At 39.7% G+C, this 133,058-nt stretch overlaps 3 protein-coding genes and 4 pseudogenes across 3 annotated transcripts; 3 read left to right on the forward strand and 4 right to left on the reverse strand.

Annotated features, from left to right (window-relative positions):
- Positions 1-4,270: 4,270 nt before the first annotated feature.
- LOC139457375 (scavenger receptor cysteine-rich domain-containing protein DMBT1-like) lies at positions 4,271-80,203 on the reverse strand. Its single transcript, XM_071238781.1, has 7 exons — positions 79,816-80,203; positions 50,496-50,662; positions 49,127-49,268; positions 25,625-25,954; positions 15,484-15,650; positions 13,166-13,307; positions 4,271-4,365 (listed from the first exon to the last, which is right to left on the reverse strand). The coding sequence occupies exons 1-7, from the start codon at positions 80,201-80,203 to the stop codon at positions 4,271-4,273; spliced, it is 1,431 nt and encodes a 476-aa protein (XP_071094882.1).
- On the forward strand, positions 16,083-17,441 carry LOC139458007 (uncharacterized; annotated as a pseudogene).
- Positions 54,969-57,119, reverse strand: LOC139457887 (uncharacterized; annotated as a pseudogene).
- LOC139457964 (uncharacterized) lies at positions 60,994-63,132 on the reverse strand. Its single transcript, XM_071239300.1, has one exon. It carries the CDS (start codon positions 63,130-63,132, stop codon positions 60,994-60,996), a length of 2,139 nt encoding a protein of 712 aa, XP_071095401.1.
- LOC139457888 (uncharacterized) lies at positions 74,130-76,362 on the forward strand. Its single transcript, XM_071239236.1, has 2 exons — positions 74,130-74,723; positions 75,147-76,362. Exons 1-2 carry the CDS (start codon positions 74,137-74,139, stop codon positions 76,360-76,362), a joined length of 1,803 nt encoding a protein of 600 aa, XP_071095337.1. The 5' UTR covers positions 74,130-74,136.
- Positions 77,935-79,237, reverse strand: LOC139457889 (uncharacterized; annotated as a pseudogene).
- A 35,635-nt stretch (positions 80,204-115,838) lies between the features above and the next one.
- LOC139457892 (uncharacterized) lies at positions 115,839-116,790 on the forward strand (annotated as a pseudogene).
- Positions 116,791-133,058: the final 16,268 nt, after the last annotated feature.

A 133,058-nucleotide genomic window follows, 5' to 3' on the forward strand; every position in this document is an offset into this window, starting at 1 on the left:
TACAAAAAGACGAGAGGGTCGAAACTAGCAATGTGTGAACGACCAGATATCATTCGTTTGCATATCAATTATTTGCGCACTATTAAACAGAAACGAGAAGAAGGCTATGAGCCTGTCTGTTTGGACGAAAACCTTGGTTAACTCCTGTCACACGGTGGCTTACCAACGGTCTCACCCAGATACCAGAGAGCCACAGCGCAAGATCCCCCCAGGTAAAGGGGAGCGCCTGATTGTCCACCACTCAGGTTCCCACAGAGGTTTCCTCCCTGGGTGGGATCTAGTGTTTAGATCCAGATCTACACATGGCAGAGACTACCATACCGAGATGACTAGTCAGGTTTTCACTGCGTATGTTGAGGAGCAGCTCCTCTTAGCACTGCCTGATAAATACTTGGTGGTTATGGACAATGCTCCCTATCACAGTTGTCGAGTCCCTATTAACCGTTGTCCAACCTCAAATTCCACCACAGGTGAGATATGTCAGTGGTTGGACAACAACCGCATTGTTCGGCCCACGAAAGCCAAAAAAAAAAACTGACTACTACCAACTGGTTCTTCAGAACAAAACCCCGCCCTCTTATTTGATTGACACATGTTGAGAGAACACGGTCACGAAGTGCTTCGACTTCCTCCTTACCATTGTGACTTGAATTACATCAAACTAATCTGGGGTGATTTGAAAAATATGGTCGTACCTCAAAATAAGACCTTCAAGCATGCCAACGTCAAGCAGATTGTCTTGAAAGGGATGGGAGAATTTACAGACGTACATTGGGCAAACTTTGTCAAACACGTTTTCAAAGTTGAGGAAGAGTATTGGAAACAAGACTGTATCCGATCAGATACTGTCCAACCTGTTGTTGTTCATTTAGGTGACAGCACAGACTCCGAATCTGACGACGAGCGGATTTCGTGGGACCAAGAATAGTGCAGTACATATACCCCTATTTTACTACCACACATAATAGCCCGAATTACCATGGATATGAATTCTTACATATTCGTACATATTCTAAATCATTTCTTAAGAATCTTAAATATATCTTATTTGATTCCGAAACAGTCTTGTAGTTCGTGGGATTCATGAGAAAAAAATTGTTTATCAAAGAATTTCTAGGAATCGTCTACGAATTTCTGGTTCGTGCTTTGTAGTACATGTCGTAATCGGATCTTGTCCACTTTGTGCAATTCTTGGCTCAGAATTTGAATGTCTTTCACCCGAAGCAGCCCTGAAAGTCTCAAATCATCTTCGATAATATTAAAATATTTTCTTCGAAACCATAAAGCAATGATTTGTCTAAATGAATAATTACGTATGATATGTTACACCTAATAACATGATGCATGGAATATAATAATCTGGCAAGAAATAATACATTCAAGTCATTAACACTGACCTGAAAAAGAATGCAAAAATAATTGGATAAACATTATTAAATAACTGCTTGAGACGACCAACGCTAACACCGTATTAGTGCGTGCGTGATTACCGTGCAACCTTTCGAGTTGATTTGTTTGGTTCAACTGTGTCATATGGCCCTGTCACGCAGGTGTAGCATTATGCAGATGGCTGTTACAATGAATGCTCGTTCCACCCGTGGCGAACAGGTCTGGTTGTTGGTGAAATATAGTGATAGCTAAATAGACCGATTTTTTATTCATGCACCGATTGTCTTAATGTAATATCCAGTTATGTATGACTGTTTAATAATCTCATACCAACTTTGACTGGAGTAGGTCCAATAGTTTTTCAGATATTGTAGTAAACGTCAGTACCTTAAATTAACGAAGTTCCAGGCCTCTGCCCCTTTTGGATTTTGAAAAGAGTTTAGAATTCTACATGATTTGAATCAATAATATACCTGGAATTCCAGGAGTAGTTGAGGACGGTACTCTGGAACCGCTCCTGACTTCTGATTGGTCGGTTTGGTTACGTGACCTCTGATTACGTCACCAGGTCACGTGACCTTAGCAGGGCACTGTCGATCATGCGCGTGCATCCAAGATGGTGGCACTTCCGTTTCCGGTGGCGCGCATATCCAATATGGCGGCACTTCCATTTCCGGCGGTTGCGGCCGCGGCGGCGGAGGGTGTTGGGGAGGGCGGCGGCGGAGTGGGGTTGGGAGGGCGGTGGCGGCGGCGGAGGGGTAGGGGAGGGAGGCGGCGGCGGAGGAGGAGGAAGGAGGAGGTGGGTCTTTTGTTTTGGTTTTTAGGGTTAGCCTGCCACCTGTTTTCTGAAAGGATACTAACTGGTGTGGCGATGGCATGTGGAGATGATAGATCACTGACACGAGCTTATAAAATTATCATACACAGTCGATGACCCTGCCACTTTGTTGCTAGGTTGACGTCATATGGGCGAAGGATCTTGCAACAACATTCCACAAATGACATCATCGGGTATGGTGATGTGATTGTAAACTTTCAGGTGCAAGGTCTCGTTCCACAAGGCGATCGTGTATTGTAGCCCAATAAGACAGTCGTTAAGTTAAAAGAAGCTTAGGTGAGTGGCGATCAGCGCTACGATCATGTTGTGGAACGGACGTCTGAATTCTAAAGGTGAATCCACATGCACAGACATGAACGTGATGTAGGTATATGCCTACGTGATGTATTTCGTGTCTCCATTCAAACATTGTGCCACGCGTGACTACAAACAGACGTTTAACCATAGGATTATTATTATTATTATTTATACCGAGGAGTTGGCACGCGTGTCTCCATGCACACCTCATGTACTTCGTGTTTCCATGCAAACGTGGTGTCACGCGTGACTACAAACACACGTTACTAGAAGTATAGATTGATAGACATGTGTGACGTTGCCATTTGTTCATCCACGCCGAGGAGTCGGCACTCGTGTATGTTTACATGCGTACTGTCATTCGTGTCTCCATGCAAACGTGATGTACATCATGTCTCCATGCAAAAGTGATGTCATGCATGTTTATTGAGAGGGAAATGAGTAGGAGTGGAACTATTTCTATGGTGGCAGATTTCCTGCTTCATCGCCAACAGCTTAACAAGTTCGGTCACGGCACTATTGTGAGGATACAGGTCTGATGCAGAAGACCAGGAAAACAGCTTTTCTACTAGCAATGACTTCAGCAGACAGAGTTTCGGAACTCAGTGCTCTCGGATTCTCAGTCCTTACACTTGTTGAAAAATCAAGCTCCATAACAATCAGAACCCAAACAGAGTTTGTGGCCAAGAACCAATCTACAGCTCTCACGATCCTTGCACATTTAGCAAAGGCTTGGTACCACCGTCATACCTTTTCTTTTCGTGAACTTCAATTTTACCTGGCAGTGACACAATCACACAAGGTAAAAGCTCAGTCTTCAAGTCTTGCGTCCCAGAGTCAGTAGAACAAGTAGTCTCCAGTTGCAATTTGAGATCCCAAACATGTTCACAGTTTTTTATTTACGAGACATACAACCAGATTTACAAGGACTTGAATGCCGCGATCAGTAGTGACTTTCACCTCCTTGAAGAAAAAGGGAAAAGGGGGGATTGGGGAGGATTGCGGCGAGCAAACTTGGAAGGTAGGATTACCTTTTGAACCATAATTGTAACTATACTGGCTGTAGGACAAGGTATAAGTTCACAACTGGTGTCACGCTCAAACGGCACGGGCAAGGTTTCAAAGTCACGGGAAGTGACGTCATAACTAGAAGTGACTTCACCAGAAGCGGAAGTTTCGTCATAAGAGGTCTAGGTCATGACGGACTTATCTTATGATAGGAACGCAAATATTAGCAGTTCCAGTACTTAGACACAACATAAAATGACTATTTCCTAGAAGTAAATTATTCAGTTAACGTTGTAAGATCAAATGAAATGGCTCATCATCAACCTGTACATATGGAATTATAATATTGAATATTATACTCCAAAGGAAACATTTCGAAATTCTGTTTCATTGTCTCGAGAACGTGATTTCAAGCAAAGTTCTATCCCGTATACATCTTTCCTTGTGTCATTTATTTTAATTTGAAACCGTTTTTTCTTTAGATGATTTTGTTAATTAGTCTTTGGAAACTGTAAGGAGTTCCTCCAGTTTTCGAGCAGCAGCATTACATGCAACAGTTAATTCCATGCAAGTCTGCACTGAGAGTAACAGAACTATTGCCATTTAATATATCAAGTTGATTCTGTGGAAATGATTGGTTAAATTGTTTTGGTTGCCTCCATTTCTCATTCGGTAAATCACAGATTTGATAATAAAATGACATGAACAAAATACACAACGGACCATCAGAAAGATCATCTACAAAAGGGGGAACTCAAAATCTTTGAGGCCAACATCAGGGATTTCATGTTGTGAGCTCATGAGTGGGTCATCAGTGACAACTGCATCAGGTACTTTAGGGAGAACAATGCAAACTGAGGGTTTATGAAAAGGTACCTGACAAGTGGTGGCAGTCACGGAGATTCTGTCAGGTATGCATACATTGGCGTGGCTTTTTACCAATGCTGCTTCATCAAAATGTCATGTATTCGTGATATGTCTGGCCACCCACTGCTTTGGCACACTCAAGAAGTGTGGACTTAAATTGGTCCAAGATATTCTTGCCCCTGGGGCAAGTCCCATCTCCAGTGTGGTTGGTTTGTATATTGAGGGATGCTGACTAGGCTTTTAATTTTCTTTAACTTTATCTATAACCCAGTATAAAACTAGATTCGGGGAGAAAGCCCTAACTTGGTGATGTACATTTAAATAAGGGCAATAAATCCACCCTATTCGACCCGTCGCAGAGAGGCGTACATGATCAGGTTATTATTGTTGTTATTTTTCATTAAATTTTACAAAATGCATTAAAGAGGACTTGGGCGATACTGGCACAGTCAGGCTGGTTAGGCTCATCATCAGCTCAGGGCCCTTGGCCCCTCAACGCACGTCCCAGACAGCAAATGCGACTTCTCTTGTCAGAAGGGCTGTATTCCTGGTAGCAAACCCCGGTAATCTCCCAATGTCTGTCAACAGATTGGGAGGTACCAAACCTAAGGCACCGGAAACAATGGGAGTCTGACAACTTGGTACTTGGGGTGCAAGCTTGATATTTCAAAAGCGAGGTCCGCATATTTGCCATGTTTTTCCTGAATCTTGTCAATCACATTAGTGTCAAAAGGGACAGACAAGTCAATGATATACAAGATTTCATTATCAAAAAGGACAAGATCAGGTTTGTTGGCCTGGATACGTCTGAGGCTGTAAGTGGGCCTATTCCTAAGAATTTTGTATTTCTCATTTTCCATGAAACTTTAAACCATGTATGCGACTGATAGTCCATGTCCCGGCGAACCCAGAACACTACTCTGTTTTTTCTGTAGCTCAATGGACAAAGGAGCTATAGTCTGTTAAAGAGGGAACTCTTTGTTCTCTCGGATTTCATGGGGATAAACTGCCATTAAGCAGACTTCTAAATACCTGTAACCTGGCTACCAATGGATTTCGACCAAAGACTACGGAGAGAAAAAAGAAACATAATTCATGTCTTTTACCATATTGTTCCCTACCAGATCATCCGATAACTGTCAGACTAGGCAATCTTAAATATTTACGTATGCAAGCGATGTTGAAATGCATTCACAAATCCCAAGTCCAACATACATATGCACACACAAACATAGCCATAAACAGTATTGTCATTTAACCTGTAGTATAGGTCTATGGATATAATAAACTTGTATGTGAGCTTTGTGTATAGTTTTCGGTGAACTGCATTTGTATTTATCCGCTATGGACTACCGAGATCAGTTGTCAGTGTCAGTGGACCACGCAAGCAGAAAGTGACTATAGAAATATATTTACGTTAACACTCGTATCTTCATCGGTTCTGCGTAGACAACATTGCAGCTTGGTAATATTTATCAACATCGTATTATTTTTGTTCTTGGTAGCATCTGAAAACTAAAGCCGCTTGTCGGTTCTGTTTCATTTTCAGTCACACCTATGCATACTGAAAGAAGCGGCAATAAAAGGTACAAATAAGCCCCCGTTCAGTGCATATGATTCCACGCAATATTGATGATTGTGTTCTGAAAGACCTTCTCCAAGAGGCATATTTATTTTTTAACTTAATACCGGACAATGTGACGTGTGTGATGTGATTCTGTGTCCTGCAACTGTTTTATCGCTCTGGTATACTGATTTTAGAGGTGGCAGAGAGACTTTCTGCAAAACTCTGGTAGAAAACTTCTGCAGAAATAGACTATAGAAATCATGTGTAAAGAACATGTCAACATGCTGATACTGCTATGTCTGAAGGTAGTATTCTTGGCAGTGATGCAGGGTCGTGCATTGGTGGTCTTGGCCCATGGGCCAATACACAATTTGAACATATAGTGTATCTGCTCCCCTTGGTCCCTAGTATGGTGATCTACTTTCAGTTGCTGGCGATCTCTGGCCCGTTATTATAATGTAATGTTATGTATAGTTCTATTGATGTTATATTACTTACTAGTCTTAAATAATTTTATGTGATAAAGCTAGTTATTTTACTGTCCCTTGTTGGCAGGTTTTTATGTAAGTCCCTATGTATGTATATGTTTAACCCTAAATAGTCACGATATGACTGAACTATTGCCAATGTGACTTTGAATTCTAACTCAGTAACTCACTAGTGTATCTGCTTCCCTAATACCCAGGTCATGTAGTGACTGTGTGGTCCCATCCTGACGCATTGTAGGGTCAATAACATGCCATCTTACCGAAGCAAGGACATCAACTAGCCTTTTCATTGAAGTCATGTTTCCAAAAAGGAAACAAGAATTTCAAACTCACAACCTTGTCTGCTTTCCTAAGACCCTTGCCTAAGACCCGGATGTGTCAGCCATGCATATTTGGGCACGAGCCACGGTAACGGTATAGCGCGTTTATTAAGCTGATAGTAGCGGCTCATCTGAGAGCCGTGTACGGGGTCTTACATGGCCCTACGTCAAGGCCAAGAACTACCAGATTTTTAAAAAGAATGTTCCTTGGGTTTGTGACTGAAAATTTGATATCACCTTTCTCCCAGGTTTTTACAAACACATACTTGTAATTTTATTACCACTACTTAAGGTAATAATAGTTTCTGTTTGAATTTTGGCAATTAAGGTAATTTGGCTTTACAAGTACCAAACATAATAACGCCAAGACCTTTCTTGCCAATGACGCAAAGATCACGGTTATAATGGGCCTTTAGCAACCCATACTTGTTGTAACAGGCGACTAACGGAATCGGGTGGTCAGGCTCGGTGACTTGGTTGATGCATGTCATCGTATTCCAATTGAGTGGATCGATGCTTATGATGTCAATCATTGGAATGTCTTGTCCAGACTCGATTTACTACAGACCACCGCCATATAACTGGAATATTGCTCAGTGCAGATTTCAACAACGAACAAGCAAAAATCAAAAGACGCGAATTAATACTTTTCAAAACAGTAATTTAACAACCCTAAATTATTATTCAATGACAAAATAGAATATAATAAACAATTCCTGAACTTAAATATGACGCTTTGTTTGCTAATCATGACTGTATAATCACCATCATGAGTAACATCACACTATGAACCAAGTCACCCAGCCTGACAACCCGATAGGTTTAGACGACCCTGCTAACAAGGATAGGCTTCAGCGAACCTATTTTAATGCTGAATCCAAATGTTGTATGGTATGTGATATGGTTTCAAATTTCCATCTTGAAAAATGAAATAATAAATTCTGCATGAAACGCAAACAGATACAAGCATGAAAGCTTTCTTTATAGCAAAAGGCACTAATATAGAGTATTCCTGATGTGGAAACATAGATTCATGAAGACATGTTGATCGGTTTGCGAGTTATGCTCCAGAAACAAAATCCAATTTCCATATCCGGGAAACAGTGAGGTTCATGCTGTAGGTCCATGTTTTGACCGTAGGACCCTATCGCGGCTCTCAGCTAGTAACGACGTTTGTTGCCCATGTAGTGCATAACCGCCAACACACTAATTCCTTCAACAAGCACTGAGAATCGTTAAAATAGAGGATAGGTAAGAAGCGTCCTCGGCTGCGGCTATTGAAACTGGCGGGTAATGCGGTTACAACTTGCCAAGGGGGAAAATAGAGTTACCACATTTAAAAATGCCAAACATTTAAAAATTCAAAACCAGTTAATGGCGGATTAGATGTTTCTGTAACAGGTCACTGTAAATGTGTGAGTACACATGAAAGTCACGTGTCAAAACATCACTACTGAAACAGAAGTTGAGCAACATGTTGATGATCAAGCATCTCTTTTTTTTAAAGGCCGAAGCTGTCAAACCTAGTGGTTGCCATGGAACTGGATGTGTAAACGTTTGTGGAACATCAGACAATACCTAGGGCAAAAGCAGCAAAAGACAGTGCTTATGCTCAGGATGGGAATGTGGGCTTGTAAAGCATTAGTAATATCAAAAAGACTATATTGAACGATTAAATAATTTGATGTATGATTCTACAAAATTGTTTTCATGGAGCAATTGATGATGTTCGGATTGTGGGATTGGGATCGGGGTCTGTAGGCAACATAAACTAGTATACTTATCCTAGTTATTAACTAACTAAACCGATTGAGTTTTCACACATGAGTGTGATGGTACATCAACACAATTGGGATATATAATAAGAAAATGGAGGGAACGGCCACCCAAGCAAACACAGCAAAGAATAATTTTACTACATGTAAATCCCCTGAATGTTCCATAATAAGTAGGACAGGGTTACTTGAGCCAACGTCAATACAAAGTGTTCTCCTCACTGGCTGTCGGAACAAGTAGAGTTTTGAAGAATAATTCACAATATGTAAATAAAATATACTTTTATTCTGCAGATTAGGCCACTGGCCAATGGACATCTAATAGCGTACTAAGAAAATATACCTGATAAAGTTACAACACACGAAGTCACTTTCAATTTTATAGATGTGAAATCTCGTATCTATTTAACTTGACCAAGACATAGGCTTTGACATTTTAAAATATCAGCATTTTCTGTGGACATAATTCTCACACAAAAAAATTATTTGATGTGTTACTTACTGAGATATTTAAAAAGCAATCACTTTTAGCTTGTGAGTTTACCTACATGCCAAGGACTCTTGACAGTGATGTAAGACTGATAAGGCAATCTGTGTTTATCAAGATGAATATTTGCTCTGGGCATATACAGTTAAAATGAATGGGTACCATAAAACATTCACCAAGTACAATTTTATTACTGTTGTACTTATGTAAACTTAAAATATATTAACAAAAACATAACTATATATTTTCAATAATTATACAGTTTGTTTTACCACATATTTCTGTCCCATAACACAGGATGAAAAAAAAGATAAATATATACGGACAGGGGTTAAAGACAACCGGTTCTGATAATAATCAAAGACAAAAATGCTTTCCTGGCTTGTGGTGCTAAACAAACCTGTCCTTTAGACGAGGAGATAATTCCAAGATATCTGTACATATTCACCACCTCAATCTGATATCCATTAAAGAGTAACTTTTCAAACTGGGAAATCGGGCCACCCTTCCGAAGGTCAATTATTTTAGCCTTATTGATGGTAACTTTCAGTCCAGGGTTATCACCGAACTGTTCAAGAATAGTTATTTTCTTTTTGTATTGTAGTGTCAGATGCAGCAGATAGGTCATCTTTAAATAGCAGTGCAAACACACCTGGAGTATCAGTGGATAAAGTTATGCATCTCCAACTATCGGATTTCATCGTTGATGCTGGTTGATTAATGAATAAGATGATGATTTGTGGACTCAGGGTACACCCCTGACGAGTACCCAATGTACACTTAACATATTCTGACCGGCCACTCTCAGTCCTTACACAACCACATACCTTAGGGTACATGTGATTATATGAATAATAAGCCTAAACAATTACCCTTGATTCCAAATTGTAACACATTTTGAAACAAAACCTCATGTCTTACATGGGGCGTTGGGGTAATCTAGTGTCTGAAGCGTTCTCTTCTCACGCCAAAGAAGCGAATTCGATTTCCCTCATGGTAACATGCTTGATGCCCATTTCTGCAGTCCCCCGCCGTGATATTTCTGGAATATTGCTAAAAGTTGAAAATCTCTTGAGTGCGGCGTAAAACAACATGCAAACAAAAACATAGTCAGAAGCTTTAAAAAACAAAACAATACATAAACACTAGAATCAACCATTCTTTCTCATCAAATACTTCTCTGTTCATACTAAATCCGTGATCTGTTGTTGAATAACTATGCCTAAAACGTGGCTGTGTTTCAACAATAGCATCGGTTGTTGATTTACTGATTTACTGATATGACCTTTATGTGAGGTTTTAATGTTAAATCAATGTAGGCTTCCACTTTTGAGGATAAGTTACTTTAGTTATAAGTGCTTCATTTAAGTTAAGTCCTGGTTAGTCAGCGCAAGGCCAAGCACATGGATGTAAACAGAAGATGAAATGAACTGTAAAAGGGCCCATATAATGTCTTGTAACTGTTAACAATAAGTCTGACCATTATAGGGTCAGTAAAAGAATTGGAAGAAAATACATAATATCGGTCACAATGTTTCAAGGTGAGGTGAGGTGAGGTGAAATGGGGTTTAACGTCGCGTCCAAGATTATTACAGTTATATAGCGATGTGGATGCACGTGTGTGTGTTTGTGTGGATGCTTGTACCAGTCCGGACTGATGCCTATTTATAGTGCTAGCTCAGTGAGATACCATGCCGCAGTTTAATACCCTACCCAGACACAGTATACTGACTCCGAGCCGACCAGTCCTTGTTTTAGCCCCTTAATGCCGAGCGCCAGACAGGGTAACACATGTACCATTTTTTAACGTCTTTCAGTATGAAGCGGTCGGGGATCGAACACCGGACCATCCGCTCTCCGGGAGGACGCTCTACCACTAGACCACGGAGGCAGTCCAATGTTTAAAGACTGAATAAAGAATGTATGCATCAATCTATGCTGATGTTTAAAATATACCATTCAAGACAGTGTACATAAGTGTGTGTCAATGGCCAAAGCGTATCACCTACAATTGATATCAAAGCCAGATATATACCTATGTAGTTGTCTTGGTTCTTGGTGCTAATAGACTTTTCCCACGCGTATCAGGAAATATTCCTCAATCAAGAACTGTGTAAGTCTGTGGTGATGTGTAATACTTCGTTGTTTTAAAGAAGTCATTTGCAAGGCCATCAGGTCGAGGTGACTTACCACGTTTAAGATAGTTCAGCCTTGAGTAAATTTCATCACCTGCATATGGTTTGTTTAGTTCTGATTATTCAGCATTTTCCGGTAGATCTGTTTCGTCCAAGAGGAAATAATTATGGTCAGCTATCATGCAACTGTTAAGTGTTCTGTAAGTTACTGAAATTCTTTAACAATAACTTTACTGATTTTGAGAGGCCGTGTTATTCAACTTACATAAGTTAAGCATTCGGAAAAAAATACACTTGGATCATCAGTTGACATACTCAGGCTCTTTTCCAAATATAGGCACCTCGTTTTGTTGAAAGCTTAATTAAAGGTCTTTTCACTTGTAATGTAAATGTCAGTTACTTGACTGTGAGCTCTAGCAGATCAGAGGGCAGCAATCTTAGATTGTTTTAAATGTTCTGATCATTATCCCACCAAGGAGGCTGGATCGGAACAGGGTGTGACTAGTTTGTGTTGTACATTCTCTTGAACTGATCCGCTGCAGTAGTATGAAATAAATCAACTAAAGCTGCTGAACCTTACTCTGCATCCATTTCAATTATCTATCTTGGACATGTTCCTGACAATTTATCAGAAATGATTGTTTTATGTCTACACGCCAAGTGTACTTGACCCAATGACAACTGAAATGATGAATAACATCCTTCACATCATCACATGTTATGTTCATGTTGTTTCTCAATTCTGTTTCACTGTTGTCCTTTGAAGTAAATAGTTACACATATGGTTACATGTTTCCTCACACTTCAGAGTGACTGACACCAGTCTGGTCGAAATAATCACCTTGTAAAAGGAGGCATCAGAGACAATGCTTTTTTATGTGCACATTGAACGGATGCGACCTTTTCCCTGGTCCCTGGTGTGATTTCATAATTTTAAGATCATCTCTAGACAAATGTTCATAGACAATTCAGTGAGCAGGCTGACGATCCACTGCAATCTAAAGTTACCCAAGTCAAGATGTAGACGTACAGCATGTTTTCACAGGCAATGCATATAGCAACGACAACAATATGCCTGTCGTCAACAGGAAGGTTATGATGAAAGAAGTGAAATGAGACAAATTTTAATGTAAACAAAATATCACGAGTACACCACTACATCCGTAGTAAACAGAACACGGTAGTAAATAATTACACACAGGGTCACATGTTTCCTTACACTTCAGAGTGACTGACACCAGTCTGGTCGAAATAATCACCTTGTAAAAGGAGGCATCAGAGACAATGCTTTTTTATGTGCACAGTGAACGGATGCCACCTTTTCCCTGATCCCTGGTGTGATTTCATAATTTTAAGATCATCTCTAGACAAATGTTCATAGACAATTCAGTGAGCAGGCTGACTATCCACTGCAATCTAAAGTTACCCAAGTCAAGATGTAGACGTACAGCATGTTTTCACAGGCAATGCATATAGCAACGACAACAATATGCCTGTCGTCAACAGGAAGGTTATGATGAAAGAAGTGAAATGAGACAAATTTTAATGTAAACAAAATATCACGAGTGCACCACTACATCCGTAGTAAACAGAACACGGTAGTAAATAATTACACACAGGGTCACATGTTTCCTTACACTTCAGAGTGACTGACACCAGTCATGTCTGAAATAAGCACATTCTAAAAGGAAGCATCAGATACACAGCTTTTTCATGGGAACACTGAACGGATGCCACCTTTTCCCTGGACTTTGTTTGAAACCATGAAGTTAAGAACATCTCTAGACATGTGTTCATAGGCAATTCAGTGAGCAGGCTGACGATCCACTGCAATCTAAAGTTACCCATGTCAAGATGTAGATGTAAAGCAATGAACAGCATGTTTTCACAGGCAATGCATATAGCAACGACAACAGGAAGGTAATGATGAAAATAAGTGAAATGAGGCAATTTACAAAGTAAACAAAATATCATAGGCGTACACAACGACATACCTGTCCATACAGCCTTAAATCCCTTGCTGACAGTATATCTACTTGTAGTTAACACAACACGGTAGTAGGCTGCTGACTGGACAATGTAGCCCCGTCTGTCTCCACTTAGAAGGACAAGGAGGTTGTTGGAGGCATCATAAACCTGCAGTTTACAAAACTAGGGTTGAGTCCTATTTGGCCTAGATATATATTTACATAGTATCATCATTGCAACTTCTCAAAAATGAGTATAGGCAACATGTCAAATAGATGTAATTGAGGTTATTGTTTTAAATCACAATACATTGAACACACCCAGATGGATTAAAAGACAAACACATAATGCACCCATCCTTACAACGCAGGAAACACATCTTCAATCACAATATTTGAACACTTTTGTTTACACAAGCAACTGTTTGTTTGTTTTGTTGGTTAATTTGTTGTTTAACGCCGCACTCAATTTATTTATTCAGTACGTTTATACCTAAGGCCTTTTTGTACAAACATTATCGTACAGGTTTGATTACAGTTTTACATAAATTTCGTTTCTTATGTGCTTAGGACAAATATTTTGCTTCATTAGTAATAACGATTGAGTTTGGCTATGACATCAAAATGTTAAATCAAAATGTTACATTTTGTTACCATACATCTGAAATAACCATAAATGCCCAAACCCTAATCTAGACAATTTCTTAACTTTGTAACCATGTTAACCCGACCTTGGCCGTCATGAAGCCACATCATGTCATAACATTTTTATATAAACGACACTGGGGAATTTTTGAAATAGTTTAACCACACTCACCTAACACAGCCAATGTTCCAGGCAGTTTTAAAGTATTAAAAAAACCGTACAACTTGTCTACCTTTTAGCACTTCCGCACCATCAATGCTTCAATATTGTAAACATGAATTCGGATGAAAACGGTTGCAACGAGTCTAAACTATTCAAAATATTTATCCGTATCTTCGTGGGATGCAGTGTTATATTGTCAGCAGTTTTAAACCAGTAAATCATATTGTTGCAACATAAACCAACATAAGTGAAACAAGGAAAAACTTCTCTGTATAAAACCGTTTCCCAAAACGACACAAACCACCATCATTTGTTTAAACTACAATTTTAGTTTTTGACATATTGACCGACATTTTCCAAGTTTCACACAAATTCTGAAGAATGTTTAACTATTTTGGGAGATTTGAAACAGTATCACAAAACAGTATCAAATCATCAGCATATAAAAGAAGAAGAAGAATGTAAATTGCATCTGTATGTAATAACACACCAACTGGACACTCTTTTTCCATCTCAAGAACTAATGAGTTTATACAAACACTGAAATAGAAATGGAATCGTCACACAGCCCTGTCTAACACCAGTTGACAAAAACAAATGCATCAGACATATAACTGTTAGACTGGACACCAGATTGTTCATCTCTATAAAACGACTGTAATATTTTGCCCCTCTTTGAACTAATTCCCTGTTTGTAAAACAAGTTCCATAAAATAGGACGCTTTATAGACTTGAAAGCCTTAGAAAAATGAATGAAAGCAACGTAACACTTATCTGCTTTGTATGAGAGAAAACGTTGGACATTTTAATTTAAAGCAAGGCAATTGTCTAATGTTGAATACCAGAATCCCTTCTGGAAACCTGACTGACACTCAGATCCTTAAGTAACAGCCTCTAACATAAGATCGAAGTAATCACCTTGCTGACAACACTGGAATGACTAATGCTTCTGTAATTGTCTGGGTCAGATGAGTCACCTTTCTTAACTCATGGTATGATAATCCCCAATGGCACTTTTTTCATGCATACAAATACGGCTACATAGTGTCATGAGTATGTTTTATTTATTCACCTAAAGTATGATGTACTCCAGCTGATCTGTTGTCTTTGAGAGCATGAAACTGTCTTTTATCTTATCTCTGGTTATTGGATAGTCTTAAATGTCAACAGAAAAAAATGGATCAGTCAATGGTATTTGGTCAAGGTTGTATAAACACTTCAAAAGAGTCATCAGCTGACTATGGAGACGAAAAGTATTAAGGTGCGTCTTCTCGATGGTCTTGTCTGTACCGGCATAGGGCCCTGTGTTGGTTGCACAAATAAACGTGATTCTTTTTGACTGCGTAATTAAAAGCCTTTCAAAATACTTTGTGGTGATCACAGACTAGGCTCATTCGTGTCAGTATTACTCTTTGTTTTCTATCTGGAAAAGTATTTTCTAAAACAATCATTAATCTTGTACATTTACTTGCAGGCTTCATTCCATATGGGTTCTAACTGCCTTATAAATAATGAACACAATTCCTTGTTTACATACCCTGACAACATCATACCGATCCTCCGTACTGAAATCTTCAAATACGAGAGTGATCAAAGTCTCTCCTGCATCAATTGTGTAGACACAGTTCAGGTTGTTGCCATAATTGCTGGGGTAGTTTGGTGAGGAGATAGAGCCTGACGAACCTGTGTAGTCTTCCCCACATCCTGAAATAGATACAAAAAGAAAACAGCGTTATCACTGTCCCGAACATGAGCGAATGAGTGAATTGGGTTTATCACCACATTGAACAATATTCCAGTTATATATCATGGTGTGCCGGCCTGATGTGGGAGGAAAGCTCAAAGTCATAGACGTCTTACCACTTTGGTGAAACCCACCAGCACGAGTATGGTGCTAACAAACCTACAAACATGATCAGGGCGAACCGGGATTGAATCTACAATCTGTCATGCTCAGGGGACGCAACTCAGGGGACACCTTAGACGACTTGGCTACCCATGCCCACTGCCGCTATTAGATTTGAGTTTGTTCAGATAGTAGTGAATAATATGGAAGTTAATGTCGTATAAAGCCTTAAGAAGAGATAGAGACTAGGCTTTTTGTCATCTGATTACATTTGAAATTAATATTTACAAATGGCCCTTTCTCTGGAATTTAGAGCACCAACTTTCAAACTCAATCTTGACAAGCTTCTCTCAGATAAGTTTGCAGACTTTCATTCATGTAACTTCAGTAGTTTCTGAGAAAGCATGTCCCTATTTCAGGCAGTATTCATTATGTTGAAGAGCATAATAGAGAAAGGGCCATAAACAATAACTTAAGGCACCAATGTTCGAACTAATCTGAATATCGCAATCAGAGCCGAAATTTCATATCTCTAACCTAAGTAGGTTTTGAGAAAATTTGTCGTCGTTGAGAAGCCGTTCCTACATTCCCTACGTTTCTACATTCCCTGCCCCACTTCGTGGATAATGAGACTTGTGTGCATGGGTTGTTTAAAATGTATCACTTAATCAGGAAATAACAGAAATCCACGAAATTGAAAACATGGGAATGTAGTGTGTGAATGTGTAAAATGTACATGTGTATGCGTAAAAGATGGTTGCTGCATTGCCTCGGCGTACAGTTTTGCTCCATCGATGATCTAACTTGAAAGTATTGGTTAGTAACTATTAAGTAACTGAGGATGTACTACATGTCCCTCTTATGTGATAGAGATAAACTGTTCTCCGAAAATCTAATTCTGTAAAATGCTTAGGTAATCTCTGCACTTGTATACAGGAGACATATTTCAAAATTAACATAACATTTTTAGTTTCAACAAAATCTGTAAATGGCTCATTTCTGATAGAAATATGGTTAGACAGCTCCAGTCCGATCTACGGGGCTCACTGGAGATCCGTTTCAAGGCCAGAGGGATTGGACCTGAATCTTCAGAAGTATTGACTCAGCTTAAAACGGTATGAAATAAGACAATTGAAGTTGAGCTCATTGATGCCATCCCTACACCAAAAATTAAGACACAGTCCTCTACCAGCTTGGTCCCTCCTTCATTTGGGAGATAATGGTCTCATGGATGAGCTACGAATGGTGAGTTGGGATCTTACAAAATTTTACATGATGCCCTACATGCACATCATATTGTAAGATATTCTGCAGAGAGTCACATGGCGGGGTAAACCAGACGGCAGAGTGATAGAGTGCAAAGGAAGATATTTAACCGATTCGGAAGAAAGGTGCCCTAGACCTTGAAAGGCGTGTTTAAGGGAACAATGAAATTAACATAGCCCACAGGTTTCTTCAGACAGGTTGGCACCCACCTGTCAGACATTGGCAATGACATATTTGTTTACTCCTTTGAAGAGGTTCTTGAGGTATTTGCTGGTTTGTCCGCTCATTTCCAATCTTGTTTCATTTGTATTTCTGGTCTTAATTCAATGCGGAAAGAGCTTGCCATCAAGCAAGCTCAGTGGCGGAGGTCATGGCAGGCATAACACGTTTCTCACAAACTGTAAGTAAGTTGAACCTCAACGTACATGCTGCACCTCATGAAGTGTACCACAATCACAGAGGATGGCAGTGTATCTAATGACACAGGATTGACAGTAGCTTACGCCTCTGGTTGTGTTTAGTTACGGAGGATGAACTGTACTGTGTATATTCCAGGCAATTTGGTCATGATGTGTATTGTTCCAGCCCATTTGGTCACAATGTGTATATTTCCGACCTATCTGGTAATGATTTTGTAGTTACTCCTTTGCGTAATCTGTGAACTGTGTAATCACTCAATCACTCCGCGTGTATTGTTATGTAATAAAGCTGCGCCTGTATTTTGCCACTTAGTATGCTTCATGTTATCTTTTGAATTAATTCATTCACAATTAAACTAAACATGTACAAAATAATTTAGTCAACATGCATGTATAGTACACATTCTACAGTTTATATATGCCATGAAAAAAATAACATGACGTTTTAGTTTATTTACTGCCTGCGGGATAATATTATCGGTAGTTAGTTACATGTAAACAGAGAGTCATACTGTGTTCACGTCCTATTAATGTAGCACTGCCTACTGGTCAACCTTGCGCCAGGAGGACCCTGGTTCCTTGGTGTCTTTGGTGTCCAGGATTACTTTGGCTGAAACCACTTTTATCCTTGTCCTAGACCTTGTTATCAGCGTCACGAATTGATGCAGCTTTCCTACTCAGACTATTCTGTCTCTTCTTTAGCATGGCTGGCAGATCAGTTTCTCTTAGTAGTGTCCTGGCTCCAAAGACACCTTCCCGATCGGGCATATAGATGAAAATATTTATATGGTTATGGAGGGTGCTTTTTTTCTGATACTCTGATACAGGGAGATGATGTACCACCTGAAAGTATATTTTAGTTAATTGATCAGGAATGCCCGAAACACCAGTATTGTATTTTCTTCTGGGCATCTTAGAATAGAATAGATCAACAAGTTTGGCTTCTTGTCATGGTAACTGAATATGATGGTTTCTTTCAGCTGATAGCTTTTCACGTAGCTTCTTGATTATGGTATCGTGATTTGCAACGTCTTGTTTAATTTCCCTCACATTATCTTTCAAGACAGAAACGTCCCGTTTTAAAGAGTTATTTGAATCGCAAACTTCATCTTTTGTACTCACAAGCATTAACAATCTCCAAATGCTATCCATATTACTGTCAGGTAATATTCACAGACATATCAAAAGTCATAAGATTTGGCAAGTTCACAGAAATATATACAAAAGTAAAAATAGTTTACCCCACTTCCTTTGTTTTCTGATGTGTGTAGGTAGTATTCAATTTGTTCAGATTATCCATGAGTCCTCTGTGAGTCAGCAAACACGAGTTAGCAGCCAATCATGTGCAGCTGGAAGTCACCCACTGAACGTTTGATTTGTTGTGCCATCGAGGACACCGGAGACCTGAGTATTCATGGATAGTGCGCCTGAGGCAGATCCAATCCTGCATGTGTTAATACGCCTGCAGAATTGTCGCCCAAAACCAAAACGCCATCGCCTTCTTTGTGACCCCAGCTATACTTAGCTGCCAGGAGGATACAACCTCTTCCTCTACCTCCTGGAAGTTCTTGTCACTTTTCAAGTACTGTCTTAGAGCAAGCAATGGAGTCCAAAACTTATGATATCATGAACATGCGATCGTCACATAGTTCTTTATTTTTGGGCACATAATCCCATAAGAGACCCATGTGAATCTCAGCATCTGGGTTACGTCCAAAGCAAGTATTTCGCCAATACCAGCTACAGTAGCCAAGCGAATTGTTTTTAAAGTCAGTGCACGCTGACAATCAATTTGAAGATCTAAAACGTTCTGTCCAATGGACAACTGGAGTGTGTTGATCTCATCTTGTTTATGTAATGAGCCACTGAAATTTGGCTGTGGGGATCAGGGTTTGTTTCCTGTGATGTCTAGCAATATCACAGCCAAGAACATGTGGCTGCTGATGTTCAAATCTTGCCTTCGAGTCTGCCCATGTCAGCTCACCAACCTCTATGGCTAAAATATTGCCAATGTGACTTAAAATTTTAACTCACTCACTCAGTGATGCATCAACAAACAGGAGGTTTGCAAGTCTTAAAAAGAGAAATGGCTGGTGTTCAGAATGAATAGGGACGTGCCGGTATGCATCCTGTGCCATGAAATCCACCGGATGGATGGTTAGTGAGAGATGACATCCTGAAGTATGACAGAACAGCTGGCGAAAAATCTATAACTTGTGATCCATTCACATCCTGTTGAAATTCTTGGACACAAGCAATACCCTAGAGAAATAGCCTGGCGTAAGCTGGCAAAGAGGATTTTCTTACGCCACTTACTTTCCGAGAAGAATGGAGACGTTGGTAGCCAACAGGATGGCAGGATCCTTGAAGTAGTGGCAGACAGGGACATGGCCATGGTCAAAGGTCATGTTCCAAATATTAGACATGCTCACCACATATGCAGCTACCTGAATGGATGCTGATAACAAGTCTAAAGCGATGGCCATAAGTGCCTTGTCATTCAACTTGGTGTGTCCATTCTCCAAAATAGACCTCGCAGGGGAACTCAGATTCACATCAGGTTCTGGGAGAGAAGGTGCGGCCGGTGTAGATGATGTCATTGGCATAGAAGTTTCAGTCGGCAGGAAAGCCTAAGCCACCAAAGGAAGCATTCTTTCAGATGTTGGAAGGACTCAATGAAGCTGACTGTAAAACCAAAGGTAGCACTGATCCTGGAAAAGGGGTGGCTGATTATGCCGCAACTCAAAAGCTATAAAAATAGCATGTAGTTGATTTTGATTAACAATGCCAGCGGTATGACAAAAAGATTGATCCTATGTTTCATATACTACTCAAAATTTGATAAGGATCACTAGGTGATATGTGTGTAAGTTACCACAAACATAACAAAAGACATGACTCTGACTCAGAAACGTGTTTAATCATGTTATGAATGAAAATTCATGAACGGCATGAACTTGTATCAATATGGAATGTTTGAAATCTGCAAACACCAAAAGGCATTTCATTAAAAAATGTTAACAGCAAACAAGAGAAAGAATTACACAGTTATGAGGGATAGTCCATCATTACACTTAGTCGATGAAGTGTCAATATCGAGTATGACCTCCCCTTGCATAAATGACGGCCTGACAACGTCGAGATATGCTGTCAATAAGCACCCGGATGATCCCAATGGGGAGGTTGTTCCACTCTTCCACGAGGGCATGTCCGAGCTCTGCCAAAGTCGTGGGTTATGCTCTACGGCGTGAAAGGGCAACCTGCAGCATGTTCCAGACATGCTCAATCGGGTTCAAGTCCGGCGAGCGCGCTGGCCAATCCATGCGGACAATTGTCTCCTGCTCAAGGTACTGCTCAACCACCCTGGCGCGATGAGGACGGGCGTTATCATTCATCAGGATGAACTCAGGGCCAACAGCACCAGCGTAGGGTCTGACGTACACATCGAGGATCTCATCCCGGTACCTCACCCCCGTCATTGTTCCTCTCTCCAGGACATGAAGATCTGTCCTTCCATCTCTGTTGATTCCACCCCAGACCATGATGGAACCACCACCATAACGGTCATGTTCACTGATGTTGGCATTATGGAAACGTTCACGTTGTCGTCGCCACACCCGCTGCCTCCTGTCTGTAAAGTCCAAACAATACCTGGACTCATCGGTGAACAGAACTGGAACCCAATCGTTCTGTGTCCAAGTGACATGATCTTCAGCCCATTCCAATCGCTCCCGCCGGTGTCGAACAGTCAGGGGGATTCGGACACATGCCCTTCTCGAGTAGAGACCTGCATTGTGAAGACGATTCCGTATCGTCTGAGTGGACACATTCACCCCCGAGGCGTTCAGGAGGTCGTTACGTAGGCTGGTTGCTGTCCAGAAGGGATGACGTCGTGCCTGAAGAGCCACAAAATGATCTTGGCGTTGGGTTGTCGACCTCTGACGACCACCCCCATGTCGGTGTGCTGCTGTACCAAAATTTTGCTGTCGGGACCAGGCCCTGCTTACAACGCTCTGGCTGACGTTTAGTGCATTGGCAACGTCACGTTGTGAATAGCCAGCATCAAGCATTCCAATACATCTGCCCAGTTGTTCTGTCGTCAGGCGACGCCTTACACGTTGAGGGGGCATTGCGTAGATAAACGTAGTGTAAACACTCAATTGAGTTTACAGTTTCAGAATGAATCAGACACCGTTGCCTGATTGGAAATCGTGCAATGGTCGCAAAAGCATGAACTGTGATGTGAAACGCATTTCCCATGGCATGAAATGCACGTGCACGTGTGTTGGAGACGTTTTTGATTTCACTTGAACACAATATTGCCAGTTATGCAGTTATTTTGTTTTTTTATTAAGAAAAATATTTACGATCCTTATCAAATTTTGAGTAGTATATTTCAATGGTCAGGTAACATAACTGCATTATATTGCCAGCATTGGCTTGGTAGAGTGCAGCAACCACGTTAACCAGTCAATATGAGTTAATATGATCCACTTTACCACAGACCATTGAAGTTTCCTGTGTACGCTCAGTGTATGTTAACCCAGACTTCATCAAGGCACTGCATTGAATTGTCATCAGGTTGCAACTTAACAATGGCTTACAGGGACGATAGTGTAAAGGTTGTAAATATGACTTTAAACTTTAATGTGTGGGTACACTCCCTCCACATCCGCACCCGCCCCCGCCCCCACCCCTCAACGTTTGTGTGCATGCGTCTTATGTCTTGATCCTTTTAACATAATCTAATAACTATTTAGTTGTATTATTGACTAATATTTGTATGTTTTAAGGACATGATTCACATTAGTATGTTTCCATAAATGTACAAACAAATCCTAGCCCCGCCATCTGCCACCCCACGAGAATGTTATACAGAATGCAATTATAGAGAGTATCGATACAGGGATACTGTAACTTTGCCTCATATTATCAACTAAACATACATAAACTGGGAAGGGTGATATATATTATTAAACCATTTCCATTTGGAACGAGGGAAAAAAAGATCCAATCTATGACTATTGTCATAATTATAATTTATCATTGTGGTGTAAAATACTACCTTTGGCAATACGAACCCGCTCTTAAAACTTCGTACAGTGACGGACCGGCACCGTGGTGTAGTGGAAAGAGTTTCTGCCTTGATACCCGTACTTGTTAATGTCTCCCACATTTGACAACAGCTGTAAAAACTGTTGGTCCCACTTTCAAATTTTATATTCTGTATAACCAAACACATTGTTTGGTATTTGTATGTGAGTGTGCAATTCCCTTTTTGACTTGCACCATATGTTCCCGTGTTTTTCAGGTGAACAATTGACCTTCCTTTTCATGTGTTTGTGACGGGTGCCACATGTTTATGATATGATCGGTATCGTACAGTAGACAGTGTTATTAGCTGTTATTACTTATGAACATGAACATGATTTGATCGCTTTTATCAACACACACTGATGTGTAACTCACATGTTGTACCCCAGAAAAAAAATAATTATCCTGATAAATTCCAGATATTGCAGATTTCATTGCAACCTATTACCTGGTACATCTAATAAAACATAAATACTGACAGATCGGGCTTCATAAATCAAACAATCCTTTCTAATTGTTGTAACCATATAATCTATATGTGTAAAGCTCTCTCTCTCTCTCTGTGACATCTTGAGTTTTTCTTACCTAATTCATTTTGAAATTAAAACAGTTCACAACTTCAGATTAGGTTATGGAACATAATAAAACAAATTTATTACGCTGATGACAGAGTTCACAACGAACACCAATTACATCATACCATATTAAATGTCTTTTATTCCTTTGTGTATAGTATGTTAGATAAACTGCAAAAAGCGCTTATGAAATGCAGTCACTTCAGTTACCACACCATGTGACAATACTGTGTCTACATACTGAGAAAAGTACCTCTCTTTGTAACGAATCGTATTGATGGCTACGCATATTCCTCCATTGGGTTCCACTTTTTACTTTCATGAAAATAATGATTGTCACTTTGTTTTTTTTCTTTGTGGAGACTTTAACGCATGAGTGACCAACAGTAACAGCACGTCTGATCCGGCTCAACTCGAGGACAGAAGAATAAATGTTTATTGAGAAGGACCCAGGTATTTATAGGAACTGACCACTTCAATGTTCTTGTCGGTGCAAGTGCATCTGAAAAACTGTTAACACTTGACCTATTTCTAATTAAGATAATTAGTCTTACCCATATTTCTTTTCATGTCCCTCGTTACACTTGTAAAATCTCTGAAGAAAGTCTATTTTTTTTCGTTATGGGATCCAAAAGAAAGTAATACAAAGTTTCATTACGTTTGAAATACCCATGATATGGCCGATATTCAATCCCCGTTTATGTCCCAGTGAAGCAAATAGAGCGGGGTAGTTGTGAAGTCACATCATCCAAATATAGCCTCAGTCTACGTTTGCTGTAGATGTAGATCACAATAAATCTATCAAAATTGAGAAAAACACCTAACAGTAAAAAGACATTTTCTGGCAAACGTCATGAATGTATGCCATAAAGACTAATACTCACGGAGTAGTAATATTCCACAACATACAGTTGATACTGTTGCGTTTCAGTAAGTTCAGGCCAAAATGCTTATTAAGACAATGATTCCACAACTATTATATTAATCTCGTTGAGAAACATTCCAGCAAATGGAAAGCAATTGTCACATAATGAACATATTTTCTTATCAACGTTTTTGAAGAGCTAAGAGATCTTGCATTTAACAGGTATCCTAGTTATGGTTATAGTTATGGAAACATGCAGTGTGTTCGGGCAGTGGTAATTCCATCAAGGCAGTGTTAGCTTTGTTTTTGTGATGAATGCAATATATTAAACTCCAAGATCATACAGACATGCACTGGCCAAATTCAAATAGGAAACACCTTTACCAGGAGACACTTGCATTTGTGACAATACACTTTTACATCTCTTACTAAAACAATAGACTTGTGCTTCTGAATAATATGTGATGGTGAATTCCATATTTTACATCACTGCCTTTTCATGCAAATAATACAAATTTGTTCTGATCATGATTTCATGTTTTTCTTCATCACAAATAGAGGTTTGATGTTCAAAACTTAAAATTAGTAAACCAGTTATGAAGAACAGGTGATGTATATCCTTCTGCACAGATGAAGCCAGATACTTAAACAAAGTATTAACAATGACGTTTGTGGTAAAGCATAAAACATCAACGCCAGAGAATAACAAGTCTCGATTATCCACCAAAACATATTTCATTCGGTGCAAAATGCAACATAGTGATGAAAATAGTATGAGTGGAACACGGAAAATCAGTGAAGATACCAAGTATTCGCGAAAAGGAAAGCATACCCTACCCTACCGGTAGCAAGCGCCCCTCACACAATTTGCATAAGAAAGTATGTGTGTTTTGCCTGACACGACACATCCGTACTATGCCACCCGGCGGCGGCATGTAAACAAAGCAGACAATCAAGTGATGGACAAATAGAAGAAAGAAACATATGCCTGGTGCGCAGGTTGTTTTTTAATTTTGATTATTGTGTTAGACAGTTACCTCTGATCATATTGATATTTAAATCATTATTGCATAGTGTCCTTTGCTCGGTATCAATCGAGGACATTATCTTAATTGATAACATCTTGTCACATAACAGTTTGTGTGAGTGAGAGAGTGAATATATTTTAGGCTGCCTTTATCAATATTCAAGTAATAATGAGGCGGGGGACACCAGAAAATGGGCTTCATACATTGTACCCACATGGGGAATCGTACCCGGGTTTTCGGCGTGGCGAGTGAATGCCTTAACCAAAAGGTCTGATACCAATTTGATATCTAAATAAGGGCAATACACAAAATAATACCATCAACATAAACCTGCTATATATATATATCAGATTCTCACAACTGGCAGTACTGTACCTGATTTAACTGTTCAAAATATTTGTGCTTCATCAATATTTCCAAATTCTGTTAGACACTTATACGCACAGAGTAAATCCTGTTTTGTGTGTGAAATGAAAACTGTTTGAGGGAATATGATTGAAAGAACGTATCAGTTTATGGATTCCAAATACATTTAATCACATTATAACAAATAGCATTGTACAATCAGTTGAGTCATATACTTACGTATGACATCAAGCACCTGTCCACAGTCAGACATCTGATCCCCTCTAGAGCCTGGTGAACCCCTGTAACATCTGTAGACACCATGGTCAGAATTCCACACAACATCATACAGCAGGAAACTGAACACACCAGATCCTGACGAGTCAATGTTTCCAGTAAACTCTGCTCTTGTCCTGTACGTGCTAGTGATGTCCACCTTGTTGTAGTTGGTCACACGGAACAGAGTATCTGATGAATAACGTCTCACAGTAAACTCCCTGACAGCAGGCTGGGGTAGTCTCCATGACAAGGTTGCATTACTTCCTTGACGAGCATATACCACTGCACCAGCTGAAACACAACACACCGTCTGTACTATTGGGGAGTGGTTAATCAACCAACTGAACATCAAAATTACTCGGTTTGTCTCATTTTGCTGTTCTGCAATGTAACATTTAGTGATACTAGATCACAAATATCCAAAAAACAAACACAAAAACTTACTTCAGCACATTTTTCAACATAGACACTTTCTCACAAGTTGTTGAGAGAGATGGGAACTTGTTAGGTTTAATTACTGCAAATTGCATTCGATTTCCTGACACCAAATGTTCTCAAATAGGTCAAACTAATACTTTTTTTTATAATGTTACAACTGGAGAAAGAATATGTTCATGCTTATTTGCATACATTCACCTTATACTCAAAACACAAAATATCCTGTTCAGTTTCTTGTTTCTTTCTATGACCATATCTATCCCGCCTTTAATGTTTAGAATGACACACAACTCTTAACTCCTCTCTTTTCTTAGAAATCCTAAAGGATACTGGTGTGAAATAAGGCTTATTATGGGGCCACTGATGCTTAATTCATTTTCATTCCCCATTAGAGAAGATCAGCAGGACAGGCAATATCTATTGATATTTTATTTAATATATCTAGGATTATATTTCATATGATCATTTGAAAGTGTGTGTTGTTCGTTTGTTTTTAACGCCGCACTCAGCAATATTCCAGCTATATGATGGCGGTCTGTAAATAATCGAGTCTGGACCAGACAATCCAGTGATTGATAACATGAGCATCGATCCATGGAAATGGGATACGAGGATATGCATCAATCAAGTCAGCGAGCCTGACCACCCGATCCCTCTTACGACAAGCATAGTCGTCTTTTACGGCAAGCATGGGTTGCTGAAGGCCTATTCTGCCACAGATCTTCACAGGTTTCATATGAAAGAGGAGAGTGATAAATGTGCAAACTGTGCTCACTATTCAGTACACAATGGCATAGAAGAAAGATATGTTATGATATTGGTTGGCTAAATACACTGGGTTTTTTTTCATTGAGATTAGAATTGATTTTTTCACAAGTGACATCTACCATACTATTCAACGTGTTTTGGTCTTATTTACTTCTCATACAAAGGACTCCAACATGAGCCCGTTCGGAATCAAACCACTTTCAACAGGACTCACATATGAGATTTTAGAAACTTATAAAACAAAGGAAAACAAAGCTTAATAGGGAAACTAGACTAAAAACGGTCTGTCGTAGGACATCAAAGGATATTCAAAGCATAAACAATTTTAACAAATGATGACGTACGAACGGCGTTAGAGAATAGTAATACACTACTGCCTAGAAGTTCATCCCCCTAACACGCGTTGAGAACGCGTGTAACACGCATGTGACACGGGTGCTCAACGGGTTGCACACGCGTGGGTCACTCTTGCACACGCGTGTAACACGGGACCGGGTTCCAGTTGAAGTTGACAAATTTATCAAATGAATAGTGAGATAAAACAAAACAGTGAGATGTGAATTTTGAGTTAATGAGCGGCCATTAAGCTGTGTTCACCAGACCATAAATACAAGGTCGGCCGTCTTAATTGGTGTTCGGTTGCTAGACTTTAATGGCATAAACCATTCCACGAGGGTGCGGTCTAGCCATTGTGGCTAGCCGACAGTAGAACAGTAGTGAATTTAGATGCGAGTTTATTGCTAGGGGACCCCCCGTGTTGACACGATTGTCGCGGGTTGGTAAATGTTCGCCATTAATAAAATGATTGTTTGTGGATTGCGAACATATTCATGAGTCATTCCACTTGACTGCAAATATAAGGTTTTTCGTTCGCCAAATTTATGCTTTAGACAGTACAATTATGATATAGCCGTCACCACTACTAATGTCTTATTATTTCACGTAGGAATATGTCCAATTTCCCCACACCCCACTTTCTGTTTTGTATTTTGAAAAAAAAATAAAAGAAAGTTTTGTTTGGGACACTTTTACACTAATTCTAAAAGGATGTTGGAAATGAATATGAACAGCTATGTTGTCTGACTGTTGAAAGAATTTGAGATCTTCACAATCACCGGGTGTGACCATGTAGATAGAATCTCGTTACGGTTCGTGATTTTTACATTTGCCCAATGACCAAACGTAACAGTTTATTATCAGAGGTTGTGAGTATCTATATCATGTAGATAGGATGTCTTTAGGATTTTAATCCTTCTCTCAGAGGCATTTAGAAGTTGGAGTACTACGTTATGATAAGATTTATAGATTTATGGGTGATTTTAATCCTTTCTTTCTCTGTGGGTAATCCTTTCACGTTGATAGGATGAAGTCACTCAACCAGGTCATGACAATGGTTATGCGCAAGGCTCGGGATCGCGAAAAGATCACTAGAGGTGTTGATGGAGGCTGGACATGCTGCATGCAGCATGTATGCGGGAACGGGAACCTCGTCTGTGTTTAAATCGGTATTAAAACCTTGATATACAAGGGTACGGCAACCACAAGGCTACGCAAGTCACAGGTGCATTTGTCTATTTACAATGAAGTTATTTGGCGATCCCAGTACACTCATTACTCGTCACTGCAAGTTCCTTTATTATTTAAATTTCAGTGAACGGAGTTTATACACATGTTAGCTTTCATAGGAAGTGATGGATACTTGTAAAATCCTCCGTTGAGTTTACTCACTAACTACCCTGAGCGTTTTTGGCATGACATCTTTTCTTGTATAAACACAGAAACGATGCTCACTCACTCACTGTTAATTTTCTGCAGTTTGCTGGCAAAGTGGGGATAAACCTCAGTGTCAAAGACGATCAAACTTAGTTCGAATCCTTGTTTATATGACATCTCCCAAATGGGGACATTTTCATAAACTTGGCAAGTGATGATGAATTTTTATATTAATATTATTATAGTTTATGAAATTGTTAATAAAACTTTAATAAAATTGTGCTTCACTCTCACGAAAAATATATTGTCAGTGAGTAAATTTATATGTCACGTTACATCAGCATTTTTCAGTGATATTGGGACTACATGAAACATGGCTGGTTTTACATTTCTGATACAGGTGCTTGACTGACTGAGCAGTTCATGATCAATTAGATATGTTTAAATCAGTCACGTGTGCAACAATAGATGAATAAGTTGATACATTTGGACCGCAGTTACCGATTAACAAATTAAGACATAGAGACAGGGAGGAGATATATAACCAAACCTATGGCCCTGTTGAGACAGTTGACAGTTAGAAAGTTGGATTAAATGACAGTAACTAATTTGAACATTCCCGAGTAATATCATAAAATACATCATAACTCATAACAGTCCGAGAGACAGCTTCCAGCCATATACTAATATTGAAGGGACAATCGCTTTTGACAGTTTAAAAATATACTCACCTTAAGGTGCTTGGCAAGTCAAAACTGATATCCCTGAATATGTTTTTTAGGTTTGACAGCAACTATGCTTGTGGATTTCAGAGATACACATGATTTGTTAGCTAGATGTTATTACAATAGGCGAAAATGTCTTAAAAGTCCACAGTTTGTTTTATAGTACAAAAAGTGTGTTATAGATCTATCAACGTTTCCTTTTATTGAACATAATATTTGAACTATATTGCTGTAAGCTGTAAATAATCTAGCCGCCCCATGTACGTAACTTACATATATTTATGTATGACCAGAACAGCAAATAAAGTTATGGTAGATAAGTACCTCGGAGATTTAACGTGCGCTTTCCGACATAAGCCTATCTCGCACACGGGGAAGCACTTATACTATTAGGGTAAAAAAGCGTAATGATTAAATAAAGAAGTGCAACCCCCCAAAAATATATAAGTTTACAGCCTATTCTAATAAAGTTAAGCCGGTTGGGGTTTGGCTGGGTGGGAGTGGGTGATAAAAGAATATTCAATAATATGGAAAAGTTGGGGGGAGGGGGGGGGGGGGGGGAGCGTGGGAAGGCACGGCGTCGGCTGGCGAGCGTGTGTGGCCAGAAGTCTAGCGGCGGTATCCTTGTTGTAGTCTCTTGGTCAGCTTCTCATCTTGGGTCTGCCTCACCAAGCGTAAGAAAGCATTGTACATGTTCTGATAAACCACACTGATGCAATTAAGCAAATGAATATTTGCTGTGGGCAAATATCTACTTTATATATATATATATTGGTGGATATGAAGCATTCTAGTTAATTGTGGATACACTGGGCAGACAGAATTGTGTTTATTTCCAGGCCATCCTGATCGTCGTTTACTACTATAAGGTGTATGGTTGGAGGCAAGATCAAAGGCGCCGCACAGCATTTATTAGATAACAGACGGGGTCGTCCGTTTCCCTTTGAACAACTACCCCACCCTGTCTGTAGGAGTTATATAATCGGTGCGCAAATAACTGTGTCAAGTCCACTGCCGGGCTGATGCGGTGTCAGTGTCAGCGATGAACATGAATGCTCAAATTATAGACCTGTAGCACTCACAAGTTGCTTAGCCAAAATATTTGAAAAGTGTATATTCAATTCTCTGATAACAGCAAATATAAACTTAGAAATAGGTTCAACATACAAACAATCAAATGTAGAACACAGACCTATGCTTAATCATTTCTTCTGCGGAATCCTCTATCCGATGAAGTAACTAATGCTCGCTCATTAAAAGAAATCAAATCCTTAATTAATCGTTCTGATGCAATTATCAATAATTTTGACTTCAAATATTGTCATAGATCATGCCAAATTGTCCACTGTCGCCTAAGGCTCGGCTGCAGTGACTTAAAGGGGCACTGATCTAACGCAATTCCCCGGACTGGTTGTTACCTTTGTTATTGTTTTTTTCCCCGTGAGTACCCGGATGATACGTAACGCAACTGAGCGTGACCAGAGACTGGGCTACCGTCTGCAAGGACAGCTACATTGTAAATAAACTTGGAGGCAGGAGGCAATATTTGGTTTACGCATTTTTGCATAAACACTGATTGGTTAACTGTGATCTATAAAGATTTCGACAAAGGGTGCATTTTAATTAATTTCTTCAGCCTAAACAAACAGACAAAAAGAACGGCGGAGCTCATGGGATGTCGTCATTTGGAAATACCCCAGATGGTTATAGTTTAATACTAAAAAAAGTATCCATGCAGTCAAAGCATTTTTCGGATTTCGGATTGCGTCTATAATACGATTACTACTCCCTTGTTATCATCCACGTTTTCTCGTATAACCCTACACTTGTGTATTTGTCGTCATTCACTTGATGCTCAGTTAATGAATTTATTACAGGTACAATTAGTGGTAGCACCACTTAGATTATTGTGTCTGGGGTAATTATTCAATCTAAATCCAGGTTTGAAGTGAGGTGAAATGTGTGTTATGTAATATGCACGTGGCAGCCCAGCAAGAGATGTATGATCAGTTGATTTACTTTTTTTTGGAAATCAACGGATCGTTCCTAGTCATCAAAGTATTAACAGAAAATACGTTGATTGATTAATCACTGTTATCTTGCACAGTTGATATGTCAAAAGTGAGTGTTTACATGTGAAGGTAGGTTTACTAAACCTAGGGAATACACTCATATCATGGTGTGCAGATGTAAAAACAACATACTTTGTTCAAAGGGTAACCGATAATACACTGACTGGTTGTTCATTGTTATCTAACTCAATATTTGTTTTTAAGAACCGTGGACATTATGAAAATAGTTGTCACGTGGGCTTTCCCAGCTAACTTGGCACCTATATGAAACAATTGAAACAAACTAAGTGATCAGTTAAGAAACAAACACGGGTTATAATATTCGATACATTTAAATAACGTTTAAAAACGATATATTTAAATATTTTAATATATTTCATATATATTTCAAATATTGTTTCCAAATAATTATTATTAAAGTATTTGATTCTCACATAGACATTTGACATCGAAAAAGTATTTTTGTACAGCTGCAGACGCAATGGATATTGTTCTTTTATGTTGATTTTCCCGGATACATTATAACTTTGGTAGGTTGTAATAATGATATTTGCATTTTGTTTGCATTCATTCGCTGCAGCTTTGAACAGAATCTTTCTTGTTCCTTTCCGTTTGGTTGGGAAGTTTTTCGATGCGCTAATGACGTTGTTTTAACCAGTATTTTCTTTTGTAAGCATGTATATGTTACAGTCAATGTGTAAAATATGATTCACTCAGGCAATTTATTAAATATCTAAATATTTCAGTGATTTTACAAATTGACTGAATAATCCATTCATTTATTTAACCGACTGACTAAAAATGATAAAGACGATCAAAAGAGCTTAAACACATCACAATATATTAATTACGCTAAGAAAAGAAGCCAAACAATACAGAACTGTACTTGGTGATGATATTAAACATAAACAAATATTTGGAATTCGTTATCATATTAATAAAGATGGACATATTTTTCAGTTAATTTGTAAAATAAACTGAATATTTAGGCGTTTAATAAATTTCCGTTGGGAAATCTGTTTACATTTTGAATGTAAACATATACACACGGTAAAATAAGCAATGTTCAGATGAAATATTTACTTTGTGTTGCAATTCAAAATAGTGTACACAAAGATCGCACAATTACCAAGCAAGTGACTTATCAAAACTGCATCACCATTACCGATGCTCCCCACAAATATACCTACATTGCCTTATTGTTTCCAAAACTGTATTGTTGATCAATGTGACCATACGTCCTTCTACTATCAATAAAAATGCACTTACGAATGGCGAGCACAGGGCGCGAACAAGTCTAGATTTCTGCTATATCACCCGGGTACTCACTGGGAAAATACAGTAATGCACAGGTAACAACTACTCCCGCGGAATTGTATGCCAAAATGATGTATCAAGGATCAAGTAGAAGATGCATTGACCGTAGCGCTGGGAGTTTATTCAACAGACCTGTGAAAATAACACTGCTGTATCTTATTATTTATTTTAGATGACGCAGTCAAAGCTCACTTCTGCTGGCGGCCATTAAGGAACGGCCAGCTAAAACACAACCCCGCGCTTACGTCTACTGGTCTCTTCCTGTAGTACGGTAATTAGTATTCTCTCCCTCAAGTGTATCCTCAATGATATAACCTCACCCTCACTAATTACATGCTGCTCTTTTCCAGCCTCACGGATATGGAGCTGAGATAAAGAGTCCAAGTCATCATAAATTAATTAGGGTCCAATAAAAACAATGCGACGCCAAACCTCATACATATTATCACTGAAAGTCGTACTACAGACGGTTAATGTCAAATCACAATAAAAGCATTTCAATTGCAATAACATGTTCCAGGACCATATATTCTCTTGACACCATCGGATTTAGAAGCAATGGTCGTATAAAACAAGACAGATCTATTTAATCACAACAGTATTCATGTTATTCCTACAAAATCACATAAAGAAAGGAGACATTAGCAAATACATGTGTATTATCATTTTTCGTCAGGATAACAAAATTTTCTCTCCTTGTTACCACCTCCAGGTTCTGCTTAAGACGGGTCCTCCTTTGGTCAAAAGTTTGTTCCCCCTCTAATGAGTGTGTCACGCGTTGAACACGAGTGGCAGACGGGGTGAACACCCGTGTGCAACGCGTTGCACACGGGTATCACACGCGTGACCAACCCGATACACACTGGTTGCGAAACGCGTTGCCCATGCGTGTAAGGGGAATGATCTTCTAGGTAGTAGTGTAGTTTGAGAACAAGTAAAAATAGATAACTAACTAATCATTTAACAACACATTATAAAAACAGGCTATAGATCGCCACCAACTGAAGGTTGATCACCGCGCTGGGGACCATGGGGACTTACAGTACTTTTGCTACCTGCATGGACCCCAGCCGGATTTACATCATCCCTTCAGTTGTTGGCGATGGCTGAAAAATTTAGCCAAACATTAAAATAACACATATACCACTATTAAAAACGTGGAAGAAATAAATATACTTTGAAAGACGTGGTCTTACATACCCTCTAAGGGGGAAAATAATTTTACACTACTTTAACCCCCATTCGAGGATATAGCCACTAACAATCTCAGTTATTGATTTATTCAACCAATTATAAAATGCATTTAGCATGTAGATAACCAGGCATGAAACAAGCCAGTCATCAGTTATATATCACTCAGAGAAAATACGTGATAAACTACATAGCAAATATAAAGGTTCCTATCAGCTAGAAACGCAGAAGAAACTGACAGATTCGTTTGATAATACTGACACAAGAGATTTCTGGAAAATGATTGATAGATTAGGTGTAGCTAACGACCAGATATCAATTTTGATAATGAAAACCTTGAATATATAGTGCAATAATTATCAAAATTTGTTTTAATCCTGTTGCTAAATCTGACACCGATGTTCACCAATATTCAAACTCCTCTGTCATACAGGGGTATCTCTCTTATTTCTGTACCCTGTAAACTTTATTGTGACATCTTAAATGTGAGATTGAGTAAGTAGAGCGAAAGAAATACTATTCTAGCTGGGGAGCAAAATGGCTTCAGAAAAAGGAGCTGTTTGGATCACCTCTACAGCATTTGTACAATAATCAAAAATAGAAAACAATCAAAATTATCAACATTTTGCTGTTTTATTGACATGAAAAAGGCGTTTGACAATTTAAACAGAGATTGTTTATGATTTAAAATATTGAAAATGGCACAAACGGAAAAAAAATGTTTGGAGCTGTTAAAAGTTTACATAGCAATGTGAAGTGCGTTGTGAGAGTAAATGGTTTGCTGTCACCCTGGTTTAAGGCCCCACGGGGACTAAAGCAAGGATGCCTTGTCCCTCCGTTCTTTTTCTCTTTTTACATTAACGACCTGGCGACCAATATAAAAAGCATGAATTGTGGTGTTGACGTAAATGATCTAAATATTGGTAATATGTTATATGCTGATGATATTTTATTATTGGATAAACTGCAAAGTATGTTAAACGTGGTTAATGAATAGTGTCAAAGTGGAGATTTGCAGTTAATCCCACAAAAACTAAGATTGTTCATTTTAGGCCTACCAACACAAATTGCTCCACAACCAACGTTTCAATTGGTGAAACTCTTTTGAAGTACAATAACAATTATAAATAACTTGGTTTGTGGCTCAACGAACAAATGGACTTTAAGTTCACAATTAATGAACTGGCTAAATCAGCAAGTCGAGCTTTTGGTGTTTTATATACAAAATATTTTGATGCTGGTGGTTTTACTGATGCAATTTATACTAAATTGTATGAATTCTCGGTTCAGCCTTTTATGAAATATGGTGCTTTCATCTGGGGGTTTTGGTCTTAGACGTAACGCGTCAAATGTTGCCGCCAGGGGAGACATAGGTTGGAAATCATGTGTCACTAAGCAACGCATACCTGACCAACACGTGACCAGCAGTGTTGACAGTCGTGTCTTCGGTGTCTGTAGATAATCTGTGCAAATAAGTGACACAGGGACTCAAACAGGTAAAGTTTGCTATTATCTCATGTGTGAATGTATTTGGCATCTCCAAGCGTGAAATGGGTGTGTCAGTTGATGTTTGGAGGGCTAACGCTAACGCTGGGCATAAGATCGGGTATGAGGTTGTTTGTGTTGACATTGTCGATAATCATGCTATGTGGAGATGTTGAAGGCAGCCCTGGACCAGCAACCGGGGGTCGCCACTTTCCAAGTGACACCAACAGAGGCAGAGTACAAATCAGACTGTCAGCGAGGAATGTTACAGGTCAGTGTTTACCAGGCGAACATGAGCAAGCAGATCAGGGTATATCAGAAATGGCCGACATCGCAAAAATGTTTAAGGCAATTCAAGGTGAGATGTCGGCTATGAACCTGAAATTTGAATTGTTTGTCAAAGATTATGATGAGAGACTTGTGAATTTGAAATTGGAAAATGAAGATTTAAAACAAAAGGTTCTTTATCTAGAATTAAAAAATGATAACACTGAGGCTCAATCAAGAAGATCAAATGGGATATCAGTGAGTCGAAAGTTAGAGCCTTCCCCAATGATCAAATTGGACTTCCTAATGCTGATCAATAGAGAGGGCACACCGTTTAAACAGTAAGAAAGCAAATTGGCCTGTCATTGTCAAGTTTGCGTCTTTCAAAGACAAATCAAGTATTTTGGAGGCAAGCAGAAAACAGCTGAAAGGTGACAATAACTTTCGCATATCGGAGGACTTCACAGAAAGGGTGAGGTGACTTCGATCACAGGTGTTTCCGTTTATGGACAAAGCACGGAAGGAGGGATGTATCACGTTTCTTAGCTACGACAAGCTAATTATAGACGGCAGTGTGTACATTCTAGACGAAGCTGCAACAAATTGGGCAGCGTTGTAACCGGGTGAAGAGATCGTCCCCGCAAACCCATTCCCATAGAGATAATCAACATGCAGATATGACAAGGGGAGATAACTCGGACAGTACTTCCTCCGAAGGGAGACGCAAAACACCATAGGAGAACGGTCATGGCTCCAGTGATAGACAGAGCTGTGATGCCCCTCAACCAGTATTTACCTTTGCTACTGTCCCCAAAAACATTTTATCAATTTGCACCGATCTACTCTCTCCTGCAATGATTTTGTAGCTTTTTGTACAAGTTTTAATATATTTGGATTCATAGGGACGATATGTTGCAATGCACAAAATCTGTAATGTAAAACTTTTGATTATTATCTTTGTTTCACATCAGAGGCAAAACGTCGGCAGAACCGCTGACGATTATTTGAGGGAATTTCTGTTTGTATTAGCAAAGCTTTAAAATGATATTTCAAGCGGTTTAAATGAAACTGGGGAAATAGTGTCATTTTTCAATTACTTATTGTTAATTTGGCCTTATCAAATGTTTCTTGCATTCTTTTATATACACCCGGCAGGGTCGACAGAGTATGACAATTCGGAAGATAGTGGTCTCGAACTATTAGAAGATAAACGTGAAGAGTTAAAACATGAATATGGAGTTGATTCTTCGTTTATCATATGTGGACATTTTGATGCTAGAACAGCCTCTGAACCAGATTCTATTCTGGACGATGACCCCAAATATGTACCTGTTAATGAAGAATCATATCATGAAGATTCTTTTGTTAAACCAAGATTATCTTGTGATAATGTAGCAAACAATTATGGAAAACAACTTCTTGCCTTGAGCAAAGCCATGAATATGCATATTGTAAATGGTCGTACAAACGGCGACACTCCAAGTAACCTTACTTTTATTTCAAATATAAGAACTAGTGTTGTTGACTATTTTATTATTAGTACTGCCTTAGTAACTAATCTCCATGATATGACTGTCTGATCATTTGCCACTGGAATGTAAGTTAGAAAACATTTTTGATCTTCATAGTTCGGATTGTAATTTAGTGAATATTCCTGTTGAGATAATATCATGATTTAGACTGTGAGATGATTCTCACTTGAAGTTTGATATCTTAATTTCAACCAACTCTTTGAGTTTGATGCAAGAAGAATATGTAAGGTTATTAACTGAGGATGTCAATGCTGCAGTAGTTAAATTAACGGAATTATTTGGACTTCGTTGTTCACATGTTGTTTATGACACCTACAACTTTGCACAGTGCACAGATAAATCAACCACCATGGTTTGGTAAAGAATGTAATAATTGCAAGGTTGAAAGTTAAGGAAATTTAAGTGTGAAAAGAACATCAATGATTATATATCAGCCAAATCCAACTTTAAACATTGCTGTAAGTAAAAAAAGAATTTCTATGACAGTAAAACAGCTGATGATATAAAACTCCCAGAGTAAACAGTTTTGGAAATCATGAAAACACCTTCTCTATAGTGATAAAGGCAAATCATCTATTTCCCCAGAAGTGTGGTATTCCTATTTTAAGAATTTGTTTCTGGTCGTATTACTGAGAAGGAAATCCAGGAAACTATTGTGGACTTAAAGTTGGGGAAAAAACCAGGAGAGGACGGGAAACCGCCTGAAATCATCTATTGGCCCTAGAAGTGTGGTATTCCTATTTTGAGAATTTGTTAAACCTACTTCAACGAACTGATCATTTGCTGTTTGATCAATCCGTTTCACGTTTTATTGAAAGCCTTTCATGTCACGATTGTAACGAATTGCAATTTACTGACGAATTGTTATCTAGTCGTATTACTAAGGAAGAAATCCAGGACACTATTGCAGACTTAAAAGTTGGGAAAAGCACCAGGAGAGGACGGTATACCGCCTTGTTGTCACACCCACCTATGTTATCCCACCCATGTATGCCCTTGTTGTTACTGCTAATCCTCTACTGTTAATCCTCCACTTGCTATATATATTCTGCACTATGTCCCTCATTCAGTCTTGCTTGTCGACGGTATAAGGATCTATACCGAAACGTCGCTTTTTACAGTATTAAAGAAGTTGTTATCCATAAAATTGTGTCTATCTTGTCAACCGCCAACTTCTAAGTAATGCCTATCAAACAAGTTAAAGACGTGTTTGTTTGTTGTTTAACGCCGCACTCGGATATCATGAGAGATTAGGGTGTTTGAAGTTACCAGAGTAACTGTGATGCGTCTAGCCTGTATTGTTTGAGAGATGGACTGGATTGTTATTAAACATGTGAGTATAACCCATGTGTTGTATTTATAAATGTAAGAAAGAGCCGATAGACCAAGCACTGCATGACCTTAATGACCCTTGGCTGACCAGGCGAGTTGTGGAGGAATGTCTCCTACTACTGACCATGACGGTGCGGAACAGAAAATACTTCAGGTAACTGAAAGAGGTAAATGTTTAATACATTATTTTTTCCAGACCGTCCACTCACCGAGAGAGACAGAGGGAGGGAGAAAGAGGGAGAGGGAGACACAGGTAATTCTGATACATCCAAGTCCGCTGACCGTCCTATCCCATCTCGTGTCCTTTCGTACGTTTTTCACAAATTCATACAGATTGACCACTCAACCGCCGTTCCACCCACTCCAGCAATCCCTTTCTCCCCCAGGATCCTTCTCCCCCTATTTCTGAGCAGGATTTAGACTTATCACTCAGGGTATTTTGCATTATTCCGGTCTCCCTGATATTTCCTGGTCAGGTTCGTCGTCAGTAGAAAGCAGACACGTCTCATGCTGCGGAATGGCTTGACCGTTTCCTTCATTTCAACTTTCAAAAGTGGAATGATGCACATAAAGTTGATGTTTTCCCACTGTTATTGAAGGATTCGGCGTATAGCTAGTACAAAGACCTTATACAATTGGTGAGGATGAAATCATCATTTTTGAAGAGATAAAGAAATTGTTTATGGACAAATACGCCCACCCTTAATACTGATGGACCCTTTAAGAATCTTTTGTGGGTCGTAGGTTATGACAGATCCCCATTCCCCGATATAATACTTAATGTACCCTACCCTACGTGGCGACCACCACGAAACGAATTTCAGACGCAGTCGTATCTGGACAAACGAAGACAGTGGTTCACCTCCATCCCAGGACAGATCATGTGTTAGAGATGTGGTGGTAAGTATGTTTTTTCTCAATCATTCAGGAAATTGGATATTTCCAAGTAGTATGCAGGACTAGATACCAATCAGGTTCCCCCTCCCCAAGCAGAAAGCAATTCTAGTTACGATCACGTAGCCATTTGTCCACCGTGCTGAGCAAACTCTTGACCATACTTATTTGAAGTCACATATGTCACCGGTTTCCATTTCTTCGTGTGACAACAGGCCTAAATCTTCTCTTTTCCTATCCACGCAAAACGGCTAAAACGGTTTGTAGGTAGGTCAACTAACCCACTCCCAGATGTTGCTACAGAAAATCCAGTTACTCAGTCTCAACTTTAAAATTCTGATCTGGAGACGGGCATGACAACCCTGCTGTCACAGAAATTAACCCCACGCAGGCATAAAATGCTACCTGGGATTCCTAGGAGGATGACGTTGTCATAGGAAAACAAAGTCTAGCCCATAAAGTCAATAGAGAGACATACAACAAGATTCACTTAACAATTTTCACTGTACAGGAAGCAACATATTATTACATGTAACAGAATCGAAGTCGTTAAAGAAAAAGGGTAAGCATTAGAAATCTGAATTAATTTCAAATGTGGTTTCAGATTAATTATATTTCATTTCCTTTTCAGTTATGACACTGCAGATGTGTTGGAGAGGCACACTCTAATATTGATTTTGGCAGGTGTTTTCTTTCAGGTTTATGATTATATGATGCTATGTGCATGGAGCCGGGCCCACATCAGTCAATGCTGTAGATTATTTACTACGGTGTTAGATGATTCAATTGGCACAAGGTTATAGAAAAATGCAATCGTGCATATATGTAAAGAATGTGTATTGTTATTGTCAAACGTTAAACGTGTTACGAATATTCAGATTACTCAGATTACTTAGTCATGTGTTGGTTTATATTGAAAAATGCAACTCATATTCAGAGGTTTCTGACCAAACTAATGTTTTGGTCAGGTTGCATATATTCATTCTACTACTACTTCTACGGGAAGTTACCGGCCGCACAGTCCTTTAGGGACGTTGTAAATATTTCGTGGGCAATTTAAAAGCATGTGTATATGAGAAATGAAATGCATGACAATATACAAGACATGACAACTACGGGTCCCAAAGTTAAACAAATATCCTTACCAGTACAGTGAAGTGAAATACAATAAGGAGAATGGAAATGCAGTTATGAGAACGGTAGGTTTCATGGTTAGGTGGTACAGGTACAAATATATGATTAATAAGGGAAATGTTGTGATGATACATGTTGATACAGAATGTTGACTATAATTGGATGTTATTGGCTTACTCACACGTTTATTAGTGTGAGATTACCGTTACCTACTTGTGACGATTGTTACCGTACTTTAAAGATACAGTTTGTTACAACTTGCATGTAAAGACGCGAAAGTAGTTGTGGGCAGCGCTCTGGGACCGCTCCTGACTTCTGATTGGTCGAAAAGATCACGTGACCTGATGTGACGTCACATCCGGTCACGTGACCTGCGCATGGGCGCAGGGCATGCTGGGAGCTGCGCGCGCATCCAAGATGGCGTCGCCTCCGTTTTCCGGTGGCGCGCGCACCTCCAAGAGGGCGTTGCTTTCGTGTCCGTTTGTGCGCGCACCTTCAAGAGGGCGTCGCCTCCGTTTTCCGGGGGAGGAGCAGGAGGAGGAGGAGGGAAGGGGTAAAAAACCCAGAGAAGCGGTCGTAAAAGGTGAACATGATCGCCATGGTTGGTGTGGGTGTGGTGGTTCTAAACATAGACAAGGCGGCGGTGGTGAAGGGAGGAGGGAGGGTGGTGGTGGTGGTGGTAAAGGGAGGGAGGGAGGGAGGAAAGGAGGAGACGGGTTCACGTAGGTGTCCTTGAGGATGGTCTTACAATATAGACATTGAGATGTCCCATCCCGTACCCTTGTGCCAAGGGCGTACACAGGTAGACACCCTTGGCACCTGTCGCATTGCCATGGAGGTAACGATGGCAATGGTAGTACTGCTTCTTTCCTCTCCAAGTCCGAGCGGCACCCTTTGCACAGTGGCAAAAGGTGCACCACTGAGACGAGCTCCAGATCCCAGTTTTCAGACTTGTTGTTGTTGTTGCTGCTAATTTTCTTTCTTTTTTTACAAGTGACACTGATTCACTCGAATCCACTCTTGTTTTATAGGATAGCCACTGACACCCTGCTTCCTGGTTGGTTTCCCAGGCCGCAGCTCCGATTGGTTCGTTCCGGTGCCTGGCCTGCACCTTGGTTTTCCAAAACGGACCGACCCCTGTGTTTCTTTTCCATAGGAAATGGATTTTACCATGGGAGAGAAAGCACAAACTCGGTTCGACCAATCAGAGCCCACCATGGCCCGAGCGCGGCCTCTGATTGGTCGACAACCCAGGCTTCGGATTGGTCAGATTTCGATCCGGTTTTTTTCTTGGGTAGCCTTGGTATAATATAAAATATTATTATCCGTAAAATGCTCCATGTTCAAAGTTCTATGTTTTAAAAATAAACATCTTATTTGTTCTCCCCTTTTACAAATACAGAAGCACAAGGCGAATGTTTAATCCTACTTATTACCATATAGCTATTGAAGATAAGCTGTATAAATATATGTATCCTTTTTCAGTTTGTGTGTAGTCTGGCATAAATACAAAAAAACAGTTGACTATGAAATTCTTTAATCCTATAGTTTTAAGTGTATATTTTGATAATTTCATCTCCAAACATAAGTTGCACTGTTGTCATCAAAGGTGCAATTATATTCACACCCTACAAAATTATGTGACATGGATTATATAAAAGTTGTTGACCCATGTACCGACTTATGAAGGTTTATTACCAGTCATAAAATTAAACTCTTGCGGGGATAAAATAAGCAATACATTCTCTAATTAACACCTGTAACAAGGAACAGGCCGTTTGTGTTTGTGCTCAGGGACAGTGTTACGCAATTGGTGTATCCCGAAATAAAAACAACAAACTGTAGCCAGGTTTTTTAAAGTAGCGCCCAGCACCATCACAAGGCTATGTTACAAACCTTAATGTAAAAATTACTCTTAATGTATTTTTTTTTACATTTAGGGTTACGTGTTAACTCTTAATGTAAAAAAAAATACATTAAAAGTAACAACCCGCAACCCTTAATGTACATATTGATCCTTATTGTAAATGATTCTTATAAACAAAGTTTTATTGGAAATATAGGGTACGTTTTGCTATTTTCACGTTTTTCATTGTTTTTGCTCGGTTTCTTGTAATTATTCGTAATAAGCTACAGAGTGAAAAAACTGACTTTGCTCGGATCGGAGAATAAGAGGGGCTATTATTAGAATGACAGGCTCGTTATTGAGGACATGCCAGCGACTACTCTGGTAGTGTGACAATTTTCCAGAATATAAACTTTTTTGTTTACCAGCAACAAAAAGGTTCGGGAGGTATTCGGAAGGAATACTTGCTTTGATAAAATATTCACTGGTAAGAAGTGTTATTGATGTTCGATACAGAGAAAATGCTATTACTATTCTGTTGGATAAAAGTATGTTTGGTTTCAGTAGAGATACATTCTGTGTGTTTATATATATCCAACCGGAGAGATCGACCTGGTATGATAACAATTGTTACAAAGATAGACAAAACGGGGTAGAGATTTTGCTGTATTTTTTATTGAGTACACTGGAGGAGTACTCAGCTGTTACTATCATTGTAATTGAATTTTTTTTGGTGGTTTGTTTGTTGTTTCATTCCACACGCAATATTCCAGCTATATGACGGCGGTCTGTAAATAATCGACTGACGTTATGATCATCGACCCACGCACTTGGGATACGATGACATGCATCAACCAAGTCAGCGAGCCTGACCACCCGATCCCGCCAGTTGCCTGTTATGACAAGCATAGTCGCCTTTTACGGCAAGCATTGTTTGCTGAAGATCTATTCTTACCCGGATCTTACATGAAAAGTAGACTCGATGTGATGCTGGACTATAATTACGGAAAATAATGTTATTCACCATGTTGAATGTAATGTTACTTAGTATATATTTTTACACAATTTGAGATGGAAAGATATTCATATGATAAAACATCTTTTGGAAATGTGTTCCATTCTTAACATATACTGTGAATGGAAGATTTGGAACTGACTATCAAATCGGTGACGGTACATTTTTGGGGAGTCACTATTCAAGGACTTCAGATTCAATTTGAATTTCACTTATTGTTCCTATCCAGACTAACTCTACTCTCCTTGATGTATATCGCTAGATTGTAGTATGATGGATTATGTTTTAGCATCGAGTGATGAATGTCTCTGTAAAAAAACATGAACAGTGCCATTATGGTTATTCAAGATAATCTTGGTGAGGCGGAGGACGGTGACAAGTCAAGGTTATGTGCAAGAACTGACAATTGACATATTACATTCCCCATTTAACTGTGTTTCCCTGAGTTTTGGGCTACTGGGATAATCATCCCATTGCTAAAGAAAGCGGACGCCTCTGTTTCCGATAATTATAGGGCTATAAGCCTCCTGAGTATCCTTAGTAAAGTTTTTACATATATTCTAAACAGAAGACTAGTGTATTGGGCTGCAACACTTGATAATATATCTGAATGTCAGTCGGGGTTTCGAAAAAGTTATTCAACTGTTTTGTATTAAACTCTGCCGTTCCGCGTTATCTTTCACGTAAATGAGGTAAACATTGCGTAGTATTTATTGATTTCTCTAAAGCATTCGACTCCATTCAGCGTCATCTATGGAAGCTATTATACAAAAAATGGTTTGCGTGTTAAAATGGGTACAAACTTACATTCCAAATACAGTAATGTAAATGATTGTGTTCGTTCAAACAACAGAGTATCTGGTACATTTGATTGCTTCAAGGGTTTTTGCTTTGTCCCTTTTGTTTTCAGATTTTTATAAACCAATTGGCTACAGAAATGGAAAAAAATTGTCGTTTTGATGTTCAGTGATATCCAGAATTTTTTCATATTTTTCTACTTATATTTGCGGATGACCTTATTGTGTTAGGCAATACTGTCAACAACTTACAAATGAAGTTGGATATATTGCATTATTACTGCTGTAAATGGGAAATGTCAATCAAACTATCGAAAACAAAAATAGTTGTTTTTAAAATATTTTGGAGGTTTATCACGTTATTAAAAATGATATTATGATGGAAATGCGGTTGAAGTCGTTACTGGATACAGTGATCTTGGCTTGTATATTAGCAATATATTACTGAGGTCGAATGTTTTAAATGATACTGCAATTCAGGCAAGAAAGGTATTCATGATCCTGTTAAGTAGTATACATTCCTTGAAACCATACTCGCCTCACATTTACTTCAAATTAGTTTATACAAAGATAACACCAATACTTTCATACGGGATTGAAATTTGGGGGTTCAGTGACATGGAACCATCAGAAAAAGTTCAATTGTATGCCTGTAAGCGTCTTTTAAAAGTAAAGTTATCAATTTGTGTGTTAGGCGAGTATGGTAGATGTTCTATTCAGTCGATTGCTGTTTTATGCAGGAATCTCGTTTACTCAAAAATGTTACAGTATGTTGCGGTTGTACGGTTAACGTAAGGCCACGTAACTTCGGTAATGAAACTGTTATTTTCAGAATAGGATTTGGTGATATCTGGTACTTTCAAACATACGGTTAATAAAACCGTATTTTTAAATATGTTACGTCAGCGGTTAGGAGACAACTTCTTTCAGGTTTATCATAGTGATCTACCCTAAAGATCCAAAATGGTTAATTATGCACAGTTAAAAACATCCTTTTTATATGAGAACTGTTTGAGTAGTATAACTGTATATAATTTCAGGACAGCATTGACTCGTTTTCGGCTCAGTTCTCACAATTTACAAATTGAACGTGGACATTTCAATATTCCTGGTGAATTTAGAAAACGTAAAATTTGTAACCTACACAGTATCGAAAATAAGTATCACTTTTTGTTAATGTGTCCATGTTATAGCCACCATTGGCAAAGTAACATTAAATCTAAATTTACATCTTTCCTAATGTTCTCAATCAACAAGTGTTCTCTCCACAACATTTTGGCTCAATACCTTGTACGGATCCTCGTATAAATGTATTTTGCTACCTCACACAAATCTGGCTTTGCTTTTCTTTTTTTTGAAGAGTATATATGATTTGTTTGCATAACATCGTTTCAGTTTTAATGGCCTTGATTGCATAATCTTCCCTTTGATTGGTACTGGATTCGTCTAAGCGCAATGACCAGAGTATTTCATTGTGGAGAAATCTTAATTTCTGGTTCTGAAAAGTGTCTGTGTAAAGGTATTAGTATTCACATTCCCCTTGTTAATAGTTTGTATTTTTATTATTTTCTTGTGTCTGTTGTGCAATATATTTACAGTCGTAGTTTTTTGACTGTGCAAACAATATTAAGCTCGGTTCAACTTGATCTCAATATAAACTGACGTCCAAAAGAAACTTTACCAACTGAAAATATTAATTTCAGACAAAGTATAATTTGTTTTTCGATAAAGTCTATCTAAAACACATACCCTAAATAGAACCATAGTGTATGCAGAAGATGTTAATCGTCTGTTACATTTTTGCGAGATAACACGCGAAAAAGTGAAAAACACGTGCACCACGGACAACTGCAAATGAACGTGCGGGTAAGGGTATAAAACGATTGCAACGACAAGTCAGACATCAACAGTGATAAAACAACACAAAACAAATGCCACGACTCACAATCAAACAACGTGAATGAGCCTTGGGTGTGGTACAGATGGGAGTCACCCAAGCTCATATTGCACGAACCTTCGGTTGCTCCCGTGTTGCCGTTACCAACTTGATGCAACGTTACAGACAGACAGGGCGGACCGCTGACAGGCCAAGAACAGGCAGACCAAGGGTGACCACGCCCCATGATGACCGGTACTTGCGTACCTTGCACCTCCGAAATCGCTTCCTGACAGTGACGTCATCGGCGACAAATGCTTTAGCTCACAGGGTTTGTCGACATACAGTGGACAGGAGACCCAGGGCTCATGGAATCAGGGCTTTTAGACCATACAGAGGACAGCTATTGACAGCGCAACATTGTCGTCTGCGATTGAGATGGGCCTGGACTGTACGACGTTGGCAAAGACGTGACTGGCAGAGGGTTGTCTTTACTGACGAAAGTCGATTCTGTATGGTTTAGGGCTGATGGAAGACAACGTGTTTACCGCCGAATGGTTGAACAAACGGCGGCGTGTTGCAAGCAGGAGGTCGTGGGGGGGGGGGGGGGGGGGGGCTCTGACGTCATTCTCGGTCGCGGTATGATTGTCATTTTCAGTGTTGATTATGTTGATATATTGATCTTCTCAATACACTTTACTTCATGCATGTATGTTTTGTTGTTTTTGAGCAAGAGTGATTTCAACTCTGGTAAAGTTTCTTTTGGACGTCAGTTTAGTAATAATAAACGAAATCCACTGCCTTCGCATCAGAACATGATGTCTATTCATGTATATATACTGTACATATTCAATCTTCAAACCGACAGCTCAGTACAAACCAAATTCAACACTTATGATATTGATTGTGATAAAGCCTTCAACTCCCAGGCCTGTGCAATCCACGTCTTTGGCTAGTCTGCCATATGCACTAGTGGATGTTACGATCACATAGCAGCATACCGTACAAACCAAGCCAAGCTCAGCACAAACCAATTTCAACACTTTAAAGTGATTTTAATACAGATGTTACCGCCAGTGGAGTCACCCCCGTCTTCTAATCCGCGCAAAATCTATTAGACCATAATAGGTACATCTTACCTGTCATTATCGTGAGCATGACATTTTGTAAGCGAGGTAAGCATTTTGCCTTGTTTTTTCCTGAATCTTGTCAAGCACATTAGTGCTCGACTTGTTCAGGATTCTTTTCAACAAAACAACGTGAATGTCATCCCCTGGCCGGCTCGCTCCCCTGATCTCTCACCAATCGAGCACATCTGGGATGAAAAGGCTCAGCGCCTTCGACGTCAACCACGTGTTCCACAGACACTCCAGGAACATCGAAACATGCTCCATCTGATATGGACAGATACCCCATAGGACTTTATGCGACGCCTGGTCCATTCCATGAGCTGAAGATGTGTTGCTTGCATCGCAACCAGAGATTGACACACACAATTGATTTGTAAATTGACATTTTGGCATGTTCATGTTTTTTTTTTATGAAATCTCGCATTTTCTGAAGACAGTATGGCAAATTAAACCATTTGAACACTTACAGGAATCTTTTATCTGTTGCAAACCGAAATTGGTTCAGATTTGGTAAAAAACATAACATTGCATTTTATTTTATTCAATGTCACAGGAACTTTTGTTGTTCAGTATATAACCTGGGTCCTACCATGCATGTACCTCTGTGTCCAAACCACAAACATGGTGAAGACGGTAATAAAATGATCGACCCACTCCATAATTCTGCTAAAGATACTGTGTTTGTGCCAAAGCTGGGCATCCACTGACAATCGAGTCAACAACTGCCACATATTGTATCTCAAAATCAACAACATACAATATATAAATTTGCTCTCTCCATCCTATCATTCATTCACGTGATAAATGAGTAGGCAAATACTCCGAAATTATGTGTTCCTCATATGAAAGAAGTTGAAATTCCTAAATTCTCTCTCTGATTACAAAAGAGGGTTCATAATGTGCGAATGAAGATACTGACAGTCCAAGCAACTCTGCAAAGACCTATCATACCATTTATGTAAATCAATTATGAACCTCCCAAAAGGATTTTGATTGAGTTACTAAGTACCCTGTCGATACAAAGCGTTCCCCTCAATGGCTGTTGGTACACCAAGATTGTATCAAGAATAAATCACAATAGCCTAAGAAACATACACTATGCTATTAGAAGTAATTACGCAATACCTCAGTGGCTGGGTGAGTTAGATCGCTGAAGTTGTGTGTTGGGGATAAGGTGTTTTTTTCTGAGAGTGTTGGTTTGATTCAGTTCTAGAATTTGTGCTCCCAAATACAACATTTGTAACATTTTATAACTTTCTAAAAGTCACTGAGCTTTCATAGCTTTCTGCAATGGGAGCCATGCCAATTCATGTTTGTCTGAGGGGTACACAATGTATGTGATCTAAACTACCAGGTGTCTGACTTCCATTTCAAGTGGTAGTCTCGGTGGTTGAGTGGGTTAGATTGCTGACTTTTATGTGCTAGCAATTAGGTGCCTCACTAAGTGAGGGTTCAAAACCTGGATTGGGCTCAACCCAAAAAGTACTAAAATGTGTACTTTACTGAGAACGCGCAACTCAAAATAGCATTTGTTGTAGAAGTAAATAGTTTTTAGAAAGTCGGGTTAGACATGTCTTCACACTTCAGCAGTCCGCTCTGATATAAGTATGTACCAAAAAGATACACCAGACAGAACGCATTTGCATGCAAACACTGAAAGGAATCCACTTTTTCCCTGGCTTGATTTCGCAATTTTATGTTCCGATCGAGTATGCTGAAGATCCCTTGCAACGTAAGATTACCCATGTCAATTTGCATGAGCCGCAGACGTGTTGGAAGAGCACAATGCACAACATGTTTTTACAAACAATGTGTACATAGGCAACTGTGACAACGACAACCAAATGTCAAATGCAAGGTAGTAGTGAAAAGAAGTGAAAGGAGACAAGTACAAAGTAAACAAAATAACAAAGGCGTAAAAATCTACATACCTGTCCACACGGCCTTAAATCCTTCCTTAACAGCCCCACCATCCGTAGTAAAGACAACCCGGTAGTAGACAGCTGACTGGACAATGTAGCCCCGTCTGTTTCCACTTAGCTGGACAAGGAGGTTGTTGGAGGCATCATAAACCTGCAATTTATAGATGAAGGGTTGAGTCTAATTTTGACAACATCCCAATTAGCCTAAAAAGTAAGTGTTGGCAAATTCGGATTGACAAACACTCCTACAGAGATAATGAACATGACTCTTACATGTGTGAATACTATAATGATCAAAAATCAAAATAGAATGTTTGAATTAAATATTAACATAATAATGTAACTACTGAAAACTAAATTATTGGGCACATGCCAATTTTACCTTTGTTTTCAGTAGCAGTTATTGTTCTAAATAACCAAACATTAAACACACTCAGATTAATAACAAGATAATCACATAATGCACCCATCCTCACAGCATCAGTAAATACATCTACAATCACAACATTTGAACAAATATGTTTACACATGCAGTGGACGATTTTTTTCCAATTTACCTCTCCTTAATGCGCACTGACCAAGCCCTTCCAAACTTAAACCAACAGCGCATGTGGCATACTTGCAAGCAGTACGTGATTCTGTAACACTTAAATATGGTTAACCAGTGCAGCCTTCACCTTTATTGGTAACGTTCATCTGGTGTATAGGCAGCACATCTTTTCATCCCTGAACAATGATACATCTATTGCCATGTCCTGTTATATACGTTCTGGAATCACCAGATTTCCTTACATTGAATAGCGTGAATGCCTTCAAAGTGAGCGATGTTTTCAGGTGATCGTCCATGTTCAGTTCAGTTCCTGTTTTGCAGTCGGGATTATTAGTGTTATTCCTAATTTTTACATTTCACGATTTAAGACAAAATATATAGTTTAGTTGTGTACGTACACATGGGTACGTCGTATTATCGCTGCATATAATTATGCTGCATGTAAAGTTTGTCGGACAAGAGTGATTTTGCACAGCAACACAAGTAATTAGTAGGAATAATACTGAAAGACAACAATATTCATGGAATTGTGAAGGAACTTGTCCTGATAAATTATGTCATCAACGACATATCATTATGTATGGAGTTAACTAAAATCATGGTATTTGTGATCTAGATGGTTGAGTATAAAAAATGCGTATGGATATTCAGTTATTGTTTGCTGCCATAATGTTATAATGATTGTGTAATCGTGAGCCCTTCAAAATTTTTCCTGTTTTCTGCTTGTAAAAGTATCTTCTAAAAGATTCTTTAATCTGGTACATTTACTTGCATGCTTCATTCAATATTGGTTCTAATTGTTTCACAAATAACACAATGTTTACATACCTTGACAACATCATACCCTCCTTCCGTATTGAAATCTTCAAACACGAGAGAGACCAATGTCTCTCCTGCATCAATGATGTAGGTACAGTACAGGCCATTGTTGTAATTGCCAGGGTAGTTTGGTGAGGAGAAAAAACCAGACGAACCCGTGTAGCGCTCACCGCATCCTGTAGTAGATACAATAAGGCGTGTGTACATGTGCTTGTTTATCATGCATCTTCTGAAAACTTTGGTCCAAAACGTAACAAAATCACTTTATATGTGGAAAGATATTTTCCTCTGCCCAATTCAGCATAATTAAGATAATTAAGAATATGTTACTCAAAGTGCAGTGTAGCAAAATTTAGGCTACATGTAACTGTTGATGTTTAAAGGTATAAAACATATCCCCATGCAGAAAGGTTTTGTCCTTATCACACTAAAAAGAAATAACTTTTTTGAGGATGAATTATACATCATACTTATGTGTGACAGATAAACTGCTTTTTGAAATTCCAACTTGCACACATATCTCAAAGCAAATTCTGTGAAATGTGCTACTTATACCATCACATGTGATGATATTGCTATATCATAATTGCCTATATTTGAGTAACACTGAGTAACAACAATTTCTGTCTGTCTGCCTGTCTGTCCATCTGTGACCATAAACATATGCAGATGTAGTACCTGCACAGTTGATATATTATGGGACTATGACCTCTGATATGAAGAAAATGTATGTCTGTCAAAAATTCAAAATCTGTCAAAGTACCTGACGGATAAACAGTAAATGATAACAATTTATCAGTTACTGGCCCAAATGAACAACTCTATGTAGGTAGCAGTGACACCTGTAGTCGTTGTTCAGAGCTGGATTTCTACGTTGTCCAAGGATCTGCTGATCATGAATTTGAATCCAAGATTTGAACTCAATATAACCAATGATCGATCAACTCTAGTTTGAAAAATGTAATATGACCTTTATGACCAGGTTCACTTTTGACACAAAGTGGTGTAAATAAATACTGTTCTAACCAGCGTAGGTACCCACTCACACACTCACCATGTTAATATGATTGTGCCAAATTTAACTATTTAAACATCAGACGCTTTTCCGTCATTCTCAATTGTTTCCCGCTTACACAAAAGCACATCGAGATATACCAACCTGATAATGTTATATTAGCAGTACAGTTTAGTTTCAAGTCACATGACGAAAACAGGGAAGAATAACTTGTAACGTTGGATTACATGTCATGTGTACTATTAAACTACTACATATTAATTACTACTTTTTTCTGTACTGGAACATTTACTGTCTCTTTCCTAAATAAAATTCAGGTTTCTTTAAAATCAGATAGTCATCATAATAATCAGATAGGATCTGTAGGTGTCCTTGTTATATTAACTACACGATATGTACAAAATCCAAAAAGGGACTGAGCAAATTAGGTCGATATCACAATAACAATGAACGGTCAGCAGACTCTCAAAAATAATGTAAAGGTCATTTCAATGTTGGACTTTCCAAAGAAAATCCATACAGTGCATCTATTTCTATGGGAAGTTTGGGACATAAACATACCTAGCCTTTAATGAATTTGAGGTGAGCGTTGGGACAGTTTTCAAAATGTACAAATATGGATAGTCAATGCTTAAAAGTGTGAACAACAGTTAAGGGTACCAGAATAAAACAACAGTAGTCTGTCGGACTAAAAGGCATACCACATGCGGTAGTCCTGGTGAGGTTTAGGTAGTCCACCAAAATTAACAACATTAATAGATCCATTGTTACGGATACTGAACAGATTTCGAGCAGTAGCCCACCCAGTATTTTGCTTTTTGAGTACAGTTGACTCCCTGTTAGGCCATTCAATGAGTGCGGCAACCCAGAGAGCAGCCAAGCCGATCATAACCATTCAATGTGTTCCATTAGTTTCTTATTCTTGTTTATTGTTTGTTGTATACTTCTAAAGAACATCAGAGGTAGTAAGGCATAATTCCCAGTTACTGGGTTAAACAATTCAACACCCTTATTTTTTTATCAGTCTAAATGACCTAAATATTTCATGTAAGACCATGAAATCACCATTTTTCAGATTCAGGTTTAGATTCAGTTTATTCAGATATCAAGGCCATCTGACCCATAGTATATTAAACATATCTAACATTTACAGGTGCAGTTTAATATCCCCTTTGATACAAAGAACTGTTTACAAACATGTTGATAACTTTAGAAAGTTGTTGTGTATTTGAAGCTTGCTGCAGCCACTATGGAATTAAAATTAGCTGTATAGTCTACTGCATAATATGGGTAATATAATCCCATATGACTTTCAACTTCTATTGATCATATGATCCACATTTAACTTTACAGAACTTGTGTACACATTGCAATAACATTGCAAATATATTCAACGTATATTCGGAAACATCACCATTAGAAAAACTAGAAAAATAATACCTTGAATAAAAGTGCCCTTAACACAAATGGTACTATAAGCTAATAGACGATCCTTTGATTGTTTAAAAAATAATCAACTAAAACTTTCTCAGTGTCTGCAAACTTTGAACATTTCAACTTATCTAAAGCCTTACTCACTTTGAAATCAAGTGAAATAGGAGAATCTAGAATAGCTTCAGTAAGACCATCAGTATCACAACGATGGTCATTATCATTCTGTCCTTCAAGTTATTTCAATCAATACTACTTACTCCTTTACACATAGTACAAAAATAACAATACGACTGTTGGAAATATATATTTGATGATATGTTGAGAGATTAACATCATTCTCTATCAAATGTAAACAAAAAATCGTCACTGTCGTGTACATGATTAATTAACTTGTTAATCACCCCGTCCTTATATATTATTTTTCTCTCAAGGTAACTAGGTAATCTTCGAGGCTTTAATGAGATCCAGTTGTTCTTAGAACTGAAAGAAGTATATTTCACAAAAAACGAAAGCTATTACACTCACTATCAAACCATGGTTGACATTATGATTTATTAACTTTACTTTCTTTTGTCATACGATCAGTGGCTTCACACAAAACACCAATAAATGCTTGTATAGCACCATCAACAATGGTCAAACAACCATTCTTATGACACTACCTAACAGTAAATTGTCTTCATGGCTTACATTCAACACATAACGGAAATAATCGTTTTTGACATGTTGTGTGCGTGGTTGCACGTTGGATGGGGAAGCGACCTGAATGAAATGAATGTTCAAGATAATGGACAATGCTCTGAGTACGACCTCGAAAGAATGTCAAAACTAGACATATTGGGAAAATACAGAGGAACAAATTATACAGTCAATCACGCTTTTGCCTGATAACAGTAAAGTCACCAAAGGAAATATCTGAAACACTGCGACCGTTCACAATAAACCAGCTTAGTGTTGCATCTTACTCAAGTAAGATATGACATATTTGTTGATGATTTTATCATACGAGCGATGCTTCTGGTTAATAAAGCCGAACAAACTTTTCATGCACTATATTCAATGTTATCATCCTTTGCACTTGTTCTGGCGTTCATGACACCACTCATCATGATATAAACATCACCAATATTTATCCGAACTGGCAACAAAAATGTGATTCCATATTTGCAAGATTTGGTATGATACCATGTAGATCCTATAGGATTAACGTAAATAAATGCTACAAAGACATCCTTATCATCCTTCTAATTTATCAATAATATCCTAGTAGTAGTATTTAATTATGTTGTGAAAGCCTAGTGATAGGGAAAGGTGCTTACCTTACAGCGTAAGCTTGATGAAGGGGAGATCGAGATCGTGTTAGCTTCTGTGGGTTTTGTCCGTTCAGTCTGCTGTTTTGTCTCAATCTGTCGATTGTCACCTGTCAGATTTGGCGGGTAAGTTGATCACGTGCCTCGATCACACCCGGAAACATACGAGTAACATCGGGTGGCCAATCCGATGTAACCCAATGTACAAGTGTGGAAGCACCAATCACTACATTCCTCCCTCTTTACTGGACTTGCCCCCCCTTGTGGTCTCAGGACATGGAGGATCTAACAGGTGACCTTGCCAAAACATGAGAAAATCCCTGCAGGGTTGGGCAGCAGTTTTGTGCTATCAACCGAGACAGTTCGCATAACTCATGGTTAAGATTAGTTATACGCCTTAAATAAGAAAATCCCCAACCAGATTGTTTGGTGGCAACCGAGTTGGTTCACGTAACTTAAATAGACGACAAAGCTGCTATGAGAATCCTAGAATCTAGACCGGATCGTCGGACTCAGTTCCAGTCCTGACCAAGTCAGATTAGGACAATGTTTCTATGAGAATACTAGAATCTAGACCGGATCGGTGGACTCAGTTCCAGCCCTGACCAAGTCAGATTAGGACAATGTTTCTATGAGAATCCTAGAATCTAGATCGGATCGGTGGACTCAGTTCCAGTCCTGACCAAGTCAGATTCAGAAATCCCATTCAGCTGGCGTGAATAGTTATACTCTGTAGAGCTGCCTTGCGTTGACATAAGCACGCTCCAGGATGTTGGCGGTGGTACTCTGTCGGGCAGCGGCCACCATAGCTGCAAATTCACCCAGTAGTCTTGGGCTGTTAACTCCTCGGCGACCTGGGCGAGGCCACAGATATGGGGCATCAGTCTCCAAAAGAAAGCGCTTGGCGTTAAGGAACCGCAACGCTGATAGTTGTTGGTCGTCAAAGCTGGCAACCATCCCGGTGTATCCAAACCACGTCTCAGGGAAGTGCTTGGTCCACAGTGCCACTTCTTTAAATGACCCAGAGAAACAATGGAGATGGAATCTCTGGGTGGACGGTACTCCAGCAGCCTTGGCAATTTGTAGGCATTCCTGTAGTGGAGCCTGTTGGTAAGTGACTGCGGTTGTGCCCCTGAGGTGGAGGATGATTGGCTTGGTTGATGGTGCCAGCTTGAAGAGCTGCCCCAGGACTTGCCCTTGCTGTTCCCAGTTTCCCACAGTGAAGTCCAGGCCAATTTCCCCAAAGGCGATTACATCCTGGGATGATAGCAGGTGCCTTAACTTGTCGAGTTGGTCGGGGTCCATGGCCTGCACATTCTTTGGGTGGAAACCGACAGCTGTCTTCCAACACTGATGGAAAGTTGGTTGTTGGGGCCAGGTTGGTGGGTCGCAAAAGATCTGTAGCGCCTTCTGAAGGTTGATGGTTACCTCTTTTGGCTGGCCGGCCTTGTCCAGGACCTCTTCCAGGGGTGTGGCAGCGTCCAGATGGAGCCTGCTGCGCATCCTATCGGAGTGGAAATGGGTGTCAAAACCCCTGGGAAGTCTCTCTGGATTCGGCGGCGCTGAGGATGGAGTTGGTCGAGCGGACGGTCCGGGAAGCTCTGCTGTTTGAGTGGCTTGCACAGATGGCGATGGTCCTGGCAGTGGCAGAGGGTTCCCGAAGTTCCTGAAATGGTTTCGGACTCCATCCGAGGTGACATCCAGAAGGGCTACCAAGATCCTCCAGTGTATCAGACAGGCAGGGCTATCCAGTGACAGGTTGACAGAATCCAATGGTAACGGCCATCCTTTGATGTTACTCAACTCTTTAATATGCCCGTAGCAGCTTCCTCTTAGGGGTGTGTCTTTGGGAACAAGGCTATTCCTTAGGACGAACTGGTGTAATTCCGTCCAGGTAGCTCCTGCTCCCAAGATCTGCCGGGCAAGGTCTTCTATGGCCGATATCATGTCAACTGCCGTTTCTTGTGATGCTGGTACGGAGTCACGGAAACAGGGGGGGAGGTGAGCTCCGTAGGCATGGTGGCGCAGCGTCCTGGTTCTTTTACCGCACGTCCGTATTGGGCAGCTCGATCCCATTCCGTGGGGATGACTACTCTGGAATCGAGCTATTTTCGGGGCGGCCTTGTTAATGACAGAGACGCTCAGCCCTTGGTTGATTGACCTGACCTGTCGTGAGGGAGAAGCCTGGTGCCTTGGCTCTGGGGCTTGCCTCCTTTACATAGGGCGTCGATCCCGTCTTGGGGAGACATGTCGTTCCTGCCTTGGAACTTCCCGTCTTGGGATAGGTCTATGTGGCGAAGGTCGTCGTTCCCGTCTTGGAGAGCCATGTCGCGGGGGTGAAGAGCGCCGTTCCTTTCTGGGAGAGGCTCGTCTTACAGGGGAAGAGTGCTGCCTGTGTCTTGCAGTGTTGTAATATACAGACACCTGACGATGGGGTGATCGCCTGGGTGATTGCCTGCGTGATTGTCGGTAAGACGGGCGTGGTTGGACTCTTGGCTCATAGCTGGCAACAGGAAGATAGACGACAGAGGCCACCTGCCGTCTATCCGGGCTCTAACAGGCTCGCTTCCTGGAGGATTTGATGTGATCCTCAGGGCTTCGTTTCCTGGAGGGCACGGCCCGGAGCTGATATCTACCATCCTTGGATGTTGGGGATAGGTCTGGTACATGTCCCAGGGATACCTCTGGTTGATCTGACATTGATCGTTCATGATGAGGGGCAGGGGACCTTCTTCCGGGAGATGTTGGAGCTCCTAGGCTGGTCTGGGAGCCCGAAGACGTAGATAACATGTCTCCAGCCCAGTAGGAAGTAGATGCATCCCTGCTCCTGGCTCCATGGCGTTCACTGGAGCGTCCTCGTCTTTGGAATACCATTTTTCTGAAACATTAGAGTTTTCCCTCTAGGATACTCTGTCCTTTCCTGGGGTGCAGTGAGGACAGATGTATTCATCCAGAGCGTTTGCTGTTCTCTTGGTGATTCCAACGCAGGCTCCATGAAACCATTGGTCACATCGGTCACAGCCTATCATTAATCGTCCATCATCGGGTTTATTACAGATACAATAATTTGTTTGCTTCTTGAAGAGCCACTCCAAGTTGAGATCCTCTTGAGTATCAGAAGTACTCTTTGTCTTAGATAACCTCTGGATCCAACTTGGAATTACGCGATCTCGACAAGGCTTGAGGCGATCATGGTGATGTACTGATGTTGTCTTCCTTGTCCGGACTTCATATAGTGTATTGGAAATCCTGGTAGTGATTATCCCGGGTCCTTTCCAGGATGGAGACAACTTCTTGCACTTTCCTTGTATGGAGGCAGTGTCCAGTATATACGCCATCTCTCCCTCTTCAAACTTCCGGGACAAAATCCTCAAATCGTAATCCCTCTTCATTTGGAGCTGGGTAGTTTGCAATTTATTACGGGCAAGGCGATGTACCTCACCAAGAGCTGAGGCTAGCTGATGCACATATGTGTCAGGGTTCAAGGATGGAGATTCCTCCTGCGTGGCGCTGAAGACTAGCTCTGCAGGTTGATTGATTTCCCTACCAAGCATCAGCATGTTGGCGGTATATCCCATTTGCCGATTAACTGCAGACCTCAATGCTCCTGCCAGTTGTGGTAAAAATTCATCCCACCTGGATTGATTTGCATCTATGTGGCAACGAATGGCTTGCAGGAGGGTGCGATTAAATTGCTCCACTTGTCCATTAGCAGAGGAACAATATGGGGTTGTCCTGGTTTTATGTATCTGTAGTAGGATGCAAAGTTCAGTGAACAATTTGCTCTCGAAGTTTCTTCCTTGATCTGTAAATACTTGGAAAGGGCAACCAAATCTAGAGAAAAAAACATCTACGGCAGCTTTGGCTGTCACCTCAGTCGTTTGGGTAGGCAAAGCTATGCACTCCACCCATTTGGTGAATTGGTCAACCATCATCAAGATGTATTGATTACCCAACTTGCTTTTGGGCAAGGGGCCAATGAAATCAAGATGAACTCTTTCCATGGGTGCCCCTGCATGAAAGTTGATCATTGGTGACCGGGCATGTCGTACAGGTCCTTTGTTTCGGCTACATGTTGAACATGTGCTGACATACAACTTGATATCTTGTACCATGCCATGCCAGTAGAAACGGGTTTTAACTCTATAGATTGTTTTTTCCATTCCCAGATGTGCCGCAGCCATGACATCATGATTCAACCTCAGCACTTCTTGCTGTAATGATTTCGGGACCACCAGGGATGCCATGCCTCGTGTTGTCTTTTCTTTTATGAGAGGATCAACACGTAACAATCCCTGCTTGTCAATCCGAAATAGAGTTCGGTTCAACCAATAGTGTTTAGCTGCGGGACTGGCCAAGAAGAGACTTGATTCACTCGGCTCCTCAGCAGTTTGAATCCAATCCATTATAATGTTTAAGTCTGGATCAGATCTCTGCTGATTGCATATTTCCTCGGATGAATACCCAAATTGTTCTTTCGGCCCGTCATCAGTCACAACAAGTCTTACGGCCACTGGGGTGGTGTTCATTTGGAAACCCGAATCCCCAATGGATTGTATTTCAAGACAGGAGACCGGCAGGCCACAATCATCAGGTGAGTCATCATCGGAGAGGCAATCCCGCCCAACATGGGCCAGAGGAATGGTGTCATCCACATCCCTGAAGAACCTACTCCAATTTTCATGAGCCCTAGTGCAATATTTGCATCCTCCACATGGCAAACTTTTCAACATTACTTCTGGTTTGTAGTTGTGGCAGTGGCCTCCTTGTGGAATACGTGATAGACCGTCCGCATTGGCATGCAGTTTTCCTGGGCGATGTTTCACCATCAAGTCATATTGGCTCAATTCTTCCAGCCACCTGGCCAATTGGCCATTTGGATTCCGGAAGTTTAACAGCCATTGGAGACTGCTGTGATCAGTCCTAACAGTAAAACGCCGTCACAGCAGATAGTGTCGAAACTGCCTTGTAAATCTGATTACTGCCAATAGTTCTTTTCTGGTTGTGCAGTATCGTTTCTGCTCGGCGGTCAGGCCAAAACTGCCAAAACAAACTACTCTCTCCTCTCCATTTTGAACTTGGATCAGTTCTGCTCCTATGGCTTCATCCGAAGCATCTGTATCCAGGATGAAGGGGTCCTCCTTGGTAGGTAATGCCAACACAGGTGTATGGGTTAGAGCATGCCGCAAGGACGAGAAAGATTGCTCCTGCTCATCATTCCACTGGAATGCCTTCTTGCCCGTTATTCGATACAACGGGACTGCCATAGAAGCATAGTCCCTGATAAACATCCTGTGGTAGTTGGCAAAGCCAAGGAACCTTTCAACATCCTTGGTACAGGTGGGGTGGGGCCAAGTAAGTACCACTTTGAGGCCATCGTTGTTGGCCTCAAGGCCATCTTGGCTAACTACGCGACCGAGAAACTCAACCCTCTGCTGAAACAGTTCACATTTGCGAGGTTTCAATTTGAGTTGATAACTTCGGAATCTCTCGAAGATGGATCGGAGATTAGTCAGATGGTCTTCAACATTGGTACCCATCACCAAAATATCATCCAAGAATGCCAGCGCAATATCCCAGGTCAATCCTCTCAACACGAGGTTCATTACCCGTGAATATGTTGCTGGAGCATTACAGAGTCCAAATCCCATTCGAATATGTTCGAATAGACCATACTTGGTGATGAAAGCAGTTTTTTCGCGATCCTTTGGAGAGATTTTCACTTGCTAATAAGCTGAGTTTGCATCCAGCTTAGAGTACCAGATATTACCGGCGAGCGTATCCAGACAATCTTCCACCAGGGGCAACGGAAATACGTCTTTTTTCGTGACATCATTCAGACCGCGATAATCAATGCACCAACGTACTGTGTTATCGTGTTTGCGTATTAACACAGGGGGTGCAGCCCATTCTGATACAGAAGGTTGAATGACTCCGGCATCTAACATTTTCTTGAGATGTGTCTCTTCCTCCTTCTCGAATCCAAGTGGTGTTCTTCGCATACGCTGTTTAATCGGTTTAGCGTTTCCAGTATCAATGGAATGTTCAAGTTCAGTAAAGTTCCCCAAATCCAAGTCATCTTTGGCAAACACATCGTGATAGTCTGTGAGTAGTTTTGCCAGTTGATGCACTTCTTGACCTTGCAGTAGCTTTGATGACCCTTCAAACAGACTTGTCAGATGAGCAGGGATGTTGGGTTGATTACCACTTCTAACAGTCATTTCAATGGTATCCGATCCAATCTGTAGTAACTGTTGAGTCAAGTCAAGATGTGCCCCTTGGGGAACTAAAAAGTCCAGTCCCAGAAGAACATCATCTTGGATTGGCCCCACTACTACAGGAATCGAATAGGTTTTGGACCCTAATTGTAACTGGAGTGGTTATGTTACAAATGAGGACATATGTAAGTCCCTGTCGGCAGTTCTCAACTTGATGTCCTGCTTCTTCTCAGGCTTCTGTGAGAGTGTTTTGTAAAAAGTGTCCGAAATAATGGTAACCTCAGCCGCCACTGCAGTTGTGTGCTGGTCTTGGATTTGGACTGGTACCAGAAACATGGATCCACTTTTTAATTGCCTAACTGTGATTTCTGGAACTGACATATTGTCATCATCTGAAGTACTGGTTGACCCGAGAGCTGTAGCTTGAGTGTGGGAGGTCAGAGATGGATAATGTCCAGGAGGTGGCGACAATGGAGGGGGTGGTGACAAAGGAAGTTTAGGGGGGTGGCCTTCTTCAGTTTGGATCGAGGTTAGGCCTCTGTGCTCGATCCGGAAGTGTTTAAAGCCTCCTTTGGGTCTTGTCTGGCTTTGCTTTCCCTCCCCTGCTTTTCATGAGCACTGAACGTGACTTTCTTCTCTCCATATCCACCTTCATTGTAATTGTTTGGACAATCCCTTCGGAAATGACCTGTTTTCCCACACTTGAAGCACTCCCCCGATCTAGTTGGTGATGATGAGGGGCTTCTAAATCGTCGACTCACGATAGCCATCAGCTTTTTGATATCTTCTGACATCTCCTCAACCCGAGCTTCCAGGCGGGTCAAACGTTCCACCACATTTGACCTTACAGGTTGTGATGGAGTTTGCCGCTTATCCTGTGAAGGGGTATAATTTGACCGAGGTGTCATTTGGGCAACCATGTATTCTTCCTCAGACTCATTAGCCAAGTGCGATTGCCTCACATCACGTCGAATGACTGGTCTACCATAGACTGCCAGGGTATTCTGGAAGTACTTTTGGACTGCGTCCATAGCTGCTTCCAGTGTTCTAAGTCCCAGGTTGGAAACATAGTGGGCAGCTTCTTTGTTTGCGCATCCTTGGCAGAATCTCCGCACCACTTGTTGTTCCACAAAGTCCTCTGGTAGATCTGTAAAGGCAGCCATCGCTACTTGGAGTACACGCTCCGCCCATTCTTCCGATGACTCGTCTGAGCCCTGACGAAGATTCGGAAACTGCAGTTGGGCAGTCTCAGCTGGAGACTGTTTCCCAAACCGCCTTTCGAGTTTCTTTACCATTCCTTGGAAGGAGATGAATTCATCTCTCTCTAGCAATAAGGCGAAGAAGTCGGCTGCTTTCCCTGCAAGGCAGTAACACAGCTTGTCAAGTTTCTCCTCCTCATTCCAGGCCTGAGATCGGGCGAAGCGTTGAAATTTCATATAGAAGGAGGACCATCTTGCACTACCATCATATGATAACATCCGTGGTAGTGGAGCTGTTGGTTTTTCAACAACTGCTTTACGTCTCCTCTGAATCAGCTGTGGACGTACCTCATCTGAGTCGCTATCCGAAGAGTTACCTAATGGCTCTCTCCAGGCGACTGGTTGATGGTGAGGAGCCCTCCTGATTCTTTCTGTCCTATCTTTACACATCCTTTGCCTATCTCTGTGGGCATGTGCTAAATCTTCTTTATAAAATCCAGATTGATCCCATAGTGTCTGGAGTTCCCCGCACTTGGCTTGTATGCAGGTCCCAGGATGTGTAGCATCCACCCGGCATTGGTTAGGATCCCGTACAGAATGATCATCCTTAGGGTCTTGTTCTTCATACATCAGGGACCAACGAGGACGGGAACATTGACGGCTACCAAATGAATGGCCATACGTATCCACACATTCTGGGTAATCCCTTTGGGCATGATTAACCCTAGGGTACCCCTCGGCATATGTGGACAAACCATGTTCTGTCCCATCGTTCTGTCTTATGTCCTCTCTAGGCCCAACAGGGGTGCTTGAGGTTGGAGGCCAAATGGGGACACCCCCATTCTGCTTGAGCAGAAGTGGATCCTCCTCCTCTGAGTCTAGGTATCCCCTGTACTGCAATGCCTTCTCTCCCGGACTGTCATCTTGAGCAGGCCTGGGGTAACGAGACCTGGATGGAGTGGCCCGTTGGGTGGATGGGGTTTCACGTGTATCATTCCCCTGGGCCGAGTTACTTAGGATTGGTTGAGGGGCCATAGATTTAGTTTGGCCTGTCCTCCTCCGTTCCCTATGCCCAGGGGTTAGAGCTTGTCTCTGGTGGACATTCCCCTCAGCACCTTGGAGGACCCGAGGGTCAATCTCCTCAGTATTGGGCTTTGTCCTAGAACTCCGCCGTAACACTTCCGTACCCTGTACCTCAGAATGAGGGTTAGGCATGGGTGCCTTAGCAACATGCCTGGATCCAGGATCCTTAGGGCTACTGGCTTCCAGGTTGGCAAGAACCTCAGAGAAAACCTCCATCTCCCTGCTTAGATAGTGAGAGGCCGCCTGCCACCGGTCATAGAGAGCACTCTGACTCGGTGGAGTAAGTCCTCTACGCCTGGCCTGCAAGTTGATCTCCGCTTGTTCCAGTTGTTTTAGGTTTGAGTTGATAGCATCCACATCAGGGCTAGGAACTGCTTGATGGAACATTTTAGCTTGCGACAACCTACTCGAGGTACTTTCCGTAGCTGGAGTAAATTGTCAAAATGCAGATTTAGATATTTTGGTTTTGGATGGTGCAGCTTGCCTGGAAGCAGGTTGCCCCACCATCCCGGGAGACCAAGAGCCTGCAGTTTGAGTACCAGTGGCAAAGGAGATGGTGCTTAGAGCCTGTTCAGGGTTTCTGATAGAGGGGAGATTACGAAAATCCTCCTCTGTCAGTACACCTAAGGTTTCTCTGAGCTGAAGAATCTTCCGGGCCAGTTTCATCCCTATTCCCAGAATAAGCCTGAGTTCTTCCTCAGAGCACAGATTGATATAAACTGGCGGCATGATTGGATTCTCTGAAATAATCCAAAAACCCGTCTTAAATAATTAATTAGAAAGTACAAGTTATAAAAACCCCATGTTTGGAACAAATACAATTGGGAAAGGAACAAAAGTGTCCGGGCCTTCCCTAAAGTATTCTTGCTCTTGTACTACAACCTAAGGTAAGACGAAGCTGACCTTTCGGTACCTACATGGTAGCTGTATAACATTAAACTAACCTAAGTAAAGACATGTCAATATTATGGATATGACAAATCAGGTACATGTCAAAGGATAGATGAATGGAAGTTGCAACCTGCATGGCGGATTACACCTGGGCTAGAGAGACCATGGCGGCAGAGAAAACCCAAGATATACCATCAACTCTACCCCCCACCAGTAGAGAACTGATACCAACCCAAACAACATTGTGCTACATGTTGCTAATAGGGTGAGGCACTGGCAGCCGACTGCGAAGCCCATTGTCTGAAGAAGGATAGAGCGCCAGTTGATCGTGAAGAATGCTCCACGTTGCCGAATATACTGACTGCTGACCAGTAGAATGATGCCGTTCGTATGAAGGACAGAGCATAAAAGTGGACGCATATTGTCAGCAAAGCAGATGGCATACCCCAAAATAATCTAGCGGGTGTCTCAAACTGAAATGAAACCCGGCCATACTAAGGTGAAATACTTGCACCATCTAACGTTTGACCTATGCTAATATAACACAATCACATTTCATGCATGGCATAAACATGTCCATAAAAATGACAAATAAATAAATATTCTCAACAATTGCAAAAGCTACCAAACTTACCAAATGGATATAAATAAAAAACAAATGCAATAAACACACCAGGTCTAGGTGACAGTTGACCGCTGTCAGTCAGTCTTATCAAGAGTGAGTGAGCGCAGAAGTGTCAACCTAACACCTTGTAAAAATAATTGAAAAACCTAATATACATAAATATAACCCCAGGCTTAGGTGACAGTTGACCGCTGTCAGTCATGCGAATGACTGAGTGCAGAAGTGTCATCCTAAAACCTTGTATAAACAATAATGCACAGTGAAAACATACCTGCAAACCCTTGCATTAATGGAAAAGACCTGCAGAATACTTACCCACTATTTAATGTGCATTAATGTGAATACATAATTTATATACATATAATAAAAGTATAAGTGGATAAATGATGATAACACTACACATATATAAATATGCTGACAGAATTTATGTTAAAAACAAAACATGCAAAGCCATGGGAGTTGTTACAGCGTTACCATGTACCCAGTGACAGTGATTGACAGCTAGGTACAAGCAACACTGCAATCAACACCATGAAATTTACACGTAATACGCCGGGTGAAAAGCATGCAGCTTCCAGCGGTTGACATGATCAAAACACATGGATAGTGGATACATCAACACCCTTTGATATTACTGTGCATTTAACATTACGAGTATGTTTTTACGGCCGAAAAGTGATAAATATATAAACTAAAGAGCATTGGGGTATTACTCTAATAGCCAATGAAAAAGCTCAAAACGCTCCATACTGCGAGTTTTGCTCTATATAAGGACATCACGTGACCCATTCATCAGTCCTTTCCCATTGTCGTGTGACATATTTACTTTTGTCACCAATATCACAAATAGGCTTAATCCTGTTCACAGCGCCATTGTTGTGAAAGCCTAGTGATAGGGAAAGGTGCTTACCTTACAGCGTAAGCTTGATGAAGGGGAGAACGAGATCGTGTTAGCTTCTGTGGGTTTTGTCCGTTCAGTCTGCTGTCTTGTCTCAATCTGTCGATTGTCACCTGTCAGATTTGGCGGGTAAGTTGATCACGTGCCTCGATCACACCCGGAAACATACGAGTAACATCGGGTGGCCAATCCGATGTAACCCAATGTACGAGTGTGGAAGCACCAGTCACTACAATTATCTCATATTTTTCTTAACTACATTATCCGGCTGGGGTCCATTCAGGTAGCAAAAGTACTGTAAGTCCCTATGGACCCTAGCATGGTGATCTACCTTCAGCTGCTAGCGATCCATAGCCCTTTTTATATTGTACCGTTATATATAGTGATATCTTTTATGGTTGTATGCTAGTTTTAAATATTAATCTGTGATATTCTAGTAATTTTACTGTCCATCGATGACAGGTTTTAATTTGGTTAAAACATATGTATTGATAAATGAAATTTCTCGTCACGATATGGCTGAAATATTGCCGATGTGACGTAAAGCTTTAACTCACTCACTCACTCACTTAACTTCATTAAGCTTTATTTAAATAATGATTTATACGCACCATTACGCCACCATAAAGCCCTCTATTTGTTGATATCCTAGAACCAGGTGTAAATTGAATATCCAAAAACATAAAGTAAATGGTCAAAATCATCAATCAAAATTTGTATTAAACTGATGACGTTATACCTTGCAATAAATGAGATAACATTCTGATCATCAGACTTTTTTCTGATTCCTCAGGGGTTAAACAAGAGTCATCACAAAGATGACATATCCCCTGGCAGCTGTCTGAAAAGTATCAACTAGTAAATATGCAATTCTGTATGTAATGAGTCAACAGTTGAATGTTCTTTAAGAAGCATACATCGTTTCACACTGAATGGTTTTCGAATTCTGGCCCGGAAATGAACCCGTTCCCCATAAGATTCTAGGTCCAACTTCTTTCAATAAAAATTGTAAAAATAAAGATTCGTAAACAAATATCAAAAGGCACCACTTCAGTATGTGCCTGATAGATTTGCCAAGTTTCGATTAAATACACTGAATGGTTTTCGAATTCTGCCCCCGAAACGAACCCCATCCCCAATTGAGTCTATGTCCAACTTCATTCCATAAAAATTTAAAAAAATAAAAATTAGAAAAATGCCCAAATATCAAAAGGCACCACTTTAGTATGTGCCTGATAGATTTGCCAAGTTTCGGTCAAATACACTGAATGGTTTTCGAATTCTGCCCCGGAAACGAACCCCATCCCCAATTGAGTCTATGTCCAACTTCTTTCCATAAAAAAACTTTAAAAAATAGATATTAGAAAAATCCAAAAATATCAAAAGCCACAACTTCCGTATGTGCCTGACAGCCTTGCCAAGTTTAGATTAAATACACTGAATGGTTTTCGAATACCGCCCCGGAAACGAACCCCATCCCCAATTGAGTCTATGTCCAACTTCATTCCATAAAAATTTAAAAAAATAAAAATTAGAAAAATGCCCAAATATCAAAAGGCACCACTTTAGTATGTGCCTGATAGATTTGCCAAGTTTCGGTCAAATACACTGAATGGTTTTCGAATTCTGCCCCGGAAACGAACCCCATCCCCAATTGAGTCTATGTCCAACTTCTTTCCATAAAAAAATTAAAAAATAAAAATTAGAAAAATGCCCAAATATCAAAAGGCACCACTTCAGTATGTGCCTGATAGATTTGCCAAGTTTCAATCAGATATACTGAATGGTTTTCGAATTTTGCCCCGGAAAAGGAAATGATTACGGACGGACAGACAGACAGACAGACGGACGGAAAGATAGACTGGCTGATCGCTATATTCCCCCGCATTATATGCCAGAGGGATAAAACAACAAGGTCAAATATAAGTCATACGGTTGGCTGAAATGTTGGGAATGGCCACACACTTATTCCTCAGTAACTGATTGTCGCCGTTTGTCGCATTCCCGCGTTGTCTTTGAATAATCTTTTTCTATATTTTACAAAAGGGCGAAAAGGGCGTGACGCGACATTTTCAATGTCAAAATATGTCTCTTTGTCGCATTGTCACCCTATCACAAAGGTGTATAAAAGCCGTAAAGTTTAGTTAAGGTTACAGTTAGGGAGCGGTAACCAAGTTATATCTGTCTTAAAAGTTCAGTCTGATACATGTAAGTCTTGAATTGAAAACACAAGTCCGTCCGCGAGTCCATAACGTTTTATTGTGAGCTCTTCTCTTTAAGTGCTTGGTGTTCAACTCCCAGTTCCAAACACGTTGTACCTGATCAACAATCCCCATAACTCCAGTGCAGTGATCGTCCGGAAGATCTTACTCTTGACGCTTAAGACTGACGAGTGCACGCCTGACCTGTGACCTGGTTACACCCCCATGAGGTGTTTGCCGAAAGGAGAGGGGTAGGAAATGTGTGCTCCAGCCCTGTGTGGAGCTCGCAACACACTGTATACTGCATGTTGGATACAGTAAATTGCAGTTCATATACAGTATACTGCACGTGATACTGATTTGTGGAAAAGTTACAACTTTCAAGATTCAAGATTCAATTTGCATTTATTTCATATACAACAGACCGTCGTCATATATCACTGGATTACTGCTGAGAGCGGCGTTAAAACAATTTGTTTTCATAATGGAGCGCTGCTGTCATTTGAAATAGAACCGTATACATGTGTACTACCAACTCAATCACTCGGTTTCGAATATTCAGCAGCAAAAATATATATCAACCAGCTGTGAGGAGAGATATAAGATTTTAATAAGCAGTCAAATAGGGATGACAAAGGACCCCTCACTGATTAGGTTCTTGTTTATTTAAGAGCAGAGTTGGCCATGTTAGATGATAAAACCAAAATCCAGGAGCTGGTGTTGTTATTGTGTGGTATGAGCTGTGACGTAGACCCAAGAGAATAAAGTAAAACATGAGGCCAACGCAGGGCTACAATGATTGGGAAAGTCTAGATTTCCACAGCTCTAGCCTGAAATTAAGAACTGTTCTGTACTCCTTTATAATTTTATTATTTTTATTTTGTAGACATGGATAGACGAACGAGGAAAGAAACTGATGGAATATTAATACCGCATGTCACCAATGATCCAGTTAAATTCATCACACAATAACATACAGTAAACTAGTCAACTTGATTATAATGTTTCTTATAGTGTAGTGCGGCATCAACGATTACTATATGATATCCTCACAATGGACGATAATTCGAAATTCTTATTCCAGCTATAAATAGCTTCAACAGGGACAGTACCGGTGTCAGTAAAAATTTCGTAGTTAAAAAAATATGTATCTACAAAATATAATCTGAAGGAGTCAAGAACAATATTGTTTTATTAATGCTTACTTCCATGGATAGAATTGAGGCAATCTAGGCTTGCCAAATCGTTCTAGACTTGAGCTGGATTCCTTTTAAATTTATTCTATATGGTTTTGGGGACGTACAAGAGTGTCAGTATCGCATTTAGAACTGACGTTTAGGAGAATCTAGCTGGGGCTAGCCTGTGTCAGTGTAATCGGATATATTGTCGAGTTTTGGGTTTTTGCTGTTTGCTGAATAGAACAAGGGCTCACGAGCAAGAGCACCTTGTTGAGATTAAAGCATTACCACCTCTGTTTATATCAGATGTGTTTTTGTGATTTGAAATCTCTTTTTGAACAAATGCGAGTTGTAGTATACTCTGTATTCTTTCGTCATGGTAGAATATATATTTTCTATGTTGCTTTTTGAATTATCCACAAATAATGAGAGCTACAATGTATACATCTATCTGGAGATATACAATACTGCTACTTAAGGGCATATCTGAAAAATGGGAATAATCGACTAATATTTCTTTTGTAAACACTGTCGATTACAGGCATTCTAATCCTTATATTATACTTTGTATAGTTTAAAAGTTGAGACATATTGCATTTCAAATAATGTCAAATTGTGTATCTTTCTACATTTTGAATTCATTATAATTTCTGCAATAAAACCTTAACATCTGACAGTGATATAAACGAATATGATATATACTGTGATAAATGAATTATTAATTTCGTATTATGAATTAAAAAAAATTGAAATACGATAGTACAAATAATTTTTAGTGTGAGTAGATAACTAAAGATCGAGGCAACTCAGTAACGTAACCATTTGTGAAAAACCAAATATTCAAAAGTTTAGAGATTTGAACATGTGCATTGAATAACAGACAAGAAAGAAACGCAATAATTAAATTATGAAGCAAATTGTTTTATAAATTAAACTGAATATATAGAAAATAATAATTTAATTTCTCATTGTTGGAAGGTAGTTTTTGTTTGATCGTTTGTTTTTAAACGCCGCACTCAACAATATACCAGCTTTGTGACACTGGTTTGTAAATAATCCACTCTGGGCCAGACAATCCAGTTATTGACATCAAGAGCACCGATCTACGCATTTGGGATATGATGACATGCATCTACCAAGTTAGCGAGTCTGACCATCTGATTACGTTAGTCGCCTTCGTACAAGCATGGGTTGTTGAAGGCCTATTCTAGCCCAGATCTTCACGGGTATTTCTTTTAATAATAAGGAACAATGAAAAAATTCTGTATATGTCCATAATAAGTGTGTATAAGTAAATGGATAAAATATCCATACACGCCAATTAAATGGGTTAGACTGCATATGGTTCAATGATGAACTCTTTTACAAGTCCATATTTCAAGACATGTATATTTGATAGTCATAATAACTCTACAAAAGTTATACAATGGCGACAAAACGGTGCCAGCATCACAGATACCTAAAATACATTTTTGAACATGAGATACATAAAATTACTTTTAAGTTAAATGATGTATCTAAATAGTAATTTAGAAGGATTAAATATATACGCTTCCGACATTTATCGTATTTCTGTTCGTTTGGAGAGAGAAGTAGTGACAGTAGTGACTGGTATCTGATGGGTGCAAACAGGTGTGGAGTCGCTGTCTCAGATGGCTCTAATTTCGTAGCTCACGACGGCAATACAGAGCGTGAAGTAGTTTGTCTCACAGTCCCTGATCCATGTTATTTTCCCTTCCGCCCAGGCCTTACTGTAATGCTATAGCCCCAAATTAAACAAGCCTAGATTTTCAACAAGTTCAGGCTGAAATTTCCATCTCACTTGGCCCCATTTAAATTCAAATATAGTTGAGACTAAGCATAACTCTTACCGTGAAGTACAACTATCCAAAAGATCCCATGCATGTCTATATTTCTTCAGACAGACTCTCCATGTTCCTATCGATATGTATCAAAAGACAAATTAATTAAATATTACAGCACTGGTGAATAAGTTATATGCGCATGTCAGAGTCGATCCTACAATATCCTTTTGCGCAAAACACATATATACTGATGAATTAACGAAGTAATACTTCGCAAATATATGTCCAGATGTATACATCAGTTTCATCTCGTGATCTTTATTCGTGCTTTAAGCTCTTTTTCTACCGGAGATTCTGGGGTGTTACATCACACCAGAAAGCCAGGTCCAAATTCAAGTCATAATTTCATGGTCCGTCTTGTATGTTGGAAACCAATATCGCAATATGGCTGAATATTGCTAAACGTGGTTGCTAAACCCGATTCCTCACATAATTATTCCATTTCTACAGTCATCTACGAACACTATCTTTAAGGAAGTATATCTATATCATCCAAATGTCCATACATATATGATCCACATATATATGTATAAAGCAAATCGTCCTGCAATCTTCCTTAAAAGATAAATGCTAAGCATTTCCTCTGTATGTATCTATATATGTAAATATTATTTTAATGTCAACGCTGATGTAGTGAACGAACCACACACCTGATGCTAGAATAACATCTAATTTCTGAAATGAACATATTTTACAGTATAAAATATAATAAAAAGGAGCCAAAAGACTTTCTTCATTTTGCCAAATGTCTGGCTGTATTGGACATATTTGTTTCGGGGTCTGTATGAGAGACGAACCTCATGCTTTTAAGTATAAAGATAAGTAAGTATAGCTGTTGTATATATTCAAATATGTTTGTGATTAACCGACCTTGAAAAATATTAAAGGATGAGTGGTAACTATTTATGTCATTATTTCAAATTAGAATGATAGCACATCAGGAAAGCATGGTACTTTAATATACGTATCTTGTTAGCCCATTAGGTTTTTTTAAGTAAGAGCAACATGTATATCGAGAGTATATGTTTGGTGCGTGACTTATCAACCATTACTGTCAGAAAGTGTGAATATTCTGTTTATTGGCAATGAATTGTTCTTTGCGATTTATCGCATAGCTGTCTTATATCATTAAATGTCAATTTCGCATTGCTTTATCATGACGTATCCGTGTCATAACCAATCATGTAGCAATAGCATACACAAATATCATTGACTTCGACATAGAATAGTGATATATGATTATCCTTTGGTGTGAAATATTTCTAGGTTGATAAATCTAACATGTGCTTACTTTTAAGAATAGCTACTATACATATTTATATCACTTTATCAGGTTTAATAATACAAATGAACCTAAGTGTATGTATGTTGTAAGATCCTTTAGTTGCTGAGTGCGGCATGAAACAACAAACAAACGAAACATAATATCTTAAAGAATTATGTTAACAATGTCGATGCTAAAACATAATCTCCACAATCTCCATACCTCTTTCTCTGTGAGTAATATGAAAACATAAATGCTATTTTTAATAATCTGAAGGAATAATAATGACAATAATATCATAATGATATCATCATTATTTATGTTGTGCTTGACTGAGGGAGGGCGGTATTCCTCCGTGTGGGTCACCTGCTAGGCAATATGGGACGGGAAAACTGCAGGGGGTGAGGGGAGTTAAGTTGATGGTACAGACAGATAAGAGAGGATCATTTTACAAATGCAAATTCTCATTCCACAAAGGAACAGGCAAAAGCTGAAACTTGGTGAGATTTACAGGACAAAGGCAGTTATTTCTAGTTTCTCATGACTCTCGAGGATACATTTAAGAAAACAATAAATGTGTGTGTGTGAGAGTGCGGGTGAAGATAAAGAAGAATTATACAGCATAAAAATGACTACGAAGTTCAGGTAGATATGTAGAATGCCCGGCCAGTATGACCTTTGAGATACTACATGTCCAGTCATTAAAATGCAATAAACCATTTATTGAGTAAAAAAACACATTAAGTGAGCGAAACAAAAGACATCAGTACCGGCACACAAAGTCCCCCAACCCAAAGTCTGCATGTATCAATACTCAAACCTGCCACATCCTCAACCACTTAACTTACTTCACAATCATCTCACTACATGTTCGCCAACCCTCGTATCAAAATGCACGCACGCACGCACGCACGCACGCATGCACGCACGCACGCAGGCACGCATGCAAACACACATCGCATTCATCTTTCCCCACCATATCCCTTCAGTCATCTTATTATGTCTACGTCAGCCATCATTGATCTATACGCATGCTTACATACATAATCGATCCTCTAGTGGTAGAGCATCCGCCCGGAGAACAGAAGGTTCGGGGTTCGGTCCCCGGCCGCGTCAAACCAAAAGACGTTAGAAGATGGTACTTGTTGTTACCCTGTCTGACGCTCGGCATTAAGGGGCTAAAACAAGGACTGGTTGGCTCGGAGTCAGTATAGCGTGTCTGAGTTGGGTATTTATGTTAAACTGCGTCATGGTATCTCAGCACTATAAATCGGCATCAGTCCGGACTAGTACAAGCAGACACACACACACACACACACACACACACACACACACACACACACACACACACACACACACACACACACACGTGCATGCACGTCGCTATATAAGTGCAATAATCTTGGACGCGACGTTAAACCAAATTGCACCTCACCTCACCTCACCTCATTCCTGCAGATTTAGCAATGCACTTCAGGGAAAACATTATGGATGTCAACGTCTCATTATGAGGAACACAACGTTTCGGAGTATATAATTAATCCTTCACCTGGTGAATATCAAATACTATGAGGCAGAAAACATATATATGTACCTGTAAGAACAACACAAGAAAAAGGATAGCAAAGAAGGAAACGTAACAAGGGAAGCCAACAGATAATTGGCGCTGATTACCCCTACCTCCCGTTTGCCCATTGTCCATTGCCCATTACCAATCATTGATAAGTAAGGTTTTGGCTTTAATTTGTCCATTGATAATAAACCATCAACGTCTATTATTTCAACCCTAAAAAGTACGAGAATCTGTACTTTACTGAGAGAGTGTTATTTTCGGACGCTGAATAAACATTCATAGTTTTTTCACATGAACAACTGTAAAACATTCACTTATAAAAGACAACTTTATCATAAAAAAGTCATTATTGGATTATTAAGAATTTCTGTGTCACTTTAATTTAATAATAAAATAGTTTTCATCCTCTGTGCAATCCACACTGCTAGCTAATCTGCCATGTGCACGTGGGAATGTTACAAATCACATCGCACCCTCTCCGTACAAACGAATCCAAGCTCAGCACAAATTGATTTCAACACTTTCAAAACGGAAGTCACCGCCAATCACCCCCGACAGCTTATCCTCTCTGTGCATTTGACCATAAAGTCCACTCACATACCAAGCACCGCGCCAGGACAAGTACTAGACGCCTCAATCGCTTACCCGTCAATATCATTGCAAGGAGAGTATGTACTCCCGCTAACAGTGTGGAGTACTAATTAAACATTCCAGTAATGTTACACGCCACAATATCAGTTTCTTGTAACTTGCTGATACTATTTTGCACATACAAAACAATTATCCTCCTTTACAAACATATTCGACTTTCCGAAAAGTGTTGTTATCTCCCTTTGCAAAGAAAATTAGAGTGATGTCCCCTTTTCACGTTCACTTCCGCCGAGTAAACCTTCAAAATGGCGGCAAATAACAATATTGACGTTGATGATGAATTCCATCAAATGACAGTTAAAGAATTGCGTGAATACCTACGGGAACGAAATCAAAAGGTGACTGGGGTAAGAGCACAAGTTTTAGCGCGAGCAAGAGGGGCGAAGGCACTTCGTTTGGATGCAACCACCTTAGTACAACCCAGTAAAGGCGTTATATCTATGCAACGGAAGCTCGTCACACCCAGCGGATATCGAATGCCAGACCCCACTACATTAATGATTGGATGGAACGATGCTGTTGAATCATTGCCGGAATTCTCAGAGAAGGAAATCTACAATTATATGGTACTTAGTAACCATAGGACTTCAGACAAGAAACCCATGATGGCTAAACGACAAATGAAGGCAGTGGTGTTTTACCAAGATAGACATGTTCACGGCGTAGCTCTACACGATATCCATCACGACTGTGACCATATGTTTGTCAGATGCCGTGTCATACCATCACTACCAACAGCGGATCCAAGGAAAAGCCCTGATCACGACGTTTGGGCAAGTCTCTCAAAAGTAACAGGTCGTGTTCATTCAGCAAATTGTACTTGTGCAGCTGGGTATGTAGACTTTGCATTTATATAACTAAAGTCGTGTCATCTATATCTAGATAGCTGTTTTTTTTACAAACAGAACGTTTAAAAACCTTTTCAAAGAAAATATGTTCCAAATATTAAGTTTGATCAAAAGATATGTAAATTATTAATTCCAAATACCAGCAAAGTAATTGATACATTTTAAAATCTCGTCCTTTGTGGGACCTCTCATTCACTTTTGTTAATTTAAATAAATAAACAGATTATTGATATTGTTGCTTATTAATATGTGACATCTTTAGCTGATTACATTAAAAATAATAATTATTTAGGGTGAAATAGAGGAAACATGACTGTGTCATTTTATATGCATTTGATTGTTATTTCATAATATTAAAGCTAGAGTCCAAATAATATTAATAAATATAACTAATTTTGTTTTTGCAGTGCCGGGGAGGCTTGTAATCATGTATCAGCCCTGCTTCATGCCCTTGCAGACATTAGTCAGAAGAAAAAGGATGGTTTGCTTTCATGCACATCAGTTGAGTGCAAGTGGAAAATTCCCAGAAAAAGGAAGTTGGATCCAATGAAATCGGATGACTTGAACTTGATGTCAAGTGGCAGGAAGAGTCAACAAAAAGGTACTGGGACTACACAAGGTACTGTCGGAATACAGAATGGAACAATCAACAAAAGATCAATGTGTCCCAACAGCAACATGCCACAGACAACAATAAATCTCACAAGATTTAATAAGAAGTTAATTGGTCATGAAACAAAAAGTAAATGTGGATATGTTGTTAATACAACTACTGTTACTCAAGCTCCTGAACCTATGCCAGAACTTCCAAAAATACCATGCATTGATCGTTGTATTCCTGACTATGTTGATATTAAATCGCCAACCTGTCAAACTACCTTTCAAAATTATTTTGATTCTATGAAAGTGTCAGAAAAGGATGTGAGGTCAATAGAGAGAATAACAAGAGGACAACATAAAACAAAGTTTTGGAAGGAAGCCAGATTGGAAAGGATAACAAGTTCACAGTTTGGCAAAGTATTTATCCGACAGACATCTACAGCTCCAGATAGACTTGTATGTGACCTAATGGGATATCGGGGCGAATTTGGTAACAGACATACCAGATGGGAACTTTCACATGAATCTGCAGCAAGGCGGCAGTATATCAACAAAATGGCAGGTCTTCATCCCCAGTTGAAAGTGTCTCAGTGTGGACTAATTGTGAATACAGACTACCCTTACCTTGCAACTAGCCCTGATGGACTTGTGTCATGCACAGATTGTAGTACATGTAGTAATCAACATGGCTTAGTAGAGATTAAATGTCCATCTGTTTTCAGAGATCTAACACCAGAAGAGGCTGCATCAAATACAAATTTCTTCTGCCATATTGTGGACAATAATGTGACTCTAAAAGAAAACCATGCATACTACTTTCAAGTCCAAGGACAGATGGCCTTGACCAAAAGAACTTGGTGTGATTTTGTGGTGTGGACTCTCAAAGGGATATCTATTGAAAGGATTACATTTGACGAGAACAAGTGGCATCAGATGGTCACAAGGCTTCGCAGTTTCTATCTGTCAGCCATTATTCCTGAAAAATATACCCTACGTGTCCAGCGAGGTGTTTCACTGTATTAGATTGACCGTTGTACTACCATCTTACCAGTTGTTTTACCCTATGCTCACTCAGTCAATTCAATGTTTCACTCAATACCATATCATATCTTTCTTTGATAGTCATAGATACTTACCATTCAGTGGGTGAATTGTTACTTAACGTCGCATTCACGGCGACTGACCGTTCAGATAGTATGTCGCTTAGACATAGGATATCTTCTTCTCCTTGTAATTTCTTGAACCATTCTATTAAGCCATAACATATCATAACATATTTTCTGTAACGTCTTGAAATGACAACATGGACAACATGATTAAAGAAAATCATCAAGCGTTTATTTCTTTCATTTTCAGTTATTGTTACAAAAATTAGAACCATGGGACTATGATCCTGCTGTCACAGCTAAAACATGAAATTGTTTATCTACTTATATGAAGAGTCAGGATTTTTATATCAATGCTTTGATTCAATAAGTAAAACAAAAATAGACAGCCAGTAGGTGGTCATGTCAATAGTCATATTGGACAAAAATAGACTTATTTGTCTAGACTTATTTGGCTCAATGTTTTCAATACAAATTGTTATCATGATACCATGATTATTAAGTTTAAATATAGCAGAAAATATCATGTGACCATTCACATCTGGAGCTGCAATAAGATTATGCTAATCCTACTAATTACAGAGCAAGCAAGGAACTGTCATCAAAGAAGTAATTGTCATCAATTTCTTGGTCATGAGGATAAAGAGGGGGAAGCAGAGTAGTCAAAGCATTACAGATTTTCCAGATTTTGTTTACAGATTTTGAAATTGTAATTGGAATTATACCCTGCAAAATTCTGAAATTCTTGACACGTTCCATGTGCCTTTCAACATGGATTCTCAAGTTCGCTATTCTCCTAGTTTGTTCAATTTCTACAGCAGTCAGCTGTTTTCTCTTATGTTTCTTTGGTGGAATTATTAGGAGTATACCTTTTGGTGTTGTCAAGTCTGAGATTGTAAATCCCTTATCCGCCATGATTGCATCACCTAGATCACACAAATCTAAAAGTCCTGATTCTACTGTTATTTGCCGGTCACTTATAGCTCCTGACCACAAGTCAGAGACAAAGCTAACAACACCATTTGGAGTGACACCAACAAGCGCTTTAAATGTTATGTGACTTTTATAATGACTGTACATTTGTGACTGTTTACCAATAGAGTAAGGTTTTTCTGTAAATAATTCTGTACAATCTATAACAACCCTTGTATTTGGATACAGATCTTTAAAACCTTGAGGCATAGTTGTATTAATAGTATCCATTGATGGCCAGACAACTAGGAAGGATAAATTGTTGTACAAAATATCAATCCATCTATTAATGACATCAGCACAGCAGCTTCTGGAAATATGAAATCGCTTTGATAAATCAACAACTAGGAGTCCAAGTCTAAGACGCATCAACACTAGAAAGAACTCGTCTATCAAAGACAAAGATTTAGGGCGTCCGATATTGGATGTTGGATAGTCCCTGTCATGAACCTCAGAAAACTCGTCAAATAAACATGAAAACTTTTCTGCATCCACAAGACCTGTATAATAGGTTACCAATTCTGAATCATTCTTCACATCAAAAAATGTTAAATCAGGAAGTTTGACTTGAGTGGCTTGATTGCGAAAGACTTTTTTATTTTCAGTCTCAGTCTGAGTCATTGCACAGGATGTTTTCACAGGATTTAAACACTGGAATATTAGATCGTCAGTTTGAGTAGACATGCTTCTACCTTCCACCATTTCTGTTTGCGATGATCCATATCTTATGCAACTGATGTCGTCTTCACACACAGCCTCACAGTAGTCATGCAGCATAATTGATGCAACATCATAGGATCTGTCAAAATAATAAATAGCTTTTCATCACATTAAATAAATAGTTTTTTTCCGATATTTTGAGGTTAAAGGAATTAAAATTAATAAAAAATAAATTAACATAAATCTGTTAATACAAATCTAATATAAGAAGTGTATTATCAAGTTTATTGGTCAATGTTCTATTATATTTTATGCTCTATATATATATTTTATGCTCTTTATATTTTATTGTTCTGTAAGTAAGAGAGACTACACCATGATTTTTATATTTTGTCTTGTTAAGCATAACTTCTCATAATAATCAACAAACTCAAAAAAAGAGAAAAAACTTATGTTCCCGCTGTACCTGGCACCTTGACTGAATGTTGTGGAATGATGTTCAATTTCATCAGACTGAGGAGTCCCTCCATGTATCTGCATAGTCACTTTGGGAGATTCAGGGTCACAGGCCTGCTTGAATGGGCTTTCATTTGGCTTAGAGGTATCAACAAAGTCAGCATCAGACACCTGCAACAAATTATCAACAGACACTGAGACATTTTTTTCTATTTATTCAAACAAATAAGATGAAAGAGAGGATACATAGAATTTTAAGATCAACACAACTTGAAACGGTTTTTTTTTCATTTCAAGTTTTAATCATAGCACTTTTTCACAATCACATAACATTCACAAACGATAAAACACATTAAATACACCAACAATAGCATAAATCTTATAAAAATCAAAATAACTCACTGTGCAAGTACTGTAATTTTTCTTCGGAAAAATCGATGGAACATCATGCCCTATGCCTGGACCGTTACCACCCACGAAATGTTCTGAGCATATTTCTGTGTGCTTGGTCACTGTGAGGTCTTTTCTCACTAACCGAAGTCGCCTTATCCACGCTTGTCGTAGGGACTTGCTTACTGGAATGACGTGTAGAGATACTATTCTTTCACCGACTATCTTTCCCCTAAAATTGCTACAAATACAGCAGTATTGCTTCCCCATTTTGACAGCTTCGAAGCAGCGCGCTATTTTTGACGGAAGTTGACTGTACTCGGCGGAAGTTCATCCAACCAATTGAAGAGTTCCAACTCAAGACGGATAACTCTCATTGAACTTGACTTTTCGGAAAGTCGAATACAAAGAAACACAGTGCTCAACTTTAAACACTTCCATTTGCATATATATATAATAATTATACACAAATACATAACAATTATCTCCCTTTACCAATATATACAAAGAAAACAAATTTGGATATACCATATATACAAATTTGTATATTTTTGAATATGTCGTATATACAAACTTGTATATTTTTGTATATATCATCATTCCAATCTTGTATATCCTTTGGAAATATCATCTTTCCAAAGGATATACAAGCTTGTATATATGGATTTTTTTGGCAGTGCGGCCTGTGTTAACTGTTAAAAATACTTGTGCTTCATCAATATTTCCAAATTCTGTTAGACAATTATAAGCACAGAGTAAACCCTGTTTTTTGTGAAATGAAAACTGTTTGAGGGAATGTGATTGAAAGTTTATCATCAGTTTATGGATTCCAAATAAATATTATCACATTATAACAAATAGCATTGTACAATCAGTTGAGTCATATACTTACGTATGACATCAAGCACCTGTCCACAGTCAGACATCTGATCCCCTCTAGAGCCTTGTAAACCCCTGTAACATCTGTAGACACCACGGTCAGAATTCCACACAACATCATAAAGCAGGAAACTGAACACACCAGATCCTGACGAGTCAATGTTCCCAGTAAACTCTGCTCTTGTCCTGTACGTGCTAGTGATGTCCACCTTGTTGTAGTTGGTCACATGGAACAGAATATCTGATGAATAACGTCTCACTGTAAACTCCCTGACAGCAGGCTGGGGTAGTCGCCAGGACAAGGTTGCATTGCTTCCTTGACGAGCATAAACCACTGCACCAGCTGAAACACAACACACCATCTGAACTGTTGGGAAGTGGTTAATCAACCAACTGAACATCAAAATTAATTGGTTTGTCTCATTTTGCTGTTCTGCAATGTAACTTTTAAGGATATTAGATCACAAATATCCAAACAACAAACACAAGTACTTACTTCAGCACATTTTTCAACATAGACACTTTCTCGAAATTTCCGTCAAGTTGTTGCGAGAGATGGGAACTTGTTAGGTTTGATGACTGCACATTACATTCGATTTCCTGACAGCAAATGTTCTCAAATAGGTAAAACTAATACTTATTTTATTATGTAAGGACTAGAGATAGAATATGTTCATGCTTATTTGCATACATTCACCTTATATTCTACACACAGAATATTCTGTTCAGTTTCTTGTTTGTTTCTATGACCATATCTATCCCGCCTTAAATGTTTAGAATGACACACAACTCTTAATTCCTCTCTTTTCTTAGAAATCCTAAAGCGTACTGGTGTTAAATAAGGATTATTATCGGGCCATTGAGGCTTAATCAATTTCCATTCCCTATTAGAGTTGAACAGCAGGACGGCCAATATCTATTGATATTTTATTTAATATATCTAGGATTATATTTCATATGATCATATGAACGTTTGTTTTGTTTGTTTGTTGTTTAACGCTGCACTCAGCAATATTCCAGCTATATGACGGCGGTCTGTAAATAATCGAGTCTGAACCAGACAATCCAGTGATGGATACCATGAGCATCGATCCACGCAAATGGGATACGAGGACATGCATCAACCAAGTCAGCGAGTCTGACCACCTGATCCCTCTTACGACAAGCATAGTAACCTTTAACGGCAAGCATGGGTTGCTGAAGACCTATTCTGCGACGGATGTTCACGGATTTCATATGAAAGAGGAGAGTGATAAATGTTCAAAATGTGCTCACTATTCAGTACACAATGGCATAGAAGAAAGCTAATGTTATAATGTTGGTTGGCTAAATACACTGTTTTTTTTCGTTGAGATTAGAATTGGGTTTTTTTCACAAGTAACATCTACCAAACTATTCAGGTGTTTTGGTCTTATTTACTTCTCATACCAAGGACTCCAACATGAGCCCATTCGGAATCAAACCACTTTCAACAGGATTCACATATGAGATCTTAGAAACTTACAAAACAAATGAAAACAAAGCTGAATAGAGAAACTAGACTAAAAACAGACTGACGTAGGACATCAAAGGATATTCAAAGCATAAACAATTCTAACAAATGTTGACGTACGAACGGCGTTAGAGAATAGTAATACTTCTACTGAAATCAGAACAACCGCCATGTTCAAAAAGCTTATTTGTGCTTGTAAACATGCATTGTTTTCTATCAATACGTAAAGAAGTAAGCACATCATACATGTCTAAGAAGAAACAAATAATTAAGGTAATTAAACTTCTATTATCAGGTACCAAGGGGTCTCTTCTAGTCATGATGTAGCAGTACTGCTTTAGTGATTCTGTTCAAATATAAACGACAAAATAGTTACATCTTTAGAGACAAGCAGAAGCATCGAAGCACCTCTTTAGTCGTATGGGGGACCATCTAAATCGACCGGTTTTACTTGATATTGGCAGCCGTATTAAGGAACGCAAGTTGTCTTGCCTTACTGTTCAGTATTATAAGATATTGTTTCAATAACAGCGTTGTGCCTAGTTCATGGGATGAGAATGTATTTAACCTGATACCAAAAGCTGGTATTAAAGGTTCATGTTACCTGCTTGAATATAGAGGCATTTCACTTAATTCAATCCCTTCATTAAATGCAGATATATTAAATACTCGACTGTCTTGGTGGTTGGAGAGCAATACTAACTGAGCTGATGAACAAGATGGTTTCCCAAAAGAGATTGAACGGATAATCGATATGCTTTAACTACTTTAATTCAAAATAGAATAACCTGAAAGCAATCAACTTTTGTCAGTTTTGATGATTTAAAAAAGGCGTTTGATACTGCTACAAGAGATAATTTGCAGTTCAAGCTGCGAAGAGCTGGTGTAATGGATATTTCACTGAACGTTTTCCTGCTTATCGAGGAGTAAAACATGGCTGTCAATTCTCCCCTACTTTTATTTTCAGAGTACATTCATGATTTGGTTGAATGTATTAATAATCGCAATTGTGGTATTCAAATAAACGATGTAATATTATCTTTGTTGCTGTGTGATGTTGATGTCGCGCTCATTGCTCCAGATGAAGCGTCTCTACAATTTATTCTTAATGTCTTGAATGGTTGGTGCAAACGTTGGCAATTAATTATACACTTAAGATGTCCTTCTGTAACATGACCAGAATTCAATTCAATTGTGGTGATGTCACATTACAGAATGTTGAATGTTATAGACATCTTGGCTAATGGTTCAATTACTTCTTAGATATAGGAAGAACTGTTAGGAAAGACTATAAATCTGCCAGTCGCGCCTTATCATTGCTATTTGAGAAAATTGATGTGGCAGAAAGTATGTCTAATAATGTATGTGTTACGTTCTATGAATCTCTGGTTGAACCAGTAATGTTTTATTGATCAGCAATGTGGGGTATAAACAGATGAATGCTAGTTATTATCACAGAAAACAGAGCATGTCGTATTTGTGTCCGGGTGTACGTAAAACAACTTTCAATCTTGATATTAATTGTGATATAGGGCTTGCCTCACCTATTCATACAGTACAAACTAAAGTTTTTAGACATTTTTTTAAGTTAAACAACAGTAATGTGACAGAATTTGCTCTAAGGTTTTTAATTGGTCTAAAATAACTGTACATATTTGGCCAGTAGAGTAGACAAAAAGCAATCACCTGCAATTTAAAAAAATATTTTACATTACAACTTTTGCTAAAAAGATTATTGTTAAGCAACGCTTTCACGGTGTTAATAACTGGAATAAATTATTGATGGGATTATCACAGGTCAGTAAATTGCAACACATTAAGAACATTTAGACATACCCCAAGGCCCTAAAATTGAAAAACAAATCTTACAAAGTTCAAATTATGTAACTGACTTTAAATCAAGGTAACTCGTCACGCCCCCAATAGCAACACTCTTGACCCATATGGAATCCATACCGGTACACTATATATACAACACAGGTCTCCGCACAACAAATAAAATTATCCAGATACATAATGTACCTATGCCGAACCAGCTTACAGGCCTAGCCGGCTGTGCTAATTAAGCCATGCCTCCTCGTTAGCGCTTTTAAATTAATTTTGGTTGTTACAAATACATACATCAGAGTACGTACTTTTAATCAAGCGCAAAAGCACTAAGTCTATGACGATTTTTCACGATACCAGCACTTTCATACTGTTTAAAGACATAACCAGTTACACCTTCCTAAACGTGAGAAACACACTTAAAATGATTTTCAACATGCTTAATAAATCTCCATGTTAGACTGCATATAAATCTTTAACTTTGTATCTGATATGGGTGGAAGCATCACACGATAGTATATCTGAAGTTTTGTATCACTATATCACTATCGTCGCCAGTAACGCGATACTTCGCGCCATTTACGTGCCACTTTCGCAGCATTTTCTGTAAACCTACGCGGTATCATCCCGCCACTTTCTAGCTAGTGTCGAGATACATTCGGAGCACCTTTGCGCACTTATCGCGAAACTGTTTTCATTATACAGCATGATTCTATTTGTCAACGGATGATCTGCCCTACTTTCGGAAGACAATAAGGATCTGATCCTTCTAAAGTTGAAGCGGCTGGAGAATAGTAGCTATCGACGTTTTTCCCACATGGAGTGAGAATACTTGGAGACTACAACCTGTGCTACAATCAAAAAATGCTCAAGAATAAATTACATGTTTTCAATGTTTTATATGAGGATGCTATATGTTAGTCATGGAAAGATGGGTTGACCTACAACTTGTCTCGGGATTATATTACCGGATGTCCTGACAAATATTATTTAGCTACCAAGATAAATGGGCCCTTTTTAAAGCCTACACTGAAATTGAATGAACCCTTATCTTTATTCAAACATATACAGTCAAAATGAATGTGTGCTTAGTCAGAAAGAAATGACTTCTGGGAGCAATTAGGACCCACTTTTAACCAACTGAATTACCTATCCCAGCCCTTCTTGGTACTATATAAGGTAACAGTCTCACCAACAAGTTTCACGCCTCTTGTTGATGTTTTTGTTGTTTAACGCCGCACTCAGCAATATTCAATCTATATGACGGCGGTCTGTAAATAATCGAGTCTGAACCAGACAATCCAGTGATTGACATCATGACCAATCCACGCAATTGGGATCAATGACATGCATTAACCAAGGCAGCGAGCCTGACCACCCGATCCCGTTAGTCGCCTCTTACGACAAGCTTAGTTGCCTTTTAGGGCAAGCATGGGCTGTTGAAGACCTATTCTACCCCAGATCTTAATGATCTTAAAGTCGTGAAACACGTCGATTCGGAAAAACGCACACAGTGCATTAACTAAAGGCCAATGGAACTGCACGCACTTTACGTGCAGCAGTACTATGAACATTATTAAAGTGCAGGGTTTTTGATTGCCTTGCATCTGCGTCAACCGAACAGTCACAATTCAACAACATGTCAAGATTAATAGAAGTGAAAAGAAATAACGTCATAGGCCGCTTGCAGGCAGGGGAATCCCGATCAGCTGCTGTAGCCAGGGTTTTTAATGTAGCGCCGAGCACCATCACAAGGCTATGGGATCGGTTTCTACAGCACGGATCAACATGTGCTCGGCCAAGGTCAGGACGACCAGGAGTAACCACCCCCGCCCGAGATTGTTACATCCGACTGCGCCATCTTTCGTGAAAGGATGACCACAGCGACCTCAAAAGTATCCCAAATACCCGGACTGCGCAGAATCTGCGACCAGACCCGATGCGTGGGTTCCCATTTCCAAGGATGTGATTCGCATACTCGTCTCTTCCATGGGCAGGATGACGGGCCACTATCGATTCGAATGGGGACATACGCGTTTTTTATGATAGCTGACCTTCACCTTGGACTTTTCCTATGTACCGGTAACTGAGATGACTACAATTACCAAGTGTTCTCTCCACAACATTCTGGCTCAATTCTTTGTATGGTTCCTCGTATAAATGTATTTTCCTACCTAACACAATTTTGTTTGGAAAGAGTATATATGTCACTTTATGTGTTGTCACTGTATGTGTTGTTCTGAGATTGCAAAGGTCAAGCAAATCCGATGAGTTTTTGGAGAATGGTATTAATTCCACTTGTCTCAAATACTTTCTGTGAATATAAAGATAGTCCTTCCTTGATTATATTAAGGATTATTGTTAATCTTTAAAACTGGGATTTTGTGGTACATTTACTGGACCAAGCAATATATCTCTCTTTGTACGAATTTTTATGGAGCTTTGGAATCAAGTACAAAAGAGGGATGGACATGTCTTCGGATTTTAGCGTCAAGTCAAACGTTGATAGTACTGATTTATGGTTTTTGGGCAGATTTCCTCAGTTGACTTACTGGATAAACACGTGGTATTATTTGATATGTTATTTGTACCTTTGATCAAACAATAAATGTGGTGATGCTTACATATAATGGTTATGTTATCTGTGGCCTGACTTTGGATGACAGCTTGGTCGGACCGAAAGGGCTGATTCCAATTCCGTTTCCTCTAATTAAGTTTGTGCATTCTGCAAATGACAACATCCCGCACTGACTTAACCCACTCTGAAAGACAGTCGATAGGTTCCTCTTCTCTTTTGGCAGTTCACACAGAAACATAACAGTTTCAGTTTGAATTTCCTTCCACTTACATGTCAGTAAACTTCTGGTTCCCACGGACGGTGATAGTGTGTTATGAAACAAGTAGCAGTTTCCAGTAGCTTGTTAGGCTGTATATATAGTGGGACAAGAGCATTTTTAGGGTTCTCTCACATATAAGGTCTGTCACACTTGTCATTGCTTTGGAACCAGATTTCATGTGAGGATCGCTCATTTCTCCTGCCAAAACACATCCAGGAACCTCGACCACTGTCTCAACTGGGTGAATATACTATTATCACTGAATTTGGCTACACTACTGTATTTTAGTATTTGATACAGACCACAGTCGTCTTATTTTAAACTGTCACTCCTGACTATTACATAAGGTGTCCATCTCACTAACGAAGTTCCAAGCCTCCGCCCCTTTATGTTTTTTTAAAAGAGTTTAGAATTCTACATGTTTTAAATCAATAATACACCTTACGGCCCTATTGGAATTCCAGGCGCCCACTGTATGAAAGTCACACACACACACACACATACACACACACACACACACACACATACACACACACACAGGGGTGGAATTCAATGGAATCTGACGGTGCAGCGGTGCATGACACATATTTTCATTGGCTGAAAAGAAGACTTAATTGTACACTTTATTATCCTGTAATGCTCAGCAGCTTTTTGGTTAAGTCAGCAAGCGGTCAATCTAAAAGTGTTACTATTTTTGTTTATCCTAAACACACAAAAAACAACATTGCATACATTACTGATAGTGTGAAACGACTTTTCTTCTTGGCATTGTCTGTAATAAGTTTGGTTTTTTTTAGTAACAATCTGTTCGGGTACCATATAAACGGTGACTTCCTACTGGCTGGCTAAGGAATAATACCCACTGTGTTTGTTTAACTGTAGGCGATTTGGATGGCTATGTCCAAGTCTCTTCAGGTTTGAAAAGCACACCTCGAGAAGATTTGTTTGCTCGTGAATAGGCCCATTGAGTCTGACGAAACTACTACGCCAGTTGTGGGCACGGGTGTCCCAGTCGTCTAAGGCGCCGTGATTCCATGTGCATAGTTGCGTCCCTTGGGCATGCCAGAAACCTATGGTTGTGGGTTCGAATCTCCGTTCACCCCGATTATGTTTCTAGCTTTGTCAGCACCATACACGTGGTGGTTGATTTCCCCGAAGTGGTAAACGTCTGAGACCTGCATCACTCCAGGCTTTCCTCCAAAATGAATCCGACACGTCATGATATAACTGGAATACTGTTAAAAGCGGTGTTAAACCCAACTCACTCACTCACACACTTCTACACAAATTCGATCCGACTGTCGACCACATGTCTTGGTTATTGAAGCTATAGGCAAAAAAACAAGCAAATTGAATCCGTTTGCAATCTCCAAAGGTATCATTGGTATCTGAGGACAGGTTACACATGTCACAAAGCTTCGATTCGATTCTCTCCTTGTAGAATGTGCATGGAGACCAAAATCTGTCAATCTGCTTAAATTTAAAGATTTTGTCAATATCAACGTTGCTGTCTCAATGCACAAGCGTTTGAACAGAGTGAATTAAAATGAAACTGATTTCTCTTAGAGGTAAAGCCAGATGTAAAGGGAGGTTATTCAAGGTACAAGGCGGTACCGGAGAGGGTATATGTAGGAGTTGTAAAGCTCGGGTAGTTCAATATCTTCTGTAGTGTCGCTGTTACAGCGCAGTCTGTTTATATTAGTTGATTTTGTCTTTCTGCCACCATTTTATAATTGAGCCATCTGAAGACATTAACCAAGAACTTGATATAGTATTCTACAACAGTTATCCTAATCTAAAGAAGAAATCGACAGGTCTGTTGATGATAGACTTGTTTATTTACAAGATAGCGTGGCTCGAACAGCGCAAGAAATTCAGAAACTCAAAACTGAAAAAGATTTCGTATGAAAACGAGAAGGGCACTAGCTTCAGTAACATTTCAAACCTGAGACACTTGAAATTTTGAAGCAAATGAAATTTGCTGTCTCTTACTCAAAAGTGGACTATATGCAAGATCCACTTCGTGCAGAGATCTCACGCATTGATCGAATGCAAGGATAAGCTGACTAAGCTAGGCAACTCATCAGATGGAGGTTGGAAGACGGTACGCCAATATGATTGTCATGATCTTTCTGATGATTCTGGACATGATCGGCGTATTTCTAGAGCGAAAACCAGAGCTATCGAGAAACTGCACAAAAAGATCATTTATCATCAGCTGTCATCACGTGGCATGGTACAGCCAAAGGGCAAGCTAAGAGTGGTAAAGTTTTGTTTGTTTGTTGTTTAACGCCGCACTCTGCAATATTAAGATGAGATAATACATAAGATGGCGCAGTCGGATGTAACAATCTTGGGCAGGGCTTGTTACTCCTTGTCGTCCTGACCTTGGCCGATCACATGTTGACCCGTGCCTTGGAAACCGATCCCATAGCCTTGTGATGGTGCTCGGCGCTACATTAAAAACCCTGGCTACAGCAGCTAATCGGGATTCCCCTGCCTGCAAGCGGCCTATGACGTTATTTTTTGCACTTCTATTAATCTTTACATGTTGTTGAATTGTTACTGTTCGATTGACGCAGTTGCAAGGCAATCGAAAACCCTGCACTTTAATCATGTTCATAGTACTGCTGCACGTGAAGTGCGTGCAGTTCCATTGGCCTTTTGTTAATACACTGTGTGCGTTTTTCCGAATCGACGTGTTTCACGACTTTATGATCATTAAGATCCGGGAAATTTGTGACTGACACAATAACACATTAAACATCTTCATTTTGCACCTCTTGGTCCACTTATTTTGCTTTTCTGGCCAAACATATCAGTTTTGCGTTCAGCGGTCTGTAAGTCTGGACGAGATGATCCAGTGAATGACAACATGAGCATTGATCCACGCAATGTGGATCGATGACATGAGTCGGTGTGCCTGACCACCGGATCTCGTTAGTCGCCTCTTACGACAATCATAGTCGCCTTTTACGGCAAGCATGGGTTGCTGAAGACCTATTCTACCCCGGATCTTCACGGGTTGAGCAGTAAAGTGGAAAACCTGGCGTTTGGTGTCTGGCAGTTAAACTTGCACAAGTCTCCAAGGCAATAATTATTAGTATTTATCATAATTTCTAGATTATAAAAATAACTTGTCCCCAAAGAGACTGGTATCCTTACCTATCCCGCTTACCTTCTATAAGAAGGATAGAATAGAAAGATAAGGTTTAAGTAACATCAGTTCAAATAAGGCAGAAAACTACTCTTTCAGATTTCATCTAATCACTTGATTCATGACCTTATGTGTATTCTGCCTTTTTTAATCAATCAGACGTGTGTAAATACATTATGCATCACATATTCTTTGTTTTGTAGTTTTTTTTAAGCAAGACCATGTCTCGACATGTCATACCGTTATAAACGGGGAAACTATAGTAACTAGTAACTAATCTTTAACATTGACCGGTGCTGCTGAAAGTCTTACCTTTATTTTACCTCACTTAGTTTGACACATTCACAGAATCGGCCATAAAACAGAAATCCCATGTGCAAGCCTCCAAATTCGTTTCCTGGGTAACAGGTGATATGATTGGCATTCACCATATCTCAAAAGTGTTTTTGTTTATCATCACGATCGTCATTAATGATAACAAATATTTACATATCGAAGTAACTCGAGGTGCAAGAAAGGTCAGACGGGGGTATCAACTGAAGTTTGGAGGGCGAGAATAGGGTGTTTTGTGCACCCCCAAAGGCGTGAGATAAATATATAAGATTCAACCCTACAGCCCAAGGAGTAAGTGGTTATGTTTGTACATGTAATGATTACAGGATAAAGTACAACAACATGGATCCAAGATCTGCGTCAATCATTAATTCCGCCACCAACGCTGTTTTCCATCAGGTGAGTTATATTGATATTAATGTCACCCCAGGCCCACAGTCACTCCCCTGGCACCAAGTCATCAAAACAAATATATACTCAAGCAAGCATGCTTATGACACACAGGGCTGTCTTCAGGAAAACAGCCATGCCTATATCTCAAAGATCTTGTATCACTCAATGTTCCATTCCTGAGGCCAGTTCCGTCTCTCCTTTCCACAAACAACAAACAGCAAGACAAGGGAGACAAGGTATTTGCAGCTGCACCAACAAAACTGTGGAACGACCTACCTAGCTAGCCGTGACAAATCAATTGTGAGACATGCTTCAAAACACCTTTATTCAAACAAACATCCCTAAGTAGTGTTCCAGGAACACAATCAGTTGTCCTCGGGCCTGTGTGAAATGGGCTGTCAAAGATGTCCTCAATCATGATACAGGTGGAATACTCTAGTTAATATTTCCTGTATTTGGACCAGTCTTAATCATGACCCCAGCAAGGTGGCCTAGCTTTGGTTACTGGTGGCCTATAGCCCGTGTTTTAAATTGTATTAATGATATTGTTAAAATATGTTTCATCTATTGTTTTTAAATATATACAAGCCACATAAAGAAACTGTGCACGGAGAAAATATATTCTGGATTGAAATACAACACAGCAAGAACAAAATGATGCAGACGCTGTAGCAGCTGAATGATTGGACCACAAGAAAATGTCAACGGGACCTGAACAACATCTGTTACGACGACGTCAGAAGATCAAAATGGAGTAGGGGGTCAAACGACAAAGTCACAAAGTCAATAACGGGTATGGCCACCCTGTGCGTGAATCACAGCAGTGCATCGGCGACGCATGGAGTCCACCAAAAGGGCATGGAAGGCCTGGGGAATGGCCTGCCATATCCTCCTCAAATCCTGTGCCAAGTAACGGACGTTATCTGGAGGATGTGGAAGACGACGCAGACGGCGCTCCATTTCATCCCACACATGCTCTATTGAGGAGAGATCTGGAGCATTTGCAGGCCATGGCAGTAACATGACATTGTTATGGTGAAGGAAATCCATTGCGACCCTAGCCGTGTGAGGACGAGCGTTTTCCTGTTGAAATGTCAATGACGCCATGACGTTGCAGGAAAGGAATGACCACAGGCCTCAGAATCTGATCTCTGTAGCCAACACCGGTGAGATTGCCCTGAACAACTACCAAAGGGGTTCGGTGCCGTGCTGTTATCCCACCCCAAATCATCACAGAGCCACCTCCAAAACGATTCCTCTCCACAATGCAGTTGCGTGCATAACGTTCTCCCATAACGCCGGTAGACACGTTGGCGCCCGTCACTGTGGGGAATGTTGAACCTCGATTCATCTGTAAAGACAACATTTCTCCACCATATTCGAGGTTGGCGAACATGATTTCAACACCATCTTAGATGGTTGACTCGATGACGGTGTGTCAGGATGGGACGTGTGGCAGGGCGTCGTGGTCGAATCCCGTACTGACGTAAACGATTCGTGACAGTGTTGGGATGGATACGGCGCAGTCCAGGAATTGTCTGGGCCGTTTTGGAACCTGTGTCGGAGATGTGTAACTCGAATATGTCCTGTCTTGGCGTCGTTACTCGGGGACGCCCGGAACGTGGGTGGTCGGCAACGTCATTTGTGTTCTGATAACGCCTCACCAATGCCGATATCGTGTTACGATGGCATTGGAAATGTGTTGCCACCTGTTGTTGCCTCATTCCCGCTCGGATCGTTCCAATGGCTTCATGACGCTGTGCAGCTGTCAATCTTGGCATGATTTGCTTGTGATATGCTTGTGTCTGCGCCTGAGAAGTTTTGAATTTTTGAATGACCACAGATCATGCTTTCCAAAGTGACAGCAAATTTTGAGATGCACATGCTGTGTACAGCTGTACAGGATGCACGTGCAGTAACACATTGCACGTTCATAGGCCCCCATCAATGACGTCATATCGCATGGCACGTGCATGAGCGTTTGAATGTCTCCAATAATTGCTGTGTTCAAACCTATATTTCATATATGGACGGTGTGCCCTTATATCTATATTTTTTCCGTACAGTTTCTTTATGTGGCTAGTATAGTATGCTCCAATATGTTTCATTAATTGTTTTTGAATATGACATTGCATAAATAACTAAATTGTGTATATATTAGCTTGGTCTCGTCGCTATATGGCTGGAATAATGCCGATGCGACGTTAAATTTTAACTCACTCATTCACTCACTTAATCATGAATGCATCAATACATTTTATTCATATACCTATTCACACGACACTCCATAACATTTTCAGAAAATATGACTCCCTAACACTGTAGCCTTCTGAATTACCCAGGATTTGAGAAGGAGAGTGTTCCTGGCAGCAAACCCAGGTACTTTACCAACGTCAGTCAACAGATTGGTTGGTTCCAAACCTATGGTACCGAGAACAATGAGTAGTAGGACAACTTGGTACTTGGGATGCAAGTGTGACATTTCGTAAGTGACGTCCGCATATTTGCGATTGTTTCCTGAATCTTGTCAATCAGACAGCATTCTGTTTCACTGTTCATACCAGCTGACCAGTGGAAGGACTCTGCAGGGTTGCTGATCATTTCAGCAAACTGCACTTAAACTCAATGCGGTGGTCGTTCAGAAAGCCTTCCCTTGTAAAACTGATTTGATATGGCACTTCGCTAGGTTGACACACATTTCTATACTGTTCAAAAGAAAAGAACAACTGAACAGAATCAACACTGGCACTGAGATAATGTTCTGCATCCATAGCTACTTTACGAAAAACTTGGAAAATCATTTATTTCATCATGAGTCTAGACATGGTTCAGAAGAGGATTATCAGATAAATAAATGTCTGCAAAAGTGCACAATAAAATTCTTACCATTAATCAACCCCCCCCCCCCCCCCCCCCCCCCCCATTGCAATTGTAAATATATATGTTTGAGATGAGGGAGGGTGGTGGGTCGTGTTTCTTCAAATCAACAACACCAAAACTAATAACTTCTCCGCCAAGTAAATTGACTGATCCCTTTACTACTGTCCTACCTTCCAGATGAAGAATGTGGCGCGTCTTGAGCCCAAGAGACATGCCAATATCATCAGAAAGATATGTTTTTGAGTGTGGATTCTCCTTTGGCATGAAGTTCATCCATATGAAGGAGTGGGTCAGAGATATTAGGGTCTGTACTGAGCAGGTTCAGGATTAAAACCTTCCTCTTTCTTAAGCAAACACCTGTGAGGATTTAGTGACAAACAGAAAAGCAAAGGACTAAAAGAATCGCCCTGACATATTCCTCTTCTCATTGAAATGGGCTCCGAAGTCACCGACTTTCCCCCCAAGTACATCTCAGGTTCACTTGACCAGTAAAATATGAAATACTTGAGTGAAACAAGTCGTCGCTCATTGAGGTCAATACCCTCCAGTCACCTCAATCCATTCGTGAGGTAGAGAATCATGAGCTTTTCTGTTGTCTATCCATCATATTGAAAGGGTTACAGTGATACGTGTTTGCCTCTTCAAGGATATTTTTTATCCTTGCAACCCCAGCATCCCTTTCTAGCTCCTTTCTGCTCCATATACATAATTTTCTTTGGAACCACAGTATGATGACAAGGAATCTGCAAGACACCCTGTAATATTTTTACTGTATATAGAGGCATGTGATACATTGGAATTTTCAGTATCAGCCAAATCATATTTCTTTGGGATAAGTATTGTTCGAATTTTGACAACCAAGGAAGAACATCCGCTGTATCCAAAAGGGAATTTAAACAGTTAAGTAATGGCGTTTTAACACAAGAGAACAGTTTCCAATACAGGTGTCAAATATCATTAGTCCCTGGCGCGGTATTGTATTTGGACATGATTACATGTTCAAGGATATCAGGTGTAATGGAACTCAACAGTCGTGACCTTGTCATGTACTATCATTGTTTTATCGTTGGTTCTTCGAGGTTGCAGTTGCTGGATATAGAAACCACCTCTTTCCTAAGCCTTTCACTGGAATCCATGATGGTCTTTTCTCATCAATGCTATTGGTTGAATCTTATTGCCTGATAAATTGTTTTTCATCAGTTATGAACAGTTTATATTCTTTTTATCAAATTATGTTTCTTGTCCCACCTTTAATTCCTTTCTGCCTTCAAGGAATGAAGACTTTGATTTAGCATTTTCTCTTCTGTTGCCTATTATTTGGTTTATATTTCTTTTGACATTTGACATTGATTTCCATGAGGAACGTAATTTCAAGTTCTATCCAGGATAAATTTTTCCTTGCTTCCAGTTAATTATATTTGGAACCGTTTTTTTCTTTTGATGTTAGAGTTCCTCTAGTGTTTGAGCAGCAGCATAGACGCAGCAGTCAAGGTCATTCAAAGCAGAGGCCTTATTGTGAGTGACATAAATTTCATTTTTTTTATCAAGTTCATTAGGTATAACCTTGGTGGTAGTATACCCACATCCCTTAATTCAATTAAACCCAGAATAATGTAATGATCTAATATATGATCACTGGACCAGATGGCCTCCACGTAATTCGACAGGGTGGTTTCATAATGTGACATCCACTTTTACTTTACTCTACTGATGTATAATTCTTAAAATAATACAATTCTGTCGGTGCGTTAGATGACGTCACCCAGCCAAGCATTGTCCTCGGCTATCACTCGCCTTCGCCAGAGACCTAGCCTTCAACACTAGCTCACGCGAAACCCACATTCTCTTCAAACATCTCAGAAGACATGTTGAATATGGCTGATATTATAAAGAATCATGATTCATCCCTGCAGACCCAGAAGTATCCCCTTGCAGAGCGGTAGGCAAGGTCACTGGGGTCAAGCTAGGGTTCTGTGTAGTGGAAATGGTAGGCTTGGGTAGTCCGGTCTGAGACCTTGTACCCATCATGGACTTGCAAATACATGCTCGAGAGGGGCGCAACACAGTACCTGTCCTCCATGAGGATGAACATTGATCTGTAAGTGTTCAGCGCTCGATGCTTGGACTTGGTCTTATTGGACTTATATTTTATCTTGGTGACCACAGACATCACAACAGTCATGGCTTTTTTTCCAGAAACAAGGAAGAACCAGCTCAATTGGAATTATAAGTGATACCACTCGTTTGTTTGCGTTGGCGAAGTCGATCAGATGCAGGTTGGATGCTTGTCATATATAGAGAAAGTTTAGCATCTTGGCAGACAGTTTATCAAATGGGAGAGGAAAGTTGCCAAGGAATGGTGTCTTCACCCGAGAGTATTCCAGTGTATAATATAGATGCTGAACACTCCTCACCCGGACTTGTTCACTGCATTTTGGAACGACACACTCCCAGGGTACATCAGTCCAGTAACGGATCCCAAGGCCAAAGTAGACGCATTATCGATTAAATGGACGGGGATAGTTGTGAAAGCCTTCCACTATGGTCTGCACTATCATTCTTATTTGCATTCTCCGATATGGCCAGTTCAGTCTTGGTTTCCCAAAGGGTTTTTGCTACCCCAGGACAAACTACTCAAATTACTGGAATGCTGAGACCTTCTCCATCAAACAATATCATCAGTGGTGTAAGACAGTCCACATAGCCTTCATCTTCATCATCGGTTACTCGACTCTTGGAGACCATCTTCATCAACCCTTCAATTCAACAGATAGGAGAAGCCCTGTCAATGACGAAGAGACAAAAGGGAAAGGTATCCTTATGTTTGGTGATGGACAATGCCAAGATGAAAGCTGTCAGTCGAACCCATAACATGTGCAAAAGACCAAAAATACTTTTCTACACGCCATAACTACAGTACCCAGTCTCTGGACTCGATGATCTTGACTTCACAATCCTCACTCATGTGGAAGACCATAGTTCCATAACAATCTCTATCCTGTTTGTGCAATTCGATTTTACCATGCAGAAAAATATTCTCCATCCCGTGCAAGACAGCCTGAGCTAAAGACAATACTAAAGCCATAGGTTAACGGCTGGTATAAAGCTCATAAGTCAGGGGAATGGTGTCAAAGCCACCGCAGGTGACATCAGAATGTGAAGTGTTGTAATCAGTCCTGGAAGTTACGTCACATACGTCTTAGTCAGAAAGGTTCAATCTGATTTGAAGGGACCACACAAACAGGGATAGGGATGAAAATGTATTGGTAGTTCCAAGGTAGATTACTACATATTTGGTGAACTCCTTGATCTTATTCCGAAATCAGATCTTTTGAGGTAGTTCACTTTATTGTTTACTTATATATTGGTCCAAACAACGGAAATTGGGTTGTTATAGGAACGCTTGTCCCGTGAGGTATGGGTTGTGGATACTTGGCAGTTAAGATGACTTCTGTTGCAAATCTATAGATTTTGTAGTATGACGACAACCAAAATGCATTATGTATGGCTATTATGTAATAGAGGTAGTGGATTGTGGATTGAATTATTAACAATACTAACTATTGTTCTATTTTTGAAAACCTATCATAGTTTTCTTCTTCAGCGACATACCAGGCCAATTTGTCTACTATAATGTATGCAACTAGTCAACCAAAATTGTAAACTTAATTTGATCTACCAGACACCAGAAACATGTGATTTACATCACACAGCAAGAGAAGGCAATCACCCCAAAAACATGCGTCAGAGTGAAGGTACCAAAATAACATCATGTAGGAACGGCAATGTCATCGTACCTGGCATTCCATTTGTGTATGATCAAAGGTTCCTGGGATGATGACTGGTGCAATCCAGTTTTCATTACAGCTTCATATTGTCAATGGATGTTTTAAATTTTTTTTTCTTCAAGCGTGTCCACCTCCTCTGTGGACCACTGAATAGAGCCTCTGCCCAAAACCGAGAAGTTGGTGGTTGGATCCCCGTCCCCTTAATACCCGAAGTCAATACAATACTACAAACCTTCAACACTACAAAACTGGAATAAGTTGTGATTGGCGGTGTGTTTTGCCATACGTGTCAGAAAAAAAATGAGATCATGTTTTTTTATTGTTACTTGTGTACAAATCCATAAAAGACCTATTTCCTTTGTTTTTGATGAAACCTCCAATGGCCATAGTAAAGCTACCGCTGTAAGGTAACTCACTTAAACCAAAACTGTGAATGGAAGAGAAATCAAAGTTCTCATTTGAACGCCTTGCAAAGCTTTTCAGAATTGTCCATGCATTGGCCGATTCTGGACGACCCTTCACATACTGATGCATCACACACTGACATTTTGACATTTTCGATGCAATTATTAGGTAGAGAGATCAGTTCTATTTCAGCTTGGACAATGCCATGTAGTAATTGATCTTATATTTATTTCTCAATTTGTATTTACACAAAAATATAATTATAAAGTTAATGATTTAAAGCAGTATATTATATAAATGTACAAATAAAAATGTCGTTAATTAATATAAGTAGAAGTCTTACATGTGCCATTTACTTGAAGTATGGTATTGTCTTTACAAATAGTGATAGCAATAGTGATCAGGGTTAATCGCTAGACATCTTCATATAGCTGGAATATTGAGTGCGGTGTTAAACTACAACGGTATGATATACGGCAGAGTGAGAGGACATCAAGCATGACAGTCGTAGGTATAGCTATAGCTATTTTTAGCACAGATATACTACAGAATTTAGTACTTTGGATCAACATGTTCAGAATATGCATGGGAAGAGAATCGTTGCTGTAATTGGAGAATTAAAGATTAGATACATTGCAAAGATTTGGTAAATTCAACAGAAATTCTCAAAGTTTCTGTCGTGTGTGACGCCATGCCTGACGTCAAACCACGCACAACAACAACGGGATTTTTCGGAATTTCTGACTATTTCTCTTGCTTACAATGAGAAATTAAAAAACAAATAACAGTACACAGATTGTCAGAATGTTTCTGATTACTTACATGTCACATGTATGTATTTACGATCCCTCAATTAACGAACTAACCTCGTAAAATCCTGCATACTGATGTCCGTGAACAGGCCAGGTTGTAAAATTCGGTCAATGGTATTGATGTCATACGTCAACAATTTTATAAATATTTGGTATTTTCTTTGAGGTGAAGGCCGCAGAATGAAAGTACACACAATGAGTGTTCAATTATCATGTAGAGTTTGCGTATCTTTTACATATATTTTCACACAATTAATTTCATTATGGATAGTTGCCAATAAAGTTAGAATACTGATTACGTAAGAAACTGACAAGTTAAATGTGTCGTATATGACATTTCTTTCCTTTAGACAAGTGTTTGAAGATGAAATGTAAATGTAACTGCAACATATTCAAATTTATTTGGTGTGTGAAAGTCAATATTGTAACTTCATATAAACAAGTTAGTGAATAGTCGTTTGATTTGATTTTAAAACTAAAACTGAATATATTGATTTAACAAAATCGATTTCTGTCGGATTAATGAGTCATTTCGGAAATTTGTTGCAAATTAGGGGTGTATGAGTCGGAGTGCGAGACTTTTTTATGAAGTACAATTTCTTCATTTCTTACATTATGTTTTATACCTAACGTATGAAAAGTTTCAATATCGATATTTGAGTTTCATTCATTGTAAACAAAACATCACGAAAATATATTACCCTCATCCACATCATATTCTTACTAAGTGACATAAGTTACAATGAATAACTGCTGCGCATAGCATATAGCATAACATAGTTACCGGTGTAACCTCTCTGTCGCCTTTTGACGTCATGGAGGAAAATCAGTTTTCATCATCAAGGGCAAGCTATTGTTTTTATTCAATGTATAATGCTACACTTAAGCATACAAATCCATTTGATATATATATAGTTATGTTGATCAGATATAAGGCAGTATTTTGTTCACTCACAGTTTCCATTAAACTGCTAAATAGAACCAATCGTCGCACAGTACTTTTATCAGCTGAGAAACGTGTTGTTTTTCAACACAGAACAATATCTCGGACAACACTTAGCATAGTCTTAATTTTCGAACCAGTTTAATATTTGCTGTTAAATTTACACCATCAAATAGGAAATTTAATATTCTAAATCTCTGAATAATTTTATAGTCGGAGTCAGGTAGATCGAGTGTCACACTAGCGCAATTGTCGCACAACTTTCACTTTTCAGATCTTATTAAAATTTGGGTCAGAAAAATAATTCGTCATCCAGCAGGTTGAGGACGGTCGAGTTGCGTCCCTCAGGCACGAATCACAGTTCGTTCCAATTAAGTTTCTAAGTTTTTCAACACCATTCCTCATTTTCCCGAGGCATGGTAATCAACTGACTTTAAAATTCCAGTTTCCACCCTTGCCGAAATAGACTGGAATTTCTGGGCTCAGGGGTACCACCAGTGGCGATTACGAGTCATGTCCCTTCTATGACCCTCCTATTTACCAATCAGAATCCACAACTCCCTATCACTTGCATTTGCTTCAAACAATATGGCGGCGCCCAGTCAAGACAATAGGGTCGATAATCAAAACCTATTTTGCATAACGGGTCCTACTTCACGAAGTGCATCAAATTCACGTGAGCATCTTGATTAATAACATGACAACTTTGGACTATATCTATTGTTGGGGAGTTGGCAGTACACATGCTTTGCAAATCCTGCAATCGACCGAAATCTGCACAGGGTTTTACGAACCGGGTGTCAATTTCGTGACGCGATTTTCGTTGGACGATGCATGAACTCGTTAGTCCAGACAAAATATAACTCCATAATTCAAGCCTAGTCCTTCAAGTGTGAAAACTGGACTTTCATAGTCAATCAACTACCTTGCATCGGAAGATGCACCACACCTTTGTTCATGGGTTTCACCAAAGTGGTAAACATCTTAAATATGCATCACTTCGGGCCTTCTCCCACCTAAGTTGACATGTCATGATATAACTGATACACTGTTCAAAGTGGCTTAAACCCAACTTACTTTCTCACTCACTCACCAGTCAATTATCAGTTAATTTTAGTTAATTATCAATGTATCTACAAATCGATATAACTGTTAATTTCTCCTTTTAACAAACATCTTGTGACTTTTGTCACATACAGGAAGAGGGACTTATGATTGAAAGTCAATTCAAGCAACATGATCACCAGTGTCCTTTTAATCGATACATCTATTTCTCATTTGACAAAAACAAAATTTGGTAAAAATGGCTTATATTCATTGATATGGTGATATTCCAGACGGAAGCCTTAGCGCTAAATGCTTCTCTGATAACGGTGTATTACTATATTGGACATGATACTATTACCAGTTATGCAAACATAAATTCGTTAATGAACACAGACGATAAGGTGATAACCAACAATGAACGTATTTTGGAAATTTCACCAGATTTATAGTTGCTGTTTGTATTAATGATTTTCCATGGAGCATGCAAGATGTGAATGGTGTGAATGTTTGTCTCATATTGCTGCTACACAAACAGACTGGTTTGAAACAGAAACTAGTGCAGCATAGAATCTTTTCACTGATCAGTGATGTGGCGCAACTGACAGCGTCATACAACAGCAACAATCCTGACCAAACATCTTTCAGGTGACTTGTCAACTAAGCTGGTCAGTTTTGAAGGGAATATCTTAAAAAGGTTCCCACACAACTCTGTTTGGCCTAACTGTTAAGCACACAGGCTTAAGTTGGTTTTAAAATGACATTTTCAAATATCGACGAGGTGGAAAATCAATCTCATCAAAATCAGATCTTCGCTCTCGCTACCGCTGAACACAGTTGTGAGGACATCCCATAAGATGACACGTCAGAAGGACCTTTCATCCGATCAATCAGAGTGTTGCTTACCAGATTGGGACACAGACAGTCTGAATGTGTTTTCTAATTATGCAACCTTAAAAAGGTAAACCACAGGTATTTCGAACGTCAGTTATGGACTGGACGACTGATTCCGAATGCGAGACATCATTGATCTCTTGCTTCAGTGCTTATCTATTGCTTTCCATAGCCTATGGGAAGTAATGTCATACAAATTTGGCCATTTTCTATTGATCAGTTTTTAAATATGGATTTTCAGTATATTTTTAAAAACGTAGTCTGGAATAAAAGTCGCCAGTTTGAAACTGGAATGGTAAAGCTCGAGAAATCTACTTTCTCATTTGTTCATGCTGACTTCCTGTAAATCATTTCATTTATTGGTCAAATTTCACGAAATGTCATTCTGACTTAAATCTGATTTTAATGAGATTGTGTGGAAAATGTTCTTTCAAACCTGTGTTTGTTCTTCAGAAAAAGCCACTAAACAGGTACAACCTTCAAAAAGCATTCAGAACGTTCTGCCACAAACCACTTATGCACAACAGAGTAGGTGGAACGTGATGGCAGCCACATACAAAATAGATTCGTTTATATTTAATCTGTTCATTTCGTAAGTGTGTGTTATTGGCCATCAGCTCATCCATCCAGGATGACATTTGTATTATACTCGATGTTAAGCATAAGTATTATGAAAATGGTTGAATGAAAGATTGAAGAATGCGATATATGCTGGTGCAAAAGGGTTGCGGGTAGCTATTATCCAAGTCTATCAAACAGTTCAGTTAAAGGGGTTATCCCGCGAGTGTGTTTGGAGTGAGTGAGTGAGTTAAAATTTAACGTCGCATCGGCATTATTTCAGCCATATAGCGACGAGACCAAGTTAATATATATACAATTTGGTTATTTATGCAATATCATATTTAAAAACAATTTATGAAACATATTCGAGCATACTTTATTTAAAAACAATGGATGAAACATATTTGAGCATAACAATATCAATAAGACAGTTTAAAACACGGGCTATAGGCAACGAGTAACCAAAGCTAGGCCACCTCGCAGGGGATCATGGGGACTTACAGTGCTTCTGCTTCCTGCATGATACCCCAGCAGGATTAACGTCATCACTCTAGCCACTGGTGGTTGTGCACAGTACTAGCCACTGGTGGTTGTGCACAGTACTAGCCTATATTAAAAAATACTCATCCATCAATCAGTTGGCATAAAACACTTGTTGATGATAGTTACATCAATTACTATAGGATTACGTGTCACACAGGGGGACAATATTTTTACGCTACGTTAACCTCCTGGACAGAGCCTTTAATAATGTCAGTTGCCAATAGCATCACACCAAATTTAAAAACAAGCATTTAATTACTCACATACATATTTAAAATTTATTATACAGACCAATTTCTTTCAAGTAATTTTATGATGCGATGCCCGCTGACACGGGAAAAGAGATCTTTCAGATTTATGCTTTGATAATGTGAATCCCTTGCGATTGCAAAGTCCACACAGTCAAGCAATATATCTCGAGATAAGATTTGATGGTAGGTTTGAAATCACTGTACGGGATACGAAGTGGAGATAAGGTTTGTCAAGAGCTGCTTTAGCTGCCGCATCGGCTTTTGAGTTACCTGTTATGCCAACATGACTTGGTAACCAGCAAAAGAAGATGTCACATTGGCCAGTGGAAAGATCCTTATAGAGTTCTAAAATGTCAAGGGTGATATGGTGAGACACTTTTTAAGTGCCTGAAGGCAAGATAACGAATCAGAGAAGATGATGAAATTTTTAATTGGTTTTGTTGTTTAATATAGGTCAAAGCTGTTGCCACCATCCTTGGACTCGTCTGTAAAAATGGACCTGTGAGAATTATATTTGGAGCGTAATTGGTTATACAATTGTTGATATACCAATGGATTGGTATCCGACTTTTTTAGATTGGTTAGAGTGAGGTCTACTTCTGGCTTCACCATCTGCCAGAGAGAAGAAGACAGAAGACGGTGAGGTGATATAATATTTAAATCTATTTTAGCTGCAGTGATGTGTGGTTGAATTCTGATTCCAAGTGGTGGAACCAGTTTTGATAGATTTTGAAACAGGTTTTCATATTGAGGGTGGAAAACACAATTGTATGCTGGATTAGATTTATTTGAGTGCAATTTAGTGATATATTGCAGTGAAAGTTTAATGCGGCGCATATCGAGTGAAGGTTCATCTGCCTCCACATACAAAGTGTCCACGGGAGAGGTCCTAAAAGCTCCAAGACAGAGTCTTAGGCCTTGATGCTGTATAGTGTCCAATTTTTCTAAATTGCTTTTGCAGGCTCCACCATAGACAATGGAACCATAGTCCAGTTTGGAGCGTATTAACGATCTGTACAAGTGAAGGAGGGTGGTCTGATCCCCACCCCACTAGGAATTTGAAACGACTTTTAACAAGTTGAGAGCCTTCAGGCACTTTGCCTTAAGATATTTAATGTGTGGTAAGAATGTGAGATGACGATCAAATATGAGGCCCAGGAATTTGGCCTCCTCTACTACCTTGATAGGAGTACCATCTAAAAATAAATCTGGATCCTTGTGATGTTTGTATTTACAACAAAAGTGAATACAGTTTGTTTTGGATTTAGAAAATTTGAAGCTGTTTTCGTTTCTCATTTTTTTAATTTTGTTAAGACAGAGCTGTAACTGTCTTTCTATTGTATTCGTATTCTTACCACGACAAGAAATGTTGAAATCGTCCACAAAAAGTGAACCATCAATGCTATTGTTTAATATTTTAGTGAGACTATTAATTTTGATGCTGAAAAGGGTGACTGATAGTATTCTGCCTTGAGGGACGCCCTGATCTTGATCAAAATGATGAGACAGGGTAGAGCCCACTCGTACTTGAAATTGTCTGTTGTTTAAAAATTGAGATATTAACTGAGGTAATCTGACCCTCAATCCTAATTCATGCAAATCTTTTAAAATACCATGTTTCCACGTTGTATCATATGCTTTCTCTAGATCGAAAAAGATTGATACAGTAAGTTGTTTGTTGACAATGGAATTATTAATAAACGATTCTAAATGCACCAAATGGTCAATGGTACTTCTGTTTTTTTCGGAAACCACACTGGATGTCACTCAGGAGGTTATTTGTCTCCAGGTACCAGACTAATCGATTGTTGACCATGCGCTCCATGGCTAGTTAATGATATTGGACGGTAGTTGGATGGATCTGTATGATCCCGTCCTGGCTTTGGAATAGGAATAATAATAGCATTGTGCCACGAAGAAGGGAAATTCCCGGTTGTCCATATTTCATCAAATATACTAAGTAACGTTTCCAAACATGAATCGGACAAGTGTTTCAGGAGCTGATAGTGAATGTTGTCGGCTCCTGCTTCAGTGTCATGAGATTGCCCTAGGGCAGTATATAATTCATGGAGTGAAAATGTTTCATTATAGTCCTCACCATTATCAGAGTTAAAATTGACTTTTTTCGTTTCTTGCCGTTTTTGAAACCTCTGAAATTGAGGATTATAGTTTGATGATGAGGAATGATTTGCCAAAGTGTCACCAAGTTAGTTAGCAATTTCGGATTTAGTAGTTAAAAGTGTATTACCATCTTTAAGATGGTGAATTCCAGATTTAGATCCTTTGCCCTTAATCTTTAGAATCATGTTCCACACCTTGGACATAGGTGTGCGGGATTAATGTTTGAAACATAGTTCCTCCAGGATTCACGTTTATTCTGTTTAAAGGTACGTCTCGCTTTAGCGCACGTGATTTTAACATTATTCAAATTGTGGACAGTTGAATGTCGTCGGAAATATTTTTCAGCTTTCTTCCTTTTTTTATTTAGCTTGTTTACAATTATTATCGAACCATGGTTTACGTATATTAGGGTTTGCAGAGGACTTAGGAATGCTTTCGTCTCAAATAGCATTCAATGTATCTGAAAAAAAGTTGTATTGGATTAGGACCATTCCTGAAACTTTCGGGTTTTAGTTTTTCAGAACATAGTGTTTGGAATAAAGACCAATCAGCCTTTGTAAAGTTCCACCTTGTTGAAGGTGGTTCGTCAGACGGATTTATAGTTGTAAGTATTGTTGGAAAATGGTCACTTCCACAAAGGTCATCATGGACCGACCATTCGAATTCATTTAAAACATTTGAATCTGTCAGTGAAAGGTCAAGGGCCGAGTATGTGCCAGTGGCGGGATGAAGATATGTAGTATTACCATGATTGAAGATACATAAATCATTGTTTGAGATAAAATCTTCAAGGACTTTTCCCTTATTATTTATGTCAGTACTCCCCAATAGGGGATTATGACCGTATAAATCGCCCATGATGATACAGGGCTTCGGGAGCTGATTGTACAAAGTCTGAAGATCTGATTGACGGATAGTTGAGGAAGGTGAAAGATACAGTGAACACAGTGTAAACACTATGTTCAAAGTAACACGGACAGCAACAGTTTGAAGAGTAGTGTTGAGTGGAACAGGGCTATGGATTATGCCCTGCTTCACCAGGATAGAAGAACCTCCTGTAGCTTTATCACCAGGAGGGGAAAACGAGTGGTAAGAACTGTACTGACGGATATCAAATACATCTGTGTGTTTCAGATATGTTTCTTGCAGACAAAAAGTTGACGGTTTAAAATCTTGGATCAAAAGTTGTATTTCATTAAAATTCTTCCTAAGACCTCTGCAATTCCATTGTACAATGTTTTGTGGATTCATGGTGGGGCTTCCACAGGAGAAATGTCACGCGAACGTGAGGAAGACTTTGTAGTACTCCTATCAGTATCATGTGGAGATGGAGTTACCTCCATGTCCAGAGGACCAAAGGAGTTATGGACCTCTACTGGGACCTCTAAAGGAGAGATGGCCTTTGGTATTTTTCAGCTGTTTTTGCTGCTTCTTTTTTCAATAATTTATTTTCCCTGTAAGTTTGGTAATTTCTGGTTCTGGTTCTGTTTCGGGTTCATGTGTTGGTTTAGGAGTCTGAGACTCAACATTTGTAACAGTTTTGTTTTTCGGAGGAGTCACAGTCGAGGGTGTCACAGCTGGGTTATGGAGTGAAGCAGTAGGAAGTGGCTGAACAGACTTGACCCATGTGAGATCATTCTGGCAGTCGATAGAGGCAGTAGTGACAGGCGGACGGGAGACAGCAGAATGGCGCAGCACAGGCCGCGAACTAGTCTAGATCTCTGCTATATCATCCGGGTACTCACGGGGAAAAAACAATAACAAAGGCAACAACTCTCGGGGAATTGCTTTAGGTAATTGCCGATTTAACAGTATTCAAGTTATATCACGGCGTGTCAGCTTAATGTGGGAGGAAAGCCCAAAGTGATGCAGGTCTCAGACGTTTACCATTTCGGTGAACCCCACGAGCACGGGTATGGTGCTGACAAACCTAGAAACTTAATTGGGGCGAACCGGGTTTCGAACCCACAATCATAGGTTTCTGGCGTGCCCTAGGGACGCAACTATGCACAGCGAATCGCAACGCCTAAGACGACTGGGCCACCCGTGCCCCCCACTGAAATCAAAATCGGGGCACCATGTTATAAATCCTGAAGATGCTCAAATAGCAGTTCATGGAAGATTTACATTCTCTCATCAATTCTAAGAAATGTATCAGCCTGATAAGTCTATGTAAATACATACATGTATATTCTAGTGTCTTCCTCTAAAACACGAAACCAGCTTTCCCTAAGTTTATTTCAGAAGCTTCGTATAAAGTTGTGTTATTTCAATGTGGTAACTGTACATGTATGTCTTTGACTTGCAAAAACCTGACTTGCATTTGCATGTGTTTGTGGTGGATACGCTCTAACCTGATTCATGAGTATGATTCATTAACACATGCTTATGATATAGTCGGAATGGAATGGAAAAGAAGTAAATTATGGAAATGGTTTTCTTTATTTTGTTTCCAATAAAAAGCGTATTCTTTTACAATGTTAATAGTCGTCCACACATCAAGAACAAGTCACTGTGTAATACAAATACCTAACGACGTAATATTTGTGAAGGACTTCGTTTACCATAGGAAATCTTTAATAACCAAACGATTTTGTCCAGACTATTTCACATTATATTCAGAATGAAACTTATCTCGAAACATTATGGGATACTAGACATGCACAAAACATTAGTTGGTTTTGAGGTTTCCTGACGGTCATTTTGGCCGACACATGATAGTGTTTGATTCTGTTCTATCTTATTTGTTGCCGTGAAAATCACCTCAGCTAATGTGTGTACGAGTATTTGTGACTGGAGTCATGACCACAAGATCACCTTATATTTGCAGTCTAAATAAAGTATAGATATCGGTATTGGTGAAAGGAAAAGAAGCTTTACACTATGATCTTACATAATGCAGAGTAGCATGCCATGGAAAACGTAACTCAAAATCAGTCAAGGAAAAAAGTAATACAATATATTGTACCGTACATTTAGCACAACTGTCACAAGAAAGCGTGACTATTCTGTCTCGAAAGTGTCGCGATAGTGGCGTGAAAGTGGCGTGAAAGTGGCGCGATAGTGGCGTGAAAGTGGCGTGATAGTGGCGTGAAAGTGGCGCGATAGTGTCGCGAAAGTGCCGCGATCTTGTAAAATGTTATCGCGAAAATGGCGCGAAAGTGTCTCGAAAGTGGCGCAAAAGTTTCGCGTTAATGGCTCAAAGGTGGCGCGATAATTCCGCGATAGTGCCGCAATAGTGGCGAGAAAATTTCGCGAAAATAGGGGAAGTTGCTTATGAAATGTAGTGTAGTTTATAACGATCAACAGAATCAAAAGTGTTTTTTATAAATCGGCAAAGGCTACATACACTTTATATTTAGGACGTGATAGACATTTTTGGATTAATTCATATAATGAGAATATATGATCTGACGTTTAGTACTTTTTACTAAAACCAGCTGGAGTTTCTGGGATCTTATTTCGCTTGTTTGCCTAATTCGTTATCCTGGAATAAGGTACTGATGTAATAATCTCTCGAAGTGTACTCATTAAGGATATTACCCTATAATTGTCTGGGTTGTTAAAAAATCCTTTCTTGTGTATTGGAATAATTACCTAACAAGAGCAGCTTCTGAGGAATATACCACTGTCAAACATACTATTGAAACATTTTTTGAAGAAAAGGCATCATCTGAAATTTGGAACATGTTATTATTTCAACCACCATTTGGTCAGGATCAGCAACTTTTCGACTTTTTAGATGTAATATGGCGTCTAGAATTGTATCCTGTGATATGGGTGATTCTAAAATACGTTTGTCAACATCATTGTAACATGAAGAGGAAACATCCATAATATCGTCAAACACATCACTGTCAGTGTTGAATACAGTGTTATTTGAAAAGACTTTCATAAAATGTATAAGCCACTCACCCTTTGAGATACTATCATAAAATGTATAAGCCACTCACCCTTTGAGATACTATCTTTTCTATTTGTATGCTTTTTTAATGAACGTATTTGTTTCCGAAACTTAGAGGGAGAATGGATAGTATCACTCAGTTTTTAGCCTAAATTTACACAAGTCAGTTTTAGTTGTCCTACAGCAGGATTTGACGTGATTTTTCTTTTTGCAGTAGATGTTTCTATTAGAGTCAGTACTTCTACGTCTAAATGTTCTGAATGCTTTTCGAGCATACCGTCTAGCAATCTTATATTCGTCTCTTATTGGTGCCCTGGTACGTTGATAGTGCAAAATTCTAGTTCTTTACCTCATACAATCTGCAGAATCAAAGATGACATGGACGAAATCATCTACAGCCCCATCTGTGTTAAAATCCAGTTTACTTAAAAGTAGTTGATTACAAGACACCATCCTTTCCTGTACAGGCTGTTCAAAAATGTTTCACAAAGAGATTCATTCCAAAACCAGATGTTGGATTATCATTTTGGTTGTTCATGTTTAGAAATTTACATGTCAATTCTAATGGTAAATAATCAGACTCTATACGACCTCGCCTACGTTGGGGTGTTTCCTGTTGAGTACAGGAGGTACTATCCGAACTTTCAAGAGGTTTTGTCACAAGCTTACCGTTCTTAAAGTTACCAAAATGGCCGGTGTCTTTAAGAGCATTCAGTTGTTGACGTTGGCGTGTGGTCAAGTCGCTTGAAATTCCAAGCCCGTTTTCCTTAAGCATGGGTCTAGCTTTCAGAGCTCGAACCTTGTCGTCTGATATCAGAAGCTTGGCAATTATAGGTCGTGGTTTCTCCGCATTTCCAAGGCGATGGGCGAGGGCAATGTCAGATGATTGCCACGTTTTAAACGTTACGTGTTCATTAAAAAGTGACATCACCGTTTCCTTGCAAGCCATCGATTTCTCACCTTCTGCTTCGGGTATACCATGGATAATGACATTGTCACGTCTGCTAAATGCCTTTAGTTGTCCATATCGTCATCAAACTTAGCTAGACGTTCTACGACATTTCAATATTATCAGTAACATCACCAATGTCAGTATACCTGATGTCTCATTTACATTATATATGTATTCTGTACCATCATGATGGTATTAAATGTTATAGTTACAATCAAACGTGTTTGTTTGTTGTTTAACACCGCACTCAGACAAATTCCAGCTATATAACTACAGTCTGTAAATAATCGAGCCTGCACAAATGTAAACGGCCAGCAGTGGGTTTCGTATTTCATCCTGTGTTGGCAGACCTTGCTCTTGGATCTGTCGCACATAGTGCAGTTTTAAGTCGGTTACCTATATCGGGCAATCGGTTGTGTTTAATTTGGTTACAAGAGTAAATGAAAGTAAATCTTAAGAAGTTCGAGATGTTGCTTCCCATAACCCAGCAATTATAGTGATTAGGATGGACTATTATTAAATGACTTTACATTAAAATATACACGCAAATCACCTTATACTAACTACCATATCCTTCAGTGGTCGGAATGTTCTCGGATCTTAGGAGAGATTGGGTTATACATTCCATTCACAGGCACATGATGACATGTGAAGATTATTGACCAACAGATGACTTTAGCAGACCTACTCATATGTAATAGCTTAATGCATGTAACTAGCATCAAGTCTACAAACTGCATCAACATTAATTAATTTTTCAGAAATTTTATTGCAGTTTAACATTTATCTTTCTTGTTTCGAACATTAATTTGGTTTATACTTTCAATCATATTTGCAATTTATTTATAAGAACTGGTCCATGTATTCTGCCATGGCCATAGTGCTTTTTATGGTTCCATTGTCCACAGAAGGAAGATTTGGTCTATTTTAATCACACACCCAAAGGTCTGTAACAATTGACGAAAACTACGAGTGACAGGGAGGGCGGATGGTGGTCAGGGGGCTGCAGAAAGGGTCGAGATCGTTGATCTTGAGGAGAGATACTACTAGCTTTTTTCAAATTTCAAGAATGTTTAGACTCTATATTAATCACATTCACAATCATCACTGCACGCATGCTGGGAGTTCTAATCAACTAAACAAAATGCCTTTTTGTTCCCCAACAGGAGTTAACGAATGTGTCATAGCCGAGTGAACGTGGTCTACATGATTGTTGTACATATAGTTTTATCATCAATTATGAGCAATAATGATAAATGTATTAAAAATAATTAAGACTTTTTTCTTGTTAACTCACACCGTAATATCACAATTAAAATAATGCAAAACTCCACCAGATAACCAGATAACCTAGGGTTTTACATGTTTAGTCATGTATCAATTTCATTATCTTGCTTCTCTCAAATCGTCAATGCCTACATGTAGCATCTCCTAGAACATTTAGTCACAATCCGTTTTGTCGGGCCAATCCTATGCATAAATCCGATATAGACTATGTAAGTGTTTTTCATTCTACGTTCAAGTGTATAGATATTGTGAACGTTATCGTTGTATGTAGATGCCTGGAAACAGATGAGTGAAAAACAACGAATACACAGCGAGGGACATTTTCGCGTTCATGCATGATATGAATTAGGCACATTTTAAAAAACCTGTGTACAGGGACAAAATCAATAAGGAAGTTTTCAATGTCATAAAATGATTGTGATATAATCCATCGTCAGTTTGTCAATATGCATTGTGGTATAACAGCGTATCTCTGGATTTAGTCCAGTTCAGGACTGAACTATGATCTGTTAATTGTCGGATGCATTTCAAGTGAATGATTATAAGAAATGAAGCCTACGATACTACAGCACAACAAATGCAATACTGTTTTAAGGTTAAAATGCATCTCAAAACATTAGAAAATTGTAAGGCATTAAACCTTTGATAGTTTCAATGATGTGGTTGCACTTTACAAAAAGGTCATTACAGAAACTTTGGGCATAGAAGGGAATTGATATGTATGAGTCAGTCTGTTTTACCACTGTAAACATATGTGAGTATAACTCATGTGTTGTATTGATAAACGTGAGTAAGGGCCGATAGAAAGAGCACTCAGTGACTTAAATGAGCCTGGCCTGACAAGGCGAGTTATGGAGGATTGTCTCCTACTGACCATGACGATGCGAACGGAAAATACTTTAGGTAACTGTAGTAGGTAACTGCAGTCCGACATGTTGGAGTTTTTTTTCTTGAACAAAATGTTTAAGACGATCCAATTCATAGTTCTTCCTATTGTCGTTCCGACCCTTCATTTCCATCCCCCCAGACAGAACTATGTTTGACAGTACAATTCCCTTATCAGGTTTATGACTACATTATTTCCAGTCTTGTTTCAGAAGGAGTAGTTCAACTTGTAAAGTCTCTTGCAGTTTGGTTTGTTGGTTGGTTTGTCGTTTAACGCCTCACTCAGCAGTATTCCAGCTTTATGACGGTGGTCTGTAAATAATCGAATCTGGACAAGACAATCCAGTGACTAATATCATGAGCATCAATCCACGCAATTGGGATTGATGACGTGCATCAACCAAGGCAGCGAGCCTGACCACCTGATCCCGTTTGTCACCTTTTACGGGAAGCATGGGTTGCTGAAGACCTATTCTACCCAGGAATCTTCACGGGTCCTCTTACAGGTAATTCTGATACATCCAAGTCCGTTGACGGTCCTGTCCCACCTTGTGTCCTCTCAGGTACGATTTTCGCAAATTCACACGGATTGAGTCCTCAACCGCCGTTCCAGCCACTCCAGCCACCCTTTTCTCCCCCAGGACCCTTCTCCCACTATTTCTGAGCAGGATTTAGACTTATCACTCACGGCCTTTCGCATCATTCCGGTTTCCCTGATATTTCCTGTTCAGGTTCGTTGTTAGTAGACAGCAGACACGTCTCATGCTGTGGAATGGCTTCACCTTTGCCTTCATTTCAACTTTTTAAAAGTGGAATGATGCACACAAAATTGATGTTTTCCCACTGTTATTCAAGGATTCGGCGAATAGCTGATACAAAGACCTTATACAATTGGTGAAGGCGAAATCAACATTTTTGACGAGATAAAGATATTTTTTATGGACAAATACGCCCACCCCACATACTGATGGGCCCTTTTAGAATCTTTTGTGGGTCGTTATCCCTGTCAGAATCTTGACCATACTTATTTGAAGTCAAATAAGTCACCGGTTTCCATTTCACCATGTCACAACAGGCTTACATCTACTCTTTTCCTATTCACGCAAAACGGCTTAAACGGTTTGTAGGTAGGTCAAATAACCCACTCCCAGTTGTTGCTTCAGACAACCCAATTACTCAGTCTCAGATCAGCTGGCACAGAAATTAACCCCAAGCAGGCACAAAATACTACCTAGGATTCCTAGAAGGATGAGGTTTTCATAGGAAAACAAAGTCTATGTTTTATCATGTGGAGGTGCTCAAGTTGATGACAAAAAGATTGAAGCAATTAGAACCTTTCCAGTGCCTAAATCACAAAAGCAGATTCGTTCATTCTTAGGCCTCACAAACGTCTATAGGAAGTATGTGAAAAAATTATGCTCACATAGCGCTTCCACTGAATACTTTGCTAAACAATCATTCTGAGGCAGAAGTAGGAAAGAAACCAAAGTCCCAAAGGTCACTTGAGTGTGATCAGACATTCAATACACTCAATCAAATATGCTATTTGTTCTGGCTTATCCAAATTTTGACAAAGACTTTCTTCTTGCAACTGATGCTAGTGTTAGGTTTTGTTTTGAGTAAAAAAGATGAAAAAAAAATGAACATCCAATAGCTTTTGGTGGTAGAGCTCTTCATGGCAGCGAAAACAAATGGGGCATTACAGAAAAGGAAGGCTTAGCTCTAGTTGAAGCAATTATATCATTTCGTCCATACCTTGCAAATTCCAAATTCACAGTCTACACTGATCATATAGCATTGAAATTGCTGAAATCCATCAAGGGTGCCATGGTAGGTTAGGGCGATGGTATTTGGAACTTTCTACCTACACTTTTGAAATTGTTCACCGCAGCAGCAAAGCCAATGGGAATGTCGATGCTCTCTCAGGAAAATATTAACTGTAATGATCAGACAGAAGTCTCCTCAGTAACTTCAACTCAGCAAAGCAAATCAACAAGCAGTACCACAATCTTGCCAAACACACATTCATCCACACAGGCAACTCAGACTGAGGATATTAGCACACTTAATGTTAATCACTTAGAATCAGACACATGGACAACACATTGGTCAGTCACCTTTAAATATGAAGAGAATTATCAGTCAGTACCAGTTAATGTTGTTGAGCACTACATGATACAAATGCTGATGTTACTCGAGAGACATTGGTTGAAGTAAGCATAAAAGAACATCCAAATTTACGTCATCTACAAAGGATTTGTTCAGATTTGATCCAAATCCAAAGAGGATGATGTCCTTCCACAAGATGAAAAAAGGATCGTCAAAAGATTCTTATCGAAGCCAATGCTTTTGACATTGATGAAGGCATCCTATACAGATTCGTTCCACAAAGACAGAAAGACCATGTGGACAAGTTCATTAAACAGCTGGCAGTCCCAAGAACCCTCAGGAATCAAGTCCTGCAATCCTACCATGAGATCAGAGTTTGGCGGTTGCTACCATGGGAAGATAGGATGCACAACATCATGAGACCTTAGTACTACTGGCCCAAAATGTATAGCGATATTGCTACTTATGTCCAGACGTGTGAGGTATGTCGACAGATCAAGAGGCACTACCATGGCAAGAAGGCACCACTTCGTCCACTACCTGTAGAAGAGGTCTTCACCCGATGGCACGTTGACATTCTCGGTCCCTTGCCAACAACACCAGACAAGTACAAATACATTTTGGTCACCACAGATGCATCATCTAGATGGTGTGAAGCCTTTCCTCTTCGGGCCCAAGAAACCAAAGAAGTTGCAGATGTTCTCGGTATGGCGCTCCAAGGACCTTAATTTCAGACAGAGGTCAGAACTTCATGTCCAAACTTATCAAAGCAATTTGTGAACTTTTGGAAATTAAATTTACTCATACCAGCCAATCACATCCTCAAACAAACAGCTGTGTAGAAAGTTTCAATTCTTATATCAATCAATCACTAAGAGCCTATTGTAACATCACAATTACATGTACAAGCGTGCAACTGCCTTTCATGATTCACTTACAAATAAATAATACACAGTCCAGATTAACTCAGCTGAGTGCAATTACGCTATATTGTTAAGTTACACAAGAATGTGAGTTCAAATAATTTTCATAAGATCTATCCTTATCATTATCTCAGCTATTATTTACTCATCTAATAGCATCTATGTCTTGATATTAGAGATTGGCACACTCCACTGACCCTCTCTCTAACCCACTAAACCGTTTAAACAGTTTTGGTACTTGGTGTGTCATGCTCTATAGACACGACCCTTAAAATTCAGTATTGCAGCAGATAACAGGAGATAATATTTTGAAAGCATTATAAAACGTCAATACCAGAGAACAACCAGTCTCGATTATCCGCCAATACAGATTCCATTTGGCGTAACAGCAAAATTATAGGTATAGTATAACCAGGGTATTTTGGTACTTATTTAATATTTACTTGAAATATAGATGGATATGAGAGAAGGGACTGTACAGGGTGAGGGCATCACCCCCAGGGGAAATGATTATAGATTTTGCTTCTCTTAGTGATAGAGATAACTTTTTCATAAGTAAAATACAATTAGTAGAATCTAGTCTTGCAATTTAAGTATCAGAAGGGATATAAATGGATGGAACAAGTTGTCAGTCTTGAGATGATCGAATATTTCTGAGTCCTACTGCTTGATTGGAATGTCTGATTAACATGATTAAGTATCTTTTAGGTGCCTTCCAGTCTGACAGAGTGTTGGATTTTTGTCATAAAGAGGTTGAATTATGAGTATATCGAGCTGAAGGTTTGGTTAAGAAGGGTTTGATAGAAAAACTGATTGGTACGGAAATTGGGGTTCATATGGAGGTGAGCGTTAGGACTAATTTCACATGACGTCAAACATTATTTCGGTGGGAGGAGCAAAAATTATCATCAATAGTATTTAGTGAGCTCACGGCTGAACAGAGAGGTTCTCTGATCAGAAAATCTATCAGGCTCTTCAACACATCACCTAGGTATGTGTTGTATTTAATTAAGACAGGCAACACGAAGATAACTGAGGACCTTGTGTATATTTGCTATAACTTCTATCTTCAAAAATGGACTGGAGCGTCCAAGTTGACTTGCGATTTGAGAGCTGCATCATTCCCGGGACCAAAGAGTGGTTAACTAGAGAAAGTGACTAAAGGTAGAAGGGTACAGTACCCAACACCTAAAGATACATATGGCGGAGATGCTCTAAAATCACCGTACCATGCTCATCACAAGTTTGAACAAGTTTTAGTTGTATCTGCAGCTGAGTTGATGGACACTTGATAGTTGTTAGCCTGACACGAGCCGATGCTTTTTGCCATTCACGGTAGGTGATGTTCTGTAAAGCTTGAATTGATTGTGAGGGATGTGTTTTGCCCTTGTATTTGTGAACTACACTCACCAGCAGGACAATGGTTGACTGGGGTGGGTTGGTCAGTGGAGAGACTGTGTTATTGATTTCTTTGGTAGTGTGGCTACTACCAAAAGAGTGATATTTATTTTCTAGTGTGGGACAGTTACACTGAAGGAGGACCCTTGCTGCACGCTTGTGTACATAGGAACTTTCTGCAGTATTAAAAGACTGTTATTATCTCTCATCACCAACAATGAGCATGATGAGTCTTGAAATTCTGATGTTGAAGTTGGACATTCACATCAGGTCAGAGAAGAACCAAAGTGACTCAAAATGTTTCATGACAATGAAAATTGGTCTGCCTCTGATATTACAGAGACAAATGGCAGTTTATTTTCATGAGGACTTGGAAATATAGACAATTTAGACAAGAGTTTTGCTGCTTTAGCAAGGGCTTTTTCCCTAAGTCAGTTTTCTCTTGAGAAATTCAATGGAAGTGATCCAGAAATTGCAAGTTCATGGTTAAGCAGATAAGATAAATTTACTTCTTTACATAATTACTCAGAAGAGTGGACAAAGACAGCATTTAGTTTATGGTTAGACAAAAATGCTTTGAAGTGGCATGAAGCTCAAGACTTTAGTAACAATTCCTGGAATGAGGTGAAGACAGCTTTCCTTGCAAGGTACAAACTAAATTTAGCAAAATGACATGAAAGACTAGACAAGCTTTAAAATAGGAAACAGAAACAGTCTGAGGATTTTGAGGACTTTCTTCAAGAATTGCAATATGACGAAAAACGTCTTGAAAGACTGGACGACAACTTTATCATGGATGCCGTCATTAGGAATTATCTACCTCTCATTAAACAGTTCATTTTGACAAGATTGCATGAGACCAAGGATCAAGTCCTGGAAAGTGCAAGAATAGCAGATGCTGCATTTGGATTGGCCACATCAGAGAATGACAGACTTGTGTCTGTTATAGAGGAGCTTGTTGGACAAGTATCCTTACTGACCAGTGCAGAAAATACTCGACGATGAGGGAACGTTTCATATGAGTATCACTGCGACTGAGTGTACTGATGACCAACACCCAGTGAAGAACGGGACACAAATATTCCATCAACATCACAGAAGTGGTTGTGCATCAACACATGTTGATATCAGGGACATAAGTGACAATGATGTGCCCTATGGACAAAACTGGAGCCCTGCTCCAAGGAATATGGATATGGAGGAGCATAGGGTGTCACAACCACAATTATAGAGCATTTGTGGACAATGAGGTAGGGACACATTTTAGTATGTCTGGGCGTTTTGGTGGATCTATGCAATGTTTTCAATGCTGTAGGATAGGCCACCTAACCAGATTCTGCTTTTCTAATTCAGCCAAACGTGTGCAAGGGTTAACAGGGGCGGTGCTACATGAGGATTTGAGCCTGCCGCCAATATGGCAAATATTGATTTTGATAATGTTGATAACTCATAGGCCACACGTTTACAATGAGAAATAATACAGAACCAGATAACAGAAAGGATAAGTGATTTGAGTGAGGTTGTTGTTTTGACATGTAGTGTGGGCTTATCTCACAGCAGTATTAGCGTTAAGATATCTGGAAACACTTACAGTGCCCTATGTGACTCAAGTGAAACTTTGAGCTTTATGAATTCAAATGTATTCTCATCTATTGGAGGTGAAAGTAGATTCCCTCTAACAAAATGAGGTGCAAGCTCATTGGTTGGTGCAGATAGAAAACTGTTAAATGTGTTAGGCATATCTAAAATTCCACTTACAGTTGGTCAGCTATGTGTTGTACAGGACTTTCAGATCTTTTAGCCTTATCAATTGATGTGTTGTTAGGCTTAGATTCCTTGTGGAGCGAGAAGGTTGACTTTGTGGATGGACTTACAGAGACAAAGTTCATTCCCTATTCGGATTATTCCAACTTTGTTACATGTATATTTGATGTGGTACCACCACCACACACCGACACTTTGCCGGTGTACGTCAAAGACCCAGATATAAAGTTAGGCGTCGTTGATCCAACTGAGTCTATTGTAAAATCGTTACACATGTTAGGTGCTAGATGTTTCACTTCATCTGTCAATCAAATAGCATTGTTTAGGTTGATGAACCCTGCTAGTTCAGAGATTTAAGTAGCGATAGGTGTCATTGAAGAAGTCGATATTGCCAATGTGTATGGAGAGTTAGGAGACACATACCACGCCTATCACCACAGGTGACAAACCATTCAACCATGTTGTTATTGACGGGACTCAATCATTAGGTGACAGGAATATGGATATCCAAATATGAAATGGAAGTTAATAAGTCGTAGAAGAATGTGATACCAAGTCCGATTAGCAGGTGTCTACAAAAGAGAAAGGGTCCTAAGTGAGTTTCTCAATTCAGAAATTGTGGAGGATTTCCAAGAACAATGACAGGGAAAGTGAAGAAAGAAAACAACAAAAAGTAAACAATAGAACTGCAAGTAAGGAAGTGTGACAATCATATAGGTATATGATATACGAAGGATATGTAGATCCAAGATTATAATAATGAGTTGGTTTTAGTCCAAAGTTATAGTGTCATGTGTCAAAGCAAATGGGTACCCAGATAGGAAATTGAGAATGAGAATGATAAGTCGTAGAGGTAACATGCCTACGCAGATATGAAATGATGAAAAGTCGTAGAAGTAACATGCCTATGTAGATATGAAAAGATGAAAACTCGTAGAGGTAACATGCCTACGCAGATATGAAATGATGAAAAGTCGTAGAGGTAACATGCCAACGCAGATATGAAATGATGGTAAGCCGTGGAGGTAACAAGCCCACGCCGTAATAATGTCGACAAGAACGTAGAGGGAAGATGCCTACGTGTATTTGTGCATGATAAAACACATAGAAGACCAGATGTCTATGGTGTTTTGAAAAGCTTGAGAGATCAAGTCTAGAGATGCCTGACAGTCTCTAGTTGTGAAGTAGATATGTCTCTACCTCAGGTTGCTGTGTATATTGAGGACAGTTGAAAAACTAACGATGAATTCACTCAGGATGAAGGACATAGGGTCGATTTGTCTCGTAGCCTGGGTGAAGACCTATAAATCGGTTATGGGATGTTTTTGTACAGAAGAATTTTGCCTGGTCAGAAGGCTCTTGTATACCTCCTGTTGAGGAGGGGAAATGTTTCAAGAGAGTACAGACGGAATATTAAATAGGTTTTTTGGTGTTTTTTTCATGAGTTATGATGCTGACACAGACACAACGATAGGAGTGAAAAGGGACATACGGTTATATATTACTGGGATTGAAGATGTAAGAAATCAGAAGTTGTTTAAAAACAAGGCCTTTTAACTTAAAAACATTCAACTGACCCACAAGTACAGCATATTATTGGAACTGTATCAACATAAGCGCTGTCTTCTGTGGTTAACTTAATGTTGGTAGACATTATTAATGAGAGAGTAATATGTTGTATGGTACATTGGTGACGATCAATTGGGATTGTTGTTTATTGTTTTTCACTTAGGGAAGATATGGCTTCAGAGGGATAACACAGTAGGAACTGAGATCAGATTTAAAATCTGAGAGATTACTTGGATATTTGCGTTCTAGAGGACCCTTAGGCTTCATACTTAAGGTGATGATGAGACTACTCATGGTGTGGAACTTAGTACCATTGACGACATGCATTCCGGATATCTATTTCTGTAGTAATTCCTTCAGATATGTGGGATGACTTAACGTACAAACAGACATGGTATCATCCATTCACTACTGAATTGCCCAAGATCTCTAACGATCCAATTCTGCTTAGATACGTAAGGGGATTATTAGTCTTCAGGCGAATCATACGTCCTGTGATGAGAATATGAGGGTTATATTGAATTTTACTCATCGCGTACATGACGACACTTTCAAAGACATGTTAGAAGGGGTTACTTTGATCAGAAATATTATTCTTCAAGGTCAAATTGTTGGTTCTCCGGCGCTTTACCACCTTTTATTGATTAATTCTCACACAAATTATTTGGTACCGCCCGTGAAATGACGTAAACATAATACAACAACATATGAATATCTTATCAACTATGCTCTTCAAAAAAAGAAACTTGACACTGACTTTCAACATGTAATATAATGCGATCGTTTCAAAATAGGACACAGAAACCATAATTGAAATAATGTTTGAAGATCAATGTACACAATGTTCAAAACATTAATCGTGTCACCTGGACAGACACACGTACACGATACAGTTAATGTCACGGTGGTACAGAAAATGTCAGTATCGGTTGTGCCCACCACGTGCATCAATCACCGCTTGACACCGACGACCCATAGATGCAATCAAGTTGTCAATGACACACTGTTGGATGTGCTGCCATTCATGCTGAAGTGCATCAAGAAGCGTCGGAAGTGTTTGGGTCGATGGATTCCTTCTGCGAACGCATCGATCCAACTCGTCCCACAGATGCTCAATCGGGGACAAATCTGGTGACCGGGCTGGCCATGGTAATGTCTGGATGTTGTTGTGCTGTAAGAAGTCCTGACAAACGCATGCAATATGCGGTCGAGCGTTGTCCTGCTGGAACTGTCCGCCATGAACGTTGACGTGAGGAAGAACGTAAGGCTGTAGGATCAAGTCTCTGTGACGCACACCTGTCAATGCACCTGCCACATGCACGAGAGGCGTCCTACCACCGTGATGAATTCCGGCCCATACCATGACACTCCCGCCGCCAAATGGGACAACCTGCTCCACAAAGTTAGGGGTGTAACGTTCACCCCGACGTCTGTAGACACGTTCGCGCCCATCAGCACGTGTGAGTAGGAAACGGAACTCGTCAGTAAACAGTACATTTCTCCACCTTGCACGTGCCCATCTAACCCTCTGTTGGCACCAAAGCAGACGGTCCGCGAGATGACTTGGGGGTCAATACATGACGTCGAACAGGTCTTCGTGCAAAAAGTCCAGCCTCCCTCAGTCTGTTGCGTACCGTTTGATCTGATATTCAGCGTACCCAACATGCCTAAATGCAGGATCCTGTGCTGCACGTTTTTTACAGGCGGTTGCGTTTGGACGAAGCTGTAAAATTGATCCCAAAACGATACGTTTATGTGCTTCGCGTGTCTTTTCGCGAATTATAGACACATCATCTTTCTGTTTGACTTATTTGGTTCTCATTTAATGCAATTATTTTAGATATTTGGCAAAAAGTGTTTTTACATCTATGTCAAGTTTCTAATTTTGAAGAGTATAGAATAAGACAAGATAGACACAATTTTTATGGACAACAACTTCTTTAATACTGTAACAAGCGCCGGTTCGGTATAGATCCTTATACCGTTGTCAAGCAAGACTGAATGAGGGACTTAGTGCAGAATATATATAGCAAGTGGAGGATTAACAGTAGAGGATTAACAGTAACAACAAGGGCATACATGAGTGGGATAACATAGGAAGGTGTGACAACAAAGGATGAAGGTAGGTGTGACAAAAAAGGATGATGCTATCACACCACAATGGACAGAAAACACATAGCTAGAAGTTATGAACTCATCAAACAATAATCACCTGTTTATTGGCTTCATGCCCCATTGGCTTCCAGCAATGTGTTTTCTGTCCATCGTGGTGTGATAGCATCATCCTTTGTTGTCAGACCTTAGTTCTCCTCCCCAACCCCATCGGCATCTATTCCAAATCTCAAAATTCCAAAATTCTATATAAGCAACCCCTAAAGCCCCCTCTTGGGTTGCACACACCACTTTCGCCCCTTTCGGAAACACATTAAATGGCCTGGCCGGGCCCGTGTGCGAAATACGCATCAGTAGGAAAGCGCAAGATAAATCTCCAAAGTAAGTAAGTAAGTAAGCACTCATTCACTCCAAATCAGAAATCACCAAAAAATGGCATAATCTATATCAAAACTCAAATAGCCCAATCAAAAAGGTTCTCCAAAAAACCCTAACCAAACCAAAAATTCTACATCCGTCCAAAAAAATCGACAGAGTAATTACTAAACTCCAAACAGGACATACCAACCTAAATAACCACCTCAAAATAATAAGAAAACACGCAACAGGAACCTGCCCACATTCCAAACAACAAGAAACCCCAGAACACGCACTCATACACTGCACCCACTACCTAACACACCGAACTACACTACAAACCACCCTAAATATAAATAAGGCTCTTACTCTAGAAGCAATCCTAAACCCACAAAATAAAATAGAAAAATTCAAAGCTTTAGGCGTATACTTAATCAAAACAGGACTAATAAATCGCATTTAAAACCCCAATAAACTACCAAAACCAGACCACATAATCAAACTAACAAACTTCCATACTCAGGTCCCTTAGTTCGTCCCCCAAACCCTCTTGGCATTTTTTCAAAATTTCAAAATTTCCAAAATTCTATATAAGCAACCACTAAAACACCCCTAATGGATTGCCAAACTACTTTTTCCCCTTTTCGGAAACACATTAAATGGCTTGGCCGGGCCCGTGTGCAAAATACGCTGCAGTCGGAAAGCGCACGTAAAATCTCCAATATAAGTAAGTAAGTAAGTCACTCATTCAGTCTTGCTTGACAACGGTATAAGGATCTATACCGAAACGTCGCTTTTTACAGTATTAAAAAAGTTGTTATCCATAAAAATTGTGTCTATCTTGTCATTCGCCAACTTCTAAGTAATGCCTATCAAACAAGTATAGAATAAGAGCTGAAGAAGCAGCTTTTAATGTGTCCCAGGATTACATGGGTTCGTACATGTCTAAGGCCAATGACAGAATGGACGGTTTGAAGCAAGGTATTATTGCAAATCATAATGAATTGACTGAACTAATAAAGGTAGAGGAATGGTAAGACATGATGGTTTCAGGCCATGTATGCACATTGGATACAACTTATTGCATAGGAGTTACATTTTGCTACTATGGTTGAAAGGAAGATTAATCGGTTGAGCACGGGACTATAAAAGTTGTTAGAAAATGTACTATCACCCGAGTTGATACCTTTCCGACATTTAAGGCATGCTCTATCAAACATAAGGAGAGCGTTAAAGAATAAATATCCAAATTTCCATCTGGATTCGGGAGCTCACGGCTGAACAAAGAGGTTCTCTGATCAGAGGTTGATCAGAAAATCTATCAGGCTCTTCAACACATCACCTAGGTATGTGTTGTATTTAAGTAAGACAGGCAACAAGAAGATAACTGAGGACCTTGTGTATATTTGCTTATTATTTCTATCTTCAATAAATGGACTGGAGCATCCAAGTTTACTTTGATTCCCTGGACCAAAGAGTGGTTAACTAGAGAAAGTGACCAAAGGTAGAAGGGTACAGTACCCAACACCTAAGGTTACAATAGGTCCCTGAAAATCAGTACAAAAGGTAAACATGTCCTGCCCTACCGGTAACACATGCCTCTCACACAATTTGCATGAAAAATAAGCGTTCTATGTTGCCTTTCATGCGACGGTTGTCTTTAAAGAAACCAGAGAATCAAGTCATGGATGAGGCAGAAAGTCCAGTGACACCATGGTGCATTTACTGCTTTTTGTGGAAACTAAAAAGCGATATGTTAATTTTTAATTATGTTCGTTGGTTTGTCAGTTGGTTGGTTTGTTGTTTAACGCCGCACTCAGCAATATTACAGCTATATGACGGCGGTCTGTAAATAATTGAGTCTGGACCAGACAATCCAGTGATATCAGGAGCATCGACCGATGCAATGGGGATCGATGATTTGCGTCAACCAAGTCAGCGAGCCTGACCACCCGATCCTGTTAGTCGTCTTTTATGACAAGCATGGGTTGCTGAAGACGTATTCTACCCTGGAATCCTCACAGGTATATTTTTTTTTATTTTTTTTTTAATTCGACTGCGGTGTACAAGTTTAGAAGTGTGTTTGGGCCGCAGCATGGCTACATAGCCACACTATTGTTTTTTATGCCAAGAGTAAAGATATATCTCAGTTACATCTCAATCAAATTCATTTTTTTGTTACTTTTGACTAAATTCACACCGAACTGTACGCGTTTTGTGGTATAAATGACTCTCTATTATGAAGAATCATGTATGTAATTACAATTATAATCATAATAGTGCACCCCTTGTGTATTGAGAGAAATAGTGTATTTCTTAATGTTCTCCTTGATATGTCTTTATGAGGTTTAGATAAAGTGTATTCCTTAATATTCTGATTTATATGTCTTTATGAGGTTTAGATATCTTTATGTAGTCTTTGAATGGCATTTAGAAGTAGTACACATAAAGAAGATAATTTATGGATGGTAACGTCTTTATAAAGAGGATCATTTCGGAGCATATACTTACTCCTTCATTAGGTGAATTAATGCTATGAAGCAGAGAACATACATATGTACCTGTAAGAACAACAAAAGAAAAAAGATGACAAAGGTGGAATCTAAAAAGGGAAGCCAAAATTAAATTGGCTCTGATAGGTGATGAGCAATGGACAAATGGAAGCCAAAACTTAGCAGTTAATAAGCGCTGATAGGTGACAGTGGGATTTTATCACTGATTGGAAATATGCAATGGACAATGGGCAAACGGGAGGCATGGTGTAATTAACACTGATAGGTAATAGCAATAGAAAGGGCAATGGACAAATGAAAGCCAGCTGGATAATTAGCAATATATGAAAGCAATAAGTCCCAAGCACTGAGCAGATAGGTTCCCTTGTCACGGTTCATGACTGGCTGTGTCTCCTGATTTAGTTTTTTCTTGTAGTTTTCTTTGTCGCCAGTTATTGGTAGACAGGACTTTCGTTGCTTCCAACATGATGTTATGGTCTTGGTTCTTGATGAGTGCTTGGAAATAGCAGATTTCAGGTCTAGTCTGTTGACAGAGGTCTTAAGTTTTTTGAGTCTGGTGTTGAGGGATCTGAAGGTTTCTCCAATGTATTGGTGGCCACAGTTGCATGGGATCTGGTATATACGTCCCCTGGGGTTATGACTTGCGCTGCTTGGGCATCTGCCATTGGCTCGGAGACTGTAAAATGTTCCATTTGTCCATTGATAATCACCTATCAGAGCCTATTAACTGTTGGCTTCCCTTGTGATGTTTCCACCTTTGTTATCTTAAAGCTTTATTGTTCTAACAGGAAAATGTATATGTTCTCTGCTTCATAGCATCAATTCACCTGATGAAGGAGTAAGTTAATGCTTTTAAACGTTGTGTTCCACATAATAAAAAAGGTGACCTTAATTCCTTATACCTTTATGTGTTTTTGGATTGAGTCCACATTATCATCTGCTTGTCTATTTTGAGGCAAGCAGTTAGACGCATCGGCTCATTGTGAGATATCAAATGGCTTGGAAGATGAAACTAATAATTCATTACAGTTCTTATTTCCAGAATTGGAAAATGAAAATAGAGCAAAATTCACCATTTTTGGTTTAATTTTACTAATAACCCAATTTGTGAGGGACTATAATTACGGTACAAAATTAATAATAATTCAGGTCTAAGTCAAGTGTAAACTATCACATAAATAATGAAAATAAAGATTTAATGCATACACTATCTTAAAAAGCTGTTCTAGTCTGTTGGATACAAACACATAAGGAAAACCTAAGTTTGCTCTGTTCTACTATGGGGAGGGGTATGTTGGCAGTTTGAGGGTCTGGCCACTACTCTATATATCAACACAAAAGGGTTCATCATATCAACACTACATTGACAAATATATGCTCTCTGCATCCTATCATTCATTCACATGATAAATGAGTAAGCAAATACTCCAAAACGTTGAGATCCTCATATTACAGAAGTAGTACATTTTCTAATAAATCGTATTTTTATATACTTATCCTATCTCACACTATGCATTTCCTCTAAGTCTTCGATCTTGGTGTGGAAACGTCATAGAACAAAGTTTCCAGCTTCAAAAACACCACTCACCCAAACACATCCCACTCATCACAAAATCACCACTGTGATCATGGTTCACACACCACTAAAGGCTCGTGGGACATGACCCCAGCTACCTGATCACCTGACATATTCAGCACCCTCATTCTCAATCTAGAGCGTACAGGCTGGTGTAACTGTGATGCAGGGATGATTGGGTGGGCATTTAGCGTGTGAGATAGGATAAGTATATAAATATACAATTTATTAGAAAATTTACAATTTTTAAACTTATCCTATATCACAGTATGTATTCATACTACAGTTGGATGGTGAGGCGCAGATACCCTAGCCTGTAAGGACTTCAACCCTGAGACGTACATGAGGAAGCTGGAACTAATCAGGAAAATTCAAAGGATTTTACAAGGATTAGTGATAAACTCGTGTAAGGGTTGCTTCAAAAAAGCCTCATTGTGCTACCAAGAGATATACATCATGACATCGGGGAATCATGTGTTCCATGGTTTCACAAAGGACGCTGTTCCAAGAACGACCACATAACCATCAGCCAGGAGACACCTACTCAGTCACGACTTAAACCTCACCTCGGATAGGAGGAGGTGTTTTGTTTCAAACACTGCGTCCTCGGCGTAGGTTCTACAAGACAGACTTCACACATACACTCCAAAGGACGTAAGGCGGACCAGCTTGGCATCTCTTTTTTTCACTTTGTCAACCTATCAAACTTACGTAGCGATTGATTAAGGTAAGAACAAGAGGAGAAACGATTGATGATACCTGTTTATCACACAGGTCTTCAATAAAGTACTGAGACATCACATGCGCAAAGACAGAGGTGAGCAGTTAGAAGATCGGGACACCATTTAAACAAATGGCCCCACCGGATGGTGACTTCTGATGATATAGACCCATTTTTCACACAGGTCGTCAATCAACTACCGAGACATCACATGTGCAAAGACAGAGGTGCGCAGGTCGAAGAGCGGGACACAATTTAAACAAATGGCCGCACCGGGTAGTGGCTTCTATTGACATAGACCGAAGTTCAAACACACAAGCATATATACCCTCCCAATGGGAGCTTGTCTGGGAAACCCGATTAACCATCAGCAATAAATGAAAATATTGCAGTATATACAGGAAACCAGACTTGGGACTTGTAGTCCGCTGGGCTTCCACATATGCGCTGTGTGGCTGCTGTGACCTTGGACGTCTGCGACTGAGATTCTGAAAGGAGTACGAGGCAAAGACCATAACATCCCTCCATGATGGCTGAGAGTGTGAAATACTACGCAACGCCAAAGTGGGAGTCACTGCCCTCGTCTCATGAGGATTGGAAGCAGCTGGGCGGTAGTCCCTCAAAGGCGTAGACCCTGGTGATGATAGAACGCAGCCAGTGGAGATGGTGGTTCAAGATACATCAGAAGTTGCAGCCGTCGACAAGTGGATGCAACAGAGACGGATGGTCTGAGATGCCTTCAAGTAGATCTGGTAGGCTCAGGCTGGGCAAAGTGAGACGTCTTCAACGACATCAGCTCTCATTTAATGAGAGTGGTAGAGGCTGAAAATACGATCCGGTTGTCCTTGAATACTTATCTTGTTGAAGACGCAGGAGCCAGCCCAAGCAGGAAGATCGTCATGAACGTAAACGTTTGAGGTTTTATCCACAAGTGGTTAATAGTCAGTCAGGAGAAGTGACGGAGGAATACAGGGAGATTCCATGCAGGAGGGCTAAGTCTGGGAGATTGGTCCGTAAGGTGGTATGATCAAATCAATGTCCGAAAGTCAGCAACAGCGGAAACCCTGGAGCCTGAAGTCATTGTAAGGCCTGAATTACTCGCAGTCTGAAAGATCTGTGTAGAACTAACGGTTCGGGAACTATAGTAAGTTTAATCCCATTAGTGAGTAATTGGTACAGAACTGATGGCTGCCCAGTAAGTGCCCAGTGTCGAACCATAAGATGCCTTGTACTTCATAGGTGACATAGGTAACCTGCTACTTGTGGTATAGAAGCTTGGTTGCGTAAACCCCTGGATCTTGCAAACTGGTGAAAACGTTTCGATTTATCGTCACATGATTGACGAAGTGCTGAGGAGGCTGCCTTAGCTGCTCTAATGGAAAAAATCTCAGTGAAACTGCTCTAGATATACTCCATTCATGAAGTTCATATAATTCTGGTCTTGGATGGAACAGATTGGAGGGAGGATGTAGCAGTAGATGTGACCAGTTTGGAAATCTTAGTAGTGGAATCTCTGCCAGTTCGAGAGCTCTGGAACCAAAATTCTTGTCGATTAGAAGGCGCTACCAACAGCAGTTGTTGGTAGCTCGTGTGTAGGATCTTTGAAGTATCCGTTATATAAAGGCTCGTGGGGGAAACGCGTGCGTTTAGGTCCTCCCATGATATTGTCAGAGCATCGACTGACCAGGCTAGTGGGTCCAGCGCTGGTGCCACAAAGTTATCTGATGCAAATAGGGTTACTAGTAGACAACCTTTTCTTTAATTGTCTCTTGGAATGCTTCGGCCGTAGCTTCCTTTCTGTTGATGGTAGTCTGGCTGGTCTGGATAAGGCGTCTGCTATCCATTTCCCGCTCCCGGTATATGTCTTGCCTTTATCGCTAAATTGAGCTTGATAACATCGTGTCTTGAAAGTGTCTAGTGTATGCCACAGTTGAAATGAGTGTCCCGATCATCAGACGTTGGTTTCTTGACTGTGGGGTCCAATAAAATATTACCCGAATTACATGTACAGCTTTGTATTCCAGATAATTGATGTGGTGGAGCTGTCTGCTTCTGACCATAGGTCTGATGTTACTTCCAAGTTGAAGTGAGCTCCCCGACCTTGAAGTGAGGTATCCATGAACACTGTTACAGGTCGTTGTTGTATTCCAGCTTGTGCAAACAAGTTCCTGCGCCAACAATCGATTCCACTGTCCACCACAAGATGTGTTTCCTCAATGTGTTTTTATACTAGGATGTTAGTCTGGCTCATTAGGCTTGATCCTAAAGAATGGAGATCCTGGAATGGTTGTCAGTCGGACTTCTGATAATTTATTAACCAACGTAGTTGTGTTAATAATTTCCGGGTAAATATTGTAGTCTGAGAAAAAAAATTATATCCAGGCTTGAATCCCTTCATCCAGGTGAAATGTATGACGTATTCCTGTGTGACGAACAGCAATTGGTTTAGTCACTCATGTACATAGCCATGGGTTGAAGCAATTCCAAAGGGTAGTGTACCGCCAGTGACAAGAATGGTAAAATTCAGCTTCTTACAAAAGTTTGCACATCAGATTTTCGATTCATACCTCAATGAACCAACTAAAAAATACACAGTCAATGCTTATATTTAAATTAGACAACATAAAACATGTTTTATCTACAATAGTTTAACCAAAAACAGTTGTATATATCAGAATAGACAAAAATGATGAGATTGATAAACATTCCAGGTGTAGGAATACGTACTGTGGCGTGACATGAATCAGGTGATCGTTTAATTTATGCACATAACTTGACCCGCCTACACAGTCAGTAGTCAATCAATGGAGAGTAGGATCAAAACAATGTTCATTGGACCTGTCAATTAAGGTAAGAGGCGAAAAGAACTGCAACAGTCAAACTGTAACGAAACGGAAATAAGAAATATGTCCATTTCAAATAACATGGTCAGTTACCGCCAGATTCAAACATTACTTCCCTGATTTTGGTAAAACACACTTGGAAAATGCTAGTTAGAAATGAAACCCCAAGACATGAAAGTTGAACTGAGGCGAGTGAGAAAAGAACAGGCGAGCGAGCCTGCACGTTTGCTGTTTCATTCATTCTCGGCCTTCGGTGTCAGGGTATATAAGTTAGGGGTAGTTTGGACAATGAATATGCATGAAGTCACTAAATGTCCTGTGCATGATGATACAAGTGAGCAGAAAGGGAATTCTCTGGACTCTAATATTGGGATTCCCAAACATTCCGCAGTAAAAAAAGTAGTGTGCTTCAGTGGGCGTGGCTTCATTTTCTTTCATTCTTTGAGAAAAGAATGCAATAACACGTGACCAAATCAGCTCATCAGAATGCAGGAATTTCAATGAACACAACGAAAATTTAATTATACAACGATGGTAAAATCTTGACGGTCGTGCGTGTGATCTTGTATCTCATAGAAAAAGATGCTGAAGATGAAGACGTTTCTAACAGTGAGATGATATACCGAAAAAATAAGAAAATGTTGATATTCACCAACTCTCGTCTTGAATAAGTGAGGGACTTGTCCTGCCAGGTTGATCGGTGATGTGTAGAACTGGTGAAGAGACTATTGATACCATCACCTTGGCACCAGAAAAAGGGCTGTGCATTCCGGTATCGATGCGAAAGACAAAAGGAGTTGGGAAGATGTGATAGACTGCACTATAGTCTTTGTCAACTTCTGTAATGCTTTGCACGGCTCGCATGAGATCAGCCTGTACCAAAAACAGAATGGTAGTCTTGTTTACAAACAGCAATCTCGGCGTGATGTGTAATTCTCCCTTGTGCAGAACAGGAAATACAGCAGTCTTTCCGATCACGTGGTCAAAAGTTCCTAACACACGAGCGCTGTGCCGAGGCAGTCAGTTGCTTGTAGACAATAGGACGAAACCGGTGTGGTAGAAAACATCTTCAGACATCGAACATCTGCCGTTTGTACCGATGAAAGACGGACGAATTCCCCCGTCTAATCGTCTGTTAGAATGGTGTAGGTTGACCACCACAAGGGCGGAATATCAGGCTGAATTCGAGAGCATCAATGATAAATGTCAGCTGCGATGATATCGAGCCTCAGGATGATGTCTGTCTGATGATTCAAATCTGCATGGGGGAGCACGTTGTCTCAAGCGTCATAACCTGTTGTGGAATATCAGGTTGAAATCGTTGGCATCGATGGTAAAGATTGACGATGATGATAAAGGTCGGCTGCGATGATATCGAGCCTCAGGATGATGTCTGTCTGATGATTCAAATCTGTATGGGGGAGCGCGTTGTCTCAAGCGTCATAACCTGTTATGGAATATCAGGTTGAAATCGTTGGCATCAATGATAAAGGTCAGCTGCGATGATATCGAGCCTCAGGATGATGTCTGTCTGATGATTCAAATCTGCATGGGGGAGCACGTTGTCTCAAGCGTCATAACCTGTTATGGAATATCAGGTTGAAATCGTTGGCATCGATGGTAAAGATTGACAATGATGATAAAGGTCAGCTGCGATGATATCGAGCCTCAGGATGATGTCTGTCTGATGATTCAAATCTGTATGGGGAAGCGCGTTGTCTCAAGCGTCATAACCTGTTATGGAATATCAGGTTGAAATCGTTGGCATCGATGGTAAAGGTCGGCTGTGATTATATCGAGCCTGAGGATGATGTCTGTCTGACAATTCAAATTTGAATGGGGGGGACGACTTGTCTCGAGCTTCATAACCTTGTAATTTTGATTTGTAAAACGATTCATGGCTGGCACGCACGTGGACCGTATTCATGAAGATCCCGGTATCTCAAGCTCGCCATATGAGGTGACTATGCCTGTAAAAGACCAACGAGACCAGTTGGTCAAGTTCACTGATATGGTTGGTGCAGGTCATCGTATCGGAAGACGTAGACGGACGCTCGTGATGACAATCACTGGATTGTCTGATCTAGACAACGGAATGCAGCAAAGGGCTTGTCCAAGTTAGCGTATAGAAGTCTGATGCACAATGAGAGAGAGGTCTATTGATTCCGTGGAAGAATGACGATCTTTTGACTGAGGACGATCCGTTGTTCGTCCGTTTTATACAACAAAATTTATATCTGGGATAATATCTTCTCAGTAAAGTACATGCTCGTACTTTATGGGGTTGAGTCCCATCCGGAATTCGAATCCACACTGCCAGAGTAAGGGACCTAATTGCCAGCACACAAAGTCAGCGATCTAACCAACTCAGCAACCGAGTTAACAGCAGGTAAAGTCATACTAGCTGATGAGTTCTTGATCCGACGATGTGTCGATGTATAGATTTATCCATGTGTCGATGTATCGATGTATCTATGTAGAATCGAGATCCCTCAGTATCGATCTGTAGGAGAGGCAAAACTGTCGATCCTCCTGTCCATCCAATATTAGCATCTTTTCAATAATGGTGAAGTAAGGTGATCTGTCAATCCCTCTGCCCTCTATGATCCAACGAGGATGACGGTCCTGTCGATCGTCCGAGGTACAATCTGGTGAACTGTCGACATGGTAGTCCATGTGTCGATGCATCGATGTGTAACGCGGAGTGGAGATCCCTCGGCTATCGATCTGCAGAGAAGCACAATTGTCGATCCTCTGAGGTACGATTTGGCGAAATGTTCATCCAAGAACAGTGTCTTGTCGATAAAGGTGAAGTATGCCGATCTGTTGATCCTTTGATCACTCGGTCGTTACGATTCCGCAAAGATGACGATCCTGTGAGTGAAGATCCCTCGCCATCTGTGGCTATCACTTCCTTGCCGACGATTGTAGTGTTTTCGGTAAGAGGGGTTGTCGCCATTAGAAAGACGGAGAGGTATAGCTGTATACTCGGAGCGGAGCGCTGCAGAAGCGATGACCCGAGTAACAAGCGTGTTGAGGAAAGAGGCAACACTCAATTGACGGCTTGACTTCTCAAGCTGAAGAAGGGCCATAATCCAACACGTTGAACTGGCCATTTAAAAACGGGACGACTGTCGAAGCCAGGTAGCGGGCACGTGCACAGGGGCGTGGTCCCCCAAAGAGGCGGGAATCGCAGCAGTCAAACGAGACGGAAAGCGAACCTTCTCTACAGATAGCGATGTAACCATCGCCAAATTGACTATGATATTTTGTTAAGCAAGAAAACGAAGGTACAGCCACAGGGGATAACTAAATCGTTTAGGTTTCAAAGCAGAGGAAAAACAACATGCACGAAAACCGTAAACAGCGCCTTGATCCGACGAACAGTCACCTTTATCGAACACTAAGCGAGGTAAGTTGAGATCCAATTCTGATAAGGTGGTACACCGTAGACATCGTTATCAAAACCACTCTCTCTTTGTGGTTATGGTAAACTTTAGTAGTGAGGTCGTGTATTTAAATTTTACATATATAAAAAAAATAAAATTAAAAAAATTCTCTGCTCAAGAATAACGTCCGAACACCAAAGCGATAGAATTGAGAATGAGGGTGCTGGATATGTCAGGTGATCAGGTCGCTGGGGTCGTGTCGCACAAGCCTTTAGTGGTGCGTGAACCATGATCACAGTGGTGATTTGGTGATGAGTGGGATGTGTTTGTGTAAGGTTTTGTTTTTGAAGCTGGAAACTTTGTTCTATGACGTTTCCACACCAAGTTTGATGAATTATAGGAAATGCATAGTGAGAGATAGGATAAGTTTACAAATGTGACATTCATAAATTCTCTCTGAACACAACATAATGAGAGACTGAAGCTTTCGGTAATCCAAGCAACTCGGGAAAGACCTAGTTTACAATTTATGTAAATCAATTATGAACTTCCCAAAAGCATTTTGATGGGGTTACTTAGTGCCCTGTCGATACAAAGTGTTCTCCTCAATGGTTGTAGGAATGGGTTTTTTTCAAGAATAAATTATCATAAATTTGTTACATTTCACCACTTT

Source organism: Haliotis cracherodii, unplaced genomic scaffold (genome assembly GCF_022045235.1).
Source record: "Haliotis cracherodii isolate W230 unplaced genomic scaffold, xgHalCrac1.p SCAF_12, whole genome shotgun sequence".
Lineage (NCBI taxonomy): Eukaryota > Metazoa > Mollusca > Gastropoda > Lepetellida > Haliotidae > Haliotis > Haliotis cracherodii.

What these genes read in the sequence shown, in the direction of transcription:
- LOC139457888 (XM_071239236.1), top strand. Translation starts at nt 74,137, where the DNA reads ATGGCGGCAAATAACAATATTGACGTTGATGATGAATTCCATCAAATG. An exon ending in AATTGTACTTGTGCAGCTGG is followed by an intron (nt 74,724 to 75,146) that starts GTATGTAGACTT and finishes TTGTTTTTGCAG; the next exon opens with TGCCGGGGAGGCTTGTAATC.
- LOC139457964 (XM_071239300.1), bottom strand. Translation starts at nt 63,132, where the DNA reads ATGTTCCATCAAGCAGTTCCTAGCCCTGATGTGGATGCTATCAACTCA.
- LOC139457375 (XM_071238781.1), bottom strand. Translation starts at nt 80,203, where the DNA reads ATGTTCAGTTGGTTGATTAACCACTTCCCAACAGTTCAGATGGTGTGT. An exon ending in ACAGGTGCTTGATGTCATAC is followed by an intron (nt 15,651 to 25,624) that starts GTAAGTATATGA and finishes TATCTATTTCAG; the next exon opens with GATGTGGGGAAGACTACACA. An exon ending in ATCGGTATGATGTTGTCAGG is followed by an intron (nt 13,308 to 15,483) that starts GTATGTAAACAA and finishes TGTAAACTGCAG; the next exon opens with GTTTATGATGCCTCCAACAA.